At 37.6% G+C, this 102906-nt stretch overlaps 6 protein-coding genes, 1 long non-coding RNA gene and 1 pseudogene across 13 annotated transcripts; 4 read left to right on the top strand and 4 right to left on the bottom strand.

Annotated features, from left to right (window-relative positions):
- The first annotated feature begins 1571 nt into the window (after positions 1–1571).
- Positions 1572–8713, top strand: LOC145229745 (ubiquitin-conjugating enzyme E2 R2-like). 2 transcript variants are annotated; one of them, XM_080095082.1, is made up of 5 exons: positions 1575–1792; positions 3088–3174; positions 7570–7667; positions 7734–7868; positions 8020–8713. In XM_080095082.1, exons 1-5 carry the CDS (start codon positions 1628–1630, stop codon positions 8264–8266), a joined length of 732 nt encoding a protein of 243 aa, XP_079951208.1. In that variant the 5' UTR covers positions 1575–1627; the 3' UTR covers positions 8267–8713. The 2 variants fall into 2 exon arrangements, with proteins under 2 accessions (XP_079951200.1, XP_079951208.1); XM_080095074.1 differs by having other exon boundaries at positions 1572–1792; positions 7570–7868.
- Positions 8714–11611: 2898 nt separating this feature from the next.
- LOC145231965 (zinc finger BED domain-containing protein 5-like) lies at positions 11612–12950 on the bottom strand (annotated as a pseudogene).
- A 5662-nt stretch (positions 12951–18612) lies between these two features.
- On the top strand, positions 18613–29357 carry LOC145202870 (tubulin polyglutamylase ttll6-like). Its single transcript, XM_080075818.1, has 14 exons — positions 18613–18949; positions 19279–19447; positions 19614–19654; positions 21970–22088; positions 22204–22334; positions 22399–22555; positions 24182–24325; positions 24479–24637; positions 24712–24864; positions 26105–26286; positions 26355–26543; positions 26796–26964; positions 27082–27291; positions 28236–29357. The coding sequence occupies exons 1-14, from the start codon at positions 18646–18648 to the stop codon at positions 28920–28922; spliced, it is 2814 nt and encodes a 937-aa protein (XP_079931944.1). The 5' UTR covers positions 18613–18645; the 3' UTR covers positions 28923–29357.
- Positions 29358–32294: 2937 nt separating this feature from the next.
- LOC145225018 (fibrillin-1-like) lies at positions 32295–48750 on the top strand. The gene is made up of 59 exons (XM_080091662.1): positions 32295–32769; positions 32837–32925; positions 32994–33134; positions 33201–33290; positions 33351–33446; positions 33548–33733; positions 33848–33973; positions 34171–34293; positions 34579–34752; positions 34829–34996; positions 35068–35205; positions 35272–35394; positions 35704–35829; positions 35893–35993; positions 36057–36201; positions 36274–36435; positions 36504–36665; positions 36731–36844; positions 36916–37035; positions 37102–37251; positions 37323–37505; positions 37619–37810; positions 37878–38034; positions 38098–38201; positions 38360–38482; positions 38556–38684; positions 38798–38920; positions 38988–39102; positions 39167–39303; positions 39380–39502; positions 39573–39695; positions 39767–39895; positions 39965–40052; positions 40120–40277; positions 40364–40527; positions 40606–40795; positions 40867–40986; positions 41116–41252; positions 41312–41495; positions 41642–41767; positions 41898–42020; positions 42089–42205; positions 42317–42439; positions 42512–42634; positions 42699–42824; positions 43100–43309; positions 43811–43933; positions 43996–44115; positions 44185–44310; positions 44534–44668; positions 44752–44874; positions 45213–45365; positions 45433–45612; positions 45726–45848; positions 45916–46016; positions 46310–46454; positions 46533–46740; positions 47276–47416; positions 47542–48750. Exons 1-59 carry the CDS (start codon positions 32489–32491, stop codon positions 48155–48157), a joined length of 8736 nt encoding a protein of 2911 aa, XP_079947788.1. The 5' UTR covers positions 32295–32488; the 3' UTR covers positions 48158–48750.
- Positions 48751–55220: 6470 nt separating this feature from the next.
- LOC145225000 (uncharacterized) lies at positions 55221–56700 on the bottom strand. The gene is made up of 3 exons (XR_013859780.1): positions 55919–56700; positions 55753–55855; positions 55221–55693 (listed from the first exon to the last, which is right to left on the bottom strand). It is a non-coding gene; the product is annotated as an uncharacterized LOC145225000 (long non-coding RNA).
- Positions 56701–57106: 406 nt separating this feature from the next.
- On the top strand, positions 57107–86569 carry LOC145224942 (unconventional myosin-XVIIIa-like). Of its 6 annotated transcripts, none has more exons than XM_080091579.1 (44): positions 57152–57225; positions 58089–58235; positions 58454–58526; positions 58875–59097; positions 59155–59285; positions 65382–65496; positions 67936–68137; positions 70221–70281; positions 70982–71023; positions 71389–71898; positions 72029–72155; positions 72243–72346; positions 72404–72589; positions 72869–73073; positions 73142–73284; positions 73358–73458; positions 75143–75357; positions 75519–75706; positions 75801–75901; positions 76107–76287; positions 76753–76954; positions 77123–77282; positions 77476–77659; positions 77741–77900; positions 78186–78370; positions 78456–78584; positions 78654–78797; positions 78865–78954; positions 79043–79154; positions 79241–79363; positions 79478–79605; positions 79754–79908; positions 80298–80421; positions 80553–80651; positions 80905–81117; positions 81419–81673; positions 81773–81886; positions 81964–82164; positions 82230–82310; positions 82370–82426; positions 82583–82768; positions 82992–83078; positions 83873–84051; positions 84156–85794. In XM_080091579.1, the coding sequence occupies exons 1-44, from the start codon at positions 57191–57193 to the stop codon at positions 85657–85659; spliced, it is 7962 nt and encodes a 2653-aa protein (XP_079947705.1). In that variant the 5' UTR covers positions 57152–57190; the 3' UTR covers positions 85660–85794. The 6 variants fall into 6 exon arrangements, with proteins under 6 accessions (XP_079947742.1, XP_079947705.1, XP_079947712.1 ...); XM_080091601.1 differs by lacking the exon at positions 84156–85794 and adding an exon at positions 85848–86569 and having other exon boundaries at positions 57154–57225; XM_080091616.1 differs by lacking the exons at positions 71389–71898; positions 84156–85794 and adding an exon at positions 85848–86569 and having other exon boundaries at positions 57107–57225.
- A 2403-nt stretch (positions 86570–88972) lies between these two features.
- On the bottom strand, positions 88973–96365 carry LOC145224983 (splicing factor U2AF 50 kDa subunit-like). Its single transcript, XM_080091627.1, has 5 exons — positions 96062–96365; positions 95428–95656; positions 94267–94920; positions 93917–94066; positions 88973–89301 (listed from the first exon to the last, which is right to left on the bottom strand). Exons 1-5 carry the CDS (start codon positions 96295–96297, stop codon positions 89110–89112), a joined length of 1461 nt encoding a protein of 486 aa, XP_079947753.1. The 5' UTR covers positions 96298–96365; the 3' UTR covers positions 88973–89109.
- Positions 96366–99956: 3591 nt separating this feature from the next.
- Positions 99957–101994, bottom strand: LOC145224991 (actin, non-muscle 6.2-like). The gene is made up of 7 exons (XM_080091637.1): positions 101778–101994; positions 101501–101716; positions 101323–101431; positions 101089–101250; positions 100890–101017; positions 100637–100820; positions 99957–100563 (listed from the first exon to the last, which is right to left on the bottom strand). Exons 1-7 carry the CDS (start codon positions 101907–101909, stop codon positions 100358–100360), a joined length of 1137 nt encoding a protein of 378 aa, XP_079947763.1. The 5' UTR covers positions 101910–101994; the 3' UTR covers positions 99957–100357.
- Positions 101995–102906: the final 912 nt, after the last annotated feature.

Consider the following 102906-nt stretch of genomic DNA (forward strand, 5'->3'; position numbering starts at 1 on the left):
AACAAAGCAGAGTATTAAAATCATGGAAACAACATGGTTTTGCGAGCACTCACTTTTTTCTTCAACAACCAAAACCAGGACGCAACGGTATGCTTCAAAGTACTTTTTGTAGCCTTTGTTGCTGGTTTTCCCATCACAGTCACTCTGAACTCTGAAATATGGTTTGTGGGATTGAGGTTGTTTGTGGATGTGTTTTTTCTTTTGTCCAGTGGTTGTATTGCGTGATCAGCCTGAAAATGTTTGTTTTTTCTGACCTTTTATTAAATGTTTTTACTGTTATAAAATTGTGTTTAGTTTGTTCGCGTTGTCGCCGTTTTGCTAGTAAGTGTTGTGTATGTATGTGTGTGTTTTGTGGTGGAGATTGAATTAGACATTTTTGACGCCTATTGCACAACTAAGCCGTGAAACACAGTCAAAAAAGTTTTGAATACCTTGTGATAGAGGTGAAAGTGATAAAACCTATAGTATTGAAATTGCATCATGATAGGGTTCGTCTATTGACTTTTTCGTTTCGCGAGAAACGAGAAATAAAAAATTCATTTCTCAAGAGTATCAAAATTTTTATTTAAGCAGATTTTCTAACAAAAACAAACAAAAAAAACTTTTGTACGCTTTTTCGCTTCTAGTGGCGATCGCGAGAAGTGAATCACTAGGAAACCAGCAAAAACGAAGCTTTTTTAGGTCAGTGTATAGATATGACACAACTTAGCGCGACTACTGCTTGGAAAAGGTAAAAGTTTAGCGACAACGCATGTTAAAAATCGCTGTTGCGGGAGCAAAGGAAGAAAGTAATGTGCCTAGTGCGGTCTAGGGCCGAGTTGAAACGAAAATACACGTAATAAGTGGTGGTGCATTTACCTTTTGTTTATGATACGTGATGTAATTTTTCTCAAAAATTTTGATGAGAGAAATTCTCATTTATTTCTCAAGAATCGAGACTCGTTTTTATTTTTGATTTCTCGAGAAGTAATCCTACATCAGATTCTGTGATATGGTAACAAAAGTACTATTGGTTGTTAAAAGTTAAAACATTTTTGCGAAAGTAAGTTGAATAGCTATAATAACTGTTAATAAAAATTTTTGTGCCATTTTACAAAGCAAATTATCTTTCAACCAAGATAGAATGTAAGGACTGTCTTCATTGCTGAACAATGCCCTTAATTCTATTACAAGTAACAAAAAAATGATATTGTTTTCGTACAATCCTGGGGTTTGTTTTGTTGGTGATCTCACACAGCCTTTGGATTATTAATATACGTAATTTTGCAAAACTAGCTTCTATTCTGTACCTTGTTGTGAAAAATGGGAAAAAGCTGTTGTTTGTTACTGTAAGTTTTTGTTTTCTATTCAAGTTTTCAAGATTCGCTAAGAAAATATAATTGAAAATATGGAGATTGGAGAACCACTAATTTAACCCATAAAAAACTTTGCCACTAAATGCTGTTACATATTATAAAAGTAAAAACTTTGTATGCGTGTTAACCCAACAGATGCTTGTGTTAGCAAACATGGTATTAAATGAAGTAAACAGTATGTCATAATCATAAAACAATGTTTTTGAATGGCAATGCATAGAAAAAGAAACTCTTTTGATCAGGTAACTGGTAGGTGCTTGTGTTTTAGAACCATGACTAGTAGTGCAAATAAAATTTTACAAAGTGAATTTAAAAAGCTGCAACAACAGCCTGTGGAAGGGTTTACAATTGCACTGGTTGATGACAGCGATATTTTTCAATGGAAAGTTGCATTGTATGGCCCACCAGACACACTTTATGCTGGAGGATATTTCAGGGTAAGCAAAATAGCACTTACTTCATAATGCATACAAACAAACTGAACATGTAGAATTAAAAACAAAATATTTACCTCATACCAAACATATTAAATACGAATCCAAAGCTTACAGACATATGTTTCGTCCACTAAATTTAACATCACCAACAACCATCAGATATTAAGTTATGAAGCCCTATCATTTTGGTGGGCAAAAATTACAAGTTCTGTAAAACAACGAGTAATTGTGTCGAGCACCACACAGGTTACCACACATCTAAAGCTTGCTACTTAAAATAAACTAAGCAGATTTTCTGAAAATTTTATGTGCCACAACAAAGAGTATTTATGAAATAACTTCGTTTATAATACGGATAAATCTGTTAGCAATGTGTTTTTTATGATGGTTTCATGGATCTGGCTTTTTTTCTTACTCTTTCTACATGTGTTAACAACAGACTTCTTTCTAATTTCCCTTCTCCTAAATTTACCTAAACATTATTTTGTGGGCACCGAGCTGTAACATCTGCTTCCACAGGAATGGGACCATAATCACACAGCAAAAATAGACCTTGTCATAAAATTAAAGACAGTGTCATTTTTGTGTTGTACTTTGTAGCCCCATTGTTTACCCCACTAACCCCTAAAATTGGTAAAATTTCTAAACAAGTCTGAAGTGAAATTTGTAAGAAGTTCGTGGAATATTAAATGTAGTTTTCAGGTGGCGATTGTTGCTTTTCTTCCTGTAGCTTCTCTGTATTCTTCATGGGCACCCTAAAATGGGTAAATTTTTAAGACCAATGTCCAAGACAAAGTTTTGACACTTTAAAGAATACAACATTATAGGTGTTAGTTCTACTAACCTTTAAAATGGGTAAACTTAGTAATTAAGGTAGCTGGAATTTGGACAGTTTATAAAATATGCCATTTTGATGTGTTGATTGTTGTTTATCTTTCAAAAATGCACCCCCCTCATCATTCTCTATATTTGCCCTTTAAAATAACTTTGAACAGCTGCAAGTTTGGAAACATTTATTTCCAGTTTAAAACTTGTTACGTTTTGTATTTGAGACAAATATATTTCACTATAAAAGCATCGTCAGTGTCTTTAAGAATCCCTGTTTCAATAGATGAGCATCATCGCAACCTATTTCGTCAGGGGAAGTGTAATTCATCAACATTTGTCAACAGTGTGCAACAGTTGCATAATAGGGATCTGAAAACACAACAACAGTAAAATCAGTTCTAATTTTATTCATGATTCACTATGTTTAAAAGGATTTATGTGCAGTTGCTGCTTATATCTTTTTTCAGGCCATCATGAAATTTCCTAATGACTATCCATATTCCCCTCCCACATTTCGGTTTCTTACTAAGATGTTTCATTCAAATATATATGAGGTAAGGTGGCCCTCTTTAAAAGGTGCAGGTATTGTTTTTATTTATTGTCTATTTATCAAAATTTCCCTACCTTTGAAGGGGATCCATATTAACATAATGTTTGTCAGCTTTTTTTCTGGTTCTGGACCAAATTGAAACACTGGGTCACAAAACATATAAATTAATGAAACAACTATACTTTCAAAAGTACATGACACAGGAGTTATGTACTGTGGTTTAATTATGGGTCCCCTTCCCTGAAGGGGACACATATTGTTTTTGTCCGTATTTTTTTTTTCTTTTTTTCTTTCTAACGCAGATTTGTTCCCACGTTTTGGTCAAGAAAGAATGGTTCAAACTTTTTCAAATTTACACACATTATAGATATTGGTCTAAAGATGGTTCATGTGAATTTTGACCCCGTTTTATCCCTCGGTTCACCCAAAGGCCCCCGAAACGTAAAATTTTTAACGCTGGTTTGTAATGCTCATGTGGTAAAGAAAAAGTGCTTCAAATTTATTCAAATTTGGACATATGTTACTTATTAATCCAAACTTGATCCTCCAGAAGTTTAACCCCGAATCACCCAGCGATTCACCCACAGGCCCCCGAAACGTACAATTTTTAACGCTGGTTTGTAACGCTCGTTTGGTAAAGAAGGAGTGCTTCAAATTTATTTAAATTTGGACATATGTTAGTTATCAATCTGAACTTGATCCTCTAGAAGTTTGACCCCGAATTACCCAGCGGTTCACCCACAGGCCCCCGAAACGTAAATGTGTCTAACGCTCGTTTGGTCAAGAAAGACACTGTAGACAAGTACCAAGAGAGTAACTCACTGGTTTATGATAGCGGGAGGGCTCAGCTTGACGTCGGACAGACGTTTTACGAGACGTCGTTTCACACTGTTCAGAACTTTCTTTTGTCATAAGGTAGCGTTTTTTTTATGACAATCTATTTAGGAGTCAATGCTCAAGGCATGTAAAAATTACGCTTAACGGTATTGTTGAACACTCAGGACGGCGTGCTATTGAAAACCGTGTCAAAAGGTCAAACAGTCGTTTGGCGTGTGCACCCTGAGAGGTTACTACAGGTCAATGGTACTCATTTTGGGAAACAAAGTTAAATGAAAAACAATTTGTTATGTATACACTTATAGCAAATTGCTTTTTAATTTAAAGTGTCTGTAACACAACTGTTACAGCTTTCTAAAAAAATTGTGTTCAAAACCTGACCTTGGACGACAATATCTGGGTCAAAGCAAGAGATTAAATTAAAGTATTTGTTACGTTTTTTTTTAATGTTTTTGTAATTATATGACAATAATAGTGCAAAAAGAATACAAACAATTTTTTTATTGTTGGTTTAATGCTTTCTAAAAATTTGTCCTTAAGATTCTAAAAATCACCGCAACATTTGTTTACTGTAAATCCGCACAAACACGCATCTGGGGACCCATTTGTTTTTGTTTACAAAAACAATCATACGTGTAGATCAAATGATGTGTATAGTAAATTGGTAAATATCATATAGAATATATAAAATGGAAGTATATCAGAAAGCCACTCTTCTAGTTTTATCATTCAAATTCAACAAATGCTATTTATGGGTCCCCTTCCCTGAAGGTGACACATATTGATTTTACTCAAATTGTGTTTTTTTATTTCTTTTTTTCTTCCCAAAGTTTGTCCGACTCGTTTTTCCATCAAATGTTTGATGAATTTAGGTGAAATTTACACAGATGGTAGATATAGTTATGTAGATGTACATCCCACTTTGTTTGTCCAGATAACCCTAGTATTTACCCGCTAGCCCCCTAAAATGGGTGAGTTTGTAAACAGTGTCAAAATTGGCTGAGATTTGGATAGCTTGTAGAGTATGCCATTTATAGGTGTCGATTGTTGTGTTTAACCCTGTAGCCCTAACATTTACCCCACAAGCCCCCAAAGTTTAAAATGTATTGTATGTTACTGGGCACCACAAACGAAAGATTTCTGTGGTGCAATAGTGTTACAAGGTCAACCAGTTGTATGTTACTCGTTTGTGACTTTGTGGGTTGCTTGGTGGACGTTTTTGCGCCATGGCAGTTAGGGGGCTGAAATTTTGCAGTACTATTGATTGAGTCATTGAGGTTTCATATTTTTTTTAGTTTGTGTGTCAGACCCCATTAGTTACCCTACTAGCCCCCTAAAATGGGTCAGTTTTTTAAACAATGTCAGAATTGGCTGAAATTTAGACAACTTGGAGAATTTACCATTCATAGGAGCTGATTGTTGTGTTTAACCTTGTAGCCCCAATTTCACCCCACTAGCCCCCTAAAATGGGTGAGTTATTAAACAGTGTCGGGATTGGCTAAAATTTGGGTAGCATGTGGACTATGCTATTTGTAGGTTTTGGTTGATGTGTTTTACCTTGTGACCCAACATTTATACAACTAGCTAGTGATGGGACGATACCAGGTTTTGAAGCGAGTACCGATACCGAGTACGAGTACCACATGTATATACCTTTGATACCGAGTACTTAAGTGTAGTGTTGTACTTAGTTGTATATCACTGGCTAATTTATCTACCATGGTCGGGGTACAGGCTTGCACACACACATACCGAAAAATGTTATCACCCATGACAGCGAAAAAAATATACGTAACCTGGCGGAACTTTTTCCCGATTTTGTGCTGTCCGAAGCAAATATTGGCGTAAAGTTGCCCGTATTCTTATGGTGTAAATCGGCCTTCGGTACTCGCACGTTGGTATCGAAAACTGAGACAAAATATTTCGATACCGTGTACGAGTGTAGTATATATATTATAAATCACGAGTCACCAGAGACTCAGTACGACAGATGGAGACAACAGTCGCATATAATAACAGACTGAAAACTTTGACAAGTCTGAAGTCGTCCACCGTTTTATTAGACATATATATTTCGCCTAAGTAATAGGCATCGTCAGTATCTAAAAACAAAACAGCGCTAAAACCCTTTTACCAATGTTCAAATTAAATGAAAATTTGACAGCTTGTAGAATTTGCTATTTATAGGTGTCCATTTCTTTCTTTGAAAAAGAACTGTAAATAGGACATACTTCAAACAATATCTGGGGTGAATCTAAATTTATATAGTTTGTACTCTACATCAAGGGTGTCAAACTGGCGGCCCGGCCGCATGCAGCCCACGAAGCCCTCCAATGTGGCCCACGAACACTCAACAACAATTGTAGTTTTTTGTCAGGTTTTTATGTAATTATAATGAATTTTTCTTACTTTTCAAAGTGAAAGCTATTATTTAAACAAACATTTACAGAAATTTAATTTGTAAATAATAATTCATATCTTATGAATAGAAACGATAGTAATTAAACCGTTCCTAAAACCGTACGGCCACATGCGGCCGCAGAAACGAGTCTGTACGGCCGTAAACATATGTTCATTAAAATAATGTACTGCCGGCCGTGTTAATAATGTACTGCCGGCCGTAATTTTGTGTTACTGAAAAGAGTATTACTAGCCTAGCAGCCATATGGGTCAGACTTTTTGTAGGCCTATTGTGTGCGAACAATGCGGAAAAAAAAACAGGCACCAATGCATCACAATATAGATTATGACGTAATAAACAGTTAAAACTGATCTTTATGCTGTGCAGCTCAATCTCTGCATCAAGTTGGAAATTAATCTGGGCTTTGGGGGCGTCAATAGATGGTATTTATAAACGTATTTCTTTACATCTGTAATTTGAAAACCAAAACCAGCATGTAATTGGCGCCTGTTGGTGAAATAAGGATCTGCAATGCGGCCGTCGTAGCAAAAGGGTTGTTTAAATGTATAAAACTTGATTAAAAATCACATGCGGCCCTCGGCATAATTTTCAAACTGCAATGTGGCCCCCGAACCCCGCGAGTTTGATACCCCTGCTCTACATAGTATTATTATTTAAGCCAAGTGTCGATCTCTGTGATTTACCTTACAACACCCGACTTTCTCATGGTTATCTCTTGAAATGCATTATTTTCAACTTTGCATGTCTGGGGACCCATGAGTTTCTGCCTGCAGAAACGACTAAGGTTATAATAGACGATGGCTAATATGGGACCCAATACAAAATAAGCATAGGAAATATATTAATGTTTTAAAATAGGTTATAGTGTAAATGCAACAACAAAATGTGCTAAGCCACCCTTCTGGTTTTGTAACTTTTTATGAAAAAAATATATTATGGCAATGAACAGTAGGTTACCAATTTCGCTGCATACTGTTTTGTTTTACTTTGATGTCACATAATTTAAACAGTCCATTAGTCAAGTTCTTTTTTAAAACAGTCCTTATTTGAAAACAAAAAAAGCCTCTTGGGTGTAAGGGATTGTGTGAACTTAAATGTTACCCTACATGTATTGGACAGTGTTAAATATTTATGTTGCAGAATGGCGAGGTCTGCATATCAATACTTCATTCCCCTATAAATGACCCTCAAAGTGGTGAGTTGCCATCAGAAAGATGGAACCCAACACAGAGCGTTCGGTGGGTTGCAAACTACCATCTGATAAACCGCACTGAAAAACATTTTGAAGTTTTTGTTTGTTTCAGTACAATTCTTCTGAGTGTAATTTCCCTTTTGAACGAGCCAAACACATATTCCCCTGCTAATGTAGATGCATCAGTAATGTACAGAAGGTGGAAAGAATCTCGTGGAACTGATAAGGAGTATGAAAAAATTATTCGGTAATGCTTAAAGCTGGTTACACTTACACTGCAAAATAATGTTCACTTCCCTGTGATAAACTATGTCAGTTTAGTGTTTTTGCACAATGTATTTCACAAGCAAATGTTATTGTGTAACTAACTATGTTATCAAGTTGTCTAATAAATGCAGAAAACAAGTTGAAGATTCAAGAAAAGATGCAGAAAAAGATGGCGTTGTAGTTCCCACAACTGTATCAGAATATTGTATTAAGACAAGACTTCCAAGCAAGGACTCGAATGCCTCCAATGACATTACAGACATATTTTTTGAAGATGATGATAATGATTATGGTTTAAATGAAGAATATGAAGATGATGATGATGATGACAATGAAGATTATGGCGATGATGACAGCGGAGCACATGATGAAGTTTAACTTACATTGCAATATGTTTTCTCTTATTTTATGGGCATTCTCTTGATTGCCCTCTTGTACACATGAAATGTAACGTATCTTCCAGATGTTGCTTCTTTTATACTTAACTTGCAAAAAAAGTAAAAATGTTTTATTGCTTTACACATAAAACATGCTTCTGTTACCAAGACATCAGTTTTGACACTCTTCTTGTTTTTATTGGCATGTGTTTTTTACAACCTGGAGCGCAAAATTCAAAACTTAGCATGTAACAACCTTTGCATGTTAGTAAAATTATATTTGCTAAGTTTAATGAAAACTCTCAAGAGTACTCAGTGTTTTATCCATGCCACACATACTTGTTGCTATTGTGTGATAAACTACATATACTTCTGGAATTGTTCTGTTTGTTTAATGAATTTTCAATTGATGATGAAAGCAGTGTAAATTGAATCAATTTTGTGGAAATTATGCACTTCCTTTACTTTAACTGTTCATTTAATAATTAGCTTGGTGAAAAATTGCAGTGCAGAAAAGCTACTCTAAAACAGACTAATTCGTTTAACTGACTTTTCGTTAGCAAACGTTTTGACAAACAGGGAACAATTACTTTTATGTGTGGTCTAGTCACTATTTATAACGTTATGGAAAGACAAAAAGGCTCTGAAATATTATTTTTCCATGTAACTTGCTATAAGCGACAACGTGACTTCATTATGGTTGCTTTAACTACAGGTGTAGAATACACCAACATAAGAATATATCGCGTTAAACCTGGCAGGGCCAAAGTCGGCTTTAGGGTCTGGGAAAAACACCAACAATGCTGTAGGTCTGATGCAGGTACGCCTGCGTAAGCACATGCACTTCTTAACCCAATTCTTAGTGATGTCTGTGAAGTTAAATAAACCAGGGAGTCGAACCGCTTGTCATATGGGTTCAGGTTCGGTTCGGGTTCACTTGGTTTTTGTTTTTAAGGGTTCGGGTTCGGTTCAGGTTTTTAAAAATGTTGATTTTCGGGTTCGGGTTTTGTTCCGGTTCGGGGAAATTATCGTGTCCGAACCGGTTTGCGGTTTTTGAACCGGTTTAAACTTTTATTCGTTTTCATTTAATTCTACCTATCATGTACCTGGCCTTATCAAACCCTAAAAGAATTTTGTCCGTGCACTGTTATTTTTGACACGCCCTCTAAGTGCTATCTCGTGTATTCTTCAGTGCGCCGTTTTGAAAATAATCACCATACATAAAATAGACTGCCTTTTTTACTGGTGCGGTTCCGGTTCGGGTCCAACGCAAAACAAAATATGGGGTTCAACTCCGGTTCGGGTTTTTAGATAATCGTAATTAGCGGTTCGGGTTCGGTTCGGGTTTAATGAAATTAACCGCTCAAACCGGTTCGCGGGTTCAGTTCCGGTTCGACTCCCTGAAATAAACTGTCTGGTCGGACTTTTCCGGTTGATACTAGTGTTGTTCAGATACAAACCAGTACCCGATATTTTCCATCAAAAGTACTTCAATCCGATATTTCAGAGATTACTAACAAAATGAATTCCTTACTTGCAAACGAAAATATTTAATGTTTGGTAAGTGTTAAATTTTATTCGGGTATGAGGACAACAGAAGATGAAGTTTGTGGACCTGTATTGTACTATATCAGTTGCCACTAACCACATTTTCAATGCCACTGAGCAAGTTTTCATTAACCTGTAATTGTCGCAAAGATTTTACTACGCGAAATCATAGTACGTCAGCCTTATTCAAGGTGTTATACCGAATCAGCCGGTCACCAAGCATTCACCATATTACAAGGCGTAGGCTAGAAAAATCTAGCCTGCGGTGGGATATAAACCTACTTGGTTACATATTGATTATTGATTGTTTGAATTTGTTTCGTTATGCACGAAAAACTGACACAAACAACAAATGAATCCGCACCGAACTTAATCGTTTGTGAAACCAACATAGATCAGTATTTGTCGCGTGAATTACTTTTACTTGAAAGTTTACAAGTTTCCGATTTAGCCTACCCAAATCTTACAAATTAGTCGGTAAAAAAACGATCCGTTGGTAAAAATATTATTCGGCGAACTGAACCTTGCATACATCACGACACCAACAATTGTTGAGACTAAATCGTCTTCCATTACTGTACGTATAATTGTAACATTGCAACAATAATTTTTCATCTTTTATGCTCGCTTCGATCGACATTGACCCACTGTCAATCACAAGCCTCCATCGTACGGGGTAATTGCTTACACAGAGCATTTTAAGGGTTTTATTATAATTATCATATATGATGAAATTAATTCAAATAATAGACTGTTTAAAAAAAAATCACGTATGAAAATAAAGCGTTTCACGTCGCATGTGATGGGTAAAGCCATTTTCCTTCGGACAGGAACTTCTCTCCCGTTACCAGCGCACGTCAGAGTTGTAGCCTAAGTCGGGACGGGTTTCGGGTTTGGGCCGTGTTCCTGCTTAAGTTTTTTTCAAAAAACGGGCTTGATTCGGGCCTGACTTTACACGCTGTGTCAATATTTTTTTGAATAAATTGAGCTAAGTAGGCAGTTGCTGGACCTGACCTAATGTCAAACAACCATTAAACACATTGTTTAAGACGAAATGTCTCGCATTTGTTGTCTTAGTCTTTTCTCGTATTAAAACAATGCGACCCCTTAATAAGTACAACACGTTCGTGCACTCGCTCGTTTCAGGATAGCCTATATAAAATACAGTTTTTCCTCATTGCAAATTACCCTTGTTTTCACTTTTTCTTTTTTTGCTTCCATAGTCTTATCTCAGTGTGTGTTTTATTGTGTTTTTTTCACATTTTTATATCATACCAGTTAACTAGATTAGTCACACACAAAAGAACAAAATACTGCCGTAGGATTCGTTTTTTTTAGATCAGCCATCCGGGCCAAAGACAGTGCAGCAACTTCCACAGCGAACTACTATTTGAGATCTCACCATCGATCTTACAAACGCAGGGGAGATGCTCGACGGCAACATTCTCATCGTCGCAATGAACTGTCCTCGGGACACCCGGGTCTGCCTACGAGATCACAGGAAACGTTCCGAGGAACGGCGCTGGTGTTTTCGTTTAGGCGGGTTTCATTTGGCCCTGAGAACCTGCGGGTTCAACTGCCGTCTTATGCAACCGGACGTACCCCGCCAGGCTCGTGCGGTCGGTTGCGATCCCACGGCAGAAATCACCCAGAAAACGGATTTCAACCAACATTCAAATAACACAGTGGTTCCCAACCTTTTTGTGGTCGCGTACCACTTGAAGGCAACGCATTGTTGCCGCGTACCACTTGATTTTAGAAACGTATTTTCGAGAAGATAACTTTTTTATTTCCCGAATCGACTAATGAAAATGTAACGAAGAAGTAAAAATGAAGAAAAGATAAATTTAATGAGCAATCTGTATTTGTTTGCCTTCTACAAGTCGATCGATGCGGGGCACAACTTTGCTTACTGCACATAGGAAATCGTGGCCGGGGGAAGTAAGGCGGTTACGACTCTTCGGCTTGATATTCATCATTAAAGAGAATCCCTGCTCGCACTCCCAGTACGTAGAGGGGAATATTAGTAACTGGGGTATAGCGCGACCGGCTAATGTGGGATACGAGGAGGCCATATTCAGCCAAAAAACTGTAGGATAATATTCCTTGTGCATTGCCTGTGTAGTGTCGTCAGCCTGAATATCGATGAGCTGCTCTTGCTCCCCAGTTCCAACAGGTAGGTCGGCTGGGTCCACAGAAAATGGATTAGTGATGTAGGGACAGCAATCCACATCCGGGAAGTAATGAGTAAGCTCAGCTTTTAGTACCGTGAGGTGGCATAATATCTCATCATCACTTTGGCCATTGTATCCTCCCGGAAGATTACTAAGTAGTTCGAACATTCCATAGCGCTTGTTTTTTACGTTATTTGACCAAAGTTCCAGCTTGCGCACAAATGCCCGTAGCCTTGAAATAAACTGAGTGACAGTGCAGGCAGTTCCTTGTATTGATAGGTTCAGGTGGTTGATGACCCCAAAAATATCAGAGAGGTAAGCCAAACTTACGATAAACATTTTATCCTCAAAGTCTTTTTGAAATTCATGGCCCTTTTGTTTGAAAAAACCGTTTAATTCTTCTTTCAGTTCGAAAAGGCGTCTCGTCGCGTTGCCTCGGGAAAGCCAACGCACCTCCGTATAGTAAAGGAGACAAGTGTGTTGAGAGCCCAGATCTTCGCAGAGCAGTTTTAACAATCGAGTATTCAAGGCAGACGTTTTCACTGCATTAACCATTTTTACAACCCGGTTTAAACAGGCTAACAAATTTGGCGTCAGCACTTTAGCGCAAAGGGCGAATCTGTGTATAAAACAATGGACAAAGATGACGTTTGGCGACACAGCTTTTACATGAGCTTGAAATCCAATTCGTGCAGCCAACCAACTTCCCCCACTCTAGTTCATTCCGCTTGAAAAAGTCGTTCAAAACATTAAAAATATCCACTCCTTTGGTTGTGCCTGACAAGTTCTGACTTAACCGTAATTCGGTATTTACCTTGTCTTGTTGAGTGTATCGGACATGTACCAGTAACTGAGCGCAATTGGTGACATCCGTGGATTCGTCAAGTTGAATTGCAAACCCATACTTTGAAGATCTCACTGCTGCAACAACTTGGTCGGCAATGTCGATCGACATTTCCTCACTACGACGCTTCACAATGTTATTAGACAGGGACACACTGGACAACTTGGCCTCCGCCTCCACCCCGATCACGTTTCGAATCAAGATTTTCGCCGCTGGCATAATTAGAGACTCAGCAATTGTATGCGCCTTCATGTTTTGGGCAACCAGGAGGGAAACTTTCAAATTTTACATTCCCAGAGCTGCTCTGGTACACGGCGCCTGTTTTATCAATGCGTTGTTGTTTAGCTTTTTCTGCAAGGCGCTGAAAGTAGCTAAGATCTTGGTCCTTTTTTGTAGGATGGTTTGTTTCAAGATGCCGCTTGAGCAGACTTGGTTTCATGGCACTATTCGAGAGCGTCTTCATGCAAACCACGCACTGCGGGAGAACCTCGCCTCTGTGTTCAATTTCTACGAATCCATATTTTAGATAACCCGTGTCATATTTCGCGTCGACATTTTTCGAAATCAAATTGGTAAAACGTTTGTAACGCACTTTCTGCAGTACACTACAACTCTCAAGCACACTAATTCAACTACAGGCGCATTATCTCTACGCTTGTTATTGTTACCACAAAATAATTAGAACAAAGACATACTATTTTCTAACAATGCCTACCTTACTGGTGGGACCTTAAATGGGTTAGTTGGAGCAAACATAGAAGTGACACGTAACCCGTTGGATTCAGTAACAGACATTTTGTTATCCCTTGTGATTTGTGTGCAAAAATGCGGAAATCGCAAAAAAACAAAAGGTGTTCGCGTACCACCTGGAGTGCCGTCGCGTACCACTAGTGGTACGCGAACCACCGGTTGGGAAACCCTGAAATAACAGGACACTTGATTCGATAACCCACGTTTTTTTCGGTGTCCTTGCTGTTTACTTAACTGATCAACAATGGAACTGTGATGATAAAGTGACAATGCAAATACAATCTTGACTGACTGACTGAGGCTTTAATGAAAAGCCTAGGCTAGGTCTGTCAATCAAACTTTCGGGCCTAAAACGGGCTTCTCAAAAACGATTCGGGTTCGGGCCGGGTTTCGGGCTCCAATTTTAGGCCCTGGTTTGGAATTGTAATTGGTGATGCACCGAACCCGTGTAAAAAGGTCCGGGCTAAAACACTCGGCCAATGGTCGAATCTGGCCAAACCTAAAATCCCTATTCTGATGGATATTTCGATGTGAACCTTGTGTTGTTGATGCAAGTGAGCTCATCTATGCATAGGCGCCGAGTTTTACAAAAATACAAGGTGGCGGACATAAAATATGACGTCACTTTATGTGACGTCACTAATGCGTGCAACCACAAGAACTCAAATTCAAAGTCAAACAAACTTCCCATGGAATGCAACGTTAGTAAAAACCAGAAAAAAGTTATGTTTGAAATAATGTTTAGTTCGCAATTGCAACACGTTGCTGTAACGTTTATCATTGGCTTAGCATCGTTTAAAAAATGTTTCTTTAAGTTTAACTATTTATTACAACACATCTGCACTGTACACACCAAAGTCTATATAAAACAAAACGGGTTTTATATATACTTTGGTACTCACCAGGGGTCACCAAACTTTTTACACTGCGGGCCGGATAGGTTTACATGGTCTAGCGCCGTCTTACTAAACTTGCGCCGTCTACCAAGATTTTTTTAGGGGCGTCAAGATATGATCTGTTTACAATTCCATTTAAAATATGTGGATGCGACTGTCAAGTTGTATAGTTAATATTAACTGATAAGCAATGCTTGTATATTACGATAGAAGTACAAAAGAAGGCAATTGTTTGCGCACAATTAACGCTTATAGTCTAGTCTGTGACGTAACAAACTAGCTTTGATCTATCCTGGCTGGGCGTTGTAATCCTTTGAAACTAGGTACTAATACTATCATAGGGTTGCCATGCCCATACTGACATGTCAGGGAATTTAGTGTTTAAATCTGCGTCAGGGAGAAATGTTAAAATGTACTTAAAAGTCAGGAATTTAAGAAAAAAATATAGATATGCTATGAAATTAATGTACAAACGGAAAAAAATTCTAGTAGTTAGCTATAACCGCGTCTATACCATGAAAAGTAAAGAGGTAAACTGGCGGCGCGCAGGTTAACGCACAAGGTTACTGTTTCGTTTTGCAGTGTGTGTGCGCGCGTAACACTGCCTGTTTGTTACTAGTTGTCTAACAATACGCCTTAAATACAGAAATAAAAATCCGCGTCTCAAGAAATTAAACACAGCGTTCCATGCTACGTTGGAACGTGGGAAGTTTCATTTGCTTTAACTGTGTACCTAATATGCAAGGAATTAACTAACAACAAAAATTCGAATGTCGTGAGATATAAAAACGTTTTTACAATGTCATTTCAAATTTAAAAAGGTCTTTAAAGGGGCGGCTCCCAGTTTTTTTTTTCTGTGACAGTTTGAAATTGGTCCGAATAGTTTTTAGTGGCAAAGGTTGGCGACCCGTGATATATTGGTTATTGTTTCAAGGATAGTGAGAGGAGTAAGCTTAGCCTAATAAACTTAACTAAACAGAAGCCTACGCAGAAAGTTAATTAACAAGGATCATTTAATTAACAAAGAGTATCGTATCTAACGTTTGCGGGGACCGCAAAAAGCTGGAAGTAATTCTAATTTAGCGTCAGTTTGTGCAACTAAATAAGTTTAAATCAGAGTGAAATTGAGAATCGACCGTCTCCACTACCAAACAATAGGCTTCATTGCATAACAACTAACAAAAATGCAACTGTTCGCGCGTAGGTAGTAGAATAATTTTGGAGTGTTACAAAGTTATCAATACGATATGGCAAAACAAAAAAATGTGGTCGCGGGCCGGATGAAATGACCTCGCTGGCCTGATCCGGCCCACACTAATGGCCAAACATTCACTGGCAGACAATTGTGTGTTTGACGTCATAAACAAAGCACTATAACCAGGGTTGCCATACCGTCCTTATTTCTAAGATTTGTCCTTATTTTGAAGGCTATGTCTTATAAAAGTTCATTGTCCTCATTTCTAAGAAATGTCCTTATTTTTGACTGTAGTCCTTATTTTGTCTTATTTTCGACAATTACCATAGTCAAATCCCTGCTACAAGTGGAAGTGAACCTAGACCCGGCCTGTTGTAAGATACACTTACTATTTTCTACGAACAACGAGTTGCTGGAACAGATTGTTTCTGGCCAAAATATTGCAAATATTATGTCATGGCTCGTATAAATGCAAAGATTTGTTCAAAAACGTTTGTTTCATTTCGCAGAAAAATTAATTTTTCGGTTGTCCTTATTTTTGGTTTCGATGGCAACCCTGACTATAATCAATACAGGTTACAGTTTTAAGTCACGTTTTGTGGCGTTTCCAATTTTCTTCAGATTTGACGATATTTCGTACGATACCGCCACAAACTAACCAAAATATCCACGGTGGCCGCCACCGTGCTTTAAAAGCCCAAGCCGTCGGCGCCACCCCGCCATCGCCAACTCGGCGCCTGCGCATTTATGGCAAACCCAGTGGTGATCAGCGAACTAGTTAGCATTACTGGTTACTGTCAATGGAGTTTTTGTAACAGAACCGACTGACAACAAATTTGAATCCCACCACTGAGCACACACCCCCAAAAAACTTTTATTACAGCCTATGTAAGCTGAACCAAACATAATTTTGCAGAAAACATGGCTCGTCTTTTGTAAATACAACATTAAGTTAATTTTTGATTATCATAATTGGCGATTTTTAAAGTTTAGTCATTAATTTCATACACTCAAAAAGTTTGGTTTTGGCCGCATATTTTCAAAAACGATCGGGTCGAATCCGACACGTCAGCAAAACGGAATGCATATTCGGCCAAACGAAACTTTAGGTTTAGGTGCATTACTAATGGTAAACTCATCAAGAGTTATGTTTGAGTTTCACATACCAGGAAAAAATGTAGGCTAGCCTAATTCGGAACCAGTGCCTGTGCACTGAGATAAATTGTAATCGCAAGATTTCACAAATTAAAAAACATCGATAATCATAGGAATTCTGTTTATTTATTTTTGTTTAAAATGGGCCGCATTTTTTTACTGTAGTAACTTTGGCTTGTTTAGGTAGGGTTTGACACTTTGGCTTAGCTTATTATGTCTGTCAATAAAGTAGTGGTGACCACTAATTTTCCTTGGCTAATAATATTATTGTAACGTAAAACTATTGCAACGTCTAAACTAGGTAGCATTAAAACCACATTTTGCCATTTTTTTCTATTTGCTACTCTTGAATCTTTAAAGTTTCCGTATTTGCACACTGTCGCTTTAGATTTATGTAATACTAATGACCAATGTACAAAACCACTGATCTCTATGTGTTTATAGAGATCAGTGTACAAAACACGTTACTAGGCAACCGGTTACGCTTGAATTGTGTTGTTTATTGTTAGAAGTTATGATCGCAATTCTCAGTCTGTGTCTGTGGAAATATATTCTATTTCGAAGTGGTATGATTCGAGTTTTTCAAAAAGCAGTTGTTGTAAGAACACATACGGAGCTATTGTAACGTTTGGAGAGTTTTTTTGACGAAAAGATTTTGTGTTTAAATTTCTTTAAAGGTCATGTTTTTTCAATGTCAAGCATGCAGTCAATAATAATAATACTGTACATATGTGTATTTTTTAATAGTTCACTGGGATTTTATTTGAATATAAGGCTGGAAAAAGTGCGAAAAAGGCCAAATTTTGTTGCTGTGTGCAAAAATATGTCTGTTATATTTAGTAGTAAGACACTACATGACTACAATGCCAATTCAATTTACCATTTTTGCCGTAAGTGTGTCATGAAGTGACATGTAACCAGACATGATATAAAACTGCTGTTTATTGCTTGCATTCAAATTTTTGAAAGAAATAGTTTTGTTAGAAATAAAATATTTAAATGCTTAGATTGTTTTAAAATGTTGGATTTAACCAATCTAAATGGTTTTTAAATTACTGTTAATATTGGGTTTAAAAGTTAACAATTCAAATTTGAATTAGCCAGTCTGCTAAACATCTCCCAATGAGATGTTGGGCATGCACGACTAACATATCCTGCATGCTGATTCACAACCTTTTAGTCGAGTGCAAGACCAATTTCAGGAGTAATGAAGTAAGTGATAGAGATCAAGACAGGACAATTAAATAAGCAAAATATTTGCGTGGGATCCACAAAAATTGGTGTGCTGCTGCCATACTCTGCAGGCTGGGATAGTAATATTTGAATTTGTGAATAGTTTCAGCAAAGTTCAAATAAATTGTCTTCTAGACACATTCCCTGTGGTTCACATTGCTAGGAATATCATGCCAAAATGAATGTAAGATCTATTGGTAAAACATAAAATAAATTTGCTCTGTGATTGGTAATAGTTCTGTTATTCAAAAACGATTTAATGCAACTACTAAAGCATTGTATTTGCAAAATGTTACTTTAATAATAAGTTTTAACAATTTAAATTGTATTCAACAAAATTGGATATTTCAAATCAATGATGATTGCTTGTGTTTCATTTAAATAAAGTCACACATGAATTCAAATGCTTTTTGTTGAGATTTTTCTACTGATTCTAGCTTTTGTGACAAACAACTATGTGATTAATCAGAACAGCCTGTATTTGCCTTAATTCAAAAGATAATAACATGTAGTTGTTTAGTACTAAAACCTTGTTTAATAGTTAAATAATATTTTATTTTTTTGTGCATAGAAACAGTTGCTGAAATGGCACAAAATGAGAATAGGACCATGACTGCAGGTATTGTCAGTTCTTTTATAAAGGAAGCTGATTCAGAAATAAAACTGTATGAGGATCGAAACAAAGATAAAATGGACAACAAACAAAGTGAGCTTGATGAATCAAGTGCAAATAAACCACACATAGATTCATCATTGATGTCGATTGGATTCACGAAACTGCTACCATTTAATCACACTGGTGAAGATGTTGGCGATTTAACAAGTAGTATCAATGAGAATAAAATACAGGACAATGCCAAACCACATTCAGAAGATACACCTTTTCAAGGTTGTACAAACAAGTTTTAATTTATGTGATAATTATATACATCCATGACTACTAGTAAGTGCACAGTGACTTGCTTGCATTAAAAGAAAAACAAAAATATAAAAAAGTTTGTTCCTTTTAGTGTTAAAAATGGTAATTGTCTATCCTACATGTAGCTTACCCAGCCTCAACTACATGAGTTAAACGTGTAGCTTACCCAGCCTCAACTACATATAACTACATGTAGCTTACCCAGCCTCAACTACATGAGTTAAACGCTTTTGTTGTGTGTTTTGCTGTTTTGCTATCTTTTCATTCTATGGATAACATACTGCTTGTTTTTTATTAAGGTGAACTTTATCTTCCTCTGCGTAGCACTGATGAAACCCAAATACCGGATATTGGAGAAAGTGCTGAAGTTCCTGGTGAAGACAATCATGACATCTCCAAAAAGGATGAGGATCTTGGTTCAGTCACATGTTCAAGCCCATCAAGAAAAAAGAAAAAGAAGAAAAAAAAGTAAAACTATAGAGTTGTTTTGATACAAGTGTGCAATATTGTTACACAAAACGTACTGCAATCTGATTTGGATACTGTAGATTACAAGTAAAATATCTTTTCTACTAAGACCTTAAACTTGTATGTTGTTTTTAATTCCAACCAAAACATGCTGAATTTTTTTTAGATGGATTGGCATTTGTACATCTAACTGCAAATATGAAAGCGGTAAGTGTTTTTGTGTCACTTATAACTTGTTCCGATACACAAACTTTTTTCTGCCCTATTTTTGAGTTGTTGTTGAGTTTATTTCGCTTGGTGAAAGAAAACATAGCGACACAATAGCACTAAAAACAATCACCAAGTCGGAAATAGCTGCGCAACGTTAAAACGTTATTAAGCGCAAAACAGTAAAGGGCACAATTGGTGGATGATACCAAAACGCGCTGCAGCTACACCGTATTATAAAGCGTTATGTGACTGGGGCTCACAAGAAAGTTAGGTTGGCGCAGTGATGGTTAACACGACTGGGGAGGGAACGTTGGTGGGACCAGTCGAGGGGGTCCTATAAACTAACCACCCGTGTTAGGAAAGAGGGTGGGGTTCGACAGGAAAAGAAACCACCGAAAGAAACCCTGTCGGATAGTTTCAAGCGCCAGAAGAAAGAACACACACAATGATAAAAATTTAAATCCTAAATTAGGACTATTATTGAATTGTTAATTAGGGAATTTGTTTGAAATAGAGTCATTCACATTAAATGACATTAAAGATAATTATGGGTCCCCTTCCTTGAAGGGGACACATCTTGATTTTACTCGATTTCTTTTTTTTTTTTTTCTTTTTTTTTCTTTTTTTTTTTTTTCTTCCCAAGTTTGTCCACCCCATTTTGCCCTGAAATGTTTGATGGATTTGGATGAAACTTTCACAGATGGTAGATATAGTTGTGTAGATGTGCCATCTGCTTCGTTTGTCATGATAACCCCAGTGTTTACCCCACTAGCCCCCTAAAATGGGTAAATTTTGAACAATGTCCGAATTGGATGAAATTTGGACAGTTTGTTTATTGTGCCATTTTAGGGCATCGTTTGTTGTGTTTTACCCTGTAGCCCCAATGTTTACCCCACTAGCCCCCTAAAATGGGTGATTTTTTAAACAATGTCCGAATTGGATGAAATTTGGACAGTTTGTTTATTGTGCCATTTTAGGGCATCGTTTGTTGTGTTTTACCCTGTAGCCCCAATATTTACCCCACTAGCCCCCTAAAATGGGTGATTTTTTAAACAATGTCCGAATTGGATGAAATTTGGACAGTTTGTTTATTGTGCCATTTTAGGGCATCGTTTGTTGTGTTTTACCCTGTAGCCCCAATATTTACCCCACTAGCCCCCTAAAATGGGTGATTTTTTAAACAATGTCCGAATTGGATGAAATTTGGACAGTTTGTTCATTGTGCCATTTTAGGCCATCGTTTGTTGTGTTTTACCCTGTAGCCCCAATATTTACCCCACTAGCCCCCTAAAATGGGTGATTTTTTATACAATGTCCGAATTGGATGAAATTTGGACAGTTTGTTCATTGTGCTATTTTAGGGCATCGTTTGTTGTGTTTTACCCTGTAGCCCCAATATTTACCCCACTAGCCTCCTAAAATGGGTGATTTTTTAAACAATGTCTGATTTGGATGAAATTTGAACAGTTTGTTCATTGTGCCATTTTAGGGCATCGTTTGTTGTGTTTTACCCTGTAGCCCCAATATTTACCCCACTAGACTCCAAAAATGGGTGATTTTTTAAACAATGTCAGATTTCGATGAAATTTGGACAGTTTGTTCATTGTTCCATATTAGGGCGTCGATTATTGTGTTTCACCATGTAGCCCAATATTTAGTGCTTAAGCCACCTATTGTTTATAAAACGTCCGATTTGGATGAATTTTTGATAGTTTTTTGAATTTGGCATTTGTAGCTGTCGAATATTGTGTTTCACCCTGCAGCCCTAATATTTACCCTACCAACCCCCCAAAATGGGTGAATTAATTAACAATACATTTTGACAGTTTGTTTAATATGCCATTTTGAGATGTCAGTGTTTTATGCTATTTAGGCACACAAACTTATAAAAATGTCTCAATTGCATGAGATTTGGACAGTTTGTACTTTACAACTTCTTTTTTTAAGTAACACTACCAATCACTGTGTTTGACTTTATAGCAACGTTTCTTATGGTTGTCTGTTTACAACTTTGCGGTTTTGGGGACCCATGAGTTTCTGCCTGCAGAAACAAATCAAGATTATAAAAATGTTGGCTAATATGGGACCCAATATAAATAAATATAGAGAATATATTACAGTTTGCAGAATAGGTTGTAGTGTATATGCTATAGTAAAATGTGCTAAGCCACCCTTCTAGTTATCTTTATTATAATAGTTCAAAGGAATAAATAAATAAATAAACAAACAATATGTTGATACTGTTTATGTATAATACTGCAAACAAAGTTTGAATCATTTGTTAAACTATATATACTGTATATTGCAATCAGTGAGAAGAATGAGCAGAAAGTTTGGAATGAAGGAGGTAGGAGAAGACGAAGATTGGACAGTTTTTTGGACAGACTATTCCGTTTCTTTAGAAAGAGTAATGGAAATGAAACGATTTCAGGTGTGTATTTTTTCTTCAAAATTTGTGTCCAAATTAACATTTTGAGTGGGTTATGGGCCAGGCATTTTATCACATATTTTATGGTTTTATGGATTTTTGCCATTATTTTAAACAGAAAATCAATCATTTTCCTGGAATGAATGAAATTTGCAGAAAAGATTTTCTTGCTAGAAACCTCAACCGCCTTCATAAACTCTTTCCAAAAGAATATTCTTGCTTCCCCAAAACATGGTGTCTTCCTGCTGAGTAAATAGTATTTACTGTTTACATTAACGGACATGTGATTATCACAACCGATTTTCAATTTTAGTTACAGTGACTTTCAAGCCTATTGTCGGTCAAAGAAAAACAAAACCTTTATCTGCAAACCAGAAAGTGGATGTCAAGGTCGTGGAATCTTTATTACAAAAAATCCAAAAGACATCAAACCTGGTGAACACATGATTTGTCAGCAATATTTAAATAAGGTAATTCGTACTGAATTCATGTGTGTTAATAGCACATACTCCAAGCTGTTATGTCTAATAAATTTAGATTATAGGTCTAAGGATTATTTTGGTTTATGAGTGTATCAATATAAAAATCCTAAATGTTTAAAAATTGGACAGTTTGTAGAATATGTTAGAGATACTGTTTGTCAATTGACACATTTCACGAAACAGCCAAGATATCCTCTAGACCAGGGCTTCTCAAACTGTGGGTCGAGACCCAAATTTGGATCGTGAAACATCATGCATTATTATGTCATTGTTACAATAAATGGTATATATACGTGCGTAAATCATTTTCTCGGCCAGTTTTGTCATCTTTAAGTTGTTGTTCTACCTTTGTGCAGAATAGCTTGGCTATTACTCTGTGCTATATGTCATTGAAATTGTAAAAATGGTTATGACATCATAAAGAACTGTTCACCGAATATTTTCCGTTACAGTAGGTCTTTTTTTATTTTTAATGGATGTTCATTGTAATATCTTTCACGTGTATAGGCTATACTCATCAAGGGGTCACATAGAAATTTCTTTTCTAAAATGTGGTTGCAGAGCAAGAAAGTTTGAGAAGCCCTGCTCTAGACCAAGGGTCACCAAACTACGGCCCTCAGGCCGGATCCAGTCCTTGGCATCATTTTACCTGGCCTTCATAATTTTGCAATTTAACGGTGTCATCTGAATACAAATGGCACTGTGGAAAGACATAAGCCCTTGGCCGTCCTGTCTAAACTGCCTCGCAGGTTTAAGTTTGGAAAGGGCTTCGTCAGGGCTTATAAAGCATGCGGCCCTCGTGCATGATTATTAAAATTTGCAGCCCGCTGTGAAAAAAGTTTGGTGACACCTTCTTTAGACCAAAGGTGGAGAACCTGTGGCTTGCCTGTCAGATCGCTCTTTTAATAACTTCATCTGGCTCATCAAAAATTGCAGTTTTTTACACAACATGTAATATATAGTTATATTATGTATTAGATTTCTTCAGTAAAACAATGTTTCTGAACAAAAACATGGAAAATATTTTATTTACCAGCATATTGATTTCTGTGTTTCATCCAACAGCTCAGCCTTTTACCTGCTTCTATCTCATCATTGGGCACAAATTTAGCTTGTGTATTCATGCATTTTGTATGAAAACAACCAGGCCACAAAAAAACATGACACCCAATGTGAAATAAGATGATTTATGTATATCGTTTTCAAACACGACCATAGTGTATGTACAGTGGTAATGTGAGTTGAGTTAATTTTACTTAGCAAAAGAACTCATAGCAAGACAATTGCACTGAACAGTATGGTAAAAAACTTTATTTTTGGATACTAGATTAAACATTAACACACCCAAGCCCATTTCAGATAATGTTCTTTGTGTATATGACTGGCAATGTGTATTTAAAGTTGATTGATTTAGTGCATTGTTTATTTCAGTTTATATTAGCATAAACTTTTATTACCGCAACAAAAGTAAAAATAATACAAACGGTATGATATTAAATACAATTTTGTTATGTCATGCACAGGTTGCCAAACCCTAAAAATGCTTCATTGACTAATTTGAGTTTACAGACTTTTTGTTGAGAAAGGGTGATTTGAAAATGTTTTATGTTTCAGTGTTTAACGATTGATGGCTTCAAGTTTGATTTCCGTTTGTATGTGTTAGTCACATCTTGTGATCCTCTGAGGATATTTATGTACAAAGAAGGTTTGGGAAGATTTGCAACAAAAAAATATCAGGAACCTACCAATCACAACATGGTAAGTGTAAGCCAGGGGAAGAAGAAATACATGAAACATGTCAATTTTATATTGTTTAACCACCATGCCAGTTCGTTAGGTATTTAGTTACATTAAAAACAAGATAAATGTTTGTCAATTGTTTAAATTGTTTTGTTTTATAACTTACTTCAGGAAGAAGTGTGTATGCATTTAACAAACTATGCAATCAACAAAAGCAGTGATGATTTTATAAGAGATGATGAATGTGGAAGCAAACGAAAACTAGCCACTGTTTGTCAGTGGTTAGCTGATCATGGATATGATGTTCCAAAAATGTGGAGTAACATTGAGGTCTTTATTGAATATTAACCCATATTTTGTGTTTGTTTTTTTACTGTTGATGTGTTAAAATCTAACTTTTGCAGGATGTTGTAATAAAAACTCTTATCTCTGCACATCCGATATTGAAACACAACTACAGAACTTGTTTTCCTAACCATATTCGAGGCAGCGCCTGCTTTGAAATTCTTGGTTTTGATGTAATGCTTGATAAAAAGCTAAAAGCCTGGATTCTAGAGGTATGAATTAAAGTTTGCGTTTTAGCAATGTTCCATACATTTTTACAAAAGCATTTAAATTCCAAAACCCCAAGACTAATTTTGGTGTTTAATGATGGGTCATAACTATTTGGCTATGCTAAGGTGCAAGCGCATCTTTGTAATTAGGGCTGTTATCAAATCAAGGCTTTTAATTTTCCAAATATTCAATTTTTTTTCCCTTTAAATCTAATAATTCAAATAATTTAGAATACCTGATACATAAGGCACAGAGTCATTACAAAAAAAGGATAGTTGTAATTACTAAACAAATTTTGTAAGCTCTGATAGTCATTAAATCTAGGCTACAATTTTTTTCTGTTTAAAATAATAAATTAGTCGAGATAGAGACATGCTTTAGTTATTCTCTGTACTTTGGCAAAACCATATGTATTTCCATGTGTATGTTTTACTTTATTTCAGCTTTTTTCAATGCTTGCTAAATTGAATTGTGATCTATAACATTTTAATCACTTGCTTGAATAACTTTCATTATTCCTGGGTTTTGTGGGCATGGTGAACAATAATATAAGTCTGAAAACATATGTTGCAGTGCTTCTGTGTAACCGCAATTACATAAAAATGTCACCAATGTGTTTAAGTAAATTGATTTTGCACATATATCGAGGTTTACTGCATGGGAAAAAAATATTTGATTATTTGAAATATGTCAAAAGTTATTTGGTAAATTTTCAAATAATTAAAAATTTCAAAAAAATCAAATAATTATTTGTTTGATAACAGCCCTATTTGTAATAAACTGCCTGAAACAGATCTTGGCTTGGGAGCTCGAGACAAAACGTAACCTGGGTGACATTGACAAACTTTATTTGTGAATTTAAATTGATACAGTTGTTTAAACAATCACATTGGTTACAAAGCCATATCAGGCTACCAATTAGCTGTTTTAGTGGGATCTTTTGTTACACTTGTGTTGTCAACCAAAGGGTTATTATATGTAGCCTGTGTAGCACTGGTTCCCAAATTTAAGTTGTTTGAACTTTCCAGAAAGTGCACAGACAAAATATGGCATGTAATTTTTTTTGCCCTAAAGTTGTTGAAAAATCAATGAAAAGATTAACCCTTGTATGGGATAGTGCCCTGTACTTTGCACCCACACCACCCCTAAGCAAAAAAATGTAAAGATAGGACACCATATGTTATATTAACACAATGAGTTTTGATGGGATACTTAAAAACAATAAACACAAAAAATATGCAGGTAAATCACTCACCATCATTTCACACTGATGCCAAACTGGATAAAGAAGTAAAGGAAGGTTTACTTTATGACACATTTAGCCTTCTTGATCTGAGGGCAGTAGATCGCCGAAAGTGTATGGAAGAAGACAGACGAAGAGTAAAAGAAAGATTAATGACCAAACCAAAATCAAGAGAATCAAGGTACAAAATTTGTGTTTGTGATTAAACTACTTCTGTTGACTGCATCTTTACTTTGCAATACAAAACAGATTAGAAGAAATTAAAACAACACAACAGCAGTACATAGAATCTCTGGAAAAGTATGAAAATGAACATTTAAATGGATTTCGACGAATTTATCCCATTACTGGATCTGAAAATTATGACCGATTTTTTGAAAACAGCTGTTCACTATTTCAAACTACAGCAGCAGCCAAAGCTAGAGAGGAAGCAGCAAAGTAAGTGTATTTTATAACTTTTGTGGTGGTTCAGAATATCTTCAACATATAATAATTGATTGCTGGTGTTTTACTGGTGCCCTAGTTGCACTCTGTGTATCTGGGAGTGACTATTTTGGGGTTGGTTAAGATGAATGTATTACAATACACAGTATACTTTACCCGAATATAACATAGCGTTTAAACTAAAAGCTGCCGCAGATATATGTTAAAACGGAAAAACAGTTTTTTTGTAAATCGGTATTCTTACAGAGCTCAGAGGGAAGAAATTCGTGTTAAACAAGAGAAGAGGGAAGCTATGTTGCGCGGAAGACCATACAGACCCGACCTAAAGAAAGAGGCAGGCGAATCTACAGGAGACAAAAAACAACATTCGGGAATTGTCCCCTTTCGCCATCGCCCTGTTACAAGACAATTAGCGGTAAGACATAGGTGTATTATTATCTACTAAGAATTCATATATCTCGCTTTCTTTGTTGTTGTTTTTTATTGTTCGAATTTAACCTTATAAATTGAAATTTCAATAACCTTTTTATAGGCAATGTCTCGTCAATTCAGTCCAGAGGTTGAAATCGTGATTGACACGTCAAAACCAGTGGAAATAAGCGAAGACGAGGAATTGGAGAGAATAAGCGGCCTCTTGCAGCGGGATTCTTTAATACGAAGTCTCGGTGTGGTTGAACAAGTACATCGCCTCTTACATTGTACACCGGGCACAACTGGCATTGCAAAAAACTGCATTGGTCAAGTAAGTGGTTGCTATATTTGCATTGAGGTCAAGTTTATTTAGCGACCCTATCAAAACAACGTTTCATTGCGAACTACCGCTAGATGTTAGTGATGTTTTGAAAAAAAAACCTATAGCATCAAATAACTGAGAACAGTATTCATGCAGGCATTTTTTGTCAGAATAGTTGTCTTAAAAATGACATTTTTACTTAATAAACAGAGAACATGTCAGGAAAGAAGTTCTTCGGTTTTAAATTGTGGCAGTCTAATGTCAACATCCAGTCATCGCAAGGCGTGGTATTTCAAAGATGTTCGTATGAGGGACGCGTTTCACATTAAGAAACAAGAAAAAAAGCCGCAGTTAAATACAAGCAAACAGAGAAGCAGATCATGGCAGGTCAAGCAGAAATCAAGCTTCAGTTTAAATTCCCGCCTTCGGTTTCCCTGGTTTGGCTCAAGTATGGAGGAAAGACAGCAGACCATAAGTGGCGACAGCTGTAGTTTTACTGCAGAACTTGGCATCGGTTGGCATAATAGTGTCAGCCCAAGAAAGACGGCGGTTGAACAAAGTACTGCACCGTTTACCGCTTCTGGCAAACTTATAAATCATCCGATTTCAGCTCCCAACAGCTATATTAAGCTCAAAAAAGATGTTTTTACTGGGCAATACCGGATTGGGCGCAAGAAAACAAACAGTGAGTTGAAGGCTTTAGAGGTCGCTTCGTCCCATTATCTAAATATTACGTCGCGGAAAGTTCCCCAGAACGTGAAAGCGAAATTGAGTGAGCAGATTCTGCGTGGCAGTAAGTTAATCGATCAATAGTAAATAACATTTAAATATCATTTGAACTACAAATGGGCATTTTTTTTAATCAATTGCAAATAACTTAGGTGTAAGTAAATATTCTACCCATTCGCTTGCATGGTGACAATGAATACGTAACTATTTTGTTATGTTTGCAGGATTTGGACAAGAACAAGAATAGCATAGAGCTACATCAGCAGCATTTTCATCGCTCCGATGACATCATTCCACCTATTGTAATCAATTCAACTTTTCGTGGACAAAGCAGCCATCTTACATTGCCTGTCAATCGAAATACCGTACACGGACATTTGTACAATGGAAAGGGCACTTTGGTAACAGCCCAGTATCCTATTTCATCTTACGGCGCGAAGCAATACTCCTTAGACCAATACAACCGCGTGCCGATTCGGGGAACAAACGAACAGCAGAGGAGTTTTCGCTCCAATGCCAACAGCACATTGAGTGCAAAAACAAGCCATTCCAGCGCAAGGCCTTCATACTCAACAAAACCTCTTTCTTATGCCCCTGGACTCTACTGTAAAAAGCTTGACAAAGAACACACGCTGTTGGGAGTACAACAGGATCGAAATATTAGCGCTTACACAAAGCACTCAGCACAATATGGAAGACGTGATTTTTCTGGAACCGAGAAACCTGGCTTTACTTTCGCTAACGGTGTTATAGGTACAGTCCTTACTGGCAAAGTTTCAAAGTTTCCGTACTACCAGCAACATAATCCAACCGTAGAATGGCCGGTTGTTGGAAATTTAAAATTACAAGACCCGAAACGGGCGTGCAGTGCTGTGGCTGGGAAGCGAAGTGCACCCGGTGTTCTTACTTAGCTATGTAATGTCTAACTTTTATTTGCAATTCTTCTGTGATCCTAAGGGATTGTGGATTTTTTGTCAGTACGGCACGCATTTGTGCAGTCAGTCTACTTTATGTCTTATGTTCTATTTAAAAAGTGTTCATTGTGCGCCACCATAAGGAGCATGGCATAAAGTCCTAAATAATCCGGTTATAATTTTGTTGTTGCGCACTACGCGCTTTTGTGTGCTTCGGCGAATTTCCTGCAGGTTTTTTCTTGGTAAATTTCCTGCAATTGTTTTTTTTTTCAGTGTTCGTTGACCTATGCAATGAAACTTATTGTTTATATTTTGTTGCCTTATGTTTCTTTTCTGATTTGCCAAAAGCGTTCCATGCGATTTTTGTATTACACAAGTATTTATTGTCTGTTAGCTTTTTTACTGGTTTTCAAATACAAGCATAAAGCCTTATACTTATTCTATATGCTGTAAAATCCCAATTACCGATAGTAATCATTTTGTACACATAATTTATTAAACAAATAAATATTCAGACTAGCACAAAAACCACTATGAAAACATCAGTGGCAGCAAAATTTCTACAGACTATTATTTCAACAGCCGAATTTGGAGGCTTTGTCTAAGCGTTTGGAAAGGGCTGCCCTGGTATGCTTTACCGACGCTTTGCACTTCTAGATCGTGTATTTAAGGCTGCACACTGTTGAAACAGATTGCAAATCGTGTAAAACAGCGTTACTTACGCACTGACGTAAACCAATTTTAAGCTTCAGTAGTTCTCTTAATCGGGGAAAAGCCTTGTAGGCAAAAAAGCATGCATTTTGACAACCATTCAGTGATGACAAAGGCTGATTTGTTCAATATAGCATTTATAATGTGGGGCGGGCGTGCACTTACTCTAGCAACGTTTTGGAGACCTGGTAACAACATTTTTGATATGTTTTTAAAAAAAAATACTGGTAAGCTTATTAGTTTGTAAGAAAACATTTGCGCAAATTCTATCTTTGAACAAAACGGAAAATGTTAACAGCCTATGCAATTAAACATATGTTCATAAAGCCTACCTGTCGGTTTGTGCAATCCAAGATTCCGTTTACATGACAAAAATACGGGAAAATTTTGAAGAATTCCGTTCATCACCTGTTAGTACGTATCCCGGAAATCTAATTGGCCACTCGTTAGGCGGGGCCAATTCGGTGATGACACAGGGATTAATTTTAAGGCTCACATCCAGCCGTTAGCATACCTTTTAATTTTTGCTTCACCGTGTTTTTTTACCTTTTTTGGAATATAAGGACAGCGTTTACGGAATAGCAAACCATGTGTTGTTTCTGGCGTTGTGCTGATGACAAACAAGGTTTTGTACCCAAATTGGGATTGGTGCATTGTGTTTAAATCCGGCATTGCAAACACGCAATCGATATTATCTATTTGTTGTTTGGTATATCGTGGGCATCGTCATGATTTCTTTAATCCAATTACCTGATCAATTAACATCTTTCGACTAACCTAATGTTCCTAAGATACCAAGTTATGTAGAAACAAACCGCATAATCGTGTTTAGAAGATAAGCCAAGTACGGCGCCGAGCGGAAGACAAGCGTGCTTATTGTCTAGCTTTAAACCCTCGACGAAGCCAAGAGCGGATTTCGCTCTACCAACAGTTTTCTTGGGTCACCACCGCTGGTGACCTTTGTAAAGCCTCATTTACTTTGTCTGACCAATATCTTTGTAACTCTAGATTCCGTCATATAAATTTATCTCTCGAAGAAGGAAATGTGTGTTTCAACAATCAAGCTTAATAAACATCAACACGCACATACTTATAAACTCAAAAAAACAAACACGTAATAAAAGATTTAACTGGGTTAAGTAGCATCTAAAGTTGTAGGTAGACCCGTATCTCGTTCTTGAACATCTTGCTCAAATGTTGCATTGTGTTTAACCATAAAAAAAGTTCAGATGTTTCCCGAAGTGTGTTTCGGATGAAAAACTTTTATAGCTCGCAGACAAATTTCGCGCACACCGGGTCTATCTGTCGGTTTACATTCTTGCTTCGTTGGTTTCCTGCTTGCGATTTAAATTTCTCTGTCTGCAAGAACGCCGAGCGTTGTGCGGGGAAAGAAAGTTAACCTGTTTCCAGAAAAGTGCACACCAACTTTTAGAAATTTAGAGGTTTTAAGTTACTGGGTATTACATTTTAAAGACATTCGGTGAATTCTGAACTTCATATTAAAGTTATGTTTCCAGGATATGTGTTCAAAAAAACACTGGAACACTTTTTGTTCGGGTAATATACACAAAAGTGTATAAAATAGTTGATTATGAAACACTCAGCCTGCATAAAATATCTTTACCTTTAAATTTCCACATAAATTGACTTTGCAACTTGTTTTAATGTTGCGAAACGGGTTAGGAGGAATTTGTGGCAGCAGACGTACAGTTTTGCAACGCTTGAAGAAGCAGGCCACCAACCGCGAACGTCGGATTGACTTTTTTCATCCTGGATTCTCGCTTGAACGGAAATATAAATATAGTCTGCCGCAACTTTACCGCAAATTCGGCAAAGCATTACGTTGCTTACAGGGATATTTTTGATGGGGTTTTGAAAAATAACCAAAGTTTATGTGACTTTCTTATTGTTAAACATTTAATAAAAATTACATTTTAGTTAAGTACGTTGGGAGTCTCATTTAATGATCAGTTTTTAGTTATAATAGTTAGTCCGGTGTCTAGACGTGTGTGATGCACGTTGATAGAGGACCACAAATTATAACTCTGCTTCGTCTGCCAGGAAACAGCTACCCATGTCCACTTATCAATCATGAGCACGTGCGAAAAAAGGTTTAGAGTCAAATGTTGCAACCCGCTAACAAAGAAGAATCAAGGCTCCCTTTAGCCGATTGCTGCGCCTGCGGCAAAAGTAGAACTCCGATAACTGATTTAAACGGAAGTTAAGTAGGATTTAATGTTGATAGCTGTTCGTTTGAAGTGGCGCCTGCAAGAGCTGGGAGAAAGGCGAATCCACCTAGCCTACTTTAGGTACGTTTGACGTTCTTTGATTAAGGTTGCGCTGAGTGAGAAAAAAAGTCGTTCCTAGAGTTTTCTGTCCAGACGCGAGGAGCATTTTCTTCAGAACGGGCTGGGTCAAAGCCCTGAGCAGAAGCAGTGTTGTATGCTGCGATGGTGAGCTGTTTCAACAAGTTGTACCTTTTCTTGTCACCCAACTGTAAGCGATGTAAATTAAACGTGTCGCTAGCTTGCAATGTAAACATGTCATGTTGTCGCCACCCTTTACGAACTAGCAGCAAATTAAAACAGTGTAAAAGCAAGCGACGCTACAAGATTAGTACATTCGCACTGCAGTTGTCGCCAGAAAAGGTTGCAAAGGAAATGTGCTGACGAGCTATTTTAGTGCAATTCCATTTTTTAGTTTCAAAAGCATTTTACTTTTCATTAATAGTGATTTTTTTGCATTCGGACAACAGACTAAAGGCAGTGAAGATATCTTCAATTGCTCTTGGTCTTGTTTTTACACTGTGTTGGAAATAATCTTTGACACTGCGAAGGACTGCACGATTTTCAATGAAGAATTTGTGGGTTTTGGGGCTGCTCGTAGCTGCACTTGCTATCGTGGTTAGTGGTGTGCCACCACGAAGTGAAAATCCGCGACGACGTTGGATGCCATGGAGTCCCAGAGCAGGAGGTCATGTTCGTAACCAACCAAGAAGGACCGACCATCATGCCCGTCGTCAACCCATTAACTTCCGTGGACTTCCTGAGTTTAGAAGAACTGCAGATGCCGCGCTCCCAAACAGGAGACAGGAAGACATTGGACTTGAACGTCGTCGCCGTATGGGCATTGAGTAAGTCCAGTTAGTGTTCTGATTTCAATTTACGGTACAGTGTGGTAGTTTTCATTGTGCTTCACAGACTAAGTGGGCCTCACGTATGTCAAGAAAAGGGATCAAAATTTTGCTGTAGCGGCTGGGTCCTTGACAAGGATGGAAAATGTACACAAGGTGACGTAGCTTGTGCATTGTCGGAATCGTTTTGAACTTTATTTAGACTAACTTGAACTTGATTTTAGCCAAATGTGAAGAAGGTGCTTGTGGAGCAGGAAACTGCGAGATGCCTAACCTTTGTTTGTGCCCCGACTTAAATTACAAGCGTCGATGTCTTCCACGTCATCATTATGCATCGGTGTCGGGGTCGTCGTCATCTTCCTCTTGTTAGTATTTTTTAAAGTTTTATTCATTTTTTGAACAAAACAAATCAGTCAAACGCGTGTTTTTAGCAATGAACTGCAGGTGCCAGAACGGTGGACGATGCATTGCAGACGAGTGTCATTGTAGATATGGTTACACAGGACCACATTGCCAACAAGGTAAGTTATTATATCCTTACGAAGGTCCTGCTTATTTAGTAATTGTACATAACATTGCAGCAATTTGCGGTCCCGGATGTTTGAACGGAGGTGACTGCATCACCCCAGGAAGATGCCAGTGCGTCTATGGCTTTACAGGAATGCGCTGCGAAAGAGGTGAGGCATTTCGAAACACGAAAAAATATTTTGCATTTTAGCAAAAACATTTAAAAATTAAAAACATAAGCTGTCGTTTTCTAACAAACGTACGTGTACAGATTACCGGAAGGGGCCATGCTTCCTTACCCGCACCAACAGCACATGCACTAACGAAGTGCAAAACGTCATGTGCACCAAACTCTTCTGTTGCGCAACAGTTGGTGAAGGTTGGGGCCACCCATGCGAGGAATGCCCGGCACGCGTCGGAAACTGCAGCAAAGGACGACTTCCACCACATTGCACTGGTCAGAATGATAAATTTGATCATTTACACCTAAAAAAACGTTCACGATTTTTTGCAATTTAAATATATGCAGTTTTAGTTCAATAATTTTCAAGACGCCGTATACTGTTTACAGACATCAATGAGTGCGAAATCATGCCGGGACTTTGTGAGGGAGGTGAATGTGTTAACACCGACGGCTCATTTACATGTAATTGCCCACAAGGTTACAAATACGATACAACCATGCATCGATGTGTTGGTAAGCTGTAGAATTAAATATAGCTATGTAACGCGATATGTTCTTAAAATTCTGCAAGATTTTTCTCATTGTGGCGCACATATATCAAATCAAAGTATTATTGTCTCGCCGATGCGGAAACAAATAGAGTAGCGTATAAATTGGACCCGCAAATTATGTCTTTGTAAAACAAACAATTATACGTTTATTTGTTTTAGATGTTGACGAATGCCGTAGCTCTTCCGTATGCACCGACGGGACTTGCATTAACGAAGATGGAGGCTTCCGTTGTGAATGTGCGGAAGATTATCAACTTTCGGACGATGGATTTCATTGCATATGTAAGTCTTATAAAATCAAACGTAGTTTGTATTGAAATCCACCCCTAAAGAGCCAGGTTTCCCGGCGATAACTGTTCTACATTAACAAAATCCAAAGCCTAGTGTACAAACCCTGGGTCAACCAAACAATATTCTCCTGAAAATATATTTCCCCATCTTTTGGATTATATATGCATCTTCAGTTACTTTTTTGAATAGAAATCTTAAACGTTTACCACATACTAAAAGAGTTATTTTTTTAAATGACGGACTATTATCGGATAAAGTTTGTTACTAATTCGCCAGCAAATCGACCCGGAAGATGTTACACCGCAATCGAGTCTGGAATGTGCGCAAATCCTCTGGGCAATCTTGTCCGTCGCACCATGTGTTGTTGTATGCAGTCTGGACAGGAAACCTTGGGAAAATGTTTCGCCGCTGTTGGCCAATTTGCCGAGAGGTGCGCGGCAATTGGCACACGTAAGTGCACCTCCATTTTGACGCCGTTCTGTGCGTTTAGTAGCACAAATGTGGTTAACAATCTTGTTTTATCCAGCTGAATATCAACAACAATGTCCAGAACAATCTGAAAGCAATATTTGTGAGGTCTTGGACGAGCAGGCTTGTGCCAACGGAAGATGTGTTCCGTTACTCGAACAACACAGTTACGCTTGTGAGTGTAACGCAGGATACCACCAGTCTGTGGACAGACAGAGATGTATCGGTATGTATTGTCCGTCAATCAAAGCGAAAGGTTTTGTAATTACTAAGATTTACATACAACACCGCCCACAGATGACGATGAGTGTACGGATGTTGGGGCTGGCGACATTTGTGGTTCGTATGGAACTTGTTTGAACACCGATGGATCTTATAGGTGCTATTGCCATCATGGATTCGAAAATGCACCCGACAGTCAGACTTCATGCGTTGGTAGGTTTACGTACTTTATAATATTGTCATTCAGCGATTGCGTGTAACATTGACACTTTGCTTCAGATATCGATGAATGTAGCCAGGGCGACTTGTGCGACAATGGCCATTGCGTCAACACCAGAGGAAGTTTCATTTGCAGTTGTCACAGCGGTTATCGAGTGTCCCCCACCCAACAAAATTGCAACGGTTTGTAGGCTTAGCTGCCCATTGTTTTGGAACCTAATGATTTACCTGACCGTGTACAGGCTGGTCTAAAATCGGAAACCAAGGCGAGGTTTAAAACTTGTTCAAACCACAAACTCGAGTCGCTATTTTTAACATAATATCAAGCAGCCATTTTAGGAAACCAGCCAGCAGTTATATTCACTTAACAATGGGACGATAGAGGCTTTATCGCATGCAAAATCTGAGGAGAAATAGTTTTGGGCTAGGTCGTGTCTAACTATTCAAGTTGTTGTTCACTGGTCCCCATGAATGTTGTATTGTTCTTGGTAGATATTGACGAGTGCGTCGAAAACCAAGGCCTATGTGAACACGGCAGATGTATCAACATCGATGGATTCTACAAATGTTTGTGTCATCCTGGATACTATTTGTCAGCAGATGGCACAGAATGCTTAGGTATACTTGCCAACTTAAACTAGAATCTCAACATTTTCGGTTTTATGACTATGTTTGTTTTAGATGAGAATGAGTGTGAGCGCAATAACATGTGCACAAATGGTGAATGCGTTAATATGGATGGAAGATACAAATGTGTTTGCCATGATGGATTCCGACTTCTGGTAAGTATAATTTGTTGTTACGATTCATTGCATCGTGTTTATGATTTTTGTGTTATTTTATAGCCCAGTGGTGATTCGTGCGGCGACATTGACGAGTGTTTGCACAACCCTTGCGTGAATGGCATTTGCGAAAACTCGATGGGAAGTTTTAGTTGTCATTGTCACCGATTCCAAGTTCTAGACGAAAGTGGAACAAGATGTGTCCTAGGTAAAGTGTTTTCCATTACAGTATTATGAATCGCAGTAAGCGCATGGAAAGTTAGTAAGCTTTCTATCGTAGACCTTACTGATGGCGAGTGCTTCCGAAGCGTGCGAAATGGTCAATGTCGGGCACACAACGCACTTCACTTGGCAACCACGCGGGCAGATTGTTGTTGTTCGGTGCCTGGAGCAACAAGTGCTTGGGGTTCCACTTGCGAACCTTGTGCTGAGGAAGGCGATGGTAAAGAAAACAAGTTATTGCTGGCAACTAAGCATTCTTCCCGCTTTAGCTTATTGTTAAATTTACAGCCGACTATGCCGTCTTGTGTGCGAATTACCGGGTACAAAACAAATGCGAACTGCTGGAAAATCCGTGTGTCAACGGCCACTGCGTAAATATGGGAAACAACGCTTTCCGGTGTGAGTGCAACACAGGGTTTCTAGTTGCTGACGACCAACAATCTTGCATCGGTAAGTGGATGAAAATGCATTGTTTTTTCTCCAAAACAGTGTATTCATGAGTGGTTTTCTCTTAGACTTTGATGAATGCACCCAAAACCTGTGCAGTAATGGAATTTGCCGCAACACACCAGGATCCTACATGTGCACTTGCAACGTAGGATTTGTGCTCAGTGGAGATGTTTGCGAAGGTACACATATCTTTGATGCTTTTAAATACATACTGTCGAGGTTTTATCATGCAAACTTTTTTGTTCTACAGACGTTGACGAATGTTTGTCCAATCCGTGCACAAACGCTCGTTGTGTAAACGAACCCGGCACGTACAGATGCGTATGCGAAGACGGAGCGATGTTAGACGTCACCAAACACGTTTGCTATGGTTTGTACAGTAATTTTATGTCTATTTGTTCATGTGTACAAATGTAAGTAATTTAATGCTGTTTAGATGTTCGTGTTGGACGTTGCTGGCTTGAGTTTAACGGTGGACAATGTCAAGGAAGTATCGGTGACCGCCTAATGACCGCTGAGCAATGTTGCAATTCGATGGGTGCTGCTTGGGGACATGGAACAGAGTGCCTTGACTGTGCAACTCTTGGTACATTTATTTTGAATGAACTAATTATTTTTATTGTGGACATTAGTTTAACACAAAGTGTGTTTGCGTAGCTGCTGGATTCCGATGTGACGAGGGATTTAAGCTTGATATTACCACTGATCAGTGCGTTGACATTAAAGAATGTGATCTCGGTTATTGCCAAGAAGGTGCTGAGTGCATTGAAACAATCGGCTCGTTTAGATGCGTTTGTCCACCCGGATTTACACTTTCGGCCGATGGCACTTCATGCGCTGGTAAGATTATATTCATTTACTGCTATTAATCTTCTGATAAACGATGTGTTGCCAAATCACTGCTAACGGAAACTAGTTTTGGTTTCATTATTTTTTCTCTGTGAACGTTGTAGATTTGCGCGTGGGCTACTGTTACTTGAACTTGGAGGACAATACTTGTACACCCGCTGCAACCGATAACAGCAAAATTACCAAGGCCAAGTGCTGCTGCTCAGTGGGTCAGGCTTGGGGTGATGAATGTGAGACCTGTCCTACCATTGGAACCGAAGAATTTGTTAACCTTTGTCAGAAGGGAGACTTGGCTGGTATGTTCATATAAAGTCGGTTTAAAGGTTGTCGTTTAGCAGAATAGTAAAGTTAAATTTACTGTAGTCTTCCCTGGAATGAACGAATGTATCTTGTTTCCGCATCTTTGTATCAATGGTGTTTGCAAAAATACCGACAGCAGCTTCATGTGCCAATGCAATCGTGGGTTTACGCTGGACGAAGGCGGAAAGAACTGCTCTGACATAAACGAATGTCAAATTAGGTAACGTATTTCTGTACTTTTTAAAGAGCAAAAGTTTTTTAAGGATAATTTTGTATATTTTAGTCCCGGTCTGTGTGGAAATGGTGTGTGCGAAAATGTGGACGGTGATTTCCAATGTGTGTGCGATGAAGGTTACCAACCATCGTTGTCGATGAAAGTGTGCGTCGGTACGTATTTATTGCCAGTTATTGGTTTTTATCACTTTGTTTTCATTTCACCAATTTTTAATCTCAGTTAAACTTCTACCTACTGTCGTTATACCCTACATAAGAAATATTTTTGGACACTTAAATACAACAATCGAACATATTTGTTTGAACTTTAGACGTGGATGAGTGCACAATGCCAGGATACTGCACAGGCGGTGACTGCATCAATACCGAAGGCAGTTATCAGTGCACATGTCAAGAAGGACGATCTCTCAGCAGTGATGGAACAAATTGTGTCGGTAAGCAGCCAAAAATCGCATGGCGTCTTTCAAATTTGTCTCTGTTTATTTATATGTCTCCCGTTTGTTTCAGATATCGACGAATGTGCTTTGAAACCTGACCTGTGTGAGCCAAACGGACGTTGTGAAAACATGTTGGGTTATTACATGTGTTTGTGCGATATTGGATATAGTGCAACAGCTGATGCACAAGATTGTGTCGGTAAGTACTTTACGCTAGTTTGCAGATTAACAGTCCACTTCTGCTGTTTTTTCATAATCAGTTCCAAGTTTGTAAAACGGTTTGACCTGTAACCTACTTACATTTTTGCATAGATATCGATGAGTGTGAAGTAAACAATGGCGGATGTCACATGGGTTGCACTAACACTATTGGATCTTACGAGTGCACCTGTGAGGACGGATTTGTTCTCACATTCGACGGACACACTTGCGCAGGTACTTTCTACTGAAGACAATAAACGAATGTTCACAAAATTATTAAATAATTTTCATGTGTTGACAGATAAGGATGAATGCATGGAACAAATGAACAGATGTGGCGGCGGTCAGTGTGAAAACACCAACGGTGCTTTCCGATGCGTCTGTTTTGATGGTTTCATGGCCACCAACGACTTGCAGTACGTTTTAAAGAACTTTCATACCGTTAGATAACAACCTAAAATTTGGTACCGTTTTTTGAAGGTTCTGTGAAGACATTGACGAGTGCGCCATGAACCCTAACGCGTGCATGCACGGCCGTTGTCACAACACAAGGGGTTCTTACACTTGTCAGTGTGATGATGGATATTGCGTCCCACAAGGACAAATGATCTGTGTTGGTACGTTTAACAAATATGTAAAAATTGTGAATAAACTTCAAGTCTCTGACTGGCTATATGTATACACTATATTCAGATGAAGACGAGTGTGAAATGTCGAAACATAACTGCCATGTGAACGCTGACTGCAACAACACGGACGGAAGTTACACGTGTCAGTGTATTGCCGGTTTTAATGGAGATGGATTCATGTGTCATGGTGGGTGGTTCATAAATAGCTTTGGTTTTATTTGTGTTGGTCTCGATGACAAACGTTGTGTCTTAAATAGACGACAACGAATGTGAAACTGGAACTCATCTTTGTCACGACCAGGCGACTTGCAGAAACAAACTCGGAACTTACACATGTGATTGTAATGAAGGTTACCACGGGGATGGATTCACTTGCTCTGGTTAGTACAAACGTTTGTTTTTTCATGCTTTTAATTTTAAAAAGCCCCATCAAATTTGTGAAAATTTACAGATAACGATGATTGTTTGGAGGACACCACGCTCTGTGGAGCCAACGGTCAATGTATTAACATAGCAGGAAGTTTTCAGTGCGAATGCTCTATGGGCTTTGCGCCAACCGAAGACTTGAAAGCTTGCAAAGGTGTGTAGATGTTGTATTAATAGGTATGTTATAGAGACTGGCATGAACTTTTTGTTTTTCTTTTTTTAGATATCGACGAATGCTCATTTGACCACGTCTGTGTAAACGGAAGATGCCACAACGTTCCAGGGGACTTTGCTTGTGTATGCTTGAACGGGTAAGTTATAACAAATATTTTCACCATTCGAGAAACACCAAATAACACATATAAACTATATTCGCAGTTACGAAAAGGACGAACAGGGAGGAAACTGCACTGATATCGATGAATGCGCCGAAGTTGCCAAGTGCATCAACGGAATTTGCGTGAACACCCAGGGCTCGTACGAATGCCAGTGCCCAGAGGGATTCGAACCTAACCCGACTGGAATCGGTTGTGTTGGTAGGTTATGAATGTTTAACTATTACCCCTTTTAAAGTATAGACTTATTGTTCAAACGTACTTACTTACTTCGATTAACTTTACAGATAACAGAATCGGAGATTGCTATCTTAATAGCGAGGGCGATGAAAATGCACCAATCTGCACAGACCGGGTCGGGGCTTCAGTTACAAAGTCCAGGTGCTGCTGTTCGAAGGCAGAGGGATGGGGCAATCCATGTGAAGTCTGTCCATTGCCCGGTACACCGGAAGTAAGTGAAAATAATGATTGTGTCCTTTTAAATTGCTGTGTTTGTAGCGGTGTACCAATTGCACGATTTTGTTGTTAGTACGACATGCTATGTCCTGGCGGATACGGCTTCGTTCCAAATCCCATCACTGTTCTATTGGAAGATATTGACGAATGTGTCCAGTTACCAGGTCTATGTCAAGGCGGAAAGTGTATTAACGTCTTTGGTTCATACATCTGCAACTGCAATGAAGGTTTTATCCTGAACGAAGACTCGCACGTTTGTGAAGGTAAACGTTAACGGATTGTTTGGCAAGCAAGCATAGGCCCTGATTGTTATTTTTGTATTGCACTTGCGCAGACGTGAATGAGTGCGAACATGACGTATGCGGCGCTGGCACTTGCCTGAATACTGTCGGCGGATACAACTGCGCATGTCCCGAAGGTTACAAATCAATCCTTGGCGGACGTAAATGTGAAGGTAGGTTGGTTGATTGCAAAATGTCAATGAAAGCATTAAGCGCATTTTAGAATTACAGGTCTTTAGATTTTTGCCATGTCTGGTACAGGCGCCTGTCGGCGAACTTACATACATATTTCTATTAAACAGACATCAGGGAAGCATCTTGTCACCGATACTACAATGTCACAGCGGATGCATGTACCAGCGAACTGACTTTTGAGACTACTAAGAAAACGTGTTGTTGCTTCCCTGACATCGGTGAAGGCTGGAACAACCCATGCGAGGTAATATTGACGATGAAATTTAGCAACAACTAGTTTCTCTACAAAAATATTTTTTTTAGCCATGTCCCCTACCAAGCACGCCAGAATTTTTGGCGCTCTGTGGCACCGAAAATTATACCCTTCCTGAGAATATTTGCGCCACCGGAGTGTGCAAAGACGGTGAATGTATTCAGACTGTCGATGGTTACAGGTGCGAATGCATGAAAGGTTATCACTACAACCAGGACCTCATTATATGCGAAGGTGCGTAAGTATGTCGATGTGGAACAGTCCAGCATAGTTAACGTTTTTGGACGGCTAAAGAAGGAAATCAATTTTGATGTTGCGCTCTGTTTGTCAATGTTTGTTGTCTATTTCCTGTTTGCCGACAAACTATGATCTTGTCTCAGATGACGATGAGTGCGTGGACGAGGATTTGTGTTTCGCTGATGCAGACTGCAGCAACACACCAGGATCATATTTGTGCTCCTGTCGTCAAGGTTTTGTGTTCAACGAGGCCACGGATCAATGTGAAGGTATTTGCGAACATTTGTATTTGGCAGAAAGGATTTTCAAAAAAGTCTTATTTTGTTTTCTTTTTTTGTTTAAAAGTTTAAAGACGGTAAAAATAAGTCACAAACACGTTATATGACTCGATTTTTACAGACATCGATGAATGCTTGTTGGCCAGCACCTGTGCTAACGGAGATTGCCAAAATACCCATGGAGGATTTGTATGCGATTGTAACCAGGGATTTACAGATGTCAACGAAGGCAAAGCGTGTGAAGGTGAGTTTGAATTATTTCGACTGGCGATGAGATTCACTTTTTTATTTATTGTATTTGTTGATACACAGACGTCAACGAGTGCGACAGGAACCCGTGTGGGCGTGGAAAATGCATGAACGTATTTGGCAGCTTCTCTTGCGCTTGCGACACTGGTTTCCGAATTTCTAACAATGGCGACTGTATTGGTACGTGACCGGATAAATCACATGAATCATATATTTACCAATTGATCTTCCAACAAAACCGCATTTTCCTGTGCGCATGCCTTTTTTACGTGATTGTTCAACTTCATTCAGACATCAATGAATGCGACGAGGAAGGTCAATGTAAGAATGGGGTTTGCGACAACCTTCCTGGCGGCTTTGTGTGTGCGTGCGACGACGGATACGATGTCACTCCGGATGGTCGAATCTGTATCGGTTGGTTAATTGCTTCAAACACTTGCCATATGAGATGAATTGTTTCGATAACAACTGCCACTTTTAATATAGATTCAAACGAGTGCCAATTGGACTCGACCATTTGTGGAGTAGGAACCTGTCAGAACATGGACGGTTCATACAAATGTTATTGTCCTGACGGATATGAAAGTCTTGACGGAAAGTCGTGCACAGGTAATCTAAAGTCCCTGGTGAATGCTTTTTGTGTTAGAAAACTCAAATCGATGTTTCAATTCAGACATCGACGAGTGCCAGGACGCAAAAGCGATGTGCAAATTCGGCCGATGCACCAACACGGAGGGAAGCTACGAGTGTGACTGCGACTCAGGATTCGTACTAAGCAGGAATGGAAAAATGTGCATAGGTACGTGATGACAAGTGTTTTGGCACGTGGTGACAAAAGGTTAAATTATTACCGGCACTCGTGCAGAACAACTCTCAGGCTCAGACAAATATTGCTCAGACAAATATACCATAGCTTCCGTTGTTCCCCAATTGTTAAGTGCTTGTTTTTTTCATCCAAATACGGTGGTGAAGTAATTTCGACGCCGATGGCCACCATATTTGTACTCGAAACTTGGCCAACGACCGGAATTACCTTTGAAAGATTTTAATTGCCTTGCATTCGGCTACTTGTAGACACACGACTGGAAAAATGTTTTGCAACTGTGGTCAATGGAGTTTGTGACGACCCTGGATCAAGCGTTGTGAGAAGGGACGACTGCTGTTGTCGATGTACCGGTGGTGGATGGGGAACTGACGACCAATGTCAGCCTTGCCCAGCTATTAATTCAACTGAATTTGCGGATCTCTGCCCCAATGGATGTGGATACGGAAGCATTGAAAGCGGTAAGTTTTTTGACAAACACATTTTGTTTATAATTACGTCTATCTGTGACATAAATGAATGGACTTAGTACAGGGGTTCTTAACCAGGGGTGCACGCACCCCAAGGGGTGCGAGAACTGTTCCTAGGGGGTGCGGGGGTGCTGAATCATTAAGGTTGGTTAGGTCTATTCTATTTAAGCAATTACAGAAGGGGGAGCGAAAATTGGTTGGTGATTTGAAAGAGGGTGCGATAATTGGTTGGTAATTTGAAAGGGGTGCAGCAAGGAAAAAAGGTTAAGAACCATTGACTTAGTATGTAATATTTATCCAGGAAAAATTAAAATTAAGCACATTTTCTTTACGTTCTGTAACGTTTGGCCTCTAGTTGACCAATATGATAATTCTCACATGCAGCCCGTTTTTTGAAAAGTAAATACATAACTTTTTCTGTTCTTAAAGTTTCAGCTTTTTTAAACAGGTATATCATTGCATCAAGATTAATCCACATTTTGTTTTAAACAGATATTAATGAATGTATTGCGAACGACCCATGTATCAACGCCAAGTGTGTAAATTTGGCGGGAAGCTTTAAATGCGTTTGCAGCAAGGGATTTGAATTGGACGTTACCAACCGGCGCTGCATTGGTAAGTTTTTAAAGAAAACAAATTCCTCCAATGTTTTCGTAATATTTCCTATTGTGCTTTAGATATCGACGAATGTTTGAATGGCTCCCCTTGTGGCCACGGAACATGTCAAAATACCGAAGGTAGCTTTGAATGCGAATGTGATGAAGGATATTACAACGGACCCGACATTGCATGTCATGGTAATACGGTTTCTCATCGCGCTAATTTTTTTTGGCCAAATGACTTAACACATATTTTTTAATTGAAAGACATTGATGAGTGCGCTGACGACAGAATCAACGAATGCGCCTTTAGATGCGAAAACACCGATGGCAGCTTCCATTGCGCTTGTCCTTCAGGATTTCAGTTAAGACCTGATGGAAACATGTGCGAAGGTGAGAAATTGTGTTATGTCTCTGACAAATGAACTGTTTGCAATAAAAAGTAAAAGCTAAAGTCGTAAAAACGCGTGTAGTGCAATCTCAGAAAACGAATCCATGGTATCATTTTAATAATATTGGAATTGTTAGATGTTTGTGCCAAAATTGTAAATGTACAAAAACGACGTTTTCAACTACGTTTTGTTGTAATCTGAAATTTGTTTGTTTTGACGTACAGATATTGATGAATGCGTTTCCGATCTACACAACGATTGTGCCACAAAGGGCATGGAATGCAAAAACATTATCGGATATTACATTTGCCTGTGTCGCTCGGGATACAGAAGAGTTGGAACTTCTGACACTTGCGTTGGTATGCATTGAGTTATATTAATATTTTTGAAAACAGCTCAAAAGGTAGAAAAAATTATAACATTGCCAACATTTTATGTTAAGATGTGAACGAGTGTGACCAATTGCGTGTATGTACAAACGGAGTCTGCATCAACCAGGACGGAACTTATGAGTGTCAATGTAATGAAGGCTACGAGTACGACGCAGAACACAAGATGTGTCTTGGTAATTGTTTTTTTCTTATCAAAACTATATTTAAAACTTTGGTTACCAAACTTAATATAAGTTGTATATACTTATATATGAGTCAACAACCAAAATTTTATTTACTATTGGAAATACACAATATGACCAATTTTTATCCAGCCCATCTTCGTTTGGTTACCTGGCATTAGTAAGATTGAAAATCAGTTTACCGCGTTATTAGGCTCCTTTAAAAATTCTGAGCGGTTCCCAAGTATGGTAAAAGCTTGTTTGGAGTATTGTCGCTAATCATAAGATCTGATATACAATTTATGGCCTTACTGAAATGACGCCAAATAATACAAGGTGAATTTGTTTAGACACCAGACAGGGTGAGTGCTACACTGCAGTCCATCAGCGCATGTGCGAAGTCACTTCCACAACAGGACTTCCATTTACCAAAGCCGAGTGTTGTTGTGGCAAAGGAAAAGGATGGGGAGCAGATTGCGAAGAATGTCCTCACCCAGGAACAGGTTAGCAAAGAGGCAACATTGCAGAAACCAAAAATCGGCCAACAGTTTTTACCCTATTTTATTATAGCTGCGTTTTTGCTGCTTTGTCCCCATGGACCCGGTTACCAACCTAATGGTGATGACATTGATGACTGTAGAGTGCTTCCTGGTCTCTGCAACCATGGAACTTGCATTAACACTCTTGGAAGTTTTAGATGTGCTTGTTCGCACGGTTACGAACCATCAATCTCCAAACAAGTTTGCCTGGGTTGGTATATTTGTGATTTGGTTTCATAAACTGCATTTACTCCTAAAGAATAGGCAAAGACTCAAAATAGCTATTTGTTGGATTAAGTTTCTACAATGCTACATTTTGTTTAGATATTAACGAGTGTCTGAGCACACCCAATCCGTGTAGTTTTGACTGCCGCAACACGGAGGGAAGCTTTGAATGCGTCTGCCCGAAGGGCTACCAGGTTGATGGTGACAGTGTTTCTTGTGTTGGTAAGTAGAATGTCACCCAAGTAGTGAAAGCACTGACAGAATATTTATGTGGTTTGTCTTTTTATAGATGTCGATGAATGCGCCACCAAGCGTCACAATTGCCAGTATCTTTGTCTAAACACAGTCGGCTCCTTTAAATGCGAATGTCCGCATGGGTTCGTTCGTGAGGTAATTCTTATAGACACCTATGGCCAGCGTCCGTTATGTGGTGTAGTTGTAGAGACCAAAATAAAATTAGGTAACAATAGTACATTTGCTGTAAGTTTGTATGTTAATAACCACTAAATATAGGATTTAGAACATATAAATTATCCTAATAAAAAAGTCAACTTTTAAGTTTTAGCATTTTGAATAGAGGACGCGTTTTAAATTTACACTCTAAATCTCTTAAATATAACATGTTATTTAACTTCCAACAAATGCATGTAGAAAGTTGACATTGACTTTGAAAATGTTGACAGGGTGCACAATGTGTGGACAAAAATGAGTGCGTAGATATGCCAGGAGTCTGTGGACCACGTGGAATTTGTCGAAATGACCCCGGAAGTTATCACTGCGAGTGCCCGCGTGGCTTCCGTCGTGGCAATATGGGAGAGGAGTGCATGGGTAAGGACGATTTGTTAACAAATTTGACAGGTGTGTCGTTTACATAGCGTACGAAACTTTCAACGTTTTATGTGGCAGATGTTGATGAATGCGGTAGCGGACAAGTCGGATGTGCTGGAAACTGTCAAAACATTCCAGGCTCCTTCAGATGCTTGTGCTCAAGGGGTTTTACTTCTACCCTATACGGCCGTGGTTGCCAGGATGTTGACGAGTGTGTACATAGTCCATGCAGCCAGGGACAACTTTGTAGCAACACACGAGGTGGATTCCAGTGTGGCTGTTCAAGGTAGGTTGCTTTTAATACTCGGAAAATAAGTTTTTTGACGAAATTTGTCGCAGAAAACTTTTTGTGCAATCATTTTTGTTTAACCAGTTATCGTCTGGTCATTCTTTTAGTCCCACCTCTTAACTACACACAACCAAATCCCGTTTTGCAACTGTTTTTAAGCCGCGCGCTGTTTTGAAATACTTTTTGACACAGATTGAATTTTGCAAATGGGTGGTGGAATTGTCAACCACTTATTTGGTCCCAAGCTCGTGTCTTTGACTTGGACATAACACTTGCAAGCGCGGGGCATTGTAATCCACACACAATAACTATGTATTCCATATACCAATTATGTATGAATAGTTATACACCTATACACTTAATTTGAAGCTCCTTCGCAACTAAAACCACTGTTCTGACTTGTTTGCAAGTGGTCAATCGTTATTAAATAATCTATAAAAGAATCGAGGTATTACTAAACAAAAATATAAAAAAATGGTAATGTAAGTCAATCATGATAAAAAAAACGTAACATGCCTTTGTTTGTGTGCAGCGGTTTAAGAAAGGTAAATGGTGGATGCATGGATATTGATGAATGTCAAATGGGAGGCGGAAGTTGCAACTTTGGGTGCCGGAACACCTTCGGAGGTTTCTCTTGTTCATGTCCACGGGGATTTTTCCGCCTTGGTTCTGGGTAAGAGACAAAGAAAAACAGTCACAAATTTAGGAGCAAATGCTGGCTAGATAAAACCTAAAGTAGTATTGAACGTTGTAAAATGGCATTGGGTGTTGCAAACGTGTCATCTTTTTGTCCTACAGACATTGCATGAACGCTGGTGGTCAAGGGGGATTCAGACAACGTATACCGCAGTACAACCAATTCAATCCATATGGGCCGCCACCGATGTTCGGGCCACCCCAAGCACAAGACCCATACCAGCAGCGCCGAAATACCGTTTGCTACAACTGTATGCCAGGTGGTGACACTGGTCGTCGAAGCAAAAGGTCCGCATCAGAAGGCCAATTTATTGAAAAGCACGATATGGCTGGCCTTGCATCAGTAAATGAAACTTATCCGATTGAAATCTATTTGCGGTCCGACAACGTCACCCACCACACGCCACTTCTAAATCTCAGACCATCGTTAAAGCAACTTCGACGACACTCGAGATACTCGATAATATCAGGCAACGAGGACCGCAGATTCCGCATGCATCATACCGACCAGACCACGTTTTTGCATTTTGCAAAGCATGCAGCAGATGCAGTTGACCGCGTTTTGGTCGAAGCGGGTATTTACACTCTACGGTTGAAGGCAAAGAGCACTCTTAGTGAGGCGGATATCAGCAAAATGTCGCTGGAAAGTGAATTGATCGGCCAAGCACTTGCAAGTCAAGTTGTCCTCGAAGTTAAAGTTCACGTTGAGGATCCATGAACGGGCAGTGATGTCGCGGCGAAAGTACTTATCTGCGGCTCAGTAAGTCGATCAGCCGTGTAAAACTAAGTATTGGAATAATTACCCATCAGTTTTGTTCTGCTCTTCAGAGTGACACCATTTGATCACGTTTTACGCCAGACACAAACTATAATCGCCTTTTCGAGAATGTCGTGCTTTATCTGCCAAAGCTTGTAATTTTGCGCTTAAGCATTTTATCTAATTCCAGCATATTTTTTATCCTTTGTAGGCTAATTGTCCGTTGTTAAAGCAATTCTAACTGTAAATAGACTATTCCATGTTGACACGCTCTTGCCAATGCATTTACAAACCGCAACTACAGTTAACAAATTACGAAACGTTTTTGAAGTTTGTAGCATAATACTTAAAACACATTTTTTAATTATTCATTTTTTATTCATATCATGATGCATCGAAGTCTTTCATTTTCCAGTCACGCGTTTCACTATTTTATGTCATTTCTAAATTGTTGTCTGCTTGGTATATAACATCGTGGTTTCAGACATTCTCGCTCTTGTTGGAAGTTCCTATTCTGTAAACTGCTGATGCCATTACAATTTTAGCGACATTTAGTTGCATTGTTTTGTGAGGTTACAGAAACAGCGAGATCATATTTTGCTATTAGCAGCCTACGTTATGGAGGTATTGAGTAACATTTAAGAAAATGGATAATGTTAAAATACACTCTGTTATACGATGAAAAAGTAACAATAGCTTAAAAATTTTGCACTAAATGTTACCTTGTTAAGCAGCGCTTGCGTTAATAACTCCAATACAAAATCTGCAGGCTTATCAGCAGGTTTCAGTTTTCTTTGAACACTTACAGCGGCTACATGCGGGCTCCGCAGGATTAGATGGGGGAAATTATGTGAAGAATAAGTTTCCCGATACAAGGTATTAAATACTGATTTTAAGTCGATCGCGAGGGATGCAGAATTTGAGGAGTGTCCCTGTACATCGATAAGCTTATTTTATATTTATCAACATATACTGATGAATAATTGTCATGTAAGTCTTACTATGAGAATTATTCGTCAGATTATGTTTATATGTTTACACCACAAATACTCAAAGGGCTCATTGTTACGTCACAAAAGTAATAGTTGCAGTGGTAATTGTTACTTTGTACTTGTAGTTGCTCTCTTTTTAAATAAATGAGTGGTTTGGTCTGTTTTCTCAATACTGTACTTTAAATATTAGTATTGGATCAAGTTTACAAATAGCGCTTTTGGCACTGTAAAACAAATTATCCAAAACCACGATAAAACGTAAAACTGGGCAGGGAAAATGCAAATTAATGGTAGACCCCGAGAGTTTGAATACCTCAAAAGTCGATCTTGAGTCAAAAAAGGTTGAGCACCCCTGCTCTTTAGTCTAGTCTAGGCCAGCGCTTTTTAACCGGGTGTATCGTACACCCCAGGGTGTAACATAATTTTTAAAGGCTGTACCACATTGATGGGGTGTACTGGGGTGTGCCAGATACAATACACCTATAGCCAAGTATCACAACTGGCAGGTTTGTGTTTTAGAGCAGACTTACTAGAGTAGTGGTTCTCAACCAGGGCCCATGGCTCCCAGGGGGGACACAAGCTGTGTTCCGGGGGGCCACGGGTGTAGGTTCACCAGAAACACCCGTTAATAGCCATTTTCTTTTTTAATCCACATAATTAAGTGTGTGTTGCAAATAACTTTATTCCCTAATTTATATATAATCGACTATTTCACATACTATTTGTCTATGTTAAGTTTTTTACGATTACGGTTTCTTGTTTACTCTATTCGACGTATTTGAAGCCAAAATTAGTACCGAATTCGAATGTGAGTTTGACATTTACATTTTTTAAGGGGGGCACATGGTCTTACAGGGTAATTACATGTAGGGGGCCACAAGGTCCAAAAGTTACTTTTAGGGGGCCACAGTCCACGAAAGGTTGAGAACCACTGTATACAAGAGTGTAAAATACATGGTACAACTGTATCTCAAGTGTAGGGGAGATGCGGGACCATTGGGCCAAAATTCAGTTTTTCATGACTATTTCTTTGAGTTCGAAAGAAAAATTGCCATTGAACACCTGTACTAATACTACACGTTTTAACACACTTACACAAGGGCATAACTTTCTTATTTGGAAATGAGTTGGCAAAATATTCCGTTTTAAAAATTACAAAAAATATGGCTCAAAGGTCCTTACCCTTGGGGACCATTGAGCCTCGCATAAAGGACCTTTGGGCCAGTATTTTCATGTGATATTCTGGACCATTGAACCACGGATGAGGGAGCTTATTAAGTGTTGTTTTGAAAATAAAACAATTTTATTGAAAAAGAAATCTAATATTAATCAAAAGAAATAAATACAACCAGCCTCAATAGCTTCATAGGCCAAGGACCTTTGGGCCATGCCCAATGGTGTAAAGTCAAAGGGCCATGCCCAATGGTCCTGTGAACAACTGGCTCAATGGTCCTGTATTGCCGCCATTACGAACTTATCTTACTGAACTACGTTACACAGATTAACTTAAGAAATACTAATGCTCATCTAACGCTACAATTAACTAACTAATATCCTGCAAACTTCGTGTTTTAACTAGCTTTCTCTTATAAAGAAATTACAAAAATGTAAAGGAGCAAAATATTTACTTTCAAGCTGCGAAAACTTAGTTATGCTCACAGTTTCTTCTGTAAGTGACTGACCTTCTTGTTGTTACAGCTTTAAAACTATTGCAACACAAGTACTTTAACGTATGACTGAGAACTCGCTACAGCGGCCAGTTTGAGAGAAACGCATGATGGCCCAAAGGTCCTTCATGCCCAATGGTCCCGCATCTCCCCTACATAACTTGTGGATTTACTATATTCTAATTGTGACGTCATAATTTATAATTTCTTTCCATGGTCGTGGTTCTTTTTGCATTTAAAAGCTAACGAGAATGAGGCCAGGGGTCATCAAACTTTTTTCACTCCAGGCCGGATAAGTTTAATGATGATTCGCGCGGGCCGCATTGTTTACATGCCCTAGCGCCGTCTTTCCAAACTTAGCCCGCGAGGCGATTTTTACAGGGGCGCCAAGATATGGTCTTTCTACGAACCCATTTAAAATCTGGTGATGCGACTGTTGACTGCATAGTTAGCCTTATCTTACGAGCAATACTTGTATATTACGTCACAAGTAACCAAAGAAGGCATTTGTTTGCGCACAATTAACACTTGTAGTCTTGTTTGTGACGTAACACACTGGCTTTGATCAATTCTGGGCGTTGCAATCGTATGAAATTAGGTAATACAAATTCTACATATCGCGACAGGAAAACTTTCGTAAGAAGAATATTAATTTTTAAATGTTACGAAGATATCAATACGATTTGGAAAACCAAAAAATGTGGTCGCGAGCCGGATGAAACGACCTGGCGGACCAGGTCCGGCCGTAGTTTGGTGACCCCTGCAGTTATAGGCCCCTAGTGGTACACAGTTACAAATGTGATTTTTATGACATGGTGTTTTTTTTCAACAATGCTTGCGTGTGGGCCTTCCCGTAGGCTTGTCGATTTGCGTGGCCTACTTATCCTGGTTTTGGAACTGCTTGGCAAGGAGCGTTTGGCTGCATCAATTCTTCTATTTTACCCGTGAGTGGCGAAGAGTAGACATTTTTGCCGAAAGTGAAAACCGTAAATACCTTTACGTCTTTACGTCTTTACACTAAAAAGTACAACAACATTGCTCTTTTGGCTAGATCAGGGTGGTCCGAACCCATAGCACGCGACACGGTGGTAGACTTTGTGCGGCCCGCGAACGCATTCTGCATTCAATTATCGATTGCAGTTGGCATATCATGTGTCTATTATTCTTTTCTGAGGTGACAAGGTATTTTTGTGGCGATACAAACGCGTTGATTTTTTGTATGTCATTTGGCCAAGATCACAGTAAATAATGATTTTAACTTGGTGGAGTTTGACCTTGGGCTGTAAGTCTTGGAGGCCAAAATGGAGGTGCAAAAAGGATTTCGCCCCAACGATATATAGTCACGGGGCAATTCGTCAATCGAATGCTTTTGCCTTGCCCACACCGTGCTGTATTCGAATGATTTTTGCTTTCATTCGATACCACATAAATACCATTAAAATAGTTAATGTTAATATTTTAGTCAACAAATACAAAAGCTTACACGTGAATTCATTCGATTACAATTCGAATTGTTGTAGGTCTTTGCCAACCCTCGCAAATTTGAATACGCAAAAAAAGAATTCGCAAATTTGAATACGCAAATAAGTTTTTGCTAGCAACTCGTAAAATCGAAAACACGTCTACATTTTTACGAATACAGTTCGAATATTGCCGGTTTTTGGCAACGTGACAATTGGTAAAATCGAATCATGCCTACATTTTTCGATTACAATTCGAATTGTCGGTTACCTTTTAACAAGAAGTATTCGAGAATGTGCTGCCACGTTTTTTGCAAAATAGATTCGAATACGGTTCGAAGTTTTCGTTTATGGTACCAAACAATGACACAGGACGATAGTGAAGTAACGTAAATGCAATTGCGGCACAAAGCAAGCAACATTAGACTGTTTTTAGCACATCTAGTATGCGGTGACAAGATTAAAATTTCAGTTTGTGCCGCAAGATTTAAACGCAATTTTTCAAGAGAACGAAAGTGTATTGAAATGGTTGCTGGGCACACACACTGCTCCCTGAAACAAACTATTGCAATTTGCAAGTAAGTAACATACCTACAATTTTTGGTAACCTCAATTTACCTCACCCCGTGACCCGGTCTTGATCGTCACATCGATCATACGCTTTTCCGTAGCCCGCATATAACGTGATGTGGCATGTATGACATTTAGAATAGGGTTGTCATGATACACAATCCCTGACAAAATTTATCTCAGTTATTTCGAGGGCTTGTGGTCCTTAAGCCTGAATGTGTTTTTCAGAAAAAGGAAAATTGATTGCAGGATTTTGGCTAGTTACGGCAGTGGTCTTCAACCTTTTTTATAGGCGACCCCAATTTAAGGGAAAATGAAATCAGAATTTACATGCGACCCCATTTTTTTTCAACACTGAGAAAAATGTTTTAAGTAATGCGGAACCGAAAGAACAATTACACAAACTGTACGTAATTACAAACAAATATGGCGATACAAAAGTATTACGAATAAATGACTATACAAAAGTATTACGAAAAAAAGTTTTTAAGCCGTTTCATTTAAGACAGGGTTAAGAAGAAAATGCACAGATAAAGGAGGCATTCAATGTGGTCGCGCTGTAAATTTGCTACAAACGGTTAATTTATTGTTTGTGATTTTTGCATTTTTTGTGTTTACCGTTTAATAGAGCTATAAAAGCTAATTAATTTAGCAATATATATCTGAAAAATTCCATCAGATTTTTTTGGGGGTACGAAGAATGCTCTGACCTGACAAAGGGCTACGAGTAGCAAAAAAGGTTGGGAACCCCTGATTTAAGACATAAACCCAATTTTCGGAACACAAACTTGTCAAATTGTTCAACATTTAATTTGCACTGTTAGTGAGATGGTTGCGCCTGTATACTGTCTACAAGTTTTTTGAAGCCACGGCTTGACTTTGCACAAGCTTAACCGCATGTCATGCTCCACTTCCAATCGATTACGATGTTTCGTTTTTAATACACTCATTGCACTAAATCCTGCTTCACACAGACACGTGGTTGAAAACGGGATAAGAAAAATTTGGCATAGTTGGGTACGTTGCATAAATAACTCGGTCTGGTGTCACCTTAAATAATACAAACTTATAGTGTTGAGTCATAATACACGTTGTCGAGACCCATTGTTACGCGATAAAGGCATTTTCTGTTTTTCCACTACCACGATTTAATTGCAACAGGAGGTAGCAAGCTGTACTACAAAACAAGAGCAAAAGTTGGGATCTAAAAGAACATAATAGTTTCATTTTCTGTAATCGTTTCATTTTCTGTAATTAGTTTCATTTTCTGTAATCAATTGTATAATGCAATAAATTAAATTCGGCGACTTATTGCGACCCCAGAAAAAGTTTAGGCGACCCCACTTGGGGTCGCGACCCATAGGTTGACGACCACTGAGTTACGGTATGTAAAATTCCGCATAACAATGATCCAAATCTGACATTACAGACAAGACAAAAACATTACCATTGTGCGCGAACAATTGCATGTTTGTTAGTTGACATGCAATAAAGCCTATTGTTTGGCAATGGAGACGGTCGATTCTCATTTTCATTTTGATTTAAACTTATTTAGTTGCACAAACTGACGCTAAATTAAAATATAGAATTACTTCCAGCTTTTTGCGGTCCCCGCAAAATTGCCTCACGGAGCCCTAAAGGACCGCGGACCCCAGTTTGAGAACCGTTGGGTTAACCCAGTGGTTCCCAAACTATGCACCTCATTAGGTGTGCCGCAAAAAATATTGAAATTAAAATCAATCAAGTAGAGTAGTAGTGCCAGGTGCTTAGAACACTAGACCAACATGCTCCACGTCTCTGAGATGTTCAACTAGGCTATTTAACTATGAGAGTGACCTGTATAGCGGCTTTATGACCTCATAGTTAATGCCTTTGTCAGCTAATTTGCTGTGCCATTTTAAACTGAAATAAAAAATTCAAATATATTTTTTGTTCAAATGTTCGAAGTGCGCCAAATAATTTTTGTTTTTTATAAAATGCGGCTTAAAAGAAAAAAGTTTGGGAACCACTGGGTTAACCCTTTTTGCGATCCAATTACTTCTATTGCAGAATAAATTTAGAATATTCGGAAGTCACACGGACAGCGACACGAGAAAACGTTAGATACGATACTCTGAAGGGCTCTGCACACCAGACGCGGTTGACGGTAACGGCTAGCGATGTCAGCGCCGGCGGTTGTTGGCGGATTTGCCGCGTAACGTTTGGCGCGACGTTGACCCTTCACACCGGCAATGCGGTTGGCGTCAACGACTTTTGTTGCTAAGAAAACTGGGTCAATGTGCTCGACATATTGAGTGTTTCTACGTGTTAAGAAAGTTGATACGAAATTCTGTTTAGTTTATTTTGTGACAAAATATAATGTTGATCGTCATCCCACTGTAAAATGTTTCCAAAAACAATTGCAACAGCAATATTGGATTTAGTTTACTTCTGTCATTGCTGTTGAAACACACTTTCCTGTTTTACAGACACTTTATTCAAAGTTGGCAATATAGAAGCAATAACATAAATGAACACAGTTTAGAAAACACAAGATTGCATAAATGCAAAGAAAACAATCATATAACAACACATAAAAAAGCTTAAATGTAAGAAGATGCATGTGCATAAACTTGCACATTGTTGCACAATCACAATGCTGCTAGATGGTGTCAAATGTGAGGAAAAAAGTGTATTCGTTGGCTTTTGGCATCTCTTTCTCTGAAGTTTGTAACTTCACCATTTTGCAATGTGATGTTTGATGAGGTTTTCATAGGGAAATTCCTTTCTATGGTCAGACAAACATGTCACAAAATCATGTCTTAAACTCTGGAAACATATGAAACTGTTGATCAACAGAAACTACATTTTTATTCAAGTATGCCAACCTGGAAATCCATACACAACATTTTCTTTTCTTGCTATGAAGTTTATTGAACAGGTGCACTGGAGTTGCTGAATCAGTCATAGACATGTAGATTAGGAAAAGTTCTGCAACAAATCATAGTTGTTAACGAAGCAATACATTTAGAATTTATACCAAAATTCACCTACACATAGGGTCATAGGCTCATATGAATAGTGTTTCCATCCTGGTAAGATTTCAACAGCAGCACCTCTCTTGTACTTTTCTTTTTGCAAAGTTGTGGTTACATAATTACAAAATTAATTCATAAAAAATGACCAGTTGACTACCCAAGAATCATCAAAAAGCTGTAAATAAAAGTTCTTGAAACCACTGGTAAAAATTAAAAAAACGATTAAAACAAGATAATTTGTACCAATACTATCAGTACTTCATTGACTCCATTATTATTTTTCTGGTAAAGAACAATAAAACAGTCCACCTACAAACAAAAATACCGAAATCGCGCAGAAATGTATCGTAAACAAGTCGAACATCGGCCGAATATCAAGTTTTTCATCCAGCAGTCTAGCGCGGCTGACGGAAAAGTTAAATCTGATTTAACTTTGCCGTCAGCCGCTTCAACCGAGAAAATCACGCCGTCACGGCAAGTCGCTGTCTGGTGTGAATACCCCGTCGCTTGCCGTCGAACGCAAAAACGCGTCGCTATCCGTCGCCCGCGTCTGGTGTGAATCTTGCTTGATCCTTGTTAATTAACTTTCTGCGTAGGCTTCTGTTTAATTAAGTTTGTTAGGCTAAGCTTACTACTCTTACTATCCTTGAAGCAATAAGCATGTATATCACGGGTCGCCAACCTTTGGCACTCTAAAAACTATTCGGACGAATTTCAAGTTGTCACAGAAAAACAACAACACTGGGAGCCGCCCTTTTTAAATTTGAAATAAAATGCCACTGTAAAAACGTTTTTATATCTCACGACATTCGACTGTTTGTTATAAGTTAATTCCTTGCATATTAGGTACACAGTTAAAGCAAATGAAACTTCCCACGGAGCATCGAACGGTGTGTTTTTATGAGACGCGGATTTTTATTTGTGTATTTAACACGTATTGTTAGACAACTAGTAACAAACAGGTATTGTTAAAACGAAACAGTAACCTTAAGCGTTAACCTGCGCGCCGCCAGTTTACCTCTTGACGTTTCATGGTATAGACTGCTAGAATTTTTCCTGCAGTCCCGTCTTTCCCGTGGACGGGTGTCCCGTTTCCCGTGTTTCTGCCTTTCCATATTCCCGATTTTACGTTCCCGTGTACAGAAATTCCTTCTAGTCTTGAATATTTAACATGTCCGAATTTCGAATTTATTGGTTCAATATGAACTGCTAAGCAAGCCAGGGCCAATTTGTTTGCATTTTTACCATTTATAGTAAATATTACAATATTTGTGGCAGTTCAGATTGAATGCATGCAGAATTGCAGATGCAGCTGTCCTGTAGGTATGGGTTTTTTTAATCTGATTCTGAATTTCTGATGTACTAAAGGTATATATTATATACCTCAAAAGTGTTGCAAACACACCAGAAAAAAAATCAACCTGTGGGGTCTGAAGATCGTCTTAGCCTCATATTCGGCAATTGTTACATATTTCCTAAATTCTAGTCTATTGTATTGTGGCTGGCGGGTAGATTTGGGAAGAGCTATTGTTTTCGTCTGCCTGGTGCCCACCCACCAGGGATAAAAATTAAACAAACTGACGAATCTAATTTGTGAAATGTTTGTGGTGTCACTTATAGGTGCTTGTGAAGAATGTGAACATATGATATTAACAATGCATCAGTTTTTTTGGCCATAAAACAACTTGAGAAGGAGAACCAGAGTGAAGCTAGACAGCAATCGCTATTGCGGTAAAAGTAAAAAAGATACGGTACTGAAATTTTGACACAATATTCTACGCTTTTAGAGCGTTTCAGCACACAAACTTTCGAAAAAAAAATATTTTCCAGTTATTAATACGCGTATGTTGAAATTAATATTCATCGATATGAACGTCATAACGCTAGGGGTACTCCATAAAATGTCTTGCAGAGTCTTCTCCTAAACACATGCTTCAAAATAAGCCCAAACACAACGATCTAGCAACGGGGAGTCAAGTCGAAATATTAATAACAATATGCCATATTCACCGAAAAAATTTTTTTTCGAAAGTTTGTGCGCTAAAACGCTCTAAAAGCGTAGAATGTTGGGTCAAAATTTCAGTACGGTATCTTTTTTACTTTTAGCGCAATAGCGATTGCTGTCTAGCTTCACTCTGGTAGAAGGAGAATAGTAAATTAAATGTACTTTTGTCATTCTGACATAGGATTAGTATTGCAAACCAAAAAATGTTCGGTCGGAAAAAAAATAAGGAAGAAAAGCGTGAAAAAAAGAGACACAAACATGGCATGACACAGGCAGAAATTACAAAATTGGAGGAAGTTGGATTGAGAAGAGGCTTTTTTAGCAAAAAGTATTGCAGTGAAATTTTAATCATGATTCTTGCTAAACAAATTTTGAACATTGTGCCACAAAAACTTTGTATTACCATTTACCAGTAGAATAACTATTGGACAATAAAAATGAATAATTGTTTGCTCATATTTCACCTATTTGTAAAGATGTACTTTGTTCTCTTTTTATTTTTGCTGTAAATATGACAGAAAGTGAAATTTTTATATATGTTTATAGGTCCACAAAGCGTGAAAAAGATGAACAAAAATTAGACACAAATAGTGATTCTGTACATGATGAGTCAGCACAGGTAATGTTGTGCAACTTTTGTTTAATGGGTTTACATAATTTTTTTCTTTTTTCTTTGAAGATGTGCTGTTCATAACAGTGTCACAACTAAGTAAAAAGTAATACTATTGTGGGCTAAAGCAGCCCAACTTTGTTTGTGTTTATCTATGCTCAATAAATTCAACATTAAGCTATAAAACTGGTAGTGAAAGAATTTTCATTGCGTTTAAATTTCCCATTGTGTATCTTGGTTGCACGTTTGCTTTGATACATGGTTATGTCAGTTTTCTGAATGAATTTGAAATATATGGATTTGAAACTTGTCTTAGATTTTGTGTTTTTTGTCAGTTAATGCTTGTATTTTTTGCAGCAACAAACTGTGCTTGAAAGAGCCACAAGCTTTGGACCTACAGTTCAAAGAAAAACATCATCATCACAATTTCCACCACCTATGTCACCACAGAAAGAAGAGCAAACCAAAACGACCCCAAAATATCCTATTCCACCAACTCGGAAAAAATCATTACAATCACAACCAGATAAAGCATACCATAACATTTCAACAGCTCAATATGATGTTCCCAAGCCAGTCGGTAAGAAGTTGCTTTCAAATTATGTCGGAAAAAACACTTAAAAATGATATTATGCAGTCCCTACAGCAACAGGAGAGGGGTATGATGTTCCTCATTCATGGAAAAAAAATAATAACACAAGTTCACCATTACGTGGAGGCTCTGTATCATTAACATCAACCCCACCTCACCAACAGCGATATAGAAAGGTAAATAAATATTTTTGGTTCCCTTCTCTAAAGGAGACACATGTTTTTGTTTGTATGTAATATTTTTCTGGAAAGGGAACCAATATTGTTTTTGTCCGTATTTTTTCTTCTTTTTTCTGTCTAACGCTGGTTTGTAACGCGAGAAAGAGTGCTTTAAATTTATTCAAATTTGAACATATGTTAGTTATTAATCCAAACTTGATCCTCCAGAAGTTTGACCCCGAATTACCCAGCAGTTCACCCACAGGCCCCCAAAACGTAAAATTTTTAATGCTGTTTTTTATCGCTCATGTGGTAAAGAAAGAGTGCTTCAAATTTATTCAAATTTGGACATATGCTAGTTATTAATCTGAACTTGATCTTTCAGAAGTAACTCACTGGTTTACAATAGCAGGAGGGCTCAGCTTGACGTTGGACAGACGTTTCATGAGACATCGTTTCGGTGATTAGAAATCAGCTGTTTTTGCACAGCAATGCTATTTCGTTTTATTAAGTTATCACTCACATTTTCAGTTTCAGCAAAGGTTTCACACCTATGACGTGGTTTAAACCTAATTTGCGTGCTTCGGTTTTGTACATGTCAAGCAAAACTTTGTTAATCAAAAAAAAGATGAAAAATAAACTTGACTTTTTTGTAAGATAAATGTTTTTTTAAATGCTTGTTGTCAGGTTGGCCGCCGCATGACCACGGGTTACTTAAGGTCAACTAGTAGGTATTACTAACACAGTTTAGAACTTTCTTTCGTCATAACATAGCATTTTTTTTGACAATCAATTTAGGAATCAATGCTCAAGGCATGTATAAATTAGGCTAAACGGTATTGTTGTTTGTTAATTTAAAGTGTCTGTAACACAACTGTTACAGCTTTCTAGAAGAAATTGTGTTTAAAACTCGACCTTGGACGACAATATCTGGGTCAAAGCAAGAGATTAAATTGAAAGTATTTGTTTCGTTTTTTTTAATGTTTTTGTAATTATATGACAATAATAGTGCAAAAAGAATAAGAATTTTTTTTTTAATGTTGGGTTAATGCTTTCTAAAAAATTGTCCTCAAGAATCTAAAAATCGCCGCAACATTTGTTTCACGTAAATCCACATAAACACGTATGTGGGGACCCATTAGTTTTTGTTTATGAAAACAATCAGATGTGTAGATCAGATGATGTGTATAGTAAATTGGTAAATATTGTATAGAATATATAAAATGGAGGTATATCAGAAAGCCACCCTTCTAGTTTCTATCTAGTGATGTTCTGTTTCATGCAGTTGAATCAAACTCATTACTTTAAACTTGTTCAAATTTACAAACATGTTATATACTTGGTTATTACGGGTCCCCTTCCCTGAAGGGGACACATATTGATTTTACCCAAATTGTTTTTTTGTTTTTTCTTCCTTTTTTTCATCCCAAAGTTTGTCCGACTCGTTTTTCTATCAAATGTTTGATGGATTTGGCTGAAATTTACACAGATGGGAGATATATATAGTTATGTAGATGTGCATCCCACTTTGTTTTTGTTGATAACCCCAGTATTTACCCCGCTAGCCCTCTAAAATGAGTTATTTTCCCCCAAAGTTTGTCCGACTTGTTTTTCCATCAAATGTTTGATGGATTTGGCTGAAATTTACACAGATGGTAGATATAGTCATGTAGATGTGCATCCCACTTTGTTTTTGTTGATAACCCCAGTATTTACCCCGCTCGCCCCCTAAAATGGGTGTCCCTGGTTGGGAACCACTGCCCTAAAGTGTAAAACGTATTTGTTTGTTACTGGGCACCACAAACGAAAGATTTCTTTGGAGCAATAGTGTTACAAGGGCAACCAGTTGTATGTTGCTCGTTGGTGGGTTGCTTGGTGGTCGTTTTTGCGCCATGGCAGCTAGAGGCTTGTTAACAGCCCTATGACGTCAGAAACATTAACGGTTGTTGCTCAAAACACCTCCAGTGGTCGACATTTTAAACATTGGCAGATTGGGCTAAAATTTTGCAGTACTATTGATTGAGTCATTGTGGTTTTTATATATTTTTTAGTTTGTGTGTCGGACCCAATTAGTTACCCTACTAGCCCCCTAAAATGGGTCAGTTTTTTGAAACGTTAAATAGGACATACTTCAAACAATATCTGGGGTGAATCGAATTTTATAGTTTGTATTCTACATAGTATTATTATTTAAGCCCAGTGCCGATCACTGTGTTTTACCTTACAACACCCGACTTTCTCATGGTTATCTCTTGAATTGCATTATTTTCAACTTTGCATGTGTGGGGACCCATGAGTTTTTGCCTGCAGAAACGACTAAGGTTATAAAAGACGGTGACGAATATGGGACCCAATGCAAAATAAGCATAGGAAACATATTTATGTTTTAAAATAGGTTATAGTGTATATGCAAGGGCAATATGTGCTAAGCCACCCTTCTAGTTTAAAGTTGATCCTCCTAAAGTTTTTCCTTGAATGGTTCACATGCACCCCAAAATGTTAAGATTTAACAATAGCACTGCTTACTAAAGTACATGATCCAGAAGTTTTCATGGTTTGTTGGTATGAGCATTGCAAAGTATTTTAAATGATTTTGAGACTTTTGTATAGTTTGATCCACCTATTTTTCACCCCTAATACCTGAAATATTCGTTTTTAGCTTTACCAGTCCTTTAGGTTAGAAATACAAAGCCCCTAATTTTCTAAAATTTCAAGCAGTTGTTTGTAATTGGTTTATTGTTTGGTATTTTAGCTCAATCGACCCAGTAGTTACCTTTACAGCCTACAATATGTTCCGCGCAAAATTTACTGGTTTGAATATATATAGAATTCTAATGTTTTAGACTTCTATGGTTTGACTACAGTTTCATGTCGAACACCAGTCAAAAACCACTGGTTTAACACAATGGGAGAAAATGGCTTTTCTTTTATGAAAGTATTTCTGTGCCACCACCAACTTGAATGTTCTGTAGTGATTGGTTTCATTTATTGTTGTGTAAAAATAGAACTTGTTGTCTAATAATAAAATAGCTAAATCGTTGGTAAATTGCTGATGGTTAGTGCAATTTAGATTTGGGTGAGCTTTAAGAATAATAAAACATTTAACCCATTCCTCAGCCGAAACAAGACATTCACCAAAATTGTTTGCGCGGAAAACGATGAATCACGGAACAGCCAGTGCTGGGCAAATATTGTATTTTGGTACAATACTAGTTTTAATGTTGTGTTTTCATCAAACCTTTCCCAAACCTCAATATATAGAAGCGTTTTCATCCGTTTCAATGATTCTGTTATGTGTGATTTAAAGGTTTAGTGTCACCCTGAGCCTTGTTGTTTTATTGCATCAAAATTTCATTAGGTATTTCATAGAATTATTTTACTGCATAAAGTGTTCCGTGGCTCAAAAAAGGTTGAAAAACACTGCACTAGACAATCAGCAAGACAATAATGGTGTACTCTAAAATATGCAATCTATGCAACTTATACAATCCACATGCAGTCTACGAATAAAACTTAAGATGTTGACGGTTGGGGCTGTTACGGCCAGAGTGAGGGTTTGTAAGTACAATAACACTATAATTCGATCTAAGATACCAATTTTGGCCTAGTATTCTTTCAAGTGTTGACATGCGGTACCATACAGTGTTATACCCGTGGTTGCCATACCGTCCTTATTTCTAAGAAATGTCCTTATTTTTGACTTGAGTCCTTATTTTGTCTTATTTTCAACAATTATGAGTTAAATCCCTGCTACAAGCAAAAGTAAACCAAGACTTGAGCTGTTGTGAGATGCAAGAAACATTTTCTACGAATAAGGGGTTGCTGGAACAGATTGTTTCTGGTCAAAATATGGCATATTATATGTCATGGCTCATATAAATGCAAAGATTTGTTCAAAAACGCTTGTTTTGTTTCGCATAAAAATTTAATTTTTCGGTTGTCCTTATTTTTGGTTTTAAGTCGATGGCAACCCTGGTTATACCACATATCAGAATTTCAAGCTCAAAAGGGGTATCTGAGATTTTATTGTAGTGTTATTATGGGTCCCCGTTCCTGAAGTCAAAGTTTCAAATATTGACTGATTTGTATAGAATTTTACAGGACTGTTGTTTGGGTCATTGTGGTTTGGTTATTTTTTAGTTTGGGTGTGAAACGTGATCAGTCACCCCACTAGCCCCCTAAAATGGGTAAACTTTTTTTAACAATATCCGAATTGGATGAAATTTGGACACCTTATAGTATACACCATTTTGTGGTGTCGATTAATGCATTTTACCCTGTAGCCCCACCATTTCTCCGATTAACCTCTGAAATGGGCAAATTTTCGAACAATGTCTAAATTGGATGAGATTTGGATAGTTTGTACCTCATATAGCATTCTTGTTTTAGCGAAATATTGATTGTCATGATTCAACTTTTAGCTCCAAATCTAATAATGTGGTTATAGCAGAATTTGCTTTATTTACAACTTTGCATGTGTGGGGACCCATGAGTGTCTGCTTGCATGAATAAACAAAGATTAGAAAAAGTTTTACTCGACAGTCTTTTTGGTGATTAGAAATCAGGTGTTTTAGCGCAGCAATGCTATATGGATTATTAGGTTAGCATGCACATTTTTAGTTTTGGCAAAGGTTTCACACATTAAACATGATTTAATACTTAATAAATGGTACCTTGGTTTATTATATGATCTGGCAAAACAGTGTTGATTAGCATAATGGCCAAAAAATTTACTCAAGGTTTCCAAAAGCCCCGATGAATGGTCATTAAACAGCCATTGTCAACTTGGCCGCTGCACAACAAGGCTAACTCCTCAAATTGTAGGTATTGTGAAACACAGTTAGGAAAGAATTTTGTGACACCGTAGCTACTTTATTTTTGACAAATAAACTCAAAAACATTCATTGGGGGATGCCTGGTATGGTCAAAACCTTTGCTGGTTGTTCCTCTAAAGCAGGGGTCATCAAACTACTGCCTGTGGGCCGGACCACGTTTTTTGGTTTGCCAAGTCAGATTGATAACTGTGTAACATTCAAAAACTAATCTACTCCTTACGAAAAAATTTCTGTCGCCATTTGTAGAATTGATTTTGCCTAGTTTCATAGGATTGATCCAAAGTCATTTTGTTATGTCACAGACAAGACTACAAGTGTTTATTGTGCAGAAACAATTGCTTTCTTTTGTTACTTGTGACATAATATACAAGCCTTGCATGTAAGATAAGACTAGCTATACAGTTTAACAGTTGCATCACCAGATTTTAAATAGAATTGTAGAAAGACCACATCTTGGCACACCTTTTAAAATCGCCTTGCAGGCGGCGCTAGGGCATGTAAACTATGCGACCTCCATGATTCATTATTAAACTTATCCGGCCTGTAATGAAAAAAGTTTGGTGGCCTTGCTCTAAAGTACTCCTCTGGTTGTCAAATTTGTAAAAAAGAATTATATGATTGTAGTTTGGTTTATGAGTCCCAAGAGGCTATTGCAGGTAGTGATGGGACGAGTACCCGGTACTCGGTAGCGATGGTATCGAACAATTTCGGTGGTATCGAAGTTGGGTTAAGGCTAAAGTTGGTTAAGTTTTTCCTTAAGAATCTAAAAATAACCAGGATGTTTGTTTACCATAAATCCGCACAAACGCGCATGTGGGGACCCATTCGTTTTTGCTTGCAAAAACAATCATATGTGTAGATCAAATGATGTGTATAGTAAATTGATAAATATCTAACAATGATTGTGCCCTATTTTTACTGTTACCAAATCGCATATGCATATGTGTGGGGACCCATTAGATTATGCTTGCAGAAACAATTATGTTATAAAGTGCCAGGAAAAAGATAGGGAACCCAATGCCAAATATATATCTATTATAAATATAGTAAATGGTATATGTGATACATCGTTAAATATGATGTAGTATATATAAACTGGCAATATATAGGAAAACCACTATTCTAGTTTGTATACATAACATTAAATAATGTTAAAAGATTTTGGGCAAAACAGTTTTGGATGATGCTTCTAATTTGTCCTTCAAAATCTAAAAAAATTTGGTTTACACCTGAAGCCCATGTTGTTAATGTATAAAAAAATTTGCATTTTGTCTTGAAGGTTATCTTAAAAAAAAGATCATCTGGTGATTTTGGTGTGTCTCTTCGCCGTTCTGTAGTGGTTGAACATGTAAATTTTAAGGAAGTGACAAAGGTTGTTTTCTTCGCTGAACCTGGTGGGTAATGTTTGACATTATTTTTTCATTTTAATGTTGTTTCATCTATGGTAAAAACAGCAGTGGTTTAAACTGTATTGAACTCCTATGTGACATGTGCTTCATAGTAGAGATGCCGCTTATTTTGTGTTTGGCCGAAACCTAATATTTGCCAGTTTTGCTTAATTTATTTGACTAAATAAACCGAATAATTTATGTTGCAAGTGAATGTTTCAGCCCTTTCTTGAGCGGGTTGGGTGCAAACCTTTACGCCCTACAAAACTATACTTAAGTTTTGAAAGTTGTTTAAGGGGTGCATCTAAAATATACAAGATCGCTTGGATCACTTGGATCGCTTGGTGCACCTTTGTAACACTTGGTGCACCTTTATATCGCTTGGTTCACATTTATATCGCTTGGTGCACCTTTGTAACACTTGGTGCACCTTTATATCGCTTGGTTCACATTTATATCGCTTAGTGCACCTTTTATATCGCTTGGTGCACATTTATATCGCTTGGTGCACATTTATATCACTTGGTTCACCCTTACATCGCTTGGTGCACCTTTACGCCATTTAGTGACACTTAAAGGTGCGCGTAGCATTATACAGGTGCACCAAGCAAAACAAAGTTGCATCATGCGATATAAAGGTGAACCAAGCGATATAAATGTGTACCATGCTATATTAAGATGCACCAAGTAATACCAAGGTGCACCAAAGGATATAAAGGTGCACCAAGTGATAAAAAGGTGCACCAAGCGATCCAAGTGATCCAAGCGATCTTGTATATTTTAAATGCACCGTTGTTTAAGCATACTTTTGCAGAATAAAACACTAAAACTATTCCCAGAAAAGCTGGCTAACATTGTATGACTGTGTAACACAAAAAATGTTAACTAAATAATCAACATTCATCCTTATAAAATGTCAAGTACTTGCCTCCGAATCCTAGATTTTAAAATCTACACGCCCAGGGCAAACCGCGAAAAAAAGGATCCAGCAAACACACAAAACATCAAATATATTATGTTCCAAAACAGGTAGGAAGGTGAAATTTCACACCTGTACTAAGTCGAGCATGCAGAATTAAAAAAAAAAAAATTTGCTACAAAAACCCAAAAAAATTTTGGCCCGAAATATCCCGATTTTGGTAACTTAAAATGAAACAGGAAAAATAAAATGTTGCTCATTTTTTTAAGGGGGGAATGGCCTTATGGTCCTGAAAATGTGGTATGCGCCAAATATTGGGGGGCTGCTAGTTAAAAAAATTCAATTTTGTTGAAAAAATTTTATGACATAAAAACGTGGCAGTTTAAGTTTGACACTCTAATCTTGGGGTCAAATCCCAACGGATTTTAATGAAACTTGCAGGAAATCAAATGAGGTTCATTACTTTGTACAGAAAAAATATCTGCTTAAAACGACCTAACGGTAAAAATTGATAACCGATTAAATGTTATTACTGCCAAATTACACTTTGGAAAAAGTACCGTCTCCGATTCATCTTCAAAAAACGCACGAAATTGACACTTGAATGCAATGAATCACACACACATGCAATTATGAGGTATTTAGGCTTCTATATTGTAAAAATCAAAAGAAAACAATGATTCTGCACGAAATATTAATCATACGAAATTGAATATTGCCATAACGACCAACGCTTGTCCTACTTTGAGGCGGATTTTTAGCTTTTGTTTTGAAACGGGAAAAAAGGCATGACGATTTTTATTTTCTTCAGAGCATGCCGTTTTCAAAAAGCCCTAAATCGTTATTCTAATTTTGAGGGCACTGCTCAGAATATTCACTCCTAGTTCATAACTCGCGCATATTGCTGCCATCTGCATGCTCGACTTAAGGTGTGAAATTTCACCTTTTTTACTGTTCTAGAACAAAAGATATTTTATGTTTCGTGTGTTTGCTGGAGCCTTTTTGTGCGGTTTGCTCTGGTCGCGTAGGTGATTTTAAAGGGTAAATGGTGGGAGTACAGGTTGAAACACAACAATCATCACCTAAAATGACATATTCTACAAACTCTCCAAATTTAATCCAACTCTAGCATTCTACAGCCAAACTAATCAAATATATACCAACCAAAATAACCTTTTATCATGCTCTAAAAAAAATAAAAAACACACAATTTTTTTCCCATTTAGTCAGTGTTAAAATTTGACCACTGTAGGCATTTGGAGCAGCAGTGATTAATGCTTGTGAAATCTACCATATCTTAAATGCTGTCTTGAATTAGGGACCAAACTGAATTAAAGTAATAAATGTCCACTTGTTGTAAGTATGGCAAATGATGTATGCAGACTATAGTGGAATGTATGTATTCAAATATTTTCAACTAATAGATGTAGTAAGAAACAAATGGCAAACACATAGGAAACTACCTTTCTAGTTTTATTTAATTGTTTTTACAGCCAAATAATATTTTAGTGTATATACTTGATTAGGTGCTGCGATGTTGGCAGATGAACATTCCTCGGGAGATGACAGTTCTCGCTTGTTTCGTGGAGATCGACTTGTTGAAATTGATGGCATCAATGTTGAGAATGCTCCACGAGAGGCAATCGTGTCTCGCATTAAGCTTGCTGGTGATCAAGTCACTTTTCTTGTACAGTCGATGACAAATATTGACCTAGACATTATGGACAGGTACTTTTGATCAAAATTGGAGGTCACTGTACTTAAACTATGTCATTTAAATGTTCTTGGATTGACAAAACAATGTATGAATGTCTTGCTATCCTTAGTTGCAATTACGATGTGTTTGATACAGTAATTATGGCCCCCCTTCCCTTCCCTGAAGATTTTTTTTCTTCCCTATTTTTCTGACCCACTTTGCCATGATGTTTGATGGACTTAAAAGAAACTAACACAGATGGTAGATATAGTTATTATGGATCCCCTTCCCTTTTGGCTGAAATTTACACAGATGGTAGATATATTCATGTAGATGTGCATCCCACTTTGTTTTTGTTGATAACCCCAGTATTTACCCCGCTCGCCCCCTAAAATGGGTGAGTTTTTAAACAGTGTCAGAATTGGCTGAAATTTGGATTTCTTGTATAGTATGCCATTTATAGGTGTCGATTGTTGTGTTCAACCCTGTAGTCCTAACATTTACCCCACAAGCCCCTAAAGTGTAAAACGTATTTGTATGTTACTGGCCACCACAAACGAAAGATTTCTTTGGAGCAATAGTGTTACAAGGGCAACCAGTTGTATGTTGCTCATTGGTGGGTTGCTTGGTGATCGTTTTTGCGCCATGGCAGTTAGGGGCTTGTTAACAGCCCTATGACGTCAGAAACATTAACGGTTGTTGCTCAAAACACCTCTAGTGGTAGACATTTTAAACATTGGCAGATTGGGCTAAAATTTTGCAGTACTATTGATTGAGTCATTGTGGTTTTTATATATTTTTTAGTTTGTGTGTCGAACCCAATTAGTTGCCCTACTAGCCCCCTAAAATGGGTCAGTTTTTTAAAACGTTAAATAGGACATACTTCAAACAATATCTGGGGTGAATCTAATTTTATAGTTTGTATTCTACATAGTATTATTATTTAAGCGCAGTGCCGATCACTGTGTTTTACCCTACAACACCTTTCTCATGGTTATCTCTTGAATTGCATTATTTTCAACTTTGCATGTGTGGGGACCCATGGGTTTTTGCCTGCAGAAACGACTAAAGTTATAAAAGACGATGGCTAATATGGGACCCAATACGAAATAAGCATAGGAAATATATTTATGTTTTAAAATAGGTTATAGTGTATATGCAAGGGCAATATGTGCTAAGCCACCCTTCTAGTGTAAATGTGCACTCTACTTTGTTTGTCTTTATAACCCCAGTATTTACCCCGCCAGTGATTTTTGTAAATGCTGTTTGTTGTGTTCTACCCTGTACCCTCAACATTTACCCAACTAGCCCCCATAGTGTAAAACATTTTGTGTGTTGCTGGGCACCACAAACGAAAGTTTTCTGTGGTGTAATACTGTTAGAAGGGCAACCAAACATATGTTACTTGTGTTTGTGGATTGCTTGTTGGGTGTTAAGCACCAGCAGTTGGGGGGTTGTCAGCGGTCTTATGACGTTAGGAGCAGTAACGGATGGTGCTTAAAATGCCTCTAGTGGTCAAAATGTTAAGTATTGGCCGATTGGGACAAAATTTTACAAGACTGCTGGTTCTTTGAGGCTTTATATTTTATTAGTTTGGGTGTGAAACCCCATCATTTACCCCACTAGTCCCCTTGAATGAGTGAGATTTTTAAACAATGTCAGAATTTGATGAAGTTTTGACGGTTTGTTAAATTTGCCATTTATAGGTGTTAATTGTTGTGTTCACCTTGTAGCCTCAACATTTACCCCACAAGCCTGCTAAAATCGATGAATTTTTAAACAATGTCTGAATTAGCTGAAATTTGGATTTTTGTATAGTCTGTACTTTTAATAGAATGATTATTTAAGTCCAGTACTGATCTCTGTGTTTTACATTACAACACCAACTTTTCTCATTGTTATCTCTTGAAATGCATTATTTGCAACTTTGGACTCATGAGTTTCTGCATTCAGAAACAACTAAGGTTATAAAAGACTGTGGCTAATATAGGACCCATTAAGTTATATTAACAATCCAAAAAATATATTAACAATCCAAAAAAGGGTATAGTATGTGTGCAATGGAAAAATGTGCTAAGCCACCCTTCCAGTTGATATTATTATTTATTGTTTTAGTCCCAAGAAACCAGTTCATTATAGTGATGATAATTTGACAAGCCAACCAAAATTATATGTGGTAAGTAGATGACACAATTTTGTTACACGTCTGACTGTTTGCTATAATGGTTCATAACAGCTAACAGAAGCATGGCGAATATTGCTTCCTGGTTTGTAACATGTCCTAAATGAGCAACATATAATTAATCAAGCTAATTGGTCTTTTCAGTTGTTGTTTGAATAAACTACCTTTAGATGTTGTTACTTCTGGTGACTAATAAAAATTGGGCATCATGTTATTCATGTTGTAATCTGTTACTTCCGTATGTGCATTTGCATAACATGCCTGTGGCCTGTGTTGAGTAACTGCAATCAAAACAAAAGCAGATGGTTACTCATCTTTGTGGCAACTGTCTGGACAACTTTCCTTTCAGTCTCCTTAAGTGTGAAGTGTGTTTCTGGGACATCTCAAACAGATGTGATCTGTTGTCAGTTTCATCTCTTTCTAAGTCAGCACACTGAGTAACTGCAGTCATTTTGAACATGAATATCCAGTGTGTGGACCAAAAAGACTGGTAGTTTAAAAGTGTTATTAGCTTTAGTTTAGATGAGTAGGGCATAAATAGGATCAGCTACAATGTTTGGAAGCAGATTTTCATTCTGGGAAAAAAAGGTGATATTGCAGTTTGATTCAATTTTATAAGTTAAGCAAATACCTTTGTCTAAACAGTTGTTGTTATGTCAAGAAGATACACTATAGCTTTCTGATACTTTTTTAGGCCAAAGATGATGGCTTACCAAAGTTACCTGCAACAAAAAAGGTAAACACTAGATTGTATATGAATTCTTTTATTGTACTTTCTTGACGGGATTGTCCATGTTTAATCAATTTCAAAAGTTTCTTATGATTAAATTAAACCTTTGATGCTTTGTTAGTTCATTAGATCATGAATATTTGACCAATTTTTTACAACATTCCCAAAAAAATCAGTTCATAACTGTGTTATAACATTTTTTTCAAATATGCACATGAAACTATACATAAAGCATATAATTCTACTCATTTGGGATTTATATTCTGCGTGATTTTTATGTGTACATAATTTTTCTGTAAAAATGTGAAAACTGTTTCTCTCACAAGTTGTCCCTTCTTCTGTGCTAAATTTTTATTTCTGTACAAATTAAGAAAGAGGAAAGTTCAACCACCGTAAAGAAAAGAAAGTCTGTACCCCAAGTTACTCCCATCTCCCCATCTCAAGCTGTTGAATTTAAAGTGGACGTGTCTAAAGATGATTGTGACCAAAAAAGTCTGATTCAGAATATCAGCATCGAAGGTTCAAAAGAGGCAAACAAACCAGTTAGTGAAGTTTCCCCTAATGAGTTGCATGCAAGTGCAACTTTTGAAGAACAGGCACCACTAAAAAGCAAACTTGTTGAAGAGGATAGTTTTAAAGTTCCGGAAATTTCCACTACTGAACGAAACAGCAATGAAAATTTGGATGAAGGTCAACAGAGGGTGGATGCAAACGGTCTTGAACAGATGACCTTTGGAGCAACACTTGAAACTGTTCCTTCTCCTAATGCATCTTTATCAGAAAACTGTGACAAAAATAATTCCTTCTTTGATGATTGTTCCCAGACAGCTGCTGATAAAACGGACACTACTATCTTACCTTTTTCAAAACATGAAGCTGAGGTCTGTGTACAATCTGTTTCTTCTTTTGATACTCTTTTACTTCTACTTCTGTCTCTTTTTTATCGCGTTTCAATTTATTTAGTAATTTATATTTTAAACGTTTACTATTTAAAAAACAATTTCTTAACAGGAAATTAAAGAAAAGCCATCTGATGTTGTTGAATTTTCTGATGTTAGTGGGGTCAAATGGAAGCTAAAGGAAAAAATTTGGTTCATGTTTGAAGGTGTACTGTGCAGTGGACATGTTGTTGAATCGGGTAGGTAAAATAACAGATGTATGGTGATGTTTCATAAAACCACAGTAGTGATTTTATATTAACATTTCTTTTTTTTTCCTGTTTTAGATGAAAATAGTGCTAGCGTTCCTGATACCCCTGAAGGCAAAAAAAGAATTCAACTTGAAGTTTCGCATAAAGTTCTCATTGTTCCAGAAGAAGATGTTGATCTGGTATGCAAAATTTTTTTCATACCAGTTTAAGCTGTTTAAACAGTATTTTTTTTAAAGGCAAATGATGCCCAATTTGATCGGGTCGGAGACATTTCAAGTCTCCGTCATCTGAATGAAAGTAGCATGATCCACACATTAACTCATAGATATGAAGGTGGTTTGCTGCATTCATTTGCTGGTCCCCATCTTATTACTACCACTTCATGTCACTCTACAACGAATCCTTCGCTGTTTTCGGAAAAGGTGTTTGTTTGTCTACAACTTGAGCCTCCAATAATCAACTGAAAAATAAAACAAATATTAAATGCAAAGGATGAAAATTCTTTGCTCCATAAAAGTGTGTTAAAAGATAATGCGAAAAGCAATGAGATTTTTATTGCAAATTATGTAAACCTCAACAATAAAGCATAAACAATGATCACTGTATGTTTTCGCAGAAACTTTCTTCTATTGCACCTAATTGCCGTGTCACTTAGTATAGAAGTCCAAAGTTTTTTCTGTTACTTGGTTTATAATTTGCAGATGAAAATGACATACAAGGGAAGCAGATTTGGTGACAATCCACCTCATGTGTATGCAATTGCTCAACGTGCCCACCAGCAGATGATGACTTCAAATTCAGATCAATGCATTATTTCTCTTGGGCAAACGGGAACAAGCAAGACCATGAACAATAAAAAGATTCTTGAATACTTTGCCACAGTGGCTTCAAACTCCCCACTAAAAGGTTGTCTAGCACACCTTCTACCCTTTTTATTTTACTATTTAGTCATAAAATTAACAAAAAATATTTAGTTTCAAAGATGGATTCTGTTGTTCAAACCATTGAGTCTTTCACTTGTGCTGTAACTCAACAATGTAAAACTGCATCACGCTGTGTTTGTCTTTACAATTTGGATTTTGATCGCAGTGGTGCAATGGTTTCCACTTCAGTGCAGGTATTTTTTTGTTCTGGTATATAAACTGTAGTCTTTAATAACACCAGCCATCTTCTTACTTTTATGATTTTAGATCCTGTTGCTTGAAAGAAATCGCCTGGTTCACAGACCTAATGGCGAAGCTAACTTTAATATTTTTTATCAACTTCTGCTTGGTGCTGATGTTACATTACGGTGTGTTTCAAAGTTTTTTTCTTCTTGTGCGTAACAAAACTTAGTTAATTATGGGTCCCCTTCTATGAAGGGGACACATATTGTTTTTGTCCGTATTTTTTTTTCATTTTTTCTTTTTTCTGTCTAACACTGGTTTGTGAGACGCGTTTGGTCAAAAAAGAGTGCTTCTTATTTATTAAAATTTGAACAGATATTACATATTAATCCAAATTTGATCCTCCTGAAGTTTGACCCCGAATGACCCAGCGGTTCACCCCGAGACCCCCGAAACGTAAAATTTCTAACGCTGGTTTTCATCGCTCGTGTGGTAAAGAAAGAGTGCTTCAAATTTATTCAAATTTGGACATATGTTAGTTATTAATCCATATTTGATCCTCCAAAAGTTTGACCCCGAATTACCCAGCGGTTCACCCCCAGGCCCCCGAAACGTAAATTTTTTAATGCTAGTTTTTATCGCTCGTGTGGTAAAGAAAGAGTGCTTCAAATTTATTCAAATTTGAACATCTGTTAGTTATTAATCTGATCTTGATCCTCCAGAAGTTTGACCCCGAATGACCCAGCGGTTCACCCACAGGCCCCCAAACCATAAATGTGTCTAACGCTTGTTTGGTCAAGAAAGACACTGTAGGCAAAAGTCCCAAGAGAGTAACTCACTGGTTTAAGATAGCAGGAAGGCTCAGCTTGACGTCGGACAGACGTTTTACGAGACGTCGTTTCGGTGATTAGAAATCAGCTGTTTTTTGCACAGCAATGCTAATTCGTTTTATTAAGTTATCACTAACATTTTCAGTTTTGGCAAAGGTTTCACACCTATGACGTGATTTAAACCTAATAAGCGTGCTTCGGTTTCGTTTATGTCAAGCAAAACTTTGTTAATCAAAGTAAAGATGAAAAAATAAACTTAGTTTTTTGCAAGATAAATGTTTTTTTAAATGCTCGTTGTCAGGTTGGCCGCCGCATAACCACGGGTTACTTAAGGTCAACTAGTAGGTATTACTAACACAGTTCAGTACTTTCTTTCGTCATAACAGAGTGTTTTTTGACAATCAATTTAGGAATCAATACTCAAGGCATGTATAAATTAGGTTAAACGGTGTTGTTGAACACTAAGGACGGCGTGCTATTGAAAACGGTGTCAAAAGATCAAACAGTCGTTTGGCGTGTGCACCCTGAGAGATTACTAAAGATCAATGGTACTTGTTTTGCGAAACAAAGTTAAATGAAAAACAATTTGTTATGTATACACTTGTAGCAAATTGCTGTTTAATTTAAAGTGTCTGTAACACAACTGTTAGTGCTTTCTAGAAAAAAAATGTGTTTAAAACCTGACCTTGGACAACAATGTCTGGGTCAAAGCAAGAGATTAAAAAGTATTTGTTTCGTTCTTTTTTAATGATTTGTAATTATATGACAATAATAGGGAAAAAGAATAGGAACAAAAAATTTTATTGTTAGGTTAATGCTTTTTAAAAATTTGTCCTTAAGAATCTAAAAATCATCGCAACATTTGTTTACGGTAAATCTGCACAAACACGCGTGTGGGGACCCATTCGTTTTTGTTTACAAAAACTATCATATGTGTAGATCAAATGATGTGTATAGTAAATTGGTAAATATCGTATAGAATATATAACATGGAAGTATATCAGAAAGCCACCCTTCTAGTTATTTTTCAATTTTATAGACGGGAGCTTTTTCTTCTTGATGTTGAGCAACAATCCAACCCACTTCTCAGCAATGCGTACACCTCTGATTCTACATTTGAGCAAATGTCAACCAAGGGATTTTCAAATTTGCAGCATAGTCTTGAGACATTGGACCTTAAACCAGATGAGATAAAGGCTATATTTTATGTTGTTGCTGCTTGTATCCATTTGGGTGTGGCAGGATTTCAGCTTGGTAAGCACAGGAAGTATCTTAACTTGTCTTAAGGACATCTGTTATAAAAATCTTTTCTATGGCCTTTTAGCAATTTTTTACATCTGAACTGTTTTGGACCTATTCCTTTATTTGCATTTCGAACAAGAATTATTTCTCAAAAAGTATAAACTGTTGTTTAGTTGGTGGTGACCGCCTGCAGTTTGCTCGTGCTGATTCGGCACAAAAAGCTGCATCTTTGTTGGGTGTTTCGGTGGAAAAGTTGTCTCATATTATTTTTCAACAATCAAACATCCAAAGATCTTCATCAACAGCATCCATGAAAAGATCTACCTCATCTATGTCAACAAACATCCCTAACAAGAATCAGGTAAATTTGAAATAATTGTTTTCAGTTTCTCTCAAATGGTGTCATACACAATCTGTAAAAATGTTTTTTCAACTTTGTATGTTGTTGTACATAGCATGCAGACAAATCGAAAAATACAGGACAGCATCAATTGGATTCTTTCATTATTTCCTTATATGCAGAAGTCATCTCAACAGTAGTTACTTTAGTTAACAGGTATTGGATTTGTTGGTAATGTAAAGAATGTTTTGAAGCAATGTGCAAATTGATGTGTTCAAATCGCGTTTGAATAAAGGAGCACTTGCTGTTATATTTTTGAACTAAATTATGTCACACTCTATGTGTAGGTAGAAATGGTGACAGAAATCAACCACCCTTGATCTCTGGCAGATAATTTTTAAAGCAACATCATTTGTTTCAGGTCGCTAACGACAACCCAACGAGCTAAAAACATGGTGCTTTTGGTTGATGCCCCTGGGTACCAGCCCTCCAGTCACCGGACAGCTACATTTGCAGATTTATCATTTAACTATGTTCAAGATTGTTTGCACAGTATTCTGCATCATAATTCTTTCACCCTGCCACAAGAAAGATACCAACAGGTGTGTATTAAAAATGTCACTTGCTTAAGGGTTTGTGCATGTGTTAAAGCTGACATGGAAAATCAGTTTAATATTGTTCATGAAAGATTAATGACTGCATGTCATATATTGAGTTTGTCAGCACTGTAAATTACTTTTCTTTAAATGCTAAATTTGCAAATTTAAATTTACAAATATTCCACTGGTAATGAAAAAACCTAATGGACATAAACAGCCTATACAATCTTTTTTATTTTAAATTTATTGTGCTTGCAGTTTCAAAGATAAACATTAAATTGCATAATCCATTTAAATGCATAAAAAAATTGGTGACATCATTTAATAGATTTGTCTTTATTTTATTGCATTGTACATTTTACAACAGTCATTTTCACATAAGTCCATGGAAATGCATGACTTTTTTCACTGGTTTTGATTTGCAATAAAAACTAGCTTTGTAAAAACTTTTATTTTGTAATGATTTAGGAAAGTGTTGAATGTGAAATGGTGGTACCTGATGAAGACTTTATTTCCACCATTGAAGTGGTTGATAAACTTCCAGTAGTTGGATCAAATGGCAGCAAAGGTTTATTGTGGATTTTAGATGAAGAGGCAGCATCACCTGGTGCATCAGATGAAAGTTTTATTGAACGACTTTTCCTTTATTTTGACCAAAAGAAACTTAATGGTTAGTTTCATTTTTAAATAATAAAGTTGAAAGATAAGGTTTAGTATTTATGCTCTGCTATATATATGTATATTTTAAAACAAAATGTTTTAACCATTTTTTAAAGTAAATAATGCACTGCACTTTTCGGATGTGTGGCAAATTTGAACACCTCATTGTTTCATGCAGAAATTCCTGTTTTGCAAAGAAATGAGGCAAAATGCCATTTTCAATTGCTACATCAAGCTGGTGCACTGTCTGTTGAATATGATGCATCTGGTTGGTTGGAACATGCAAAGTATAAGTACAATTCTCAATCTGCCCTTGAGACACTACAAGACTCCAAAAAGTATGAACTAAAGTCATGCCTTAAAAAGCAATGTATTACCAAGGTCAATATTTTTGACCCAGTATAAGATGTTTTAAAACATGGTCAAATGTTGATTACATAAATCTTCCACACCAGCATTTTTCATTGGTATAATATAACAGACACATTATCAAGTTAAACTGTGTTGTTTTACGTTAATGTTATTTTGTAGGAAATTTATGAGTGAAGTATTTGGTGGAGTTGGTGGCGAAAAACTTCAGGGATCTGTTGCAGGTTTGAAGCTAGATGTGGGCAACACACTTCGAAGAGCTACCAGTTTTCGTAATGCCTGGTCAACAACATCTGCAGCTGCTGTTGTAAAGAAATCTTCATGCATGCTTCTCAAACGACAAATAGTATGTTAATTCACTATTTGATTTTTGCACAAACTTGTGAAATGTGTTTTGAACCAAATCCATTTTACTGTTTGTTTTTAGGATTGCTTAATGGATATAGTGAGACGTGGACAACCCCATTTTATTCTTTCTGTGGCTTGTCACCCTCCAACAGCAATAAAAAGTGAAGTTGATTTCATGTTTTTTCGCAAGCAGATTCATGGATTTCAACTTTTGTCAATTGCACGTGCTATTAAAGAGGGTATGTAAATGTTTTGCTCTTTTACTGCTTATAATGTGGGCAATATGGATACCTAGCCCCAATATATAGTTTGGTATTTCAGCAAGTGTTTTCTATAAATACTAACCTGAGAAAAAAAGAGAACTTTCCTATGTACTTCTCTTTATGATCTTATTCCTGGGTACCAATATTAAATGCTTTGTGTGCAGCCTAACACAACACTAAATTGGTCTATGTATTCTAACTAAAAAAAATATAACAGAAAAGTTAAATTCTAATAAAATAATTTATTTTGTTAATCAACAGGTTATCCTGAACACATGGTGCTAAATGACTTTAGACACCGTTTTGATGTTTTGCTTCGTCAAATTTCTAAAAATCTTCCCAGTAATTCCACATCAGTTGCCCTTATGGATGATAAGGAAGCCACTGAAAATATTATTAAACATGTTGAATTGAGCAGATCACAATTCCGTGTTGGCGTCAGTCAGGTATGTTTCACTGTTAAAAAAGAAATAGACATAAAAAAGTTTTAAATGAGATACATTTTCAATGTTTTTTGGGTCATTTTTATAGGTATTTTTCCGGTCTGGTGTGCTAAATTTACTAGAAGACAAAAGAAATGAGAAAGTTTCAGCAGTTTTAGTTTCATTTCAAGCTGCCTGCAGAGGATATCTTGCTAGAAGGAGGCTTGCCAGAAGAAAGGTTGTTTTGCTAAAAAGAATATGTTTACAGACTATTTTAAACACATATTTACTCAAATTAAAATTGTAGGTCCAAGAAGTAGCAGTTCGATGCATTCAAAGAAATATTCGCAAGTTTATGGCAATTCGTCAATGGCCATGGTGGAGATTGCTTACCAAAGTTCTTCCTTTGGTTGAAGTGACTCGCACAGAAGAAGACCTTCGTGAAAAACAGGTTTCTAACATAAACTTTCGACCACCCATGATGTTGGGGGCTTTTTAATAATCACCCGGATCTTTAGGCTGAGTTTGATTTACTGAAAGAAAAGTTTGACAGAGTGGTGGAGGAACGGGATGAATTTAAACTTTCCAACTCAAAATATGAAACAAGGGTATGTGGTGTTGACTATTGTGATATTGTTTGCTGTTTATGTTTATTTTGTAAGAAACAATTGCCAAGAACCTAACAAAACATTTTAGCTGCAAGAAGTTTTACTTCATCTTGAAGATGAACACACAACAGCTACACATGCCAGCGAGTTACTTGAACATGAGACAAAGGAAAGAATAAAACTCGAAAAACAATTAAAAGGTTTGTGATTTCACCTGTTTTCTCATCAAATCTTTAGCAACAGAAAAACTTGCAGCACTCAGTCTAAACTTGTTGTTTCATTGCAGAACTACAAATAAATCATAATGTGCTACAAAATCAAGTTGAATCAATGGAGGTGGAACTAGCTGAGAAAAGACTGTTGTACTCTGACCACCAAACGCTTGCTGATTCTGATGAGGAAATAGAAGGTGTGCATTATTAAAAAACTTTAACAGCAGTAAATAAATAGAAATCTGTGAGCTGTAAGTTTATTGTATTAAGTAGTCAATGGCTATAATATACTTCTTCTTCTTGGTCTTTAGATGGTGAATATAAGGCAAAGTATGAAAGGGCCGTTCGGGAATACAATTTTGAATTGAAAAAACAAAAACAGCAATTTGAAGATGCCCAAGAGGAAATGCAAGCTGAGAAAAAATCAATGGAACGCAAGGTACAGCAGTGATCTGTCCAATTGGTTTCCATTAAGTGATGGAAACATAAGTCAAATCTTATGTTAACAAAAAATTGAAGTTTTTTCCCAAAGGGCTTCATGACGTCATGTAGGTAAAGTACTTAACAATCTAGCATGTGAATTATAGATTTCCCAAATTCAAGAAGAAGCTGATGATCAACATCGCATCGAGCAGCAAACTCGCAAGAAGTTGCAAAGACTTCATGCCCAGTTGAGTGATGCACAAATCCACCTGGAGGAAACAAATTCAAAAAATTTTGAATTGGAAAAGAAACAAAGAAAGTAAGAAAAAATTGTAGAGTTGCTTATGCAAAAAAACTCTATTCAAACTTGACGAGGCTATTTTTTGTAATACCAAGTGTTGGAGAGCCGGAGGTATATTTAGAGTCAATATATCGAGCGAAAAGCATATTTGTAACATAAACAAATCCAGTTTCTTGCACAAACAATTTCCAAGCTTCAAGTAACTAAATTATGTGATTACATTAGAATTTTCTTAAAAATTGGCTATGGTTGCTTTTTGGTCCTAATGCGATTAACCCAATTTTTCTGGACAACACGACTTAGAAATAGAAATCAGGTTTCCCATGAATTCCCAAATTGCTGTGTACAGTCAGCACCAAATTTCATAACATGTGCTTCCACTAACACTAACCAATGATGCTTTGCAGATTTGATAGTGAGCTCTACTCCTTACAAGCTGATATCACTGATCTAAAAATATCTAAGGATAGAACTCAACGAGAAAAAGACAAATTGTCACTGGATAACAACTCTCTGGACCGAGAAATTCTGGTACTTATAAATGACTCTTATTTGAAATCTGTTAAAATTCAACAGTTTCAAAGGTTTTGTCAAATTTGTTTCACATATATAGGAGTTGTAGCTTAATCGCGTATTTGTATAATAATCAGTGAAAATTACAGGAAAAAGATGAAGAAGTTGAAGAGTTGAAACACAAGCTGAGAAGGTTGGAAGAGGAACTGGAAGACAACAATAGTCGTGACACTGATGATCGGCAGTTAGTAAGTACAAATTCATTTTTGTTTTGGTGATGTATTGTACAATATGTTTAAGGTACTACATTTTAAATGTTCTTGGATTTACAAATACAAAACTCTTTGCTCAACTCGTTTTGTGCTTTAATGACTTGAATTTAAGAAAAATCCATAAAAAAGCAAATATGGTTGCATGATGTGCCACCTTTTAAAACATAAAAATTTGTTCTCAATTTGGTAACATCAGTTGCCTTAATGTTACAACTGCATATGCTTGCAGGTTAATGGACTTAAAAAACAAATCCGAGAACTTGAAGCTAAACTAAAAGACCAAGAAGAAGAGTTGGAAGAGCAAGCAACATCAATTCATACTCTGGAACAAACACGTGAGAGGTTGGAGATGTCAACAGAACAAGCCCGGCAGCAGAGGTTGAGGGAGATGGAAAATAAAGAAGATGAACTGGAGGAGATGAGAATATCTTACCACAAGAAGGTGAAAACTCAAGTCGCTTTTTCTCAGTAAAACAGTTTTTCCAAAACATTACTCTAGTTATGTTAAAAGATTTTAAAAAAATTTAGTAATGAATTCAGCATTCTGGAGACTGGAACCGACTAAATTTATTCTTCTTCATTGAATTTATTCGAAAAAAATTTGATTTTTGGTATGATCAGATTGTTTTAGTGCAATTGTGTTACTACACTGTCTTTCACCAAGCGAAATAAACTCAACTCAACTCAACCTAAACTAAAGTATTAAGCGGCATTTGGGCCAATGACTATTAATGTTTTATCAGATCAAACAACTAGAGTTTCAACTCGAGGAGGAGGAACAAGAAAGAGCAACAATGTCGAAACATCGCCGAGATCTGGAGCAAGAGCTCGCTGATTTGAAAAACAGTGGCATAGGAGCTCATGATGTCGAGATGGAGAAGAGGTTGAGAAGAGATTTAAAGAGATACAAAGCTCTGCTTGCTGATGCACAAACCATGATTGATCACTTGAAGGCTGATGTTGTGAGCAAACAACAAATGCGACAGTTGAAAGCTCAGGTCATTTTTATATATTATACTTTTTACAATTTGCGTAATTGGATCACTTTGATATAGTGACCAATTTCCAACTAAACACAATTTGCACATTTTGTTTAGTTGGAAGAAAGTGAATACACTTGTGCTGCTGCTGTTAAATCAAGGAAATCGATCGAGTTAGAAGTCGATGATTTGCAAGCCCAACTCGAAGAAGTGTCAAGGGCAAAACAAGATGTAAGCAGTAATTCAAAGCAACTGGGAAACAAGGTTAAACTATTTTTGTGCATTTTTTTATTATTTCGTGATGTTAGGCTGAAACTCGTGTGAGCAGTCTTCAACGTGAAATTCATGAACTTCGGTCCAAGATGGAGGAAGATGATGAGGATTCACAAGAAACTATTCGCAAGTATAAATCTCTTGTAGCACAACATGCAGATCAACAAACAGTAATTGTTGAAGCTCAAACCACCATAGAAGAACTAAAACAAGACAAAAATGCACTCGAAGACAAGGTATTGGAATATTTTGCACTTAGACAGAAGCACGTTGACTAACATGGGAATTTATGTTTTTGTAGGTTCAAACTTTGCAAAGTCAAATTCACTTTTTAGAGGAAAGCACAATTGACAAGAACACTGCTAATAGGCTTGATAATAAGGTACTTCCTTTTATCAATTTTTTTATTGTTTGTTAGTACATCATTTTTGTACATTTTAGGCAAAAGATCTGGAAACAAAGTTGGAATTTCAAAAAACTGCTAACCGAAGATTGGAGGTGATTTTTTTGTGGTTGATGGCGAAAGCGTGAAATTGTGTTTGAGATATAGCACCATTTTCCCTGTAATGTACTTGGTTCAAAAACTGTTTTGTTAAAGTCATATCTTAAGTTTCAACTGTCCAAAAACACCATGGAAAACATGTGTCTAAACAGGTTCAGCTAACTCGTGTCAAAGAAAACAACGAAAAGTTGATGTCGGAGAGGGATTCGCATATTGCAGCCGAAAACCGCGAGCGAGAGGCCGCCAAACTTATTCAACGTCAACTAAGAGAAGCGAAAAACGATCAGACTGACCTTGTAAAGCGGGAACAGGAAGCACTCAAAAAGAAACATGATCTGGTGAGAAAATTCAATTGCTTCCTATTACGTGTGTTATTATCACCGGTGACGTCAAAGTGACAATTTGTGTCGACAGTATCTTTTCCCGTAAAAAGCTGGCATTTAAAACTGAATCCATGTTTGTTTTGCACAATAGTAACAATTAAGTTTACAAGTAAAAACGTTGCTTTTTCTTTGCTTGATAGCCGTTTTTCCAGTCAATGACCACAGCATGTGTTTTTAGGAAATGGATATTGACGAATCACAAAACCAGATCGCATGTCTACAAGCCGACCTTAAACTTGCCTTCAAACGCATCAGTGACTTACAGGTGAACCTTGCTCTCCCTTTTGTTGTTATGTTAGTCACGCATGAAAAGAGAACGTAAAACCCCGTAAAAAGCAAAGTAGAGTTAGACTTCGGTTCAACAGTGGTTTAAGCTGACACAGCATATTAACAACGTAAAAATGTCTGTTTTACTTACGACGCGATCGTTTTTAGGCTTCTATGCATTTGTAAAGTTGTTTTGACAAAAACGTCACACGTGGTAAAACGTAGTACCAAAAAAATAATATTTGTAAAACTACTGTATGGCAAAATTCCTTTGTAGGTGTTTATCTGGTGTTCGTAATATGAATGTAGTGTGTTATTTAGGTATATAGATGTATATGAGTGTATAATGCCTTAATGCCTTAATTTTTTTTTTCTTAACGTTTTTGCAGATTGCATTACTAAGTACAAAAATCGTGTTTAAATCATCCAACTTTTATCTAAAGTAAACAATCGTAAAAATTACGATGAATTTCAGTAACATGGAAAAAAGTAACTTATTTGTAACAAAATACCATGTTCACAACCTCTAACACAGTGATTCTTAACCTTTTTCCGTGCTGCACCCCTTTCAAATCACCAACCAATTTTTGCACCCCCTTCTGTAATTGCTTAAATAACAAAACCATTGCAATTCAATTTAATGATTCAGCATCCCCGCACCCCCTAGGAACAGTTCTCGGTTAAGAACCCCTGCTCTAAGATGGTGCGTTTGATTAGATCATACTGTACAGGCTTGAGGCTTCTTGTCATGCGTTGTCCGATTTTAATCACAAACCTAATTATATTGTGCAGATGGCGCTGGAGGATTTGGAAGAATCAGATGTGGATGAAGACGATGATGACGACAGCATGTCTTCTTCTGATGAAGAGTTTACTCGCTCCTCCCAATTTGGATGGAGAAGCAGAATCAGCACAACATCAGGAGTCAGTGAACGGGCAAGAACAACAAGCAGTAGAAGCTCGTCCATCAGGTAACCAATCACTTCCCTTTCATTTTCTTCTGCTTTTTTCCCTCTTTCCTGTTTCCTCAGTATCATTTCACTTCATTCCTTTTCTTCTCCTTTCATTTTCATAGAGCGGATGATGAAAGCATGTTTCAGAATTCTACAGATGGCAGTCAGCTAGGCGTGTCTGTTAAAAAGTCTCCCAAAAAATTGCGACAGTCTTCACTAAAACGCACTGGAAAGAATTCAAAGTCTGCGTTATTAAATGAATGTTCTGACAAACCACTTAACGATATCTTGTCGGAGTATGGTCGGAATATTTATGATGACGCCTCTTACATCCTGCCCTCTCGGGACGACGCTTCAACTTGTAGTAGAATCACCAAAACGTCTTTAACTTCCTCAGCCACCGAGGACGCCGCCCCTGCGAGCAGAATGGATCGCGTCAGTTCAATTTTGGCTGAAGAAAATCCGTCTGTGTTATTATATGGAAAGCCAAACAACATTGCCCAGAACTTGGGTTTGGCCAAAGCTGGTACGTTTCAAGCATTAAACGAAAGCCTTCGAGCTGTGAAGTGTCGTCAAAATTTACCGAAATCTCAGCAAGCAAAGCTGGCGTTGCGTCGCAAAATACAAAACGAAATAAGTCTGATGCAAAAGCGCCGACCAGTAGAGCGATGTTCGAGTGCCATCGACTTCATGCAGGACGACAGCAGTGAATCGGACGCAGAATCTGATGAATTTCATTTTCAAACCTCATTTTCTGATGCTGGAGATTTTACCTTAGAGAGCGAAAGCGAAGAATTTGCCGAGGAGAGTTTTATAGAAGCCGCCTTGCAACAGATGAAGAGGCCAATTAAACGGACGAAATCTTTTACCAGGGATTCCAAAACCGAACCTGACGTTGATACAAATAAAGCAATCAAACCCTTTAAATCAAGGTTTTTGGATGAAGTAAAACGCAGAAGCAAAGCGAAAAAGCAACATAATAGTGAGGAGGAATGTGTTTCAAACAAAGCCAGGATGGTAGAGCAATCAACACCAAATGTATTGTTTCACAAAAGAGACAAAAAATCGCCAAGAAGAAGTGGAAGAAGGTCGAGAAATGCTTCAGTGATCAGTAATTTGGACAGTGAATATCTTAACGAACTAAACATGAATGATTTCGAAATTTCAAGTGTTCAGGATAGCTTATGCGAAAGCGACGACGTTAGTTTGGCAAGATTTGGTTTGTTTGCCACACCAAGCAGCAGCGTGGGAAGAATGTCTTTATCCGAGTTGCCCAAAAGCTCACATAAAAGCAGAGCAGGTCGCAGCAAGAAAATCAGCAAGCCGAACTCGGACCACCAACGCCTGTCTCGGTCGCTATCGAGATCGCAACGGCCGACTTCGGTATGTTCAATTCAGCAAGACAACATGCGATCCACGCCAAGCAGTAGGGCAAGAAACAATGAAACAATGCCTCCTAGCGGTCGACAATCAAAGATTGTTTACAGCGAAAAATTTTGTAACGTTGACAGCGACGGTGTTGAGAGTTCGTCTGACTACAGCGAAGGCGAAAACGACGAGACCGAAAATGGCGATAGCAAAATATCGTTGGATAGCATCATTAGCAAATATCTGTACAGGAAGTAGATCACCTTTTCATTTCACTGCATGTTCTCTTCTCCCTACTTCGCCCTTTTTCCTTTGTGTTCGAAACACCGTCTTTGTAAGATATTTAAACGTCTTTTATCGCCGTGTATATGAATAAAACTAATGATAAATCAATCGTGACTTTGTGACTACAACACTACAAGTTTGCTTGTTCGTGTTTACTTCAGGTCATCCCCGGACGTTGATGGCAACCTGGTCACAAACGGCCGCTTGGAAAATGTTTTCAGTAATGACGACGAAATTTGATGATTGTCCCCCAGAAAGTTTTACTCCACAATCATAACTTCACCGAATATTAAGAATGCATAGCAAAGTGCCACACCCGTCCAACATAGCAAAACAATATCATAAATGGATAAAAAAAAACTTTTTTTTTTCAGCATTACATATTTTAAACCCCCTTTATGCATTCTGTTGTTCCACCGTTAACTTGTTACACGTGGACAAACGGTACCTTGGAACTTTCTGCAAGTAGGTGTTTTAAAATGAAAATCAGGTGACAAATGCGCGACCACCGAGCGCTTGTTTTTAATTTGTTTCGTGCCATCTTTGTGTTGTCACAACCGAGTTCAGCTGCATTCCGCTTGAGAATATTATTGGCAAGCCACGTTAAGTTTGTTTATTCGATGAAGTGTAGGGCAAAATTTTTTCTAATCGGCCTGTTTTTTGAGTGGATGTTTGCTAGATATTCTCAAATACTGTATGTAACCTAGTGCAACCCTGGGAGTTTTTTCCTTCCTGATTTTATGTGTTCTTCTTATTTGTGTTTAGTTTTATTTTGCGCTGAACTGTGAATGTACATGCACTTGCATTGCTGAGAATGAAAATATCATTTTCTCCTGTATGTATTGCAAAGCTTGCTTTAAACACATTAAAAGTTGCAAATTAACATATCTTGTAGTTGAAAAATAATTGAAAAAAAAGTTGAAAAATAACTTCCAACTGCAAATTTCTGAAAGTGAATGAGTGAAGCAAAGCCGTTTTTTAAGAATAGTTTTAAAATTACAACACTTTTTAGTATTTTTTGCCATGTGATTGTTGTGTTGCAGATACTTAATTACTGGTTAATTATCGTGTTGTGTTTCTGGTGTGCAACCTAACATAATCATAATTTGGGAATTATAAAAATACACTTAGTTCGTGTCTTCCAACCAAATCACAAATTTTTTGAGAAATGATTTATTTCAGCTACAAAAACGATAAAAACTGACCTGACGAGACGATTGTGATTAAGGGTTAAGTTATGAGTTTTATCAGCTAAGTCAGGGGTCACCAAACTTTTTTTACTGTGGGCCGGATAAGTTTAATAATTATTCGCGCGGGCCGCATAGTTTACATGCCCTAGCGCCGTCTTTAGACCCGCGAGGCGATTTTTAGAGGGGCACCAAGATGGCCTTTCTGCGATCCCATTTAAAATATGGTGATGCGACTGGTAAACTGTATAGCAGGTCTCATCTTACGAGCAATACTTGTATATTACGTCACAAGTAACCAAAGAAGGCAATTGTTTGCGCACAATTAACACTTGCTTGTGACGTAACAAACTGGTTTTGGGTCAATCCTGGGCGTTGCGTGATGGTGTAATCCAGTGGTTCTCCACTCGTTTCGGGCCATGGACCACCAGCCTAGTAAAAATAATGTCATGGACCATTTCGTTTTTGAGCAAGATTGAAGTACGCATACAAAACAACCATTTGGGCTTGAAACATACTTCTTTAAAATCGATTTTCAAGAAGTGAGATATCAGCTAGCTAGCATTTTGATACCCTTTTAACGTGAAATATGTAATCATCTCCAGTTTAATACTAAATTTAGTACACGTCCTGTGGACCACCAAAAAAGGCATCATGGACCACCAGTTGAGAACCACTGATGTAATCCTATATGAAACTAGGTAATATCAATTACATATCGCGACAGGAAAACTTTCGTACGGAGTAGGCTAGATTAATTTTTGAATGTTACAAAGTTAATTATCAATACGATTTGGCAAACCAAAAAATGTGGTCGCGGGCAGGTTGCAATGACCTCGCGGGCCGTAGTTTGGTGATCCCTGAGCTAAGTAAAGTCTAAAAATTTTTTTAGAATTGTTCGTCGCGATTTTTTTGTCACAGCTTCATTGTAGTGATATTAATTCTTTAACTACGCTCCGTTATTTGAGAAGATGTAATTTAACTGAAGTCAACTGTGATGAAACACTTTATTTGACACTTATTAAACAGTGTAGACCGAAATGTCAACCCTCAAGAAACTGCTTGCATTCCAAGTACTCGTACTAAAAATATATATTTACTGCATTCCCTCCTAAACAAGGGGCAATAGGAACGCGCAACGCAACCAGACCAAAGTTCTTACATGCTGCCTCGACATAGTTACGTTTAGTAGTGAATAATTAGGGCTACGTAAAAAGCAAAAAATAAATACATGTCGCACAATCAACTGAGGCGGTTATCTATAGAAAACCTTAATGCAGTGGTTCCCAAACTTTTTTCTTTTAAGGCGCATTTTAGAAAAAACAAAAATTAATTGGCGCACTTCGAACATTTGAATAATTTTTTTAGCTGACAAAGGCACTAACTATGAGGTTATAAAGCCGCTATACAGGTCACTTTCATAGTTAAATAGCCTAGTTGAACATCTCAGAGACGTGGAGCATGTTGGCCTAGTGGTCGAAGCACCTGGTACTACTACTCTACTTGATTGATTTTAATTTCAATATTTTTGCGGCACACCTAATGACATCTCGCGGCATACAAGTGTGCCGCGGCGCATAGTTTGGGAACCACTGCCTTAATGCAAGTCTCTGAAGTATGCCGAACGAGTTGGGAGTCAAGAATCGCTCTTAGCAGGCAAAAATACTGTTATCTATGGACGCTACAGTTCCGGACATTCGATGGGTTTTGAAAATTATTATTGGACACAGGCTTTTACGCCCAAATTCCGGTCCACTGGTAATCCCAACTAAGGTTACAATAATTATTTTTTACCTGTAAAAGTAGCAAATAAATCGAGAAAATGATTTGTGCATTGACCTGACGATATATTTTAACTTAACCCTTGTTTGTTTAATTTAACCTTGGTGGGCGACAACGCCTTGCTGCGTCATGCACCATAGTCAATCTCGTTGACAAACTATCCTCTTCTCGTTGGCAATTTTGACTGTTCAATATCCTGTATGCTACTCATGAAACCCCCAAAAATTTATGTCAATGCATTTTAGTTCAGAGTAAGAAGGTTTCTGTTTCAAGTTTTTAATTGTGATTACAATCCTGTAATAAATTCTCAATTCAGATACATCAAAAAAGGCTGTCCATTTTATTTACACATTTACTTCCAGACCACATTAAAAACATTTTTTTCATAACCTTGGATAGCTCAACTTCATGTTGTTAGTAAAGCAATTTGGTTGAACTTGTTATGTAGAGAAGATTAGTTGAATTGGCGGTGATGATAAAGTTCCGGGTCATAAAATGATGTAACCACTACCCGATTGGAAAACTTGCGACCTGACAGTGCACTTGATGCTTTTTGACAATCAAGATGGTTGGCAAATTCCACATATATCTTTCCAATTCCTTCCATGTTTGTTGGCCCAGGTCGTGGAATTTCCAAACTTACAACCTTGCAAACACAATAAGTTTTCATTTAACGTCTTTGTAGCAGTCATTGTTAAGTTTGCTTTTCCCTTGTATTTATTGCCCAACATCATATAATACTGCCCTAATATGGCATGTAAAATGAAAAATATAATGGTATATTTAAACTATGTTAGAAAGTATATTGAAACATTATATCTTAAAAAAGAATGTTAAAAGGCCTATCCTATAAATAATGTTTTTCTTGTTGGTAAATTGTGAGTCATGGTCACACTCACAAATATTGTTAGTTGTGGCAAATCACATACTTTTGCAGAATCAAAACAGATTAGATATAAATTTACATAATTTCCCAAATGCACATAATCTTTTTGTAAGTGTGATGACAGGCATGTGCCCAACATCCCTATTATCACAATAATTTTTCATATATGGAACAAACTTCACCACTTTTAGACCTGTCTAAAAACTAGAATAGTGGTTTTCCTATATATTGCCAGTTTATATATACTACATCATATTTAACGATGTATCACATATACCATTTACTATATTTATAATGGATATATATTTGGCATCTACATTTCACTGGGTCCCTATCTTTTTCCTGGCACTTTATAACATAATTGTTTCTGCAAGTATAATCTAATGGGTCCCCACACATATGCATATGCGATTTGATAACAGATTGCATAACTAACGTTTTTAAATGATCTACAAACATACAACAATTGCATAACTAACGTTTTTAAATGATCTACAAACATATCTTAGTTGCACAGTGCAAAAAGACTGCCTGATAGCACGTTCAGTTATGCGCGAGGCCGAGATATTCACTTTTCAGTGGGCAGGTTTGCGCTTTTCGGGCCCAATTGGGCTTTTTTCGACATACAGTTGCACGTTGTTTTCACGAGGTGGAAAATGGATGAGTCCAACTATATAACTTTTAACAAAGTTTCAACATTTTTTTTCTTTAATAGCCCTTTGTTTGTTGAATTAGGATTTTTGCGTTCCCTGGTGCCGTTAAGTTTCCTTATACCAACAATACGATTGCTTAGCTGAGCTTTTTATGTCCAAAACCTGTTCTGAAATTCAGTTTTATTAACGCTTTCAGTTTGAGAAGTCACGTTACATAGGTGTAACAAATCGTGCTGCGTTGTCGCTCTGCGTTTCGAAACACCAATAAGTTGACCTACATTAACGCAAATAACTAACATCATAACATCTTAATTCCAACCAGTGAGAAAATGGTCAAGTGACGACTGTGTTCATGCGTGAAGCAAAGGCATTTTTTCATGCGCCACTATCGTCAATCACTCCCATTGCGTCAGCTGTGTACTGAGCGAGCACAAATTTGACAAAAGACGGCATGAAAAAACACATTTGGGGCTGTAAGAGTAATTACTGAGCCGATTGCACTGAAATTTTTAACAGCCAACAAGGAGCACCCTATCCACAGCTGTTTAAAATTTCAGCAGGTTAAGTCTTGTATTTCTGACCTTATTAACATGTGAAATAACAAACAAATATTTGGGGGTAAAGGGGTGAAAATGGATATATACAACTTCAAGTTACAAAATACTTTAAAATACAGTGCAATGTACCAATCAAAAAAGTATGAAACTCCAGAATCGTCAGCTTTATCAAGTATAGCCGTAAATTTCACATTTTGGGGGCTATGTGTGAACCGAGGGATCAAACGGGGTCAAAGTTCACATGGACCATCTTTAGACCAATATCTATAATGTGTGTAAATTTGAAAAAGTTTGAACCCTGACCAAAACGTGGGAACAAATCCACGTTAGACGGAAAAAAAGAAAAAAAACTAGAAGGGTGGCTTTCTGATATACTTCCATTTTATATATTCTATACGATATTTACCAATTTACTATACACATCATATGATCTACACATACATAGGCGTCGATTTAAGTGACCGGGGTGACATGTCTCCCCTCCTGAAAAAACAGGGGTGACAACATATGTATTGTCTCCCCTGTTTTTGTTTAAAATAAAGTATTGCCAGAAAGACCACATACACGAAAGTACGTAGTTAAAAACGACTGTTTGTAAGATTGAAGGTCACAATCAATGACAAACGCAAGTGTCTCGTGGTTTGTTACGCAACGTAACAATGGTTCCAGTAACAATCGACATTGTTATGTGATTGTTAATTGTTTTATTCCCAGTGCAGGCTGGTTGTTCAAGTACCTTATATTTGCTTTATGTTAACTGCAGGAATGATTAGTCAAGCTAATATATAGGCATTTTTGCAACCAAAACGCGAGCAACCCTCGAATAAGACGTTGTCAGTTTAATGTTGAGTTGTTTAAAAATCGTCACATACAATCTTGAACAATGTATACTTAAATCCTGTGGCAACTTTACGATCTGACTGTGCGAAAGATTGCTATATATGCAAACTTTATTTCGTTTGTTTAACCCAGGGGTCATCAAACTACGGCCCACATTTTTTTGGATTTAAAGGAATACAACGCACAAAATAGACCACAGCCAGTTTGTTACGTCACAGACGAGACTACAAGTGTTAATTGTGCGCGAACGATTGCATTCTTTTGTTACTTGTGACGTAATATACAAGCATTGCTCGTTAGTTGATACTAACTATACAATTTAACAGTCGGATCACCAGATTTTAAATGGGATTGTAGAAGGACCATATTTTTGCCACCCTATGAAAATCACATCGCGGACTAAGTTTGGAAAGACGGCGCTAGAACATGTTAACTATGCGGCTCGCGCGAATCATTATTAAAGTTATCCGGCCCTGCAGTGTAAAACGTTTTGTGACCCCTGGTTTAACCGAATAACGGTCATAACTTAGATCGTGCGGTCGCCAGGGCAACGGAGCAGTTAACGCAACTGCTTTGTGTTCCTAAGATTGTGGGTTTTAACGGCTGAATGGATGTTTCCAAAACATGGAAAGGTCTCCCCTAAAATTTTGCAAATAATTAAAAAATCGACGCCTATGTACACATATGATTGTTTTTGTAAACAAAAACTAATGGGTCCCCACACGCGTGTTTGTGCGGATTTACAGTAAACAAATGTTGCGGTGACTTTTCGATTTTTAAGGACAAATTTTTAGAAAGCATTAACCCAACAATAAAAAATTTTTGTTCGTATTCTTTTTGCACTATTATTGTCATATAATTACAAAAACATTGAAAAAGAACGAAACAAATACTTTAATTTAATCTCTTGCTTTGACCCAGATATTGTCGTCCAAGGTCGGGTTTTAAACACAATTTTTTTAGAAAGCTGTAACAGTTGTGTTACAGACACTTTAAATTAAAAAGCAATTTGCTACAAGTATACACATAACAAATTGTTTTTCATTTAACTTTGTTTCGCAAAACCATTGACCTGTAGTAACCTCTCAGGGTGCACACGCCAAACGACTGTTTGGCCTATTGACACCGTTTTCAATAGCACGCCGTCCTTACTGTTCAACAACACGGTTTAACCTAATTTATACATGCCTTGAGTGTTGATTCCTAAATTTATTGCAAAAAAACGCTACGTTATGATGAAAGAAAGTTCTGAACTGTGTACCTACTAGTTGACCTTAAGTAACCCGTAGTCAGCGGCGGCCGACCTGACAACGAGCATTTAAAAAAAAACATTTATCTTGCAAAAATGTTAAGTTTATTTTTTCAAGTTTATTTTGATTAACAAGTTTTGCTTGACATATACGAAACCGAAGCACGCTTATTAGGTTTAAATCAGGTCATAGGTGTGAAACCTTTGCCAAAACTAAAAATGTGAGTGATAACTTAATAATAAAACGAAATAGCATTGCTGTGCAAAACAGTGTCTTTCTTGACCAAACGAGCGTTAGACACATTTACGTTTCGGGGGCCTGTGGGTGAACCGCTGGGTAATTCGGGGTCAAACTTCTGGAGGATCAAGTTTGGATTAATAACTAACATATGTCCAAATTTGAATAAATTTGAAGCACTCTTTCTTTACCAAACCAGCGTTAAAAATTTTACATTTCGGGGGCCTGTGGGTGAACCCTGGGTTCATTCAGGGTCAAACTTCAGGAGGATCAAATTTTGGTTAATAACTAACATCTGACAAAAATTAAACAAATTTGAAGCACTCTTTCTTGACCAAACATATATAACAAACCATGTTTTAAAAAAATTGGAATTTTGGGGGCCTGTGGGTGAACCGCTGGGTAATTCGGGGTCAAACTTCAGGAGGATCAAATTTAGATTAATAACTAACATCTGTCCAAATTTGAATAAATTTGAAGCACTCTTTCTTGACCAAATGCGTTTAACAAACCAGCGTTAGACAGAAAAAAGAAAAAAAATACGGACAAAAACAATATGTGTCCCCTTCAGGGAAGGGGACCCATAAATATAGACATTTGAAAACAATATGTATCCCCTTCATGGAAGGGGACCCATAATTATGTATTAGATGAATTTAGTTGTGTGTATAAGGCCCTGAATGAGTCCTTTCAAGAAAAAAATTCAGACAAACCCTGGATATAATAACAACACTAACCATTTTCCAACTACTGCAACATATTTTCCTTATTGAACTATCAACATAACAACCAATAACAGCAATCAGTTTGAGCATGCAAATTACATAATTTGTATTACCTTCCCAAGCTTATTGCATTCATCTCTAATATCTTCAAGAATATCTTCATATTCATCATCATCTTCCAGCTCTTCTGGAGTAACCATGTTCATAAGACACAACACAGAAGTAGGGGCTCCTGCACCAGTAGCTTGGACCATACCAGGTATCTGAAATGCCAATATGTGCTGTCACAACAATTTCTGCTTCAATGCGGAAGTTTTCATGTGATAATGTGAAAAAAAATCAATTTGAGAAGTGTCCAATGTCTGCAGCTTATCATTTACTGGCTTGATGCTTTTACATAAATGTAATATATGTATGTAAAATTCCTTAAAAATTGCAGGGCAAAAAGGTGACAATAACATACCTGCAAGGTAACAGGTGCTAGGATGGCACCAAATGGATTATTCTTTGCTCCAACACTAGCTCTCTGTACAATTAACTTCTTCTCTCCAAGCTGCATTGCATTTAAACCTGCTATTGCTTGATCTGTAATCAAATAGTCAACATACTCTGCAAAAGCATAACCCTTTGACAACCCCGTGGCACTGTCCTTAACAAGATTGAATGCTCTCAATGGGCCAAAGGAAGTCAGCAACTCTTTTACTTGATCATCACCAAGATAGTTTGGAAGTCCTCCGACAAAAATTTTGTGCTGTGAATCTTGAACCACTGTAGAGATAACTCCTGGCAGATGCACAGCGGGTTGGTCTGCACTGCCTGGAAGTGGTTTGTAATCACTTGGCCTGCGGATCTTCAATGACTGATTCATGAAGTTTATGCCATCAAATGCAAGAGCTTGTGATGTTTCATCAACCGAACGGAACTCCAGAAATGCAAAATTTTTGTCCAAGTTTATTTGTACAGCCAAAATTGGATCACCGGGTGCTTGTGAAAGTCCAGCAACATGCATTTGGTTGTTAAAAAACTCCATCATAGCATCTTCAGTAACTCCAAATGGAATGTTTCCAACATAGAGTCTTCTTGCCTGCCTTGTCATTTGACTACCAGCAACTGGGACCTGTGCATGATAGCACACAATAGAGGTTGGTCACTATAATTTGCAGAAGTGTACACACATGTTTAAATTTTTACACGCTACAATCCTTTAAACCAGGGGTTCTTAACCAGGGGTACATGTACCCCTTGGGGGTACGAAGCACTAGAGCAGGGGGTACGACATGCAGGGTGAAATTATACCGTATTCAGGCATATTTGTGAAGAATGCGTAACAAGTTACTTTGTTATACATCTAAAACGGGTTGGTTTTGTATTACTTACAATACTGTTTTAATGCATGCATCCAAAATGCAAGTTATAAATAGCTATTATTAAAATTATGTTAATTCCTATTATTACAATTTATTAACTTCCGTCGGCTATTTTAAACAGGGGGTACGAGAAAATTTTATGAAAGCTCAAAGGGTACGAGCACTAAAAAGGTTAAGAAACACTGCTTTAAACTATGGTGGGTTGAGCACAAACAATGCAAAGCATATCGTAACTTTTTTATGAACAAAAGTTTTACCTGAAGTGTAGTTTCTGCAGCTCCACCACCCACGCTGCCCAAGACTTGAGATGATGCAACCAGTGGAATCTGTCCGGCAGCTTGCATCGCTTTGTATTGGAGAGGTGTCACATGTTCGTAGCCAACTGGAGGAACATCCCAATAGCGATATTTTCTTTTTGGTTTGCTTCGTTCAGATCGCTCCTTGCTTCTGGATCTTCGCTTCTTGTCTCTGCTACGAGAACGGTGCCTGTTTGGGAGAAAAGGTCAGCTGCAAAATTAAAATAAACATTGAGAAACAAAAAGCAATTCAAACCACAGAATTACCCATTTACACTCAATTCAGCTCTTACCTGTTAATCAACTATTGCATGTTATAAAAGGACAATATGGTTAACACCAATATACAAGTTGGAACAGTAGTAAGTTTTACCCAGCGTACGAATGTGTCATCATTGTTTTGTCTATTAGGCAATGTGAGATAGTTTGGTTGTCAAACTTGCTAGAATTATTTTTTTGATTTAAGATGAACAGTGCGTCTGGTGTTCTGTGCATTCTGCCTTTACTGTTAAACCAAGTTCTTTCTCTCTTGATGAAAACCACTACCCCGCACTTATTTGTAATTAACATATGACGAGCTACAGTGGTAAGTTACCTTCGACCCCTATCACGACTTCTGCTTCTCTTTCTTCGTTCGCGATCTCGACTACGCTTCCTGTCGCGATGCCTTCCAGAACTGCTGCGCTCACCATGTCTTTCCTCCTTGGATGGTGGTTCTTGTTTCATTTCACTGCCTGGTAAGTTTCCATATGGCATTTCTCCGTTGTAACCACCAGGAGGCATGCCCATTCCTGGCATCATACCTTCCTGGTAGTTCATTCCATTGCTCATTCTGTATGCTTTTACCAAATCAAATTGAGCTTACAAAATATTACTATAGGGTAATAAATAATAACAATGTTTTATCTTCTCTGGGAGCTTATTTGTAATGAAGGGGTAGGGGTATGCCATATTTCTTATCACCAAGTACTTTTTTACAGAAACACGCAAAAGCTGGAAAAAATGTGGGTGGTGCACATCATTCAACTAACCAACCCCTTTGAACTTAGCCTCAATCATACACAGTTTAGCGTTCTATTCACAGTTTTACCTGACATGTACCAACAATTTATGTAATGTACATTTTGCAATGCAAGTCAGGTAGTGTCGCATGCAGGATTTTAGGTTGCGCATCTTTGATACACAAGAGTGCACTTTAGCACAGGGCTTCTCAAACTTTCTCGCTCTGCGACCCCATTTTAGAACAGAAATTTCTATGTGACCCCTTGGGTATAGCCTAAACACATGAATGATGTTTAAACAATTAATTGACGCATGTATACCATTTATTGTCACAATGACATAATAACGCATGTTTCATGACCTCAAAATTAGATTTCGCGACCCCAATTTGGGTCGCGACCCACAGTTTGAGAAGCCCTGCTTTAGCACACCTGTGGTACTAATACCCCATCATGTAAGCAGTCTACATAAATTAAAAAAGCCAACCCAAAATGAGGAAGAACATAAAACCTAAGATGACATTGCTTAAAAATATATTTTTTTTTCAATTCACAGGAGCAAATAATTTCAATTTTTCTGTATCCACAGGGTTTGTGCAGATTATGATAATAAAACACATTCCTGCTGAAGGTATGCCAGAGTGAAAAAAATTTGTGGCTAAAAAACTGGATAAAGTTCCGCACTTTTTAGGCTAATTAAGATGCTATAAGCAACCAGCAATTACCTATTATTACAGGGAAAACTTTTAGTGTTGAATTTTTCCAAATGCACTAGTTTGGGCCCAATCTTATATTCCAGAAATTATAAAACTTACAAAACATTTTTAAAAGTTTATTAAATGTTTCAACACCAATTTAAAATGGAAAAATTATCACATTTTAACTCTAAAGGCAAAACAAAACAGTCACACCTTCAACAAGACAAAAAAAACTATAATATTTAAAAATAGTGTGTATGAGCAATACTCGTAATTAGTGATGGGACGATACCAGGTTTTGAAGCGAGTACCGATACCGAGTACGAGTACCACATGTATATACCTTCGATACCGAGTACCGAGTACGATTACCGAGTACGTAAGTACAGTGTTGTACTTAGTTGTATATCACCTGCTAATTTATCTGCCATGGCCGGCGTACAGGCGTGCACACACACATGCAGAAAAAAGTAATCTCCATAAGATAGCAAAAAAATACGTAACCTGGCGGAACTTTTTCCCAAATTTGTACTGTCCGAAGCATATATTGGCACAAAGTTTCCAGTGTTCTTATAGTGTAAATCGGCCTTCGGTACTCGCACGTTGGTATCGAAAACTGAGACAAAATATTTCGATACCGAGTACGAGTATCGATACCACTGAAATCGTTCGATACCATCGATACCGAGTACCGGGTACCCGTCCCATCACTACTCGTAATTGAAACTTAAAGCTGGAATCACCCAGTCGGTTGCTTGGTGGATGAAGACTAAAAAGTCCTATAGCAATATGTAAGTTCAGAAAAACCACTTAGTCGTTCACCCTTTGGTTTTAAAGATATATATATTTCGCTATTACAGCATCGTCAGTATCTACGAACAAGCAGCAAGATTCATAAAAACAAATGAAAAACAGTGTGCATAAAAAATCTACTAATAAAAGTAAATAAAGTTTTTTATGCATGCTGTTTTTCATTTATTTTTATGGATCTTTCTGCTTGCTGTAATAGCGAAAATATATATACGATGCTGTAATAGCGAAATATATATATTTTTAAAACCAACGGGTGAACGACTAAGTGGTTTTTCTGAACTTCATCTAGTTTGTATGATTGACAATTTTTCCATTTTATTTTTCATCTTTATTCCAACAGTTTGTTTTTTGTTGCTGCAACAGTTGTAAATTTTGAGTAAATGCAAAAAAAGATTTAAACGCGATATTAATGTAAATTTAGCAATAAAAATGGAATACAGAAGCATGCATTTTGTTTACTACGTGTTTATGTGAATAAACGCGGTACCCTTTTGCTGGTGAACAACAAACCACAGACTTTTTTGTACGCAGAATTCTGTAGTACAACGTTTATAATGACAACAAAAACATAGTTTGTTCATTCACACCAAATTACCGGTACTAGCTTTCAAAAAACCTTTTGAAAACAGACAAAATATAACAATTTTGTTTTATTGAATAAATAAAATTTTACCGACCTAAATACCAAAATAAGCAGCGCTGCGCATCGCGCATGTACTGTTCAAAAAAATAACTTTTGTACAGCCGAGTACCCTGTTACCTTCCATTTACATTTCTAAAGCATGTTGCAATGCATTGTGGTCAATTTGATACACAAGGTGGCGCTTGAAGGCCACCTATCTCTATGAATTGAAATCAGTTTTTATTGATAAAAATGCATTTAAAAATGTAGGGTTATAAGCATATCAGAATGTTAGTCAAATAGTTCAGTATAGAAGTTCAACTTCTATAGTTCACCACTAGCGGTTCAGTTTGATCCAGGTCAGTGTGGTGTTATTCTCGGGTTTGTTTTACCACAAACAATTCTTATTTGCTTCCGATTTACCTCCAACTGACTCACGAGGTCTCACTTTGTTTTGTATTCGTTTAAATCAGGGGCGTGCAACATACGGCCCGCTGGCCACAGTCCGGCCCGCCAAGCTATTTAGTGTGCCCGGCACTGGCTTTTCTACCAAACGCAAACTTAACAAAAGAGTTTGTCAGGATAAGTATTTTTATCCTAAAACCTTTTATGTAAATAGGCAAACGGTATAAATTTTAAATGAAATATGGGGCCTATGTTGGAGTTGTTTGTGTTGCCCTAAGAATAAATGTATGTCTCCAGTCAGATCTTTTCAACAGACGTAGAATAGGCTCCAAACCAGCAGGCCTAATATCTAAATCGATTAATTAAAATGTGTTGGAGTTCGGTATAAACTTTAGCTCCAAGCAAGTCGAATAGAGCAAACAACAAACCGTACTCGCGATAAATCTCAGTGTGGAGTAGCCTATGGACAAAGAGTGGGGAAAAAGAAAATGGTTTGCTGACCTTTGGTGGGCTTTGGTTGCGAACCACTGTTATAGACCGTAATAACCACATACAGGGATAATTCGAACAAAGAAAAGTGTGTTTTTATTGTTTTATTCAAATGATTAAGAATATTAAACTTTACTCACAGATTCTACCAGCTCCGTAAACTGAAGGGTAGCCTAATTACTGGACAATAAAGTTTGATTGAAACACATCATTGATATTCAGTTTAAGTATTATTCGTACCCCCAATGCATTTCGAAACGTGTGATATTGTGCGTGTTTAATTGAGATATTGAATTTAGCCCAGCTGAGTATACGCTTATAAAATACGTAGACTACAGAGTTATTCCGTTAAGTGGCGCTATTTCAAGCATTTTTTTCTGGGTTGAAGTAATAGTCATATAAGACATTTTACATGGCCGATACACCCAATTTTTGTTACAGTTTTTCGTAACTCCAATAAAATTGATGACCACAAGCTTGCCTTTATTAAATTCAAAGTATATGAAACGCTTTCAACAAAAATTATCTTAATACTTGTATTCGTCGTATCTTTACTGGCTTTTAACAGTGTTGGTTACAACAAACACACAATCAAAACATTAACCGGTTGTTTAAAGTAGCAATTCGTGCCCATTTTGTATTTCACTGAGAGCACAGTGAATAGACAAATAGCAGCACCTTTTTTTCATTAGTTAAGATATATTAATGTACACGAATCGAAGGCTACGCTGTCACAGCGTTCCAGAAACGAAGCAACAAGCCAACGAAACTTGTAAATCACGAAAACAAACCCATAAATGGAAATGTGTTTACAACAACAAATCGCTATAGTGATAATTAAGTTCGGTTGATGAATATTGCATTTAGAAGCATTTGCGGTGGACGATGGATGGGCCACTCTCGTCGTATTCTTGTTTGGAAATCCACATCTGCTGGAATGTTGAAAGGGATGCCAAGATGGATCCTCCAATCCATACAGAGTATTTTCGTTCTGGTGGGGAAATGATCTTAATCTTCATCGTTTGTGGAGCAAGTGCGGTGATTTCCTTTTGCATACGGTCAGCAATACCTGAATATAAACCACGTTAAGAGTAGGTACAACGCATTTGCAACAACAACGTTTTCTTCAAACAAATACTTACCGGGGAACATGGTGGTACCACCACTAAGTACTGTATTGGAGTAGAGATCCTTACGGATATCAACATCGCACTTCATGATGGAGTTGTAGCAAGTCTCGTGAATGCCGGCAGACTCCTGTCCGAGGAAGGATGGCTGGAAGAGGGCCTCTGGGCAACGGAATCGTTCGTTGCCAACCGTGATGACCTAGCAAGCATAACGTTGACATGAAATGTCTGATCTAACTTTGTGCCGAGAAACGGTAATTGTTTATACCTGTCCGTCGGGAAGTTCGTAGCTCTTTTCCAAGGAACTGCATGTGGCAGCGGTTTGCATTTCTTGTTCGAAGTCAAGGGCAACATAGTCAAGCTTCTCTTTGATATCACGTACGATTTCACGCTCGGCTGTGAAAAACAAACACGTTAACTTAGACAAAAATCTGCAAAACTGCATTGCGAAATGCCAGTGCACTCACCGGTGGTGGTGAAGGAGTAACCTCTCTCGGTAAGGAGCACCATTAGGTAATCAGTGAGGTCACGGCCGGCCAAGTCGATACGAAGAATGGCGTGGGGAAGGGCGTATCCCTCGTAGATTGGGACAGTGTGAGACACACCATCTCCACTGTCGAACACGATACCTATAAATACAGACAGAAATATCGTTAAACCAATGCAGGAACTTTAAAAGGCAGTGCGTTAAAGTTGCTTACCGGTAGTTCTTCCGGATGCGTACAAGGAGAGCACGGCTTGAATAGCAACGTACATGGCCGGGCAGTTAAATGTTTCAAACTGAATTTGAGTCATCTTTTCTCTGTTGGCCTAGAGAATATATTCCAAGATTACAGTTTGTACATTATAACTTACAAACGCATTTAGAAACAAACTTACTTTGGGGTTAAGAGGAGCTTCAGTCAACAGAACAGGGTGTTCTTCGGGGGCAACACGGAGTTCATTGTAAAAGGTGTGATGCCAGATCTTTTCCATATCGTCCCAGTTTGTCACGATACCGTGTTCAATAGGGTATTTCAAGCTGAGGATACCTCTTTTGCTCTGTGCTTCATCTCCGACGTAGCTATCTTTTTGGCCCATTCCGACCATGACACCCTGCGAGACATAACAGAATGTAACAAATAAAACTCTACAACCATAACCAATGTAATCTTACCTGATGACGAGGGCGGCCGACAATAGATGGGAAAACGGCACGAGGTGCATCGTCGCCGGCGAATCCAGCTTTGCACATTCCAGATCCATTGTCTACAACAAGTGCGGCGGTTTCATCGTCTCCAGCTGACATTTTGATTGTTGAATGTGGTCTTAATTATTTAGGAAAGGAAAACTGCTAAAATTTGTACCTTAAATAAATTGCAAAGTCATTAACAAATGTTAAATGAAACTTCTGGTATATTCGTTAACCACAGAGCCACAGACATTCACTTGACTATCTCTCGCATATAAATCTGTAACTATAACTTTTCAGCCTTCCGAGAAACCAAGTACGTCCACCCGTTACAAGCGTCTGTACAATCTGCCCCACTGTTCTGCAGGTACTGCCCGACTAACTAAAGTCATGTTTGTTCTGTTTCCTGCCTGCCTCATTTCCGCCTTTATTCCCACCTATTCAATCGTATCGTGTCTCCAAATATGGACACGGCGCGAACCCGGCCCGTGACGTATTTTTGCGAGCCCGCCGTATGCCCATATAAGGACTGCTTTTGCGATGCCGGTTTGCGGCGTCGCCCAGGGCCCTTTTTCATTGGACAAGCGCCGCTCCAGGCTCTAGAGCCATTATGCTAACAAGCAACGGGCGAGTAGTGTTTGCTTGCCCTAGTCAAGTCTCGGGTTTCCATTTGCGCATTTTACCGCTAACTTCTTTGGTGTTTAATCTTTAAACCAAATGCAACATTTCTATTACAGTTCGAAAACAGTTATAAAATCAAGCGGCAAACCGAAATATGACATAGTTGTTCCTGAGCATTTAGTGTAGCTTTTCGGACAATATTTCTCTATCACATTGTACGTTTAACATGTGACTGTCACAGCAATGTAGCAAGACATTGCATTTTTACCATAAAAAAGGCTTCGCCAAACCTAACCTTGGTTATTTGACACGGATGAATCGTTTCTATTGCGCTAGTTATTGAGGGCGACAACCTTTTCGAATCTACTTGTGACCTTTGATGTAATTTAGGTTCTCGGCTTTTACTTCAACCCAACAAATGGTAGTTAAATGCCAACTACCTTTCCACTAAAACAAATATCTTATAAATTGATGCGATGAAAAAATTTCTAGA

This window comes from Phallusia mammillata, chromosome 1 (assembly GCF_965637545.1).
Source record: "Phallusia mammillata chromosome 1, kaPhaMamm4.hap1.1, whole genome shotgun sequence".
Classification (NCBI taxonomy): domain Eukaryota; kingdom Metazoa; phylum Chordata; class Ascidiacea; order Phlebobranchia; family Ascidiidae; genus Phallusia; species Phallusia mammillata.

Bases quoted from the DNA above. Each gene is read 5' to 3' on its own strand.
- LOC145202870 (XM_080075818.1), top strand. From the start codon at position 18,646: ATGGCACAAAATGAGAATAGGACCATGACTGCAGGTATTGTCAGTTCT. The intron at 26,287-26,354 runs GTACAAAATTTG...AATACAAAACAG, and splicing joins CCAAAATCAAGAGAATCAAG to ATTAGAAGAAATTAAAACAA. The intron at 27,292-28,235 runs GTAAGTGGTTGC...TTATGTTTGCAG, and splicing joins CAAAAAACTGCATTGGTCAA to GATTTGGACAAGAACAAGAA.
- LOC145224942 (XM_080091579.1), top strand. From the start codon at position 57,191: ATGCATGCAGAATTGCAGATGCAGCTGTCCTGTAG. The intron at 79,606-79,753 runs GTACAGCAGTGA...TGTGAATTATAG, and splicing joins AAAAATCAATGGAACGCAAG to ATTTCCCAAATTCAAGAAGA. The intron at 80,422-80,552 runs GTACTTATAAAT...TGAAAATTACAG, and splicing joins CTCTGGACCGAGAAATTCTG to GAAAAAGATGAAGAAGTTGA.
- LOC145229745 (XM_080095074.1), top strand. From the start codon at position 1,628: ATGACTAGTAGTGCAAATAAAATTTTACAAAGTGAATTTAAAAAGCTG. The intron at 1,793-3,087 runs GTAAGCAAAATA...ATCTTTTTTCAG, and splicing joins ATGCTGGAGGATATTTCAGG to GCCATCATGAAATTTCCTAA. The intron at 3,175-7,569 runs GTAAGGTGGCCC...TTTATGTTGCAG, and splicing joins TTCATTCAAATATATATGAG to AATGGCGAGGTCTGCATATC.
- LOC145225018 (XM_080091662.1), top strand. From the start codon at position 32,489: ATGAAGAATTTGTGGGTTTTGGGGCTGCTCGTAGCTGCACTTGCTATC. The intron at 34,997-35,067 runs GTATGTATTGTC...CACCGCCCACAG, and splicing joins GGACAGACAGAGATGTATCG to ATGACGATGAGTGTACGGAT. The intron at 37,506-37,618 runs GTAAGATTATAT...TGAACGTTGTAG, and splicing joins CGATGGCACTTCATGCGCTG to ATTTGCGCGTGGGCTACTGT.
- LOC145224991 (XM_080091637.1), bottom strand. From the start codon at position 101,909: ATGTCAGCTGGAGACGATGAAACCGCCGCACTTGTTGTAGACAATGGA. The intron at 101,717-101,777 runs GTAAGATTACAT...TATGTCTCGCAG, and splicing joins TCGGCCGCCCTCGTCATCAG to GGTGTCATGGTCGGAATGGG. The intron at 101,018-101,088 runs GTGAGTGCACTG...TGTTTTTCACAG, and splicing joins TTACTCCTTCACCACCACCG to CCGAGCGTGAAATCGTACGT.
- LOC145224983 (XM_080091627.1), bottom strand. From the start codon at position 96,297: ATGAGCAATGGAATGAACTACCAGGAAGGTATGATGCCAGGAATGGGC. The intron at 95,657-96,061 runs GTAACTTACCAC...TCTCCCAAACAG, and splicing joins AGTCGTGATAGGGGTCGAAG to GCACCGTTCTCGTAGCAGAG. The intron at 89,302-93,916 runs GTAATACAAATT...TGTGTTTGCAAG, and splicing joins AATGCAATAAGCTTGGGAAG to GTTGTAAGTTTGGAAATTCC.